This window comes from Hemitrygon akajei, chromosome 15, assembly GCF_048418815.1.
Source record: "Hemitrygon akajei chromosome 15, sHemAka1.3, whole genome shotgun sequence".
Classification (NCBI taxonomy): Eukaryota; Metazoa; Chordata; class Chondrichthyes; order Myliobatiformes; family Dasyatidae; genus Hemitrygon; species Hemitrygon akajei.
The window spans coordinates 72,689,502-72,814,872 of NC_133138.1; the positions used below are offsets into that span (position 1 = coordinate 72,689,502).

A 125,371-nucleotide genomic window follows, 5' to 3' on the forward strand; every position below is an offset into this window, starting at 1 on the left:
CTTCCTCTAATATCCCCCTTGAACTTCCCTCTCCTTACCTTAAAGCAATGTCTTCTTGTACTGAGCAGTGGTGCCCTGGGGAAGAGGTGCTGGCTATCCACTCTAGCTATTCCTCTTAATACCTTGTACACCTCTATCTTGTCTCCTCTCATCCTCCTCCTCCTCTCCAGAGAGTAAAGCCCTAGCTTCCTTAATCTCTGATCATAATCCATACTCTCTAAACCAGGCAGCATCCTGGTAAATCCCCTCTGTACCCTTTCCAGTGCTTCCACATCCTTCCTATAGTGAGGCAACCAGAACAGGACACAGTACTCCAAGTGTGGCCTAACCAGAGTTTTGTAGAGCTGCATCATTACATCGCAACTCAAACTCTATCCCTCAACTTCTGGAAGTTCACACCCCATAAGCCTTCTTAACTACCCTATCTAAGTGGACTCTTGATTACAAATTGTTGTCAACTGTGTCCAACTCATTTCTCAGGAACATAGAACAATAAATTGGTATGTAGTGCAAAGAATTATTTCCAAATCTCACATTAACACTTCTTAAAAATTATGTGGATCCAGGACAGTCAGCAATTCTGCACTACCAGGTTACTCTTATGGCTAAATACTGAAATTTATGACAAGCAAATTCTGTGTTGGTGAATTTGTTAAAAAGATGTGTTTGATGGATGTCACTTCTTGTCAAATCCTACCAATAGCTCTTGTATCTTTCTAGACCTACAAGTGCGTGCAGAACAAACATCTGAGAAAATAAGCACACATATCTTCATCAAGACATTGTATTTATCTTTCAAATGAAAGACAATTCACAGTACATAATTTAAAAAAGGATATCAAAAAGTCTTGGCCGGCATAATAGAAACCTACATTCTTTTCAGAATTAACAGTCAGAGCATTGGCTTACACCACTATCTTTAAGTTCAGGCTGGCTGTTGCCAGAAAATCATATAAAACTAACAATTTTTGGTTTGAAGTAGATAAAAATGCTCTTGTTACAATACAAAATAAAGATACATATAATGGAACAAAAACCTTACAGATACAAATTAAACAACCAAATGCAAGATTATAAAGTGATAATATGTCACATTTTGGAAACTGCACTGGGCTACTTCAAACACATTGCTTAACATTGTGATGTAGACATGAAAAAATGTCAGTAGACGGGCATCACTTTCCCAAACATTTCTGGGATTTGCTACAGGTGTGAGAAGAAGCATGCCACACACAATGGATTTTCATTCCATAATTTACTTTGTCCTACAATTATTCCGCAATTATACACCTATTTCAAATTGTTAAAAAAAACATTTCTTCCAGAGGGCTTAGTCCAACATACAATATGAAATGTGTTCCAATTTAAATCTTGCTGAGAGTTCTGGAGATGGTTATCAGATTCAGGCAAAATTCATATCATCGCAGCATCCATTACAAACAGCACAAGTACAGTGGATTCTGGTTAATTGAACCACTGGTTAATCAGGGCAGCCTCTAATTTGGAACAATACTTAAAGAACAAATATTGAGAAAATAGCTGGGATTCCCTTTGTTTATTTGAGACACAATACCACTTAATTAGGACAGGAGCTTGCTGCTGAACAGTTTCTAACTAGTGTCAGTCACATTCACTTGCATGACCATTCGACATAACAAAGTGTTTTGAGCAAAAAGTTTTTAAGCTGAATTTGTCACTGATAGTTGGCAAGAAATAGGCAGTAAGACAATTTGGAACTGTTTTGCTCATCGTGGTTTCAAACATCTGAAGTTATCAAAAGTCATCTTGAATGTTACAATGAAAATGAAGATTTGGAGGATGCAATCATTGAATGCATTGTATGAAGGCAGGCCATTATCTGTACTAGGTGCCTGTGCTGATTTTTTCATTTACAGTCAATTAAAAGAACACGGCAGCATACACTGGATTACTTTGACTGTCGATAACTAACAGGAATTACAGTTTTATAGTACTGTAGAAGGATTGTTAGTGTTCTAAAGTGTTCTGTATTTTATTTAAATACATAATTTGTTACTCAATCCCAATGTGTTCCAATAAACTGGAATCCACTGTATTTCCAGCCAGCAGTCATTAAAATGGAAAAATATTTTAATTTTATCAAGTAAAAAATTAACAATAATTTTCAAAATTAAATTAGAAATGAACATATGATGAGTTTAAGAGGGTGACTTAATCAATTACCAATTTTACTACTTCAAAAAGTTGGGAACTACGAAGAATTAAAATTAAATGCCACAATTAAAATTAAGATATGGAGGATGTAATCGTCTAAAGCATTATATGAAGGCATGCCATTATCTGCACTAATTTTGTTCAACTACAGTCAATCAAAAGAACATGGCAACATATTCTGGTTGAGTTCCTGTCGATAACTAGTAGGAACTAATGAACAGTTTTATAACACTGTATTGGTAGTGTTCTAAATTGTTCTGTATTTCAGGCAAATACATAATTTTTAAATGGTAGTATGTATTTTTTAAAATACTCTTTTTTTAAAAACGATTTCCATGAAACTGGCTAAATCAGGACTGCCACTTAATTGGCCCAAAATGTACTGTTCCTGATGTGTCCCAATTAACCAGAATTTACTGTACTTATTTTCTTCCAAAGAAAAACAGAATTTAATGACAATATAAACAGGACTAGTAAAAACAGGACATAGGCTAAGCTGATTGCATAAAAACAAAACAAATAAAGCAAATACTACAATATATAATGCCACTTCATGGGAAGAGACTGCTGCTCTGTTGGCTCATACATCATGGAGATGCAACAAGAGTAACCTGTTACAACAATGAAAAGTAAAGGATGCAACATGAATCATATGTTCCACTGCAAATCCAGCTACAGTCACTAATACACAACAGAAAAGTTCTCATTCAGTTTCCATCACATTGGTGAGGTCTTTATTAAAATCTTCACGTAAAATGCGCTTTACAACAATTATAGCCAATTTACTGTACTAAGAATTACTGAAGTAGATAAAAACACTTGAATATAAAGTTATTTTGTCATTCTGCAATGTGCAGATGTGCATTAGCACCATCCGCACCGACACCACTATACACAGGATATTTACAATGTGGTTCTAAACACATATATAAAGTTTATCATAAATGATCAATTACCATTCAAGCTTGAAATTGATCATGATATGAAAGTGGGTCGGCCACTACAGTTTTATATTGTCACCACTACACACTCCAATATGGTGGCGCAGTAGGAAGTCTTTAACATACAGTATAATATACTGCAAAATGCGGTCTACTCCGTGATTTATAGAAGATACCAACCAGCTGGTTATCACCATCAGTTCAACCGTTAATACTTATGCACCATGAAGATACCACATGGCCAAATCATTTCTTTTCTTTCTGGCAATTATAATTTTATTCTTGGCTAGGATGTGGCAGCAATTCAAGGAATAGAAAATAATTTTCAAAGGAGAAAGAATCAATTTAGTTGCAGCAGTGTATATAATAGAAATAACCAAGGAGATCATGTTTGTGTGCCTAATTGTTGGTTGTACTTGGGTTGAATACAGTATCACTGGGTTCATGATCAAAGAGCCTGATCTTTGTGTGGTTAATTTGCTGTACAGAGCCAGCAAAGGTTTGCAATTGTTTGGTGATCAAGCTCTACATTCAACCTACAGCCAAACTGTAAATCTAACTTTTCATTTTAAAGAGCTTGCAGCTCTGCAGTTACTCTTATTTCCAACCACTATAGAGGCAACATCAGATTTTCAGACCACGTTATGTGACATCAGCACTGCAACTTTCTGTCATAGATTTTATAGTATAAAGTTTGTACTTCAATAAGACTGCCAGTATTGGTTTGGTGTCAAAACGGCTTTTATTTCAAAAAAAGGCTATTGTGAAGACAGGGGCTATGTATTTCTGAGCTTGTATGGTGTCATTGAGAAAAAAGAAAGATTTGTACAGGATCAAAAATGCTGAAATAAGGCTTCCATTGCAACAAAGCACCTCCTATAATGGGCAGATCACCACTACCTGGTAGTGTTTAAAATAAGCACCAATGCAGTTGCCTGCACACAATTAACTGCCTTGAGACATTTTCTGTATAGCATTGTACGAGCTTTCATCTAATGCTGTCAAAAATTAGGCTGCTAATTTGAAACATACAAAAATCTGATTATTTTCCTTCAAAGCCAATTTCAAATGACCTCAGCAATTTCCCCATAAACTTTCCTGTTTTGAATACCTTCCAAATTCAAATCAGGAAGGGGAAATCAGATTGTACTAACCTAGATCGCAATTTTAAAGAGTAATCAATTCAATTTTTCCTCCAATTTTATAAATGTTAAATTCAAAAGTCTCAGCATTAGAACTGGGAAGAGAAATGAAAATCAAAAGGCACGTGGTCTATCCTCCCAATTGAGGAAACACATCATAGTACTGTAATTTTCATATGCAGTCTTTGCTTTAACAATGAATTACATTCCCAGAGATGACTATGGGTAATGTTCCTTTACTCCAGTTCTATGGACACATTATTAGGACTGTAGTTACTAAACACATCTTGTTAAAGGAGCTAATTAAAGCTATACTCAAGGCGGTGCAAAGTCCAAAATGTTAAATGTTTATTTGATTTTTACGCTGGTTGATTTTATTTAGATTTAAGAGCAAGATATTCTCTTAAAAGTTAGTCCCATTTGCAGTTCACTGCGCGAGAGACTATCCTCAAGTGCCATGAAATGTGACTGCCCTGCCTCACTGTCACTTTAATGACCAAACAACTTTACATTCTTCCTTGTCCCCCGCTTTACACATGTTCGCTTTACGCCACTTTGCTTTTACAAAAGACCTACATTAGTAACCCACTTTCGCATTACAAAGAGGAAAATTTTTCCCACATAAATTAATGGTTCTTCGCTTTACATCATTTCGGCTTAAGAAAGGTTTCATAGGAACACTCTACCTTTGTAAAGGGGGGGGGGGGTGGACACCTGTATCCTATTCCACATTTCATCCGACTTGTCTGCTCAAAAACATCTAGTAAACTTCCAAACTTTACAATTATGTTATTGATTTCTATTGAAATTTCAATTTGCTCCACTGGTGTCAACACTACCGACAAAATCTCTCACAATGACTGTAAAGCACAATAAACAAACCCAAGAAACAATTATGCCACCCACTTAGAAACGTGCACTTCTTCTGCTAAGGCACTGGATGTGGATGACGCCATAGCAAGTTGTTCGTACGTCACAGCAAATTGCTTTGAGCTGTGACAGCAGGCTGATATCCGTCACAGTAAGGAATGATAACCGCAGGGCAATTCCAGTTTCTGTTCGTCAAGTGCTGGCTGCCCTCTTCAATGAGCTGTATTTGGACCCTTTTTCAGACTGAAGTTAGACCAGTTTACAGAGACTTTTGGCCTTGTCTGTTTGGCAGAATCAAGGCAAAACCTACAAGTGGAAAGAAAATAAATGTGTCAGAACAAACGGAGGAGAAAATACACTGACCAACGTGGTTATTCCTGCTTTGCTATACCACTTAAAATATTCACAAACAAAGAAACAGAACATAAAGTAAATAGACAAATAAATAAGACAAGTTTTATTTTCGGTAAATAATAACTACAAATGGAGCAAACTTCAAACATAAAGACATGAATATCAACATTACATGGGCTTTCAAATGTACACAATGGTGACATCTTGCTTTCCCTTTATATCCAAAATAATTACACTTCATAAATTAATATTACTAAACATTTTAATAAAAATGTTTGATAATGAGCCAGATCTTGCTTGACCTGGCCCATGATTCAAGCCAACACCCAAACTATTCCCAAATCCAAAAAACCTCAAGGCCTCAGTGACTGACAGAAAGATGATGGGTCAGATACCATGCCTCTCACCACTCAGTTTGGACGGGGTCACCCTTCGACTTTGAGGCAGGTCAGGGGTAGAATACACTGGTATCAGACTTTCATTGGGCAATGTGGACACAACAGCAGGGAGATGACACTGATGCTAACACTCAGTTACCCATAAAACTGATGGCTGGCCATCAGATCAACCTGTCCTGTTAAGTCTGAAACACGATGTGAGCAAGTGAGCTTATGACCAGGACAGGGAAGAGTTGAAAGGCAAGGGCAAGAGAGAGTGTTAGATATGTGGATTATGTCCAAATGAAAAAATGGCTGGAGTCGCTTAGCACTTTAGTGTACGGGATGTTAATTAGGTACAGCGAAGACAAATTTACAAAAACCACTGAAAATAATGAAAAGAAAACTGCCAATATTTACAAAAAGTTATCTACCAGAAAACACAATAATAGCTCCTGGCAGATCCATTCTCTCTCTCTCCTGCTGTGAGAGATGAGCCCCATTTATTAGACACCAGGACATACCACCATTAATTAACCATGACTACACATGAATTAAAACATGATGCACCCCACAATGTAGTTCAAATCATTACAAAGTAAACAGTAGTATCTAACTTAAATACAGTATACAAACAACATTTACACATCACCGTCACTAAAGAAACGGAACATTCCACCATGTACGGCAAGAAAGGCACCATAATGCCAACCCTTTAGGACCCATTATGAGAATATACAGGGGAAAGGTATGGAAGCACGTACACACAGTGTAGGGCCAGCAAAATGACAAGACAGTGAGAGTGAGAGTGAAGTGCATCTACCAATTGCTCTCCATCACATCAACACCCTCCTCTCCTGCAGCGATGAAGCTCGGCAGCCTAGACAGGTGGTCGGCAGTCGCATTTCCTTTCACTTCTTTATGATGGACACAGAATTTGAAGGGTTGAAGCTTCAGCTACCATCGTGTCACCCTGGCATTGGGGTCCTTCACTGTCTGAATCCATGCTAGCACTCAGTGGTCTGTGTAGTGCCAGAGGCTGTCCAGGGCCCACTTAATGGCAAGATACTCTTTTTCAATAGGAGACTACCTGGTTACCCTTGGGAGGGGTTTTCAGCTCAGGTACAGAATAGGTTGCTCTTCTGTAGGTTCTCCTTGGGCCAGAACTCCAATGCCCACTCCAGAGGCATCTACCTGGACAAGGCACTGTTTGTTAAAGTCTGGGTTCTGGAGGACAGGTGAAAAACACATGTGAGCTTTAAAGGCTTGAAAAGTGTTTTCTAACTCACTTGTCCACGTCACTGCGTTGCTTACTAGCTTCCAGTAAGATTAGTCAGAGGTGTGGCCAGAGTGGTGAATTGGGGAATGGAACTGCGATACCACCCTATCAGACCCAGGAGGACCTTCAGTTCCTTTTTGATGTGAGGTTGAGGACAGTTGCTGATCGCTTCCACTTTGTCCCCCTGTACTTGAACCACTCCATATCCCAGCTAGTGTCCAAGGGACCTGGTTTCTCTTTTTGTCCGCTCATATTTTTTGTGGCACCTGAGGGTGAGAACAGCAGCATGAAAATTCCCCAGGATCCTGCTGCACAGATGGTCCAGATGCTCTGACCATGTCTGGCTGTAGACAACCACGTGATCTAGGTAGGCCACACTGCAGTCCTCTCAGGCATTGAGCACCTGGTCCATGAGCCGTTAGAAAGCTGCTGATGCACCAAGACCAAAGAGCATCATAGTGAATTGAAACAGGCCCTGGGGTGTGCGAAGGCAGTTAGGGATGTTGATTGGTTCATCAAAAGAAAAACCTGCCAGTGGCCTTTGCAAAGGTACAGTATAGTAATGTAGTTTGCCTGTCCAATCCTTTCTAGTTTTATCAACACATTTTTTTAATAGGCATCCGTTAGTCTCGTGAGAGCATGGATTTGCGCCTCGGAAGGTTTCCAGGGCGCAGGCCTGGGCAGGGTTGTATGGGAGACCGGCAGTTGCCCAAGCTGCAAGCCTTCCCCTCTCCACGCCACCGATGTTACCAAGGGAAGGGCACTAGGACCCAAGCAGCTTGGCACCGGTGTCATCGCAGAGCAATGTGATGTTAAGTGCCTTGCTCAAGGACACAACACACTGCCTCAGCTGAGGCTCGAACCAGTGACCTTCAGATCACTAGACCAATCCCTTATCCACTAGGGCACGCGCCAACACTAACGCAGGATACAAGATAAGGATCAAAACAAGAAATGGCATTCAACTTCCAGAGATCAATGAAAACCCTCAGGTGCCATCCTTCTTGGGGACGATAACAATAGGACGACTCCACTCACTATTTGAGGGCTGAAAAATCTCATTATTCAGGGCTCCCACAAGTCACTCTGGCACTCCGCAGCAGTGTTAGCATACTGAAAACTGGTCGGGTCTGATCCTGGTGGATTGTTTGTCAGCCCTGGTCTCGACTGGAGCGGCTGTGTGAAAGTCAGCGAAAATACCATCTGCAGCTCCACTGATCGGCGGCCATCGAGATAGAGAGGTCATCTTTCCCAGACCCCTTCTGAATCATCATCAATGGGTACATCATCTGTAAAAACATCAACAGAGGCCGGAGAACCAGCATATTTCCCACGACACCGCTGCCCAAGTGACTTTCTAGACTTTTTGGTTCCTCCTGACACACACTACCATTCATGTCAGACAGAGATTGGAACCCAGCCATTGCTTTGGCTTTTGCACAAGTCATGTCAAAATATGAAGCAGCACTATCTACTCCTGATGAACATGACTGAATCTTTCTCTTCCTTCGTAATTTAAGTAACACAGGTAAATTTCTTTCCAGAACTCTTGTCAACTGGTAATTTCTCCAGCACCCCCACTTACATCAAATGTTTGCAGTCATCCAGCTCCTCAGTAAGTTCTGTCAGTGGTTCAGACTCCAGTCACCATGGATACATTGGATAGGTGTTTGGCAACCATAGTCAATACCAAAGGCAAGGGCATGGCTTTTCTTATTAACTGACTGTGAGCTACCAGAATGTAAAAGAGCTTTAACAGGTTTTCCATTAACTTTGACTATTATAAACAGTGGCACTTTCTCCTCACATTCTGCTTATTTTTCATTACCATAATCACAATCATTACAGATATTATGATCATCATATTCTTCTTCTCTTGATACATAACATACACCTAGCAATTTGGGCTTCTTGAAAGGACCTATGATCTGGCTGCTGACAATGGTAGCTAATAAAAGTTGTAGAAGAAACTACCACAGGTTCTTTGCCCTTGTTTCTCCCACTTCCCAATTTCAAAGTTACCCCAACAGTCCCTTGAAGTGTTAAGAGCCTCAGTTGTTTCAGAATAATGGCTGTGATGGTGCCCCCTTGTGGGCACTGGGGTACTGCAAAGCAAGTGAGGCCACAGTGAGCTCATGTTCTGGCGCCTGGAGGAAGGATCTGCAGTAGCTGCTGCAGAAAAATGGCCTCACCAATCTCATCCTTGGACTTCAGCTCTCATCGAATACTTTGGCGGTAAAGACCATTCAGGCAATGATACTTTTCAGTGGGGGACTTCCCAAGTGATACAGTACTGGAACAGAAGTGTTGGCGATATGTTTCTGCCAAGTTATCAAATTTAGCCAGCAGCACCTCCTTCAGGTCAAGATAGTTGTTATGACCTCTCTTCATCCACTGCAGTGTAGGCTTCGAGAGCGATACCTGTCAGCAGTGACACTAGCTGACAGGCCCACTCCTCATCTGACCATTGCCATATCTGGGTAATCCTCTCGAAGCTGAGGAGACATTTCGCAACATGGTCACCTTGTCAATGAAGGCATCTTGCAAGCTTTAGAGTTCCTTCTTAAAAGCATCATCTCTCCTCTGCTGGGCAGAGGAAAAGTCTCTGAACAGATTTTCCAGGGACAGTTAGGAGGTGGTGCCACATGAAGATCCTTCTGCTTCCAGCCTGAGTTTGGCCCTGAACTGAAGTTCTTCCTCCTCTAATACCTCCATTGTTCCCCAGGTACCTGCTTCATTTTTAGCCTCAGTGGGTTTTCTGACCCGAGACCGCAATCCCACTCTACTCAGAGTTAAACACACCTTTTTTCAAATGGTATATCCCTGCTTAAATACGAGAATATGTCCAAAGGAAAAAAAATGGCTAGAGTTGCTTAGCACTTTAGTGCACAGGTATTTATTGGGTGCGTCAAAAAAAATTACAATAATTAGTGAAAATAGCAAAAAGAAAATTAGCAGCATTTACAAAAAGACATCCACCAGAAAACACAATACAGTCGGCCCTCCTTATCTGTGAGTTCCGCATCCGCGAATTCAACCAACCGCAAATTGTGAAAACCCGGAATTGCTCTTCCAGCACTTGTTGTTCAAGCATGTACAGACTTTTTTTCTTGTCATTATTCCCTAAACAATGCAGTATAACAACTATTTTACACAGCATTTACATTGCATTAGGTATTATAAGTAATCCAGAGATGATTTAAAGTATACAGGAGGATGTGCGTGGGTATTCGTGGATTGGGATTTAAAAAATCGGAAGTTCTCTTACTAAGTAAGTCAGAACAGGTACAGCCGGTTTTATTTAGCGTCAGTTAGTCAAACGTTTGTCTTAGTATATAGTATATATTTTACCTTTCTATGCATACAAAACACTTAAGAACTTAGGTTTCAGCGCCGGGCTCGGGAACGGAAGTTCCCAAGAGCGATCCAGTGACAGACCACTTCTGAGTGCACTCTCCATCCGTGCTGGGTTGATGTGGAGGATCAAAAACTCAAAACTCCAAAACCCAATAACTAAACCACTGCGTAAATCAGTAATAATTTTAGCTTTCATCGGGGCAGGGCCTTTCTCACTTTATCTTTTAAAACTGTTCCAATCGTTGACCAACATAGCCTAACGCTTTTACAATGACTGATGGCGTTTCACCTCTTTCCGATCGTTTTATTATTTCCACTTTATTCTCAATCGTGATCATGATTATTTTCATGAACAGAAACACTGCGGATTTAGGGCTCTGCCGCCAGGTCCTAATGTCCACCACACTGAGGCAGGTTAAATAAGGTTTGGGGTTCCGCTGGGTCCTAAGGTCCACTGCATTGAGACAGGTTGAATAAGGGACTTGAGCATCCGTGTTTTTTGGTATCCGCGAGGGGTCCTGGAACCAATCCCTCGCGGATAAGGAGGGCCAACAGTAATGTCTCTATACTTCGCCCAGTGTGAACTGTAGGCAGCTCTGCTCTCGCTCTCTCTCTCTCCTACTGGGAGCGATGAGCCTCATTTATTAGACACCAGAACACACACATGAATTAGAATATGATGCACCCCACAATGTAGTTACAATCATATTACAAAATACAGAAGTATCTACCTTAAATACAGTATATAAACAATATATTCATATCTCCATCACTAAAGAAATAGAATATTCCACTGTGTATGGCAGAAACGGCAACATAAAGCCAACCCTTTAGGATCCTTCATGAGAATGTACCGGGTGAAGACCAGTGTGCACACTCAAGTGCAACGAAAGCAGAATAAGAGGGGTGCGGGTGGTGTGGGGTGTATATATAGTGTATGTGTCGGTGTGTGCTTGATTACCAAGCCACCCTCCATCACAGGGGAATGACTGAGGGGTAAGAAATAGCACAGTGTGGTCAAGTGTGATGAGATACTTGGAGTGAGAACAACAGGAAAAAAAAGAGAGAATTAAAAGACGATACTGAGAGACAAAGCTCAATATTCAGGTGATATTCAGATAAAGAGATAAAGAAATAAAGAAGAGTGGGGCTTGAGCACAGGAGGGAGCAAACTGGAGCAAGCAAACATCAACAAGAGAATGAGCCAGAGAAACAATAGAGCTGTACCGTGAATGGAAGAAAAGCAGATTACAAACAGAGACAAATATAGAAAGAAATCAAAGTTATTTTATTACAAGTCACTTTCTGTCATTACTCATTGAAAATAGAGACAAGTCAATTTAACTGAAAGCTTCTGCTGACAGGGATCATCTCCTTTACACACATGGAAAACCAGTGCCTGCCCTCATCTGTGCTGGAACTCTCATGGCAATTAATTCCTCTTTTTACTTGCCTCTTAAAATGTTCCACCTCACGGTCAGTTTCATCCATCTCCACACTGTCTAAATCAATGTCTTTAGGAAGAAATACATCATCTGAGAAACAAAAAGAGCAACTTAGTAAGGATATAATCTTTATCTTGTATTTATTAAGTGTTACATGCAGCAGTTAAATTAAAGCAAACCAGAAGTTTTAAATTTAAGATTAGGATTATTAATAACAGTAAGCTGACATCACAAACAACTGTCAATGCTCATAAATATGTCTTAAGTTGCTAATACAAGTTTAAATGGTGTGAACATTATGAGATAGTAACATGCAGAGGATGCTTCCAGTCATGGGAGAGTTCAGGATGAGATAGCATAGTGTCAGAATAGGATATCCCTTCAGAATGGAGATGAAGGGGAATTTCTTTAGCCAGAGGGTGTTGAATCTGTGTAATTCATTATCATTGATGGCTCTGGAGACCCAAGTTATTGGGTATATTGAAATCTGTTCATAGGTTCTTAATTAGTAAGGGCACCAAAGATGCCAGGGGAGAAGGCAGAAGGGGGTTGAGATGTTAGATAAATCAGCCATGATCAAATAGCACAGCGGCTTGATGGGCCAAATGGCCTTGCTCTACTGTTATGTTTTATGGTCTTTGTGGAATTGAGACCCAATGCAAGCCTGAAGAACAACAGATCATCTGTCTGGATATACTGCAATTCTCTCCAGATTTAGCTAACTCACTTACTTTTACAGTCCACATCAGAACATGGCATTCCTACTCATCCATTTTGGCTCAGTTTTTCTTTCCTCATTAGTACATCTGACCTCGAAGGCATATCTCACAACCCTGCAATTAGGAATGCTGAGCAAAGTACAATAATGTGTCTCTAAATGCCACATTAACCCATTTTGTTCTTACACGGTCTGAGATACTCCCTTTGTTTTACCCATCGGTCCCCTAACATTCCCCTCTCCTGACCTGCTGAGTTGTTCCATTTACATTTCCAATTTTCAGCGTCTGCAGTTTTTATTGAATTTCATTTAAATATGAATGTGGAGACTCAATGAAAATCTGTTATGAAAATTTGGTAATCCAAGTTACCTTTTCAAGAAAAAAGAACACCCACTTGGTCATGAAAGGACTAGAAAGATGGGCTTTAAATTTTAAAATAAAAGGAGTAACAATATCAAGAATTTCTTTCTACTGATGATTCCTTACCACTTTGTTTAGGTCTTGCTACACCAGAGGATGCCTGAACACCATCTTGCTTTTCAGTGCACTCAGCAGTTCTCTGTACTGGAGAAATGATTAAAAGAGTAGGAAAATCCATTACATTATTTCACTGAGAAATCATGAAAATACTCTGTTACTAGTCTTCTTTGATTACTTCTTTGTACCTTGCACCTTCAGAAGCAGGCTGATACCTGGCCCATACCAGTACAAATACAAGATTATAGCTCTCTGAAAAACTCCTTATCCAAACTTCTTCGGCAGCATAATGGCGCAGCAGGGAAAGCTGCTATCTCACAAGGCCAGAGTTGAGCTTGGGCCGAGGGTACTGACTACAGAGTTAGCATATTCTCCCTGGGATTGTTCGGGTTTCCTCCCATAAAGAAAAACAGGGTGGTAGATTAATTAGCATCTTTAAATGGGGTCTGGTGTGTAAGTGAACAGTAGAATCTGGGGAGGAGAATTAATGCAGCATGAGTATAAGTTTGTGGTAGACATTAAGTGCAGGTTTAGTGTACCAATGGGTTTGGTTGGTTGATTCTCTTAATAATCCTGAGTACAAAGAGAAGGTAATTAAATATCCATTCCATCTGCCAAAAGAACTGATGTGTAACATGCATGCTGTTACTTGTGTGTAGCGCCAGATTTTAAAAGCAAATGGAGCCTGCCAGGACATTCTGCTGAGATTGAGACCGATTGAGATATTAGGTAAGAGGTGAGTGGCAAGGGCCAATAAAAAGAAGTTGGGTTTAAGTGGAGTTGCCATTGCGGGAGTGGCCATTGTTGGAATGCACAGAGTGGGGAACTGAGGCTTCTGCCAAAGGTGTTAACAGTGAGAAACTGAGGATTTGGCTTAAGAGGATTGGAGTAGGGAATTAAGGCTTCGGCTCAAGAGGCTTAGACAAGAAGAAGCCAAGGCCGTTTTGATCTTTTGAGATACGAGTTGAGATACGAGTTGAGAAACTGCGAGGGTAAAAAGATCCTGATGGGAGTTACATACAGGCCTCCAAACAGTAGCCAGGGTGTGGGGTACAAATTATAATGAGAGATAGAAAAGGCACATAAAAAGGCCAATGTTACGGTGGTCTTGGGGGATTTCAATAAGCAGGTATACTGGAAAAGTCAGGATGGTGCTGAATCCCAAGAGAAAGAATTTGTAAAATGCCTACAAAATGGCTTTCTAGAGCAGCTTGGGCTCAAGTCCATGAGGGAAAAGGCACTTCTGGATTGAGTAATGTGTAATGAAACAGATTTGATTAGGGAGCTTAAGGTAAAGGAACCCTGAGAAGATAGTGACTATAACATGGTAGAATTCACCTTGTAATTTGACAGACAGAAGTTAAAATTGGATGCATCAGTACTACAGTTGACTAAACATAACTGTAGAGGCATAAGAAAAGAGCTGGCCAAAGATGTCTGGAAAAAAGACACTAGCAGAGAAGACAGTAGAGCAGCAAGGCTGGAGTTTATGGGGGTGATTCAGAAGACAGAAACCAGAAATTCAAGAGCGTCAGGGGCAGAAGTGAGTGTGGTCGCTATGACTAAGAAGGTGCTTAGGTGTAAGGTACGAAGGTAGTCAAGTCATCTGGGCCAAATGGATTACACCCCAGGGTTCTGAAAGAGGTAGCTGAAGAGGTTATGGTGGTATTAATAGTGATCTTTCAAGAATCACTATATTCTGGAATGGTTTCAGAGGACTGGAAAATCGCTAATGTCACTCCACTCCTTGAGAAACAAGGGGACAAAATCACAGGAAATTACTGGCCAGTTGCCTGACTTCAGTGATTGGAAAGATTATTAAGTATGAGGGTTTGGGGTACTTGGAGGCACACAATAAAATAGGCCGAAGTCAGCACGTTTTCCTGAAGGGAAAAATCTTGTCTGGCAAATATTTTGTAATTTATTGAGGAAATAACAGACAGGATGGAAAAGGACGAATCAGTGGATGCTGTTTACTTGGATTTTCAGAAGTTTGTGGATGATGCAAAAATGGTGTTGAGGAAGCAGGGAGTCTGCAGAATGACTTAGTCAGATTAGGAAAAAGGACAAAGTGGCAGATGGAATACAGTGTAGGGAAGTGTATGGCCACGTGTTTTGGAAGAAGGAATAAAACTGTAGAGTATTTTCTAAATGGGGAATTAATTCAGAAATCAGAGGTGCAAAAAGTCTTGTAAGTTCTAGTGCAGGATACTCTAAACGTTAACTACCAGTCAAAATGACGTCAAGCTGTGATATCTCGGTGATGTCTTAGCTCAGACTTAGCTGTTTGTTTTAGGTTTGTAGGGATATTTTGGGTCAAAAGAGAGAGGTCTGGTTAGGGTATAAGGGTAAGGATCGTGGAGGGGTAGTAAATGAAGAGTCTGGGCAGCAGTTTGAGTTCAGGTCGAAGACACTCTGCAATCAAATGTCAACGATCCTAGAAGTCATATCACAGGCGCTGAAGAAGCCAGTGATTCACAGGGTTACCCACAGTCCTCTGTTTTTCTAAGCTCCATGTACCAATCCAGGAATCTTTTAAAAGACCCTATTTTCTGCACCTCCACCACAGTCGCCAGCAGCCCATTCCATGCACTCACCACTCTCTGCGTAAACTTACCCGACATCCCCTCTGTACCTCAAAACTGTGCTCTCTCGCATTAGCCATTTCAGCCCTGGGAAAAAGCCTCTATCTACACGATCAATGCCTCTCATCATCTTATACACCTCTATCAGGTCACCTCTCATCCTCCGTCGCTCCGAGGAGAAAAGCCAAGTTCACTCAACCTATTCTCGTAAGGTATGCTCCCTAATCCAGGCTACATCCTTTTAAATCTCCTCTGTACACTTTCTATAGTTACCACATCCTTTTTGTAGTGAGGTGACCAGAACTCAGCATAGTACTCCAAGTGGGGTCTGAACAGGGTCCTATACAGCTGTAACATTACCTCTCAGCTGTCAAACTCAATCCCACGGTTAATGAAAGCCAATGTGCCGTATGCCTTCTTAACCACACAGTCAACCTGCGCAGCAGATTTGAGTGTCCTATGGACACAGACCTCATGATCCCTCTGATCCTCCACACTGCCAAGAATCTTGCCATTAATACTATATTCTGCCATCATATTTGACCTACCAAAATGAACCACCTCACAATTTATCTGGGTTGAACTCCATCTGCCACTTCTCAGCCCATTTTTGCATCCTATCGATGTCCAGCTGTAACCTCTTACAGCCCTCCACACTATCCACAACACAGCCAACCTTGTGTCATCAGCAAACTTACTAACCCATCCCTCCACTTCCTCATCCAGCTCATTTATAAAAATCACGAACAGAAAGGGTCCCAGAACAGATCCCTGAGTAACTGACCTCCATGAAGAATATGACCTGTCTACAACAACCCTTTGACTTCTGTAAGCAATGTCCCCTAGGATCCCATGCCTTCTAACTTTCTCACTAAGTCTTGCATGGGGTACCTTATCAAATGCCTTGCTGAAATCCATCTACATCTACTGCTCTACCTTCATCAATGTGTTTAGTCACATCTTCAAAAAATTCAATCAGGCTCATAAGGCACGAACTGCCCTTGATAAAGCCATGCTGACTACTCCTAATCATATTATACCTCTCCAAATGTACATAAATCCTGCCTCTCAGGATCTTCTCCATCAACTTACAACCACTAAAGTAAGACTCACTGGTCTATAATTTCCTGGGCTATCTCTACTCCCTTTCTTGAATAAGGGAACATCATCTTTAACCCTCCAAGCCTCTGGAACCTCTCCTGACCCCATTGATGATGCAAAGATCATTGCCAGAGGATCGGCAATCTCCTCCCTCGCCTCCCACGGTAGCCTGAGGTATATCTCGACTGGTCCTTGTGACATCCAACTTGATGCTTTCCAAAAGCTCCAGCACATCCACTTTCTTAATGTCTATATGCTCAAGCTTTTCAGTCTGCTGTAAGTCATCCCAACAATCACCAAGGCCTTTTTCCATAGTGAATATTGAAGCAAAGTATTCATTAAGTACCTCCACTATCTCCTCCGGTTCCAGACACACTTTTGCACTGTCACACTTGATTGATTCTATTCTTTCACATCTTACCCTCTTGCTCTTCACATACTTGTAGAATGCTTTGGGGTTTTCCTTATTCCTGCTTGCTGAGACCTTCTCATGGCCCCTTCTGGCTCTCCTAATTTCATTCTTAAGGTCCCTCCTGCTAGCCTTATAATTTTCTAGATCTCTATCATTACCTAGTTTTTTGAACTTTTCATAAGCTTTTCTTTTCTTCTTAACTAGATTTTCAACAGCGTTTGTACACCATGGTTCCTGTACCCTACCATCATTCCCGTCTCATTGGAACATACCTATGCAGTACTCACGCAAATATCCACTGAACATTTGCCACATTTCTACCGTACATTTCCCTGAGAATATCTGTTCCCAATTTATGCTTCCAAGTTCATACTTGGAAGCTTCATATTTCCCCTTACTCCAATTAAACGCTTTCCTAAATTGTCTGTTCCTATCCCTCTCCAATGCTATGGTAAAGGAGATAGAATTAAGATAGAATTAAGGAGATAGTGGAGGTACTTAATGAATACTTTGCTTCAATATTCACTATGGAAAAAGGCCTTGGTGATTGTTGTGATGACTTACAGCAGACTGAAAAGCTTGAGCATATAGACATTAAGAAAGTGGATGTGCTGGAGCTTTTGGAAAACATCAAGTTGGATGTCACAGGGACCAGTCGAGATATACCTCAGGCTACCGTGGGAGGCGAGGGAGGAGATTGCCGATCCTCTGGCAATGATCTTTGCATCATCAATGGGGTCAGGAGAGGTTCCAGAGGCTTGGAGGGTTAAAGATGTTGTTCCCTTATTCAAGAAAGGGAGTAGAGATAGCCCAGGAAATTAAGGGGTCAGTGTTAGGACCCCAACTCTTTACAATCTATATTAATGATTTGGAGAAAGGGACTAAGTGCAACGTATCGAAGTTTGCTGATGACACAAAGATGGGAGGGAGTGTAATGAGTGCGGAGGACATTGAAACCCTGCAGGGGGACATAGATAGGCTGAGAGATTGGGCAGACATTTGGCAGATGAAATATAATACTGACAAGTGTGAGGTCTTGCACTTTGGCAGGAAAAATAATAGAGCAAGTTATTATCTAAATGGAGAGAAACTGGAAAGTGCTTCTGTGCAAAGGGATCTGGGGGTCCTGGTGCAGGAAACACAAAAAGTTAGTATGCAAGTGCAGCAGGTGGTCAAGAAGGCCAATGGAATGCTGGCTTTTATTGCTAGGGGGATGGAGTATAAGAACAGGGAGGTCTTACTGCAGTTGTACCAGGTATTGGTGAGACCACACCTGGAGTACTGCGTGCAGTTCTGGTGTCCATATTTAAGAAAGGACATACTGGCTCTCGAGGCAGTGCAGAGAAGGTTCACTAGGTTAATTCCGGGGATGGGTGGGTTGATGTATGATGAGAGGTTGAGTAGATTGGGACTCTACTCATTGGAGTTCCAAAGAATGAGAGGCGATCTTATTGAAACATATAAGATTGTGAAGGGGCTTGATCGGGTGGATGTGGGGAGAATGTTCCCAATGATGGGTGAAGCTAGGACTGGGGGCATAATCTTAAAATAAGGGGATGCCGTTCCAGGACTGAGATGCGGAGAAATTTCTTCACTCAGAGGGTAGTGGGGCTGTGGAATTTACTGCCCCAGAGAGCTGTGGAAGCTACTACACTCAATAAATTCAAAACGGAGATAGACATTTTCCTGGATAAAAATGGCATTAGGGGATACGGTGAGCGAGCCGATAAGTGGACATGAGGCTAGGTTTAGATCAGCCATGTGATCTCCTGGACCAGTTTTCGATAGCCTGGATGGGTCGGAGAGGAATTTTCCAGATTTTTTCTCCTCAATTGGCAACTCGTTTTTTTTTCCCCGGGTGATCACATGGGTTTGGGCGGGATGAATAATAAAATAAAATGGGCGGCATGGTGCCCTGTTGGTTGGCACTGTTGCCTTGTGGGATTCGGTGAAAACTAGAGTTAAGATTGGATCAGCCATGATCTTGTTGAATGGCGGAGCAGGCTTGAGGGGCCGATTGGCCTACTCCTGCTCCTATCTCTTATGTTCTTATATCACTATCTCCAAAATGCTCTCCCGTGTAGAGGCCTGATACCTGACCAGGTTCATTTCCCAATACCAGATCAAGTACAGCCTCTCCTCTTGTAGGCTTATCCACATATTGCGTCAGGAAACCTTTTTATTTACTCCTTTTTAAAATCTTATTTAATGAAACATCATTAGCCATTCTCTATCTCAGAGGATGACCAAGAGGGAAAAATCTCTGTCAGGTCCCAACGATCTCCTGCTCCCTTACTTCCCTCTGCTTCCAGGGATAGATCGCATCTGCTGGAATGCTATTCATCCAAAGCATTTTATTGGGGTGTAATCAGAAAAGGCAAGGAACAAAGGGCACAGAGGCAAAAAGATATAGAAGCCTCAGGACTCATCACCAGGTTCAGGATCAGGTTCTTGAACCAGGTTCAGGAAGATGCTACCCCACAGCCATCAGGCTCTTGAACAAAGGGGATTAATTTCACTCAACTTCACTTGCCCCATCACTGAAATGTTACCACAACCTATGGCCCCACTTCCAAGGACTTTTCATCAAATGTTCTTGATATTTATCGCTTATTTATTTATTTACTTTTCCATTTGCACAGTTTATTGTCTTTTGCACACTGGCTGCACACCCAGCTGATGCAGTCCTTTCATTGATTCTATTAAGCTTGTTGGATTTATTGAGTATGCCTGCAAGAAAGTGAATCTGAGAGTTGTACAATGTGACATACGTACTTGAATAATAAACTTACTTTCAACAGTGAAGATACACACATACACATACACACACTTAGCGACAAGAAGTAAAAGTTTGTCTTGACAGGGAATAAGGTAGATGAAATAAATGCTAATTATGTCAGGGTCACGTTTGTCACATAAGTGAAAGCAACTCTTAAGTTCCAACAACATCAAAGTAACAGAAACAATCAATTTTTCTCTCAACTCCATGACCTCTCAGTTTGGCAAGTAGTTATTTAAAAAATATATAAATGTTCTTTCCACTAATGCAGGAATACATGTCCACTACTAAAGGAATGTTTCTAAAAGTTAAAAAATAGGAGACCCAGAGGCTCCACTTTAATGAATCCTACATTTCCAATTCTAAAATCAAGGTGTATCTCTTTAGCCCTTTACATTCAAATTTTTGGTTGAGACCAAAAACTGGTACAACTGAGGAGCACCGTAACAAGCCTAACAACCGTAACCAACCCATACATAGTTTCACTGGCAAACTAAGTTTTGCAAACAATAGTTCTCACCATATTAATACTGCAATATAGGTTATCTGCAAATGAGAATGATTTCAAGGGCATAATCTAGCTTCAATATAATGACTGCATGCATTATTACATTCTTCATGCACAGGATAGATTCCAGTCTTTCCATTTGTTCCTATTACAGGTTCAAAATGCCCTATTATTGTTCACTACTTCAAACAAAAATTATTGCCTTTACCCAATCTAAATGATAAAATGGAAGGGCCATTACATTCCATCACTTCAGACAAGTGACAAAAACCAAGCCCTGTCTGCTTAAAGAACTTCTCTAACAGTCTAATTGCTTGGTCAGACACAAAAATCTTTCAGGGGCTCAATAGGAAATAAAATATATACCGATTAAAACTTACCAACAGAATTGTTGGTCTTGTCATGTTTCTTCTTTTTGCCTTTCCTGTTCTTTCCCTTTGACTGAGACATTTCAGATAATGCCTGCTGCTCTTCTTTAACTCCCTTAAGTTCAGGGCCTTCCAGCTTTTCGGTGTTTGAGTTTTTAGTGTTGCATTTCCTGACCTCACCAGCTTCAGAGTTGCTAAGAACACAGACTCCCTTCACTTTGCCTTGTCGGGGCTCTTCACATTTGGCAATCATTGTCTTCACAGCATCTGCTGACTTGCCATCATGATACTGGTTTGCCTTATGTTTGGCAGTGGACTGCTTGGAACCCTGTACTTTTGGAATTGGAGGTTGCTCTTGTTCTTTTCTTGAAAGCACAGATTTACTCTTGGTCACCTCTGAAACCTGTTGCTTAGATTGCCTTGGCTGCTTTCCACTTTTTGATACTTGATCTATCACTTTCTGCTCTGATGAAGATTTATGCACCACCACTGCAACGTCACCTTCTAGTTCAGATGCTGAAGTGTTTTCAACCTTTGAAGATAATGGAGTGTTGCCTGTTGATTTCTTTCCTAATGAATTTTCAAGTACAAGCATATTAGAACCACTGTTATCTTGATCTGCGATAACTGTGTGCTTATTTCCAGTCAACAAATGGTTCTGCACAATCCCTGGCATTGTTGTCAAGGACAAGTTCAAATTGAGTTTCTGATGGTCTATTATTTTTGCCTCTTCCTTGTCCATGGTGGAATTACTGTCTATCAGGAAGCCCTTCCCAATAGGTGGTAACTCTGAAAAATCATCTCTGGGCAAATCACTTATATTAAAGTTTGCTTTGATGGAATCTCTAATCCTATCTTTAAGCTGTTCCAACCTGCTGGTTAAGATGCTACTTACACGCTGCAACTCCACTTGGTGCCACAGCTCTCGCTGATTAAGTTTTTCTTCTATATCATCCTGTAAGTGCTGGTTCAGCTTTGAAACTTTCTCCTCTATATTATCCTGAACATGCTGGTTGAATATCAATACCTTCTCTTCTATGCCCTCTTGTAAGTGTTGATTTATCACAGAAACTTTCTCCAAGTCTTGAATACGCATTGAAGAAGGGCATGGTCTCTCAAGCCTTTGATCGAATAACTCAGAACGAGCTTTCTCCTGCTACAGTACAGAAACAGAGCAGTAAAATTAAATGGGTGCTGTATCTCAGAAATTTAGACACCATTTCAGGCTGAAATTTCCACAGACAATACATTTGTGATAATGTAATATTAATAATTTTATCCTTCTGAATTATTGGACCCTGGTGTGGTAATAATAGAGAAAAAGCAAGACTTTTTAGAGATGATTTAAAAATAAATATTGAAGATGAATGAAGGGTCAAACAAAAGCTTGGTCAAAGACTCTGGCTTTTAAGGCAAGGGAGCTAGAGAAGATCTGGAGAAGATTCCAGGGTAATACTTGGATAACTGAAGTAGGATTGCCAGATGTTGGAGTGAAGAAAACGTTAAAGAAGAATTGTGGTAAGGGTTTGGGAGCATGGAAAGCATGGCGATAAGAGACTGATGTACCCAAGTACAAAAGATAGAGATAGTCAGGGCTATTTATTTTCACAGGAAGGAAAAAGTAACATGGAAATATATGCAAGCAAAAGATTTAGATTTGAAGCAGAGTTTGCAGACTAATATCAGTTACTGAGGACTATGAAATGGGCAAGGATAACTTTATTTGGAAAAAATATTTAAATTGGTTTGGAAAATATTTAACCAAGAGAATAACTTCAGGGATCAAATTACCATCTGCTAAAATTAAAACATCACCATTTATCATGAGAATTGATATAAATGAGTTTAATCTCAATTTACACAGAATAAAAAGCAACTTGGTTCACAGTACAACCAAACATGAAATAAAGCAAAAGTTTAATCTATTGTACATTACTGCTGTTACAGTATGGTCCTGATACTTCCATAGTCAATTAAGTCTTAAAATGGAGAAAATTTTGGTGTTTTGTTTAAAAATGACAACTGAATTAACCATCCTTAAGACAGACAGAAGGGCTATATTCAGCAGTATTAATGCTGGCTCAACCTACTAAGTCCTGACGACAAATCAATCAAGACAGACAGGAAGTATCAGTTTTTTCATATCCAAGGGATTTCCTGAATCAAATCCAGGCTGCAGTTTTCAAGTAGTGCCAAGTCTCAAGTATTGACAGAATGTACAGTACTGTGCAAGGGTATTAAGCACATGTCTATAGCTAGGGTGCCCAAGACTTTTGCATAGAATTGTATTTGTCAACATGGAACAGAGAGAGGCTTTGTAAATCTTTTGGGAGCAAAGAATCTTGGGAATGGCAAGGGTGGAGCACTGTGGGACAGGTAGCAGAGAAGGAGCGTCGGGGTGGGAAGTTGCATGGGTGCAGACACACCCAGCCCTAAGACACCAAGCAAGGTCATTTGATTCAAAACAATTGGCTTATTTGTCATTACAGAATGTCTCTTTGGTGCTTCCCACTCCCTTCTCCTTTGCTCAACCATGACTCCCCTGTCCTTACCCCCTTCCCACTTGCAATCCACAATAGAGAACCATGTCAGAATCAGATTTATCATCACTCACATACGTCATGAAATTTGCTTTTTTTTGCAGCAGTACAGTACAATGCATAAATTAAAATAAAGGGCTGTGCAAAAGTCTTGGGCACCTTGGCTATATAGAAGTACCTAAGACTTTGGCACAGTACTGTAGTTTAATGTGCTTCAGTCTATCTAGCTCAAGTTAGTGATGAAGCTGACACAGCCTCATCATCCAAGTGCTCTTATCAAAGAGCTCCAAAGAACAAACAAACCAAATTATTCTTGGCATCTGAAACTAACTGTCCCTTCCTTAAGCTCCTCTTACATAGTTATAAAACGTACTTTTTTCTGCTTGTGCCGTGCTCTTTTAGCTGCCTTGGTGCTGTTGGCTGGTTTCTGCTCTGAGCTGTTGATGTAGTTTAACAGATCTTCAACATTCCTCTCATCCACAGGTGGTTCCCGGATTGACCCATTGCTTGCTTTTTGTGGGAGCTCTTCTTTGCGCTTTGTCAGCCGTGTTCTCAGCTTCTCCCGGATTTCAGTGTAGTTCCTACTTGTAGGAGCTGCAGGAGGCTTGAATAGAATTATAAATGCACCTATTTGCCTATATGTCAAGAAACTGATAGTGCTTTACACCAATGCTAAATTGTCTTTTTGATATGTATTCCTAATTTTTGAGACTATGAATGTCAGTGTTACACTGAACCTTTATATTCTTCAATATTTACATTATATATTACTCTTCAAGTGTATAATTTTGACAGCTTCAGCCTTAACTGTTGGCACATATGAATGGTGCATGCCACACAGAGTATAAAAATTAGAAATGCAGTCATGATTCCAAGACATCATTTTTTGAAAAGCAATTCAGTAGTTTGGCCTCATCAGACCATCACTACAATCAGATTTAGAATGAGGGGTTGGCGAAAAACTGTTTTGACAAATAATTGAAAACATTACGAAAATGATGAGAGTGGTAGAGCAATCAAGAATATTTCTTGAATTTTATTGAATTTTTAGCAAAACAGCTATTGCAAGATTCAATCTTGTGAACCAATTTATCCAAATGAAAGGGAGGATGCAACAATCATATTTGGCCTTGACAATTTTGGGTCATTTAAAATCCTTCAAACTTCATAAATTGCCTTTGAGTTCTGCAGGCAAATTCCGTAGCCAATCTCCTTTCACCACAAGGTCAGAGTAATACAGCATGGAAACAAGCCCTCTTTCTCCAATGGAACATGCCAACCACACGATCCTCCCTGCTACTCCCATTCAGCCCATAATCCTCCAAGCCCTTCCCCTTTCATGTACCAATCTGAATATCTCTTAAAAGTTGCCTGCCTTGACCACTTTGTGTGGTAGCTTGCTCCAGATACTCACTACCCTCTGCTTAAAGAAGTTACCTGTTAGGTTTCTTTTAAATATATCCCCTCTTATTGTGTAGCTGTATCTTCCAGGATTAAACTCCCCCAACCCTGAGGAAAAGACGACGACCATCCACTTTATTCATAATCCTCATGCTTTTATAACTTCTATGAGGTTGCTCCTCATTCTCTTATGCTCCATGGAATAAAGTTCCAGCGTGGGCAACTGCTCTATGTAACTCAACTCCTCCACTCCAGACACCATCCTTGTAAGTCTCTTCTGCACCTTCTCTTGCTTCATAATTTTTTTTATATAATAGGGTGACCAAAACTGTACACATTACTCCAAGTACAGCCTCACCAATGACTTGTTTAACTGAAACATAATATCCCTACTCCTAAACTTGATATCCTAGCTACTTGTACAGCCTTCTTCAGTGAGCTCGAAGGTCTCCCTGTTCTACAATACCCATCAGGGTTCTGACATTTATTGCCTAGGTACTACTCTGGTATGAATGTTCAAAATGCATCACTTCATATTCATCTAAGTTGAAATCTATTTATCATTCCTCGGCTCATTACTGATCAAGATCTTTTTGCAATTCATTGTAACCTGCTTTACTATCATCAAGACCTTCTAATTTAGTGTCATCAGCAAGCTTGCTAATCTCATCATGTAGATTTATATCCAAATCATTTACATAAATATTTTATAAAAGAGGCCCCAACACTGGCCTCTGGGATATCCTACTAGTCACAGAATCCAGTCAGAGAATCAACTTTCAACCATCACCCTCTTCATCAAGTCAATTTTGAACCTACCCCTGAAGCTCCCCTGAATTTGTGATCTAATCTTTCAGATCTGCCTGTCATGCAGGATTTTGTTAAACTAAAGTCCATGAAGACAACATTCACTTCATCTATCCCCTTAGTTACTTCTTTGAAGATTCTAAAGGATTTGTCAGACTTGACAGCACACTCACAAAACCATGCTATTTCTGATTGGTCATTGATTATCCAAGCGATGGTAGATCTTCTCCCTCAGAATTCCTTCCAACAGCTTCCCTACAACCAAATGTTAACTCTCTACTGAGGTTGCACTCACCGGTCCGTGACCAAAGAATTCACAATAGCAACAATCACAGTATTTTCCTTCTTTTTGATTGGCAGAATGAGATGTACATGAGCTGTGCTCTGAGCAGCTATCATCTTCTTCCAGACTTTCATCTGCATTGTGCATTCGTGTAGGACTATAGGCGGTTTCATTTGTGCACAAACGACTTTTGCATGACTGGTCCCTGGAAAGAGGCAACCAAAAATTTTTGAAAATTAAATATTACCTTTGAACTCTCCCAGCACACTCCATAAAGGTCACTCCTTATCAGAGAAAATCAGGTTGGTGCTGGATCTCAAGAGGAATTTGTGGAATGCCTATAAGACAGCTTTTTAGAGCAATCTGTGGTTGAGCCCACTAAGGAAAAGGCAATTCGGGATTGGGTGTTATATAATGACGCAGATTTGATTAGGAAGCTCAAGGTAAAGGAGCCCTTAGGAGCCAGTGATCCTAGTATGAAATTCACACTGCAGCTTGAGAGGGAGAAGCCAAAATCCAATGTTATCGATATTACAGTGGAGAAAGCGAACGAGAAAGGACCAGCACAAAGTTGATTGGAAGGGGGCACTAGCAGGGATGATGGCAGAGCAACAATGGCTGAAGCTTCTGCGAGCTATTCAGAAGATGCAGGATAGGTTCATTCCGAAGTAGAAGTGCTCTACAGAGCGTACGAGGCAATCATGGCTGCAAGGCAACATCAAAGCAAGAGAGGGCAGATGACGTAGCAAAAATTTGTGGGAAGCTAGAGAACTGGGAAGCTTTTAAAAACCAACGGAAAACCAATTGAAAATATCATGAGAAAAGATGAAATATGAAGGTAATCTAGCCAAAAATATAAAAGAGGATAGCAAAAGTTTATTTCAAATATATTAACAGTAAAAGAGAGGCAAGAGTGGATATCAGACTGATATTCAGAATTTTGTCTGACAAAGCTGGTGCAATTCTTTGAAAACACAAAGGCAGGGTAGTAGACAAAGGACAGTCAGTGGATGTTGTTGACTTGGATTTTCAGGAACTCCTTCGACGAGGTACCACACGTGAGGCTGCTAAGCAAGATAAGGGTCCATGGTGTTACAAAAGAGATATGAGAAAGGACAGAATATTGGCTGACCAGAAGGAGACAAAGAGTGGAAATAGAAGAGGCCTTTTCTGGTTGCTAATCGTGATTATTAATATTCTGTAAGGGTCGGTCTTGCGTCCGCTACATTCCTTGTTATATTTTAATGATCTGGATGATGGAATTGATGGCTTTGTGGCCATGTTTGCAGAAGGACTTGAACAGTTTAGGAGAATGGCAAATAAGAGACTGGTTGAATTCAGTATAATTCCTATAGTGGGTAAGTCTAGCTGGAATAGGATGAGGAGAAATATCTTTAGCTAGAGGGTGGTTAATCTGTGGAGACAATTGCCACAGACAGAAATCGAGTCACTGGGTATACTTAAAGCAGAGGTTCATAGGTTCTTGATTTGTGAGGATATCCAAGATTACAGGAAGAAAGCAGGAGAATGGTGTTGAGAAGGTTAATCAATCAGCCACGATGTAATTGCGAAGCAGACTCAAAGGGCAGAAAGGCCGAATTCTGCTCCTATATTTTATAATTTCCATTTTATGCTCCGCTGTTAATTCCAGGTACAATTTTTTCCTGCACATTTGTAGACATTTTCACCTTTAAGTTTCACTGTTTCAAATAACTTCACTCCCCCCTTCCAGCATGCGACATTTTTTTTAATCAAAATGACATTTTGCAACCTTGCAATAAATCAAAATAACGGGCTTAACTAATACTGGATTTAACAAAAACTGTATTTAATTTTTTTGCATTGTCACTGAAGACCAATTAACTAGAACCACCTTGCATCAGAAAATTTAGTGCTCCTGATTCAGAGTAGGCAGATTTAAATCGTTAGAGAGGGAATTATGCAAAATCAATTTTAAAATTATCAGTTAAGAATGGTTTCTGTTAAACATTCAACTGTTGCTCCACTGAACTTGATTCTTTCTACTATCTTTTTCCTCTGGTATAGTTTCTTCAGACTTACACCGGTGATACTTCAGGTGTCCTGCACTACTTGGACAGTTTCCGATACCCCTGCCCCAATCAGATTATCTCACCATGGATGTACCATCCCTCCATATTTCCATCCCACATCAGGAGGCTAGGAGGGCCCTCAAATTCTTTCTTGAGCAGAAATCCAATCAATCCCCCTACAAACAGACATACAAAGCCCAACTTGCTGGACATCTCCCATAGCACTGCCATTAGCAACAAAAAACAAAAAGAAAACAAACAACAAAAAGCACAAAACCCCTCTAACCAATCTGACCAGACAACTCATGGCAACCATGACTTCCACCCATCAATGGTATTCACTTTGTCTAGTCAATTTGTGCAGGACATCCAAAGAAGCCTATTAAGATGCTCACTATCATCAAATCCATGACGTTATTTTTAGAATCATGAGGGCAACAATAAGTTATTCGCTCACATATGCAATTAAAACAATTTTGTTCACTAATTATGGAGTACCCTATACTGCACAGCTCTGCACTGGAAGGTACAATGAGTAAAAAAATGTTTTCAGAGAAGGGTTTACGAGAACACGCAGCTGATGAGAAGCTACAGCAGGGAGCTTCTCAAAGAAAGAGGGACCAGACCAATACAGGCCAGACCAAATTGTGAAGTGAGCAGCAGTAAAACAAGGTTTTGATTTTGTTTGCATTGAGGATCAAATTTTTTGACATATACTTTAGGCAAATTCAAAACCTTGCTCTCCACATGATTACCTTTCCCCTTCCGTACATTAACACAAATCAAATTAAATCACAGAACTGAAATAATAATTACAAAAGTCATTGTAGGCATTGTAAAGAAAAATCTCTAATAAATTGGGAAACTGTAACTAGTATTATTGGGGCAAGGTCCATAATGAGCATGGTGTTTAATCATGCCCAACCCTGGCTGGTTTAATCACAGGTAATCCACTCACTCAAGACTCCTATCTCTGGAGAAGGCTAAACTCTTTCACGAGTTGTACAATTTGTAGCGGAAGATATTTAATCCAAGTATTTAAAAGAGAACCTCAAGTAATTAGCAGTTTCAACAAGGCTGGAAGGAAATTAAAAACTTTCTCTATTGTGTTCTTTTTTTTTTAAATCGGAAGAGGCAAGACCTTCACATAAACAGAAAATGCAAGAAACACTCAGAAAGTCAGACAGCCTCTGCAGAAAGAGAAATTGAGTTGAAGTTTCTTTCTCTGCCTACAGATGCTGCCTAACCTGTTGAGTATTTCCAGTATCCTATGTTTTTTGTTCCAGGTTTCTGGAATCTACAGTTTCTTTTCTGACATTTGGTGTTTTGTATTTATATTCTAAACAGCCCTTCAGTCCAAATTGCAACATCCAATCTTACTATAAAATCTCTAATCATATTACTTAAGAAGCAACGTTTGTAAAAAAAATACTAACCTGCAGATTCCACTGCTTGAAGCAGCTGGATTTGGTGTCGTTGTTACTGGGCAAGCTCCATTATAATGGCTGGTGCAAATAGGGGCAGCTGCTGTAGTCTTTGGGAATAACCCATTGTTTGGAATATGAGAGTTAGCACTTGGAGGCACTGGGGTCACAAGCACACCTGTAGAAGCAGCAACAGAGTTTTTTGAAATCAAGGACACATCTGGAGACAGATTATTAGTCAGGGAAACTGCAGAGGTCTTGTGAACATGAGGCAGAACTTGTGGGATACCAGATGCCACAGGCGTTTTCCTATTTGAATTGGAGGAGGATACAGTGCTATGTGGTACAGTACATTGGGTTGTAGAAGTTGGGTGTCCATGCTGTTGGATGGTAACCGCTGACTCATTTGCAACTTCAGGAGACTTTGGTGCTGTAAGAGGATGTTGATGAGAGGACAAGCCTGTGGGACTGTTAGGAGGTGCTGCAAGGACAGAATACCTGTGATCTTCTGTGCAGTGAAACTCGCCACCTAGAAGACAAAATCCTGCAGGTTATAAAGAAATACCAAGCTCTGTTTAACATCAGAATGGGGAAAATCCAGTACTTTCATCTCCATACGTTAATATTGGTGAACCATTTCACAGAAATTAAAATAGAGATATCCTTTATCTCTTTGTGAACAGATTTAAAACAAGCTAACCCTGCAAAGAGACAACTCAAAAAATATACTGGTAAATAGAATCAAATCTCACAGTTTTTAAAAACGAAAAATAACTAAGAACATTAACTCACTTGACATCTAATTTCCAAATTTTAGCTGCTACTGTGACCTGCATCTTCCCCACATCCTTATTTAGATTACAAAGCAGATGAATCTGAGACACTGCTGGCCTTCAAATTGAAAGACAGCAGTATCTCTACAAGAGTGCTATGCTCAGGAGTAGGAAGATGTATTTCCATGGGTAATACATGGCCATATAGTGCCCAAGTGGAACAAAATGCAAAGAATCAGGTATTCCATTTTGGATCCTCAGCAGGAATTACTTGACTTGAGCCACTATATCTACATCATTTAACCACTTCCTAATCAGAAGATCACAATGTGCAGATTGGAAATAACATCTCCATCTCACTGCCAATTAACACTGGCACTGCTCTACTCTCTCTATGCCCATGACTGTATGGCTAGGCATAGCTCAAACAGCATCTATAAATTTGCCTGTGATACAATCATTGTTGGTAGAATCTCAGGTGGTGATGAAAGAACATACAGGAGTGAGATACACCAGTTAGTTGAGTGGTGTTGCAGCAACAACCTTAGGAGTTTCAGGAGATTTGGTTTGTCAACTAAAACACTCGAAAACTTCTTCAAATGTACCTTGAAGCGCATTCTCACTGGATGATTCACTGCCTGTTTGGGGGGGTGGGGGGAGGCTACTGGAAAAGGTCAAAATAAGTTACAGAAACTTACAAACTTAATCAGCTCTTATCATGGGTCTGTAATATCCAATACATCTTCAAGGAGCAGTGCCTTAGGAAGGCGGCATCCATCATTTAGGATCCCCACCACCCAGGACACGCCCTCTTCACACTGTTACCATTGGGAAGGAGGTACAGAAGCCTGAAAGCACACACTCAGCGATTCAGGAACAGCTTCTTCCCCTCTGCCATCTGATTTCTAAATGGGGACCGAACCCATGAACACTACCTCACTACTACTTTTACTTCTGTTATTTTGCACTATTTTAACTATTTAAGTTAAATATATATACACACAATGTAACTCTGTTTTTTTCTCTATATTTATTTATCATGCATAACATTATACTGCTGCCATAAAGTTAACATATCTCACATCTACTGGTGATATTAAATCTGATTCGGATTCTGGAGTCCAGGTTTGATCAATGCATTTCAACTATTCGCATGATGCCTAGGAACCTTCTCATTTATTTTTCATTATTCCCCTTGAAATAAATGGCTTACTTGGTCAGTTCAAAAGGTAGTTAATAGTCAACCAGTTACATGGAGTCACTGAATAAGAAAGGCAAGTCTCCTGGGACATTAATTGATGAAAATTCAACATTTTGCACAGGAAAAGAGATTACGAAATGAAGGCTTTAGAATTTCCAAAAGGGCAGGGAAAATAATATGGATATGTTGAACCAAAGAATACACATAGAACTTGAAGGGGATTAAATTCAATCTGCAGACTAGTATTTTGATTAGCAAATAGCTTAATTAATGGAAAGGATTTCCTTGTTAGACAGTGGAAAAATATATATCTCTTGTTGTGAACAGCCAACCCCTTATTTGATCTGATTCTAGCCAGGAGAAATCTCACCACATCTACTCTGTCAAGTCCTGTTAGAATTTTCTGTGATTCAGTGAGATCATCTCTCTCAACTCCAGAGTAGAGGCCCAATATGTTTAATCTCATCATAGAATAAACTCACCAGCACTAAGGAGTCAATCTGGTGATCACAGTATACTTAGCTGGTGCACCCTCATCTACTCTTCCAATTACAACCTCAAAAAGAGTTTCAGCAGATGTGTCACACTTGATTAACCTTCCACAATCCATCTTGAGCTTGCTTCATCCTATTACTGTCCTGCTATGTCTTCCTGAATAATAAATACAACATTTTCTGTAATTGTTTTCAGGTCCAATTTCTCTCCTGTTCTGCCCTTCCCCACTTCTTAAACTGTAGAATTATATTTACTATCTCCAAACACATGGGAAACCTTTGAGAAACTCTGGAAATGATGAGCAATGCATCCATTGGCTCCATGGACATATCATTCATAACCCTGGCATGCAGCTCCCAGAAATTTAATCATTTCCCAATGCATTCTTTTAAAACTCATACTAACTTCTTGAGCACCTTGTTCACTCTAAACTTCCAATCCGCCAATCCTTCCAGCTAGTTTCTATGTCATTGTCTTTGAACACAGACGCAAACATTTCTTTAAATTCTCTGCCATTTAGTTACTTCCCAGTAAATTTTCTCCCGTCTTGGTCTGCAAGGGATCCACATTAGCAATACTTTAACATATTTCTTGCCCGGTAATTCTCATATACAACTTCTCCTTTTCTTATCAATGCCTTGACCCTCATTGCTGACATAGAACTTTCCAAATCAGCTAACTTTGTTTTCTTGGCAAGATTGTAAACCTTCTCCTTTCATCTAATATTAACTTTGACTTCATTCAATACCTTAACTGTTGGTCTTTTCTTGTCTCAAAAATGAACATACATTACTTGTAAATTAATTACTTAAAAATTAGCCATTGTTTGGTTATGGCAATACATCTTAAGTTTCCTGTGCTATCATAACCAATTCATGGTTTTATTTTTTAATGTATAAAGTTCTGTAATATAATTTTTCCCCAAGACCTTTAGCTATCCGATCATAAACTGACCTCTTCTTTACACAATACTGGATCTCAAAACTACTCCCTCATGAGCTCACTAAGATATTTGTCTAGAAAACCATGTTTTATATACTCCATGCACAATCACCCTCAACATTATTACTGCTAATAGCAGTAATGTGTAGACTCTCACATGGTGGATTGGATAGTGGACTACTTGACAGATAGACCTCAGTATGTGCGGTTGGGAGACTGTAGGTCTGACACGGTGGTCAGCAGCACAGGAGCGCTGCAGGGAACCGTACTCTCTCCGGTCCTGTTCACCCTGTACACATCAGACTTCCAATATAACTCGGAGTCCTGCCATGTGCAGAAGTTCGCTGATGACACTGCCATAGTGGGGTGTGTCAGGAATGGACAGGAGGAGGAGTATAGGAAACTGATACAGGACTTTGTGATATGGTGCAACTCAAACTACCTGCGTCTCAATGTTAGACAAGAAGCTAGACTGGACTGCCAACACAGATGCCTTGTGCAGGAAGGCACAGAGTCGACTGTACTTCCTTAGAAGGTTGGCGTCATTCAATGTCTGTAGTGAGATGCTGAAGATGTTCTATAGGTCAGTTGTGGAGAGCGCCCTCTTCTTTGTGGTGGCGTGTTGGGGAGGAAGCATTAAGAAGAGGGACGCCTCACGTCTTAATAAGCTGGTAAGGAAGGCGGGCTCTGTCGTGGGCAAAGTACTGGAGAGTTTAACATCGGTAGCTGAGCGAAGGGCGCTGAGTAGGCTACGGTCAATTATGGAAAACTCTGAACATCCTCTACATAGCACCATCCAGAGACAGAGAAGCAGTTTCAGCGACAGGTTACTATCGATGCAATGCTCCTCAGACAGGATGAAGAGGTCAATACTCCCCAATGCCATTAGGCTTTACAATTCTACCGCCAGGACTTAAGAACTTTTTAAAAGCTATTATTAATGCTTTTTGAGATAGTGATTTAGATGCATATCATATTTTCTTACTGAGTTAAGTATTGTATGTAATTAGTTTTGCTACAACAAGTGTATGGGACATTGGAAAAAAGTTGAATTTCCCCATGGGGATGAATAAAGTATCTATCTATCTATCTATCTAATTTGACTTGGTCCAATTTTCTCCTTTCTACTATGCCTTGCATTAGTATTTCCTAAAAAAAAGTAAAAATTTAAGATTGCTACACTCCTATAAACAGCATAATCCTTTTAATCTAATGAAATCTTCAACCTCTTTTGCAATATCGCTACATGCAAAAGTCACAGTGATCACCTTTTCCCTAAAGGCTAATCTGAATACAACTAGAATTTTGCAATTTGAACTACTGAGAGCTAGAAGCGGCCATCGTCAGAGCTTGAGAAGGAGAGGATTCACGGGATTTTTCAGTTTTTTAAACGACCAACCAATTGGGAGCAGAGGAGCTGAAGACAGCCGGTCAGCTAGCACACTATAAAAGAAGTTTCGTCTAGCAAAGTGGCCATTGTCAGAGTGGACTGAGTCAGAGTGGGACGGCTTTGGCTCAACAGGCTTCGGCGTGAACAGGCAGTGGCAAGGGTCAGTTCTGGTAAGTTTTTTTTCTCATTCGATTTCTTTTTTAACTAGTAAGTTTAGAAAGAATGCCAGGCAGGATGTTAGAATACTCCTCTTGCAGGATGTGGGAAGTCAGGGAGACCTCCAGTGTCCCTGACAACGACACCTGCAAGAAGTGCATCCAGCTGCAGCTCCTAACAAACTGCATTAGGGAACTGGAGCAGGAGCTGGATGACCACCGGATCATTCCGGAGAATGAGGAGTTTATAGCTAGTAGTTTCAGGGAAGTAGCTACACCAAAGGAGCAGGGCACAGGTAACTGGGTTACTGTCAGGCAAGGGAAGGGGAAAGGGCAGGCTGAGCAGGGCTCCCCTGTGGCCAGTCCTCTCAACAACAAGTATACCGATTTGGATACTGTTGATGGGGGGAGGTAACTTACCTGGGACAAGCTGCGGTAGCCGGATCTCTGGCACTGAGTCTGGTTCTGCAGTGCAGAAGGGAGGGTGGAAGAAGAGGACAGCGGTAGTGATAGGGGACTCGATAGTTAGAGGGACAGACAGGAGGCTCTGTGGTCGTGACAGAGACTCCCAGATGGTTTGTTGCCTCCCAGGTGCCAGGTTCAGGGATTTCTCGGATCACATACATAGCGTTCTGAAATGGGAGGGTGAGCAGCCAGATGTCATGGTACACATCGGTACCAATGATGTAGGAAGAACGAGTGAGGAGGTCCTGAAGAATGTGTATAGAGAGCTTGGTAGGAAGTTAAAAAGCAGGACCTCGAGGGTAGTAATCTCAGGATTGCTACTGTGCCACATGCCAGTGAGGCTAAGTGTAGGATGCTCTGGAGGATGAACACGTGGCTGAGGAAATGGTGTAGGGGACAGGGTTTCAGATTTTTGGATCATTGGGACCTTTTCTGGGGCAGGTAGGACCTGTACAAGAGAGACCGGTTACACCTGAACTACAGGGGGACCAAAGTCGCAGGGAGGTTTGTTAGTGCAGTTGGGGAGGATTTAAACTAGATTTGTAGGGGGATGGGAACCAGAGTGCCAGAGCAGATAGTGGAGCGAGGCTGAAAATAAATGTTAAAAGTTCATGCAAAGTCAGAAATAGAAGGGTTGTGTGTGGTGGTAATAATCTTCTGAGGTGCGTCTATTTCAATGCGAGGAGTAGTGTGGGGAAGGCAGACGAGCTGAGGGTGTGGATTGACACATGGAATTATGACATTGTAGCCATTAGTGAAACTTGGCTACAGGAGGGGCAGGACTGGCAGCTTAATGTTTCAGGGTTCCGATGTTTCAGATGTGATGGAGGCAGAAGGATGAAGGGTGGGGGGGGGGGGGTGGGGAGGTGGCATTGCTAGACAGGGAAAATGTTACAGCAGTACTCAGGCAGGACAGATTAGAGGGCTTGTCTACTGAGGCCATATGGGTGGAGCTGAGAAACAGGAAAGGTATGACCACATTAAAGGGGTTGTATTATAGACAACCCAATAGTCAGTGAGAATTGGAGGAGCAAATCTGCAGAGGAATAGCAGACAACTGCAGAAAACAAAGTTGTGATTGTAGGGGATTTTAATTTTCCACATATTGATTGGGACTTCCATACTGTTAAAGGTCTAGAAGGGTTAGAGTTTGTAAACTGTGTTCAGGAAAGTTTGCTAAATCAATCTCTTTACTCAGAGAGTGGTAGCTGTGTGGAACAAGCTTCCAGTAGAAGTGGTAGAGGCAGGTTCGATTTTGTCATTTAAAAAAAAAATTGGATAGGTACATGGGACAGGAAAGGAATGGAGGGTTACGGGCTGAGTGCAGATAGGTGGGACTAGGTGAGAGTAAGTGTTCAGCACGGACTAGATGGGCCGAGATGGCCTGTTTCCATGCTGTAATTGTTATATGGTTATATATAGAGGTACCAACTAGAGAGAATGCAATATTAGATCTCCTATTAGGAAACAAGTTAGGACAAGTGACAAAAAACACTTTGGGTCTAGTGATCATAACGCCATTATAGTTTCAACTTGGTCATGGATAAAGATAGATCTGGTCCTCGGGTTGAGGTACTAAACTGGAAAAAGGCTAAATTTGAAGAAATGAGAAAGGATCTAAAAAGCGTGGATTGGGACAGGTTGTTCTCTGGCAAGAATGTGATCGGTAAGTGGAAGCACTTCAAAGGAGAAATATTGAGAGTGCAGAGTTTGTATATTCCTGTCAGGATTAAAGGCAAAGTGAATAAGAATAAGGAACCTTGGTTCTCGAGGGATATTGGAAATCTGATAAAGAAGAAGAGAGAGATGTATGACAGGTATAGGCAACAAGGAGCAAATAAGGTGTTTGAGGAGTATAAAAAGTGCAAGAAAATACTTAAGAAAGAAATCAGGAGGGCTAAAAGAAGACATGAGGTTGCTTTGGCAGTCAGGGTGAAGGATAATCCTAAGAGCTTCCACAGGTATATTAAGAGCAAAAGGATAGTAAGGGATAAAATTTGTCCTCTTGAAGATCAGATAGGTCAACTATGTATGGAACCAAAAGAAATGGGCGAGATCTTAAATGGGTTTTTTGCATCTGTACTTACTAAGGAAACTGGCAAGGAGTCTATGGAAATAAGGCAAACAAGTAGTGAGGTCATGGAACCTATACAGATTAAACAGGAGGAGGTGCTTGCTGCCTTGAGGCAAATCAGAAGAGATAAATCCCCAGGACCTTGAAGGAGACTAGTGTTGAAATTGCAGGGGCCTTGGCAGATATATTTAAAATGTTAGTATCCATGGGTGAGGTGCCGGAGGATTAGAGGATAGCTCATGTTGTTCTGTTGTTTAGAAAAGGCTCTAAAAGTAATCCAGGAAATCATAGGCTGGTAAATTTGACTTCAGTAGAAGGTAAATTATTGGAAGGAGTACTGAGAGATAGGATCTACAAGTATTTGGATAGACAGGGACTTATTAGGTAGAGTCAACATGGCTTTGCGCATGGTAGGTCATGTTTAACCAGTCTATTAGAGTTTTTCGAGGAGGTTACCAGGAAATTGGATGAAGGGAAGGCAGAGGATGTTGTCTACATGGACTTCAGTAAGGCCTTGACAAGGTCCCGCATGGGAGGTTAGTTAGCAATTGAATCTTGCTAGGTATACATGGTGAGGTAGTAAATTGGATTAAACATTGGCTCAATGGGAGAAGCCAGAGAGTGGTAGTGGAAGATTGCTTCTCTGAGTGCAGGCCTGTAACTAGTGGTGTGCCACAGGGATCAGTGCTGGGTCCATTGTTATTTGTCATCTATATCAACGATCTGGATGATAACGTGGTAAATTGGATCAGCAAATTTGCTGATGATACAAAGATTGGAGGTGTAGTGGACAGTGAGGAAGGTTTTCAAAGCTTGTAGAGGGATTTGGACCAGCTGGAAAAACGTGCTGACAAATGGCAGATGGAGTTTAATGCAGAAAAGTGTGAGGTATTGCACTTTGAAAGGACAAATCAAGGTAGAACATACAAGGTAAATGGTCGGACACTGAGGAGTGCAGTAGAACAGAGGGATCTGGGAATGCAGATACAAAATTCCCTAAAAGTGGCGTCACAGGTAGATAGGGTAGGAAAGAGAGCTTTTGGCACATTGGCCTTTATAAATCAGAGTATTGAGTATAAGAGTTGGAATGTTATGGTGAGGTTGTATAAGACATTGGTGAGGCTGAGTTTGGAGTATTGTATGCAGTTTTGGTCACCTAATTACAGGAAGGATATTAATAAGGTTGAAAGAGTGCAGAGAAAGTTTACAAGGCTGTTGCCAGACCTTGAGAAACTGAGCTGCAGAGAAAGGTTGAATAGGTTAGGACTTTATTCCCTGGAACGTAGAAGAATGAGTGGGGATTTGATAGAGGTGTATAAAATTATGATGGGTATAGATAAAGTGAATGCAAGCAGGCTTTTTCCACTGAGGCTAGGGGAGAAAAAAAACCAGAGGACATGGGTTAAGGGTGAAAAGGGAAAAGTATAAAGGGAACATTGGGGGAGCTTCTTCACACAGAGAGTAGTGGGAGTGTGGAATGAGCTGCCAGTTGAAGTGGTGAATGCGGGCTCTCTTTTAACATTTAAGAAAAACTTGGACAGGTACATGAATGAGAGGGGTATGGAGGGATATGGTCTAATGCAGGTCAGTGGGACTAGGCAGAAAAATGGTTCGGCACAGCCAAGAAGGGCCAAAAGGCCTGTTTCTGTGCTGTAATGTTCAATGGTTCTATTCAACTTCATGCCTCAGCACCCATTGCTCAGTTAGAAAATTCAGAAGTTGCACAACACTCCAAGAGAACTTCCTCTTGACTTTGGAATTATATAGACACCCTTTATCCCAAGATAAACCCTGTCAATTAATTTCTCAAAGCAATATGAATTTTAAAGGTCCTCTTCTAGCCTTTGCTGAAGCTCTTATTATTCGTGGATTTAATCTCTCCCCAAATAGGTTGCAGTTTTTAGGGATATAATTGGTACAGCACTTTTATTTTCCTCCATCCATACCAAATCTGGTTCCTGTTTTTCTGGGCCAAGATCATTCACCAATTCTAAATTCAAGTCATATGATATCTCAGATAACTAAGCTGCCCACCTTCTTAATTTTCCATTCTGCTTTTCTAAAGTATCCAGCTATTGTCATAATGCAATGAGGTCTCCCATGAAAGCTAAATGTCAAGCCCATTTTACTTTTAATGTTGCAAATTCGTCTTTATATAGATTTTATAACTTTAACTTTTTTTCCCCATAGCAATCCCTCAGGCCATCAGTTTGTTGGTGATTAATTGAGAGCCAACCAATGTAATTAGTCATCAGTTCTAATTCCAAATCACATTATTGCAATGGTAGAAAGAATTAAATTAACTTGAACACACACAAAATGCTGGTAGAACACAGCAGGCTAGGCAGCATTTATAGGGAGAAGCGATGTCGACGTTTCGGGCCGAGACCCTTCGTCAGGACTAACCGAAAGGAAAGATAGTAAGAGATTTGAAAGTAGAGGAGGGAGAGGGAAATGCGAAATGATAGGAGTAACCGGAGGGGATGGGATGAAGCTAAGAGCTGGAAAGGTGATCGGCGAAAGTGATACAGAGTTGGAGAAGGGAAAGGATCATGGGACGGGAGGCCTCAGGAGAAAGAAAGGGGGGGGGGCACTAGAGGGAGATGGAGAACAGGCAAACAAATATGTCAGGGATGGGGTAAGAAGGGGAGGAGGGGCATTAACGAAAGTTAGAGAAGTCAATGTTCATGCCATCAGGTTGGAGGCTACCCAGCCAGTATATAAGGTGTTGTTCCTCCAACCTGAGTTTGGATTCATTTTGACAATAGAGGAGGCCATGGATAGACATATCAGAATGGGAATGGGACGTCGAATTAAAATGTGTGGCCACTGGGAGATCCTGCTTTCTCTGGCAGACCGAGCGTAGGTGTTCAGCGAAACGGTCTCCCAGTCTGCGTCGGATCTCGCCAATATATAAAAGGCCACACCGGGGAGCACCGGACGCAATATACCACACCAGCCGACTCACAGGTGAAGTGTCGCCTCACCTGGAAGGACTGTCTGGGGCCCTGAATGGTGGTGAGGGAGGAAGTGTAAGGGCAGGTGTAGCACTTGTTCCGTTTACAAGGATAAGTGCCAGGAGGGAGATCGGTGGGAAGGGATGGGGGTACGAGTGGACAAGGGAGTGGCGTAGGGAGCGATCCCTGCGAAAAGCAGAAGGGGGGGGGGAAATGTGTTTGGTAGTGGGATCCCGTTGGAGGTGGCGAAGTTACGGAGAATTATATGTTGGACCTGGAGGCTAGTGGGGTGGTAGGTAAGGACAAGGGGAACCCTATCCTGAGTGGGGTGGCGGGTGGATGGGGTGAGGGCAGATGTGCAGGAAATGGGAGAGATGCGTTTGAGAGCAGAGTTGATGGTGGAAGAAGGGAAGCCCCTTTGCTTAAAAAAGGAAGACATCTCCTTCGTCCTGGAAAGAAAAGCCTCATCCTGAGAGCAGATGTGGTGGAGACAGAGGAATTGTGAGAAGGGGATAGCCTTTTTGCAAGAGACAGGGTGGGAAGAGGAATAGTCCAGGTAGCTGTGAGAGTCTGTAGGTTTATAGTAGATATCGGTAGATAGGCCGTCTCCAGAGATGGAGACAGAAAGATCAAGAAAGGGGAGGGAGGTGTCGGAAATGGATCAGGTAAATTTGAGGGCAGGGTGAAAGTTGGAGGCAAAGTTAATGCCGTCATCGATGTAGCGAAGGAAAAGAGGGGGATGGATACCAGTATAGCCTTGGAACATGGACTGTTCCACAAAGCCAACAAAAAGGCAGGCATAACTGGGACCCATACGGGTGCCCATGGCTACACCCTTGGTTTGGAAGAAGTGGGAGGAGCCAAAGGAGAAATTATTGAGAGTAAGAACTAATTCCGCTAGACGGAGAAGAGTGGTGGTAGAGGGGATTTGGTTAGGTCTGGAATCCAAAAAAACTGAAGAGCTTCGAGACCATCTCGGTGGGGGATGGAGGTATATAGGGACTGGACGTCCATGGTGAAAATAAGACGGTGGGGGCCAGGAAACTTAAAATCATTGAAAAAATTCAAAGCATGAGAAGTGTCACGAACATAGGTGGGAAGAGATTGAACAAGGGGGGATAAGACAGTGTCAAGGTATGCAGAAATGAGTTCAGTGGGGCAGGAGCAAGCTGAGACAATAGGTCTACCTGGACAGGCAGGTTTGTGGATCTTGGGTAGGAGGTAGAAACGGGAAGTGCGGGGTGTGGGAACTATGAGGTTTGTGGCAGTGGATGGGAGATCCCCAGAGCTAATAAGTTGGTGATGGTATTGGAGACAATGGCCTGGTGCTCCTTAGTGGGATCATGATCAAGGGGTAAATAAGAGATGTTATCAGAGAGTTGTCGCTGTGCCTCGGCCAGGTAGAGGTCAGTACGCCAGACAACAACTGCTCCCTCCATATCAGCAGGTTTTATAGTGAGGTTGGGATTGGTGCGGAGGGAGCGGAGAGCAGAGTGTTCGGAAGGAGTGAGGTTGGAATTGGAACAGGGTGTGGTGAAGTCAAGACGGTTGATGTCCCGTCGGGAATTTGCAATAAAGAGATCCAGAGCAGGTAGAAGACCAGAGCGGGGTGTCCATGATGAGGAGGAGGGTTGAAGACGGGAGAAGGGGTCATCGGTGGGTGTAGGAGAGTCCTTGTCCAAGAAGTAAGCTCAGAGATGGAGCCGGAGGAAGAAGAGTTCAGTGTCATGGCGTATGCAGAACTCACTGAGGTGTGGGCGAAGGGGGACAAAGGTGAGGCCCTTAATGAGGACAGAGCGCTCTGCCTCAGAGAGTTGAAGGTCGGAGGGAATGGTGAAGACCCGGCACGGATGAGAGATGGGATCAGAGGGGGGAGGGAGGCTGGTAGTGTCAGTGGAGAGGGAAGCGTTGGGGTGAGAGGAAGATGGAGCCTCTGAGGGCCCAGCTGCTGACGATGGGATCTAAGGGAGAGGGGATGGCGGAGTGGTGGTGGGGGAAGGGGAGACGGGAGTCACAATCGCAGCATGTGAAGACTCGGCCTGGAGTTCAAGGCAGGAGTCGCAGTCGGTGGTTGCTTAATTAACTTGAACTTTTTTGTGTAATGTTTCATGAATGATTATTTCAGTACTCTATTCATGTTAAAGCGATCTCCTTTAGTCATAGAATCATAGAAAAGTACAGCACTGAAATGGGCCCTCCAGCCCATGCTGAAACCATTTTATGCCTACTTCCATCAACCTGCATCAGCACCATAGCCCTCCGTACACCTACCATCCATGTATTTAACCAAACATCTCTTAAACATTGAAATTGAGCTCACACACACCTCATGATGGCAGCTCATTCCACACACTCGCAACCCTGTGAATGAAGAAGTTTCCCTGTGTTTATCTTGAAAGATACACCTTTCACCCTTAACCAATGACCTCTGGTTGTAGTCCCACCCAAACTCCCAACCTCTGCTGAACAGGCCTGATTGCATTTACCCTATCTATAGGCCTCATAATTTTGTATACCACTATGAAATCTCCTCTCAATATTTTATGTCCTGGTGAATATAGTCCCAACCTAATCTTTCCTTATAACTCAGGTCCTCCAGACCCTGCAACATCCCTGTAAATTTTCTCTGTACTCTTTCAACCTTCAACTGTACAACTTTCCTGTAGATAGGTGACCAAAACTGATCGCAATACACCAAATTAGGCCTCACCAACATCTTATACAACTTCAACATAACATCCAATCTCCTGTATTGATACTTTGATTTATGAAGGCCTTATGTGCCAAAAGTTTTCTTTTTGACCCTATCTACCTTTGATGCCACTTTCAATGAATTATAGGCCTCTATTCCCAGGTCCCTTAGTTCTACCATACTCAACAGTACCCTGCTATTTATTATGTGAGACCCACCTTGGTTGGTCCTATCAAAGTGTAACACCTCGCACTTGTCTGCATTAAATCCCATCTGCCATCTTTCAGCCTATTTTTCCAGCTGATCCAGATTCCTCTACATGCTATGATAGCCTTCCTCACTGTCCACTACAACCCCAGTTTTGGTGTCATCTGCGAATTTGCTGTTAGTTACCTACATTATCATCCAGATCATTGATATGGATGACAAACAACAACGGAACCAGCCCCAATCCCTGCAGCCCTCCACTAGTCCCAGGTCTCCAGTCAGAGAGGAAACCATCTACTACCACTCTCCAGCTTCTCCCACAAAGCCAATATCTAACCCAATTTATAACCTCATGCTGAATGCCAAGTGACTAAGCCTTCCTAACCAACCTCCCATGCAGGTCCTTGTCAAATGCCTGGCTAAAGTCCATGTAGACAACATCCACTGGCTTGTCTTCATCCACATTCCTGGTATCTTCCTCGAAAAATTCTGTAAGATTGGTTAGACATGACCTACCACGCACAAAGCTATGCTGAATATCCTTAATCAATCCATGTCTATCCAAATACTGGTATATCTTGACCCTTAGAATGTCTTCCAATAATTTTCCCACTATTGATATCAGGCACTCTGGCCTACAACTTCCTGGTTTATATTTGGAATCTTTCTTGAACTAGGGAACAACATCGGCTGTACTCCAATCCTTTGGTACCCCTCCTGTCACTAAGGATGATTTAAGTATTTCTGCTAGGGCCCCGGAAATTTCTGCACTTGCCTCCTATACGGTCCGAGCAAACACTTTGCGAGGCCCTAGAGATTTAACCACCCTGATTTGCTTCAGGACAGCAAGCATCCCCTCCTCTGTAATCTGTACAGAGTCCATGAAGTTGATGCCACTATGCCTCACTTCTGCAGACTGTGTCCATCTCCTGAGTAAATACAGATGCAGAAAATGTATTTAAGACCTTCTCCATCTCTTTTGTCTCCAAAGATTACCATTCTGATCTTTCAGAGGACCAATTTTGCCCCTTGCAAACCTTTTGCTCTTAACATTTCTGTAAAGTCCCTGAGTATTCTCCTTGACTTTGTCTGCTAGGGCAAATTCTTGTCTTCTTCTAGACCTTCTGATTTCTTTCTTAAGTGTTCTCTTGCATTTCTTATACACCATAAGTACCTCACTTGGTTCCTTCCTGCCTATACCCATTATGCACTTTTATTTTCAAACAGAACCTCAATATCTCTTGAAAATCACTTGTTATCTTTACACTTTATTTTGACAGGTACATAAATACTCTCAAAATTTCAAGTGTGAAGGTCCCCACTTACCAAATACATCTTTGCCAGAAAACAGCCTGTCCCAATCTATACTTGCCAGATGCAACCAAGTCTCACTAATTACTACAATATCATAATTCCATAAGTTGATCTATGCCCTCAGCTTATCCACCTTTCCTACAATACTTCTTGCATTGAAATATATGCAGCTCAGGACACTAGTCACACCATGCTCAACCTTTTGATTCCTGACTTTGTCTGAGGTCTTACCAATATCTGTCTCCACAACCTCTTTACTAACTGTTCTAGCATTCTGGTTCCCATCCCCTTGCATCTCTAGTTTTACCCCCACCATGTAGCACAAGCAAACTTTCCCACTAGGATATCAGAACCCTTCCAGTTCAGGTGCAAACAGTCTCTTCTGTACAGGTCCCACCTTCCATGGAATAGAGCCCAATGATCCAAAAATCATATGCCCTCCCTCCTGCACCAACTCCTTAGCTACATGTTGAACTGTATAATCTTCCTATTTCTGGCCTCCCTAGCACATGGCATGGGTAGCAATCCTGAGATCCTAACAAATCCCCTATCACCACAGCTCGCCTCTTCTCCCACCTCCCCTTCTGAATCACAGAGCCAGACTCAGTGCCAGAGACGATACCTGTTCATACAATCTTTTTTTGCAACTTCTGACAAGCACTTTCTTGTTTTGGATGTTAAAATCAAGCGATCAATAATGAAAATCATAATATAATCACATCCATAATATTCACAATCAAAACTATCAATTGTAAATACAATGAAAACCCTTTAATTCAATTTCTGATTTTGATAGCTTTAATATTTTTGTCCTAGATGTAATTCAACACACATGATCATCCTTTGTTTACCTTGGAAGTATAAAGCACCTAAAATATTCAACAGATCCTTCTAATGGAAATAATTGATGAACATGAAATATTTCAAAATAGATCTGCATTCACATGCAAGTTCAAGATACTTTTCCCAAAGCACGCTTGAAAGGGTGAAAGGGACATTGGTCCCAGTACTCAGGTAGAGTACAAGCAGTAGCAGGCCTAGAAAGTGTTATTGAACAATAAGACCCTGGGGTACACATATGTAGTTCCCTGAAAGTGATGACATAGTGGTGAAGGTATATGGCATGCTAGCTTTCATTGGCCAAGACGCAGCATATAGAAGACAGGAAGTCATGCTACAGCTGTGTAAATCGTTGGCCACACTGCACTTGGGAGTACTGTTTGCAGTTCTGGTAGCCCAGTTTAGGAAGGATGCAATTAAGTACAGGAAAGATATACAAGATGTTGCCTGCAGTAGAGAGCTACAAGGAGAAAATGGACAGGCTAGGATTGTTTCTCCCTGAAGCAACAGAGGCCAAAGGATGACCTTGGTGGTTTATAAAAGTCTGAGGGGCATAAAAAGGGTATAGTCTGTCTTTTCTTCCAGATAGGGGAAATAAAAACTAAAGGGCATAGGCTTTAGGTGTGAGAAAAAAGATTTACAGAGTATCTGATGGGCAAGGTTACTCATACAGGATGGTGGTCACTGTAGACTAGTTAAGCCAAAGGGCTTGTTTACATGTTGTATAATTCTGAATCTGTAATGAGACAGAGAAGGGAGGAATTTTTTATTTATTTAGAGCTACAGCACGGAACAGGCCCTTCTGGCCCAACTAGCTGCATTGCTTAGCAACCCACCTATATAACCCCAGCCTAATCAAAGGACAAATTACAATGTCCAATTAACTTACTAACCAGTGCTTCTTTGGACTGTGGGAGGAAACTGGGGCACCCAGAGGAAACCCACAAAGTCACGGGGAAAATGTACAAACTCCTTACAAATTGCGCTGGAATTTGCTCTGATGCCCCGGGCTGTAATAGCATTGTGCTAACCACTACACTACCACTGTTCTTCAAATAAAACTGAGAAAGTTCTTCATGTCAAAATGAAAAGACTTCAGAGTCATCATTGCCAAAGCTCACGTGTACCTATACCATCCATGCCAATGACAATCTTGAAATGTTCAACAGATCTTTTTAATAGAAATAAATGATAAATTTTTTCCAATTGGCTGTGCATTCACATGCAAATTCAGGATTCTTTTCACAAAGCAACCCATTATACTGTATACCGTGCATGGTAACTATCAGCAACTTTTAACTTCATCTTTATGTGAGGTCCAAGTAGACTACATTGACAAGTTTACAGGACATTACCTGGTGGTGGTGGCCTTCTGGACATATTCTTACATTGCACAGAACTGTTTTTTGCCGAGACACAGGAGGGCGATCTTGAACAATCACTAGTTATCCTGTTGGATTCCTGGCATGGCAGAGATGGGGTGGGGGAAGGGAGGAAGATCAGGAAAAGCACTGCTGAACTTGTAATTTAATCAAATGTAAACAATACTTAATTATTCTGAAACTGTAAGATACAACAAAAGCAAAGTTCCACCTTATGAACAATGCACAGAAATCACAGTAGCCAGTCAACATCTGTAGCACTATAATGACTGTAATGCCAAATTTGCAATCTTTCAAGACCAAAATCACTTTTTCCACTGATGTACAGTTAGCTGTTATAATGCATTTCAAATTAAAGGGCTGGAAAAGATCCATCAGCATACCTACATACTCACAATAAATTTACATTATTTAGGTTCCAAATTAAAATCTAATGATCATATGCCTGTCAATTGTGGAATAGTGACAAAATCCAACCATCACAAAATTAGAATTTCTAATTTTTCACTTATATTTCCAATTTTTTTTTAAAAAAACATCTTGCTTCAGATGATGCAGAAATTAGTCTATGCTCAACCTCAGCATTTCCAGAAAATATTCAGTTTCTTCCTGCTGAAGAGGGTCCAAGACATCGTGAGATTTGGTGAAGGCAACAATGGAGGTTCTCCCACACCCAACACTGACCGATATTGTTTTGGCAAAGAAAAACTCATGGATGAAAATGGATCACCATAATAACCGAAAGAGCAATAAATTACTACTACTACTTTCCTCCTTTAGTTTCGAGCCAACTTGCTATGTGACATGCTAGATTATTAAACTTTGTGTCTAAATTTTGAAATAAATTCAACAAGTTTTCAAACAAAGTGAATTAAAAGCCAATTCCTCTAGAGAGCTATTGTTGAATTTGAGAAAAAGATTAATTCATTTGAAAGAAAGACTTCAGGGACGTAGGACTAAAACAGAATTGACAAGCTGGATGGCCTCTTTCTGTGATAAAATGAAAAGAGCAAGAAGCATCCAGCAGATGAGACAACATCTTTCCACAGATGCTGATTAACCTGCTGAGACCCTCCAGCATCCTCTCTTTTCAGTTCAGATTTCCAGCATCTGGAGGTTTCTTTTTTAATTCACCTTCTGTTCTAAGATATAAGTTCAAATACATTTTCATAGTGAAACACATTTTGTTCACTGAATTCAGGATGCATTAATAAAAGAATGGCATACTTTCATGCCATTTTAGCTCACATCATTTTTTTCTCTACTTCCTGAGGTGTGATTTTGTAATTAAATTCCAGCTTTTCACTCATGGGGCTTTAATTCACATGTAAGCCTTGACTGAGTTTTTGATCTCTTTATCTCAGAGCTGAATCTCATCCTGCATTAGTAAAGAGACAGAAAAGACCACTTTATGAATAGCTGATAAACAAACAATATTGTGCAGAGAATAATCTAGAATTTTCTTCCAGGTTTCTTGACACTTCCTAGTAGTACTAGAACTCCTAAAGAAATTACTCTGCCATCTTTCTTGAATTAGTCTGGAGGTTCAATCTTAAAGATGCATGGTGTAGAAGCCAAATTCCAATACTTGATTCAGCAGAGACCAAATTCTATCTCACATACAGACTTTATGTAAACTACTGCACACCATCATGCCTAAAGTTAAAGGTCAAAACAACATTAACACTGGCACAAAGCTCATGTTCCAGTTCCAAGAAACTTAGTTGCTGATGGATGCTGATGTTCCATGCTTTTGATGTTTTAGAAAAGATAAAGAAGGCAGAAGAGTGAAGTAAGAGGAATGGTTAAGATGGGCTATTAATCAGAAACATTATGGGCTCATTCACAGAGACTATGCATAAATTTCGAAGTTTAAAAAGGTGTAATCCCTAATGGAATTATATTACAGATCTCCCAAAAACCATTGGAACCTTGAGGAACTGATACACAGGTAGACTGGGGAAAGGTATTAAAACAGGGCTGTTGTAGTAGATAACTAGGATTATAGAGAATCTCAAGGCATCTGCTGTATTGCATTCAGTTATGGTCATCCCATTATAGGAATGAGGTCAAGACTTTGCAGGGGGTACAAAAGAGATCTATCAAGAAGGTGCCTGAATTAGAGGACATGTGTTATAAAGGAGAGCTTTGACAAACTTGACTTCTTTTCTTTGGAACAACAAAGGCTGACGGAAGATATGATAAAGGTTTATAAGATTATGAGAGGCATGGACTAAGTAGACAGCAGTATCTTTCTCCCAGAGCTCAATATTGTCTAATACCAGAGGGCATGCAGTTAAGTGGTGGGGGTGGGGGGGGGGGGGGGGGTAAATTCAAAGGAGATGTACAGGGCAATTATTGTTCGGACAGAGTGGTGGGTGCTTGGAATGTGTTGTCTGATGTGGTGGTGCAGGAAAATACAACAGGGGCATTCAAAAGGCTCTTAGATAGGCACATGAATGTGCAGGAAATGGAAGGATATCGACATTGTGTAGGCAGAAGGGATTAGTTTAGTTTTGCATTAGATTACTCATTTAATTAGTTCAGTACAACATTGCAGGCCAAGACTCCTGTTGTGCTGTAATTTCTACCTAAAAATGAAAAGCAATTGAATGATACATAAACACTAGAAATTCTGAGATTTTATTTTGCTTTTGGAGGTTTTAAGTATTTTTCTTCAAACTAAATAATCTGTAGGAATTAATCAACATCTTGTGTGCAGAAGCCAATAATGACTACTATTTGTACTAAACGTGTTATTCTTCTTACATTGCTTGAAACCACATCACTTCTCAATTATTTTCCCTATAACCTGATTTTTTTTTAAATAAATCGATTTTACACAGGAACCTTTCACACAAACTGATGGATGATTTGCATGCAAACTGAGGTCCTTTCATTTGTCACATCAATATCATGAATATTAATTTGTTTGGATTTGATGGACAAAACAGTTGTCGCCATCGTAACAACATAGTTAACTTGTAGCATAACCATATTATCACAAGCCTGAATTCTAAATTTACATAAAATACCAATCAGCTAATCAACTCAAATAAACCCAAGAAAATTTTCAAATCGTTCAAATAAATCCAGGCACAACAAAACAAAGTTACCTTTGATTGTCAATGCAAAGAGCAGGTGTTTGATTCAACTGGATAACAGTTGCCAACAAGCTGGCCACACACAAACTAAATCTTGCCATTACAATTAAGAATTCAATTCTTGTCACAGCATAAACATCTCACCCAGCCAGTGGTCACTCATTTTTGTTTTAAATTAATCTGTGGTTCTTGAGATGCAGATGCAGACTTCTTGATAGGTCTAACCACAAGGCATAGGGTTTTTGTCAACTGAGACCTGGTTTTGGGCAACTTAACTGCTGAGCAAATTTGAGGGATTTCCATTATGAACAGGGCTCAAAAGGGTTGGCAAGGATAGCAAGATTTGATTTTAAATATTAAATAAGCTCTAGTGCCTCTGAGAAGTGGTAAGGTAGCCATGCATAAAACTCTTACTAAGTATTTTAAATGCATTGTTGGAATAGCGTTCATTGCCAAGAACAGTACTGTAACCAGAATTTGGATTTTAGGAGATTAAACAGCATTGACAAAGATGCATTCAGATCCATAACCTCTCCAATCAAACAAATTCAGTTCCTTGTATAATTTCTTTGTAGGCAAGCATCAGTTGGATTCTCAGTACATGTTTTTGATTTGAGGAAATATCTCAGAACCAAATCTCTTCCTCTAATTCATGAGAGAAACATTGGATTTAAGTTTTAAGCTGTTCTGTTTTTGCCTCAGCTCCCTTTTCCTGCATTTCCCTCCCTCCTAGTTCCAAGATCTGTTCATACCTTTGTATGTATGCCATTAGGAGTGGTTGTACACGACTGAAGTTGCTGTGGATGAGGAGCGCTGGATGCCAATGTCTGTCTATGCAATTGATGGCAGCAGTGGATTGCAGAGTGATGACATTTTTCTTTTGGTAACCTGTGGAGAATGGAAACGCCATCTCCTTCCATCAGTGTTCTCACTGACTCATCAGTCATTTCTTTATGTGCCTGACATTCACTTTGTCCTACCTGAAATAAAATAAGGTGCACTTTCAATTACTCATTTCCTACCACCAGATTTCTGCAAGAATACATTCACAAAATTATGTACAACTGTAAAACTAATTACTCTTATAAACTTAACATATTAAACCAGCACATATTATTTTTCCAAATGTTAGAAATAATGATCTTCATTTGTGGATGAGCTACTAAGCCCGACGGAACCGTTTTTACTAACAGGACAATGAGCAAAAGCGGGTTACTGGTGCCTCAAAACCAGTCACTTCGGACAGATGTGGCTCTTCAGCCGTGGTTGGCAGCTCATCTAGGAGAAGGAAAATCTCCAACCTTTGCCACCTTACAGCCATTCCCAGTCTTGGGGAAAGCTTTGGAAGTAAACCCCAAGGAAAAATCCAAAGCTGGAGTCTCAAAGGTTGTCCTACATCGAGTTCAACACTGACTGGCAACTCCTGTGACACCATGGTGCTAGACTGCATCAGCCTCTGCCATTCCTTTGGATTCATCAGGTACATGGAGAGCGGCCGCCTGCAGGATAGGCAACAGCTTGCTCTCCATATTTCACTGCCCTGGCTTGGGTATCACGCAGACAGCTAGGACTCAATATCCATGGTCGACCCCAACCAACTGAGGGCCTCAACCTCACATGTGAAATTAGTTTTTTTTAAAAAAGGACCTTATTATGAGTGTAGAGATACATTATTAAGTACTAAAATCAAATACAGAATCTGGCATTTATATAGTACAACAGATTACATACATTTCTGCAGAAATAGTTAAATTGTGCTAATTAAATTATCCTCAAATAAAACAGCACTAAAAAAATGAGAACTGCATTACATTTTCAGTATTGTTCACTTAATATTAAATTAGCTTCCTTACTGAGATTTTTAAAAATGAGATTATTTCAATTACCATACAGCAGTCTATATTAATAAGTCTCTATTTAGAGGTAGTTATTGCTCATTCTACATTGCATTTAAAATATTTAATTTCCTTCTTCATTCAGCTAACACTGTGCTTATTTCTGCAAAAGCAAGCAGTCTGCAATCTGTTCTCACCTACTTTATCTATATTCAGCAAATGTACAGCGTTGGAGCATGAAATGCTAACGGTACCTGCTCCATTCAGCATTTAGCTCAACTTTCAATAATATTGGGTAAGATAAATGACTGACTGAGAATAGAAGTAAGGCTACCTTTGATTCTGTTATCATGCATTTAAAAACACAAACCATTCACACCATTACCAAATGACAGCGCAAGCCATTAAACTCTCCAATGGGTCAGCTGACTTAAAAAACAGATGATAATTGCCAGAAAAAGTCATTAACCACAGTAACCCACATCTACTGCCTTTCAAAGTCCAACCCTACCCTCCCATCGTGAGAGTTGGAAACAGGTAAGGCCGGCCACCAGGGCTCTGGTGAAGCTGTTAGGACAATCCCCTGTACAGTGGCTGCAATGGATTACAGAAACACTGATGAACTCCAGATGGGAGGTCAGCTATGGCCCATGGTCCACTGGGAGATAGGGGCACAAGAAGAAGAATCCACATATACTACATTATTCTGTGCCACAGATTGTTTCAAACAGTACAAATTACTGGCTCTTTGCATTTTACATCAGAAGCTACAGGTTGGTCAAGCAACCTAGAAATACAAACCAAAAGAAAATGCTGTTAACCAGCAGGTTACCAATTGGTAAAAAAAATAACTAGTCATATTTATTCAAAGACTGGCACTGACAACAAGCAATGGCTTCAATTTCAAAATGTCACTTATACTTTTTAATCCTTGTGCCCCTACCCTGATTCCTTTAAACACTAACTTTCTAATAATATCAAGATTCCTCTAATGTTGGATTCATAGTTGTCCCCAATTTAATTATTCCACCTTTTGCTACTCTGGAATTTCTTCATATGTCACTACAGCTCAGCTTCGTTTTCCTCACTTAAGACTTCCTCAAAATCCACCACTGAGATCTAGCCTTCGATCATTTCTCATTATTGCTCCTTATGTGGTTTTTAATAAATTTTTGGTTGATAGTGCTCTTTGCGGTGCTAAAGCTATTCTATAAATAGAAGTGGTGATTGCCGAATGAAAATTGAGAAGCCAGCCAATTCAGCTGCTGATGCAACATCGACACAGTATTTGATATTGAAAGGATTTATGAAGGCTTGGGACGCAATGAGCCATCTGTTGGATGCAATTACTGAAAATATAACTTGCTATTTGTGCATTTTATATGTTCATTAAGGTGATCAATGTCAGTACTGAAAAGTGCCAACACTTATTTTAGAAGCAGTGTCAGCATCAAAGTAAAAAACACAATAGCAAAATATTTGAGCTTCAAACTTAAAAATAAAGCATCCTTGCTAGGACAAAACACCAATCTACAGCACCAATTATGCAACCTGTCCATGTAACAGAAAAGAACAAACAAAGCCAGCTTTGAGATTTGGCCGGGAGAAAGAACAACAGTTTAGGGATGGGTCTAATTGGAAAGAAAATATTCAGTTCAGGGTTAAGAGAGAGAAGCAAAGAAATCTTCAGGAAATTCAGCTTGAAAGACCATTGGGGACAATAAAGGAACCCGAAGGAATAGGGAGTTTTTGGCAGGAGCTGGAAGTAATTTCTTGGTGTCTTCCCATCATTTAAAGGAAGAGAAGCTCGTCTACATTCCAGACATTTCAGCTTGTTAAACAGTAGAAACAAACTGTAAATAAATAGTAGTCAAATATATTTGCTGACCTGCATTCTTCACCCTTATGAATTTTGCCTCCGTAGTACAACTTAACTATTTGCTCTGTCTGCAGTTGTTCCCAATCATTGACTTGTCCTTCCTTACATTCATATTACATCATCTACATGTAAACCTGCTGGCTCATCCTCAGCTCTGTCATACTGGGTCCCATCCCCCCGCCATATTAGCTTAAACCACTCCCAACAGCTCTAGCAAACCTGCCCGCAAGGACATCTCTTGATCTCAAGAGAAATATATTGCTTGATCACATTATAAAGCACTTTGTGTAGCTTAAAAAGTCTGGCTTGCAGAAGTACAAACCTGGCAATAGATGGTAAAATAGGGCTAGGAACATTTTTCCATTCACCACATTGAGACAAGCAAAAGGTTTTGTGGCATAAACTTTCTATTATTATATGACTGCAGTGAAGCATACTTCCAGTATTCCAATCAAGCACCAGCCTGAAGTATCTTCTCTTCAGGAGTAGCTAGCCCACAAGCTTCTAAAATAAGGTTAGCAGTACTACCACTGAGAATGAGTCTTCAAACTGCAATATTAACTCTTTCCACAGTTGCCTGACCATTTCAGCATTTCCAACAATTAAATTTGGTTTATTATTCTCCCACATACTGAAAAATCTTATCTGTCCATATGGATTATTTCATTACAACAGTGCATTGATGTAGTTCAGAATTTAGAATAAATTATTACAGTTACAAGGAGTTCTTAACTAGTGGATAAGCTTATTTTCAAAGGATGCCACTAGTTTCATCACTGACAATAACAGGGAGTGCAGAAGAACAGAACTGTATTATTAAGGAAGAGTCTGCACGGCAGGCCATTATTTCACATTAAGGATTCAGACAAATAGGATCAAAGTGGGAAGAAATTCTCTCTCTCTCTCTCTCTCTCTCTCTCTCTCTCTCTCTCTCTCTCTCTCTCATATATATATATAAAATCCTCCATCTCAAATGTCTGTTTTGGTCAATCAATAAATATGCTCAAGACAGGTTTTTGAGCACTATGAAAGTCAACAGAATTGTAGACAGGTTGGACGAATATTTATGACATTAAAGCCACGATTTCATTGAAGTCAAAAGAATGAGAGGTCACATTGCCTGTACAGATAGTATGTACAATGGATTCCAGTTAATCAAGGCAGCTGCTTATTTGGACCAAATCTTAAAGAACAAAACCTAATTAAGAAAATTGTTGGGATTCCCTTCCTTTATTTCGGACACTATGCCACTTAATTGGGACAGGAGACTTTTGATGAAATTTCTAACTAGTGTCACTCACATGTACTTGTGAGGCCATTAAACCCTACACTGTGCTTACAGTGAACAGTTTTTACATAGTGTCAATTGTGTACACTTGTGTTCAGAAGGTGTGATTTTGGTCACTGATAGTTGGCAAGAAATAAGTAGTAAGACAATTCAGCACTGTTTTGTTCACTGCTGTTTCCAGCATTCAGGCTTACAGATACCAGAAACAGCCAAGGGTTAAAACGAAACAATTTCAACTACTTCAACAAGTTAAGCACTAGAAGAATTTGAAGATGTCGACAATCATATTGAACGTTACAACAAAGATGAAGATTTGGAAGATGCAAACATCGAAGGCATTGTTTGAAGACAGTCCATTACCTACACTAGGTGTCTGCACTGACTCTGTTCATTTACAGTCAATCGAAAGAACACGGCAGCTTACAATGGATGAATTCCTCTGTCAATAACTATTAGGAACTACAGTTTATATAGCACTGCAGTAGTATTGTTAGTGTACTAATTTGTTCTGTATTTTATTTAAATACAAATTTTGCTATTCAATAATATGTTTTTTACAAACCCCATTTCCAGAAAAGTTGGGATATTTTCCAAAATGCAATAAACAAAAATCTGTGATATGTTAATTCACGTGAACCTTTATTTAACTGACAAAAGTACAAAGAAAAGATTTTCAATCGTTTTACTGACCAACTTAATTATATTTTGTAAATATACACAAATTTAGAATTTGATGGCTGCAACACACTCAACAAAAGTTGGGACAGAGTTAAAATAAGATTGAAAAGTGCACAGAATATTCAAGTAACACCGGTTTGGAAGACTCCACATTAAGCAGGCTAATTGGTAGCAGGTGAGGTATCATGACTGGGTATAAAAGTAGCGTCCATCAAAGGCTCAGTCTTTGCAAGCAAGGATGGGTCGTGGCTCACCCCTTTGTGCCAAAATTCATGAGAGAATTGTTAGTCAGTACAAAAGGAACATTTCCCAACACAAGATTGCAGAGAATTTAGGTCTTTCAACATCTACAGTACATAATATTGTGAAAAGATTCAGAGAATTCAGAGACATCTCAGTGCGTAAAGGGAAAGGTCGGAAACCACTGCTGAATGTACGTGATCTTCGAGCCCTCAGGCGGCACTGCCTAAGAAACCGTCATGCTACTGTGACAATTATAGCCACCTGGGCTCGGGAGTACTTCGGAAAACCATTGTCACTTAACACAGTCCGTCACTGCATCCAGAAATGCAACTTGAAACTGTATTACGCAAGGAGGAAGCCATACATCAACTCTATGCAGAAACGCCGGCGAGTTCTCTGGGCCCGAGCTCATCTCAGATGGTCCGAAAGACTGTGGAACCGTGTGCTGTGGTCAGATGAGTCCACATTTCAGCTAGTTTTCGGAAAAAATGGTCGTCAAGTTCTCCGTGCCAAAGATGAAAACGACCATCCTGATTGTTATCAGCGAAAGGTGCAAAAGCCAGCATCTGTGATGGTATGGGGGTGCATCAGTGCCCACGGCATGGGTGAGTTACATGTATGTGAAGGTACCATTGACTCTGAGGCGTATATTAGGATTTTAGAGAGACATATGTTGCCATCAAGGCGACGTCTCTTCCATGCTTATTTCAGCAGGACAATGCCAGACCACATTCTGCGCAGGCTACAGCAGCGTGGCTTTGTAGACACAGAGTGCGTGTGCTTGACTGGCCTGCTGCCAGTCCAGATCTATCTCCTATTCAAAATGTATGGCGCATCATGAAGAGGAGAATCAGACAACAGAGACAAAATTTCCAATTGCAAATCTACTACAATTAGTATCCTCAGTTCCAAAACGATTAAAAAGTGCTATTAAAAGGAAAGGCGATGTAACACAATGGTAAACATGCCTCCGTCCCAACTTTAGTTGAGTGTGTTGCAGCCAACAAATTCTAAATTTGTGTATATTTACAAAATACAATTAAGTTGGTCAGTAAAACGATTGAAAATCTTTTCTTTGTACTTTTGTCAGTTAAATAAAGGTTCACGTGAATTAACATATCACAGATTTTTGTTTTTATTGCATTTTGGAAAATATCCCAACTTTTCTGGAAATGGGGTTTATATATACCTTTTTAACTATATCCATGAAGTGTTAGCTAATTTGGGCAGCTGCTTAATTGGCCTGAAGTGTACTAGTCCTGATGTGTAGCAATTAACCAGAACCAACTATATTTACAGACAGATAAAATAATTAAAAGAGAAAATGTTTTAATTTTATCAAGTTAAAAATTGCAAATAATTTTTAAATTAAATTAGAAATTAGCACATGATGAAAGAGTAAGAGGGTGAATTAATCACTTACCTTGCTCTCATGCTCACAGGAATAAATGTACTGAAAACCACACAAATGAATCTCTAGTTTGCTTTGCAGAAATGAAAAAAGTTTGTCAACCAAGTCAGCAGGGAAACTTATTTATTCAACTTCGCCAATGATACTTCTTGTAAGAATGTATCTTATATTCACTTGCCAATCAAACAACACACTGAAAATTTAAAGAGCAAACACGAGGAAATCTGCAGATGCTGGAAATTCAAACAACACACACAAAATGCTGGTGGAACACAGCAGGCCAGGCAGCATCTATAAGGAGAAGCACTGTCGACATTTCGGGCCAAGTCCTGACGAAGGGTCTCAGCCCGAAACTTCGACAGTGCTTCTCCTTATAGATGCTGCCTGGCCTGCTGTGTTCCACCAGCATTTTGTGTGTACACTGAAAATTTAACCAGTTTCACTACATTCAATAGCACATGGGAATAAATGTCAATTTTAAAAAACCCAATGAATACCTTACTGATTAACTTTTTTTTGATACAGCCAATACAAGGAAGTAGTAGACCATAAAGAAACAAATTGTTTTAATTGCAAAAGAAAGTTTGTGAAAACAAAAAGCAGCTTGAATCTGGAATTTAAAGAAATACTGGAGGGACTCAAATCTCATGGCACAACAGTAGCATGTCCAATTCTTGTTCAGAAAGATGTATGTTCAAATCGAGTCAAGATCATAAATGTCATGTCAACTTTTGTCACTGCAACATTTGCAGTGAGGCAATTTAGGAACTATTATCTGAATTTGGAATAGTTTCATGACATTAATAGTTCTGTGCAGCAACTAACATGTTTTGCTTAAAATGGAGAGGGGGCAGTGAGGGTGAGAAGGAAGCAGATGAGAAAAGTACTCTTTACTGTTCAAAATTATCCAGTTTCCAGTTACAGAAATCTACCAAAGATAAAACAATAATGAATGAGGATGGATTGATTTTAACAAATATCATATCTAAAATAAGTCATGATTAGTTTTTTTTTCTTTTCCTGCTCCATTTGCTAGAGTCTTACTTCATGCTTTTCTTAACTTCTAGCGCTGATAAGCATACATTCTTTTTTTAAACCAAATCGTGTGAGTAATTTCACATTATTCAAATTTACACCAATGCTATACTCCCAGAAAGGAAGACAGAATGCATTAGGAAAAAATATAAATCACTAGACTATAAATGTATTACTAAAATATATCCCACAGCACTTTCAAGGCCATAATCTTAATCCACAATTCAAATTATAGGCTTCAACCAAACTTTAAAGCAAGACTAGATTATCATTTTGTGACAATATCCAAACAGTCATTACTTATTTAATAGAAAGAACCTCAGAATTCTTCTTTAGTTTTATCTTCATTTGATCAAGCTACATGATAATTAAGTGTACGGTTCAGTATAATAGAAATTACACACCAAAACTTTGTTAATACACGAAGTGCTATCCTACAAGTCAAGTTATAATATTTGAGCATACGTAGTACTAAAGTTGTTAAAACATTTTTTTTTTAAATTGGAATGGAAGTATTATTTACATCACAGTGCACCATTTTACCTGCCCACATAACCAAGGCCTGCTCGGTAAGAATACCGTTCAGGTAAGAGAAGGAAATGCAGGAGTTCATATAAAATTAAATAATACTGACCAAGTAGAGACTTAAAAGAAGGGCCAACATTTTCATAATGTTATCAAATAGTATTGTTATGACCGCAGCCCCCTCCTTTGTGAGAATCGCAGGTGTTATGCCCGCAGCCCCCTCCTTTGCGAGAATCACGAGCACTGGGGGGGGTGGGTCAGTGGACCCAGGAAATGGGAGAGAGACGTGCAGGACGCCTCGTTCCCCGGTGGTGCAAAATAACTCGACATTGGCCACTGTCTCTTGGAGACACATTTGTGGATTGGGAACTGGGCTACGTGCAAGCCCTCGGGCAAAGTGGGCTGGTTGAGAGAGAGATTGCATCACCCCCAACCTGATTGACATCTACTACCCTGCGAGTCAAGATAAAAGAGGGGCTGTAGAGACGGCCCCTCAGACGCACCAGAAGACACGCTAGCGATCCCGTAGTAGCGGGCAGCCATTTGAAGAAAGCCACGTGCGTTCGGTTCCCTTGCCTGGGAGCCGGTGGCGGGTACCACAGAAACGATTTTCTTGAACTAACAACGGGGAACCAACTCCCCCGACTCAACGGTTGGGCCTCATCAAAAGACCCGGGCAAGTTTTTTTTCTCACAAATCTCTCTCTCTCCAACAAGTGAAAACCCAGCGGTCCCCAAAGGCTGAAGCCTGCAGGAACTAAGTGACTTTTACATTTCCATCGGACAATATTTTATCCCCTAGACAAATGATAGAGCGATTTCTTATTGATGATTATTACTATACCCGCGCTTTAGATTGAGTATTGACGACGTATATTATCTGAATGTTTGTATTAACCTTATTTTTGTGCCCCTTTATAAATAAAGACTTTTAAAAATAGTACCATCAGACTTCAACGGACCTCTCTATCTTTGCTGGTAAGTGACCCAGTTACGGGGTACGTAACAGTATTGTTTCGCAAAGACAAACATTCCAACTCCATAGGCAATACATTACTAAAATGCAAGAACAATCTAGATGTAAGAAAATTACATAATGACAGAGAAGCCATTTTGGCCCATTTGGCTCATTCTAGTTAACTGCATAGCAATTTCCATCACTCCCAATCCCCTTCTACTTAGTTCCAATATCCTTTCAAATTATTTCTTCACATGCTTATCAACTACATTTAGCCATCATCAAAGATTATTTTCCCATTTAGACCTTAAGACATAGGTACAGAATTAGCCCACTCAACCCATCAAGTCTGCTCGATGGTTCATGGCTGGTTTTTTCCCCTGCAACCTTCTCTCCATAATCCTTCACTCCTTTACCAATCAAGCTTCAAAACCTGGGCCTCTGTTAAAAAAGGAAGACATCTCAGAGGCACTAAAATTCAGATTGATATAAAGGAACCAGAGAAAGTGGGAGAATGGAATGGCGTTATTGCAGAAAGCAGAGAAATAATGGCAACACACATAAAATGCTAATCACAAAATGTACAATGAACCCATGAACACTACCTCAGTAACTTTCCTCTCTTTTTGCACTATTTAATTTTATTTTTATACTGTATATGCTGTACTCACTGTAATTTTATTATTGTTATGTATTGCATGCAATGTACTGCTAGCACAACAAACTTCATGACATCTGCCAGTGAAATTAAACCTGATTCTGAGGAACTCAGCAAGCCAGGCAGCATCTATGGAAATGAATAAACAGTCAACATTTCAGTCCGAGACCTTGCTTCAGGATTGGAAAGGAAGGAGAAGATGCCAGAATAAAAAGGCTGGCAGAGGGGAAGGATAGCTAAAATCCTTCCTTTTAGGTGCAGCCAGGTGGGTGGGAAAGGTAAAGGGCTGGAGAACAGGGAACCTACTAGGAGAGGAGGGTGGAGCACAAGTGGGAAATAGAAGAGGGAAAGGGGAGGGGAAAAAATTTACTGTAAGGAAAAAAAAATTGATGTTCATGCCATCAGGTTGGAAGCTACGTAGATGAAATATGAGGTGTAATTTATTTTTGTTTCATTGTTATCTGTGCATTAAGGTCCCTTTCTTTCTTCGCAAAATTAAACAAAGAAGGATCAAAGTAAGAATGTGAGACAATTATTGATGCCTTGGGCACATTATTGCTTTCAAGTTGTCCCATGACAACCAAGCACAAAAACACTTGAAAATAACAAACAACCTTTCTGAATCGCCTACAGTTAAAAACTGCATCCAAAATTACTTTTTCCTCATTCTCCAAACTGAGACTGGTTGTTTCTGGATGGCAGTTATATCAGAGTACAGCTTGAAATTTAATTACCATGAAGTGCTTATGAAGAAATTCACCTTGCGAGACTGAATAATGTAGAGTCGAAGATCATTTTTTATTTTTTATTTATTAGGTGCAATAGTGAACAATAGCCAGATCAGAAATGCTGATCAAGTCAACTAGTTCCCAAAGAGAACTCTGATAAGCCAATCTGCTCAGCGATAGAACACAAAAAAATCATACGTACAATTAAGAAACATTAAAAAATAGTAGAAATACTGGAGTCATGATGATCATGATGAAGTCTGCTAAAGAGAGTCATTAATACACATACACAAAGAGATTGAAGGATAGGTTGCAGGGTGACAAAATGTGGCAGGAGCACTTGGAGCTAAAAACTAATCCCTACCGGGAGAAAACAGCACCTGTTCAGCACTGTTCTCCAGCAGTTTAAGGACCAAGAGCTAATCAATTCAGTACCTTTTGTTGTTCCATCGTTCAAATTAAATCCACTAAAACAAGATGGTGGTTAACACAAAATCAACTATCCACATTAAATATAGGTGAAAAATCAATAAAAGCTTAACATTTTGCTGTAACAGGCACCCAATGGTGGGGGCACATTTAGGTTATTTAATTACTTTATAAAATGCTGTAAGAACTTGCCAGTAACTAGGTAATTAACAAAACTGGGCATATGGGACAACAGCGAAAAGGACAAGCAACTGAGACAAGATGCTGCAAATTTAAAGCTTATTAATGAAAGAAATGCCTTGGGTTCAGACTCTTATGCAAATCTAATTACCTCTCTTCCCTTTTGCTGCTGACAACTCTGTATCTGTTCTCCATTTGATTTTGATTCTTCCTCCATACATTAAGCATACCATCAGTAACATCCTCAACACAATAAGAAACCTTAGAATCTGGCACTTTTCTGGTTGCATTCTGCTGGTCTAAACAATCATAGTTACCATTTAGTCAATGCTCTTTACAATTCATTAAAACAGTTCTTCAATGTCCTTAAAGTCAATCCCTCCCTCCAGCATAAAGTTTTCTGTAAGGACAGCAAAGGGTAAAAATAAATTTGTTGGTCTTTGCCATTCTGTGCAGTTCAGGCTTAATCTTTGAAACTGAAAACAGTAACGTTTTGTTAAGTAATTTTATTTTGGATATTAGTCTAATGAAAGTTTCTGAGTTATATGTTCATATTCTACTCCAGAGCCCAAGTACAACCAGCTTGATATACAGTGAGTGCCACTGTACAGGTTGCAGGACAACATACACTGGACAACAAAGATTTCGTTTACTGAATACTTCTGGGTGTATCTTTTGGATTTATCAGGAGCTGATCACCTACATTTTTTGTAATCACCTATATTTGTTATTTCAATTCATAACTCGTCAATTAAAATGTTGCCCACAATGCAAGAGGAAAAAGTTTTCTATCTTGTCCAGGCATGCCCGAGCATGCTGAAGCAGGGCAGATGCTGCATGGCAGGACAGGCTTTAGAAAGGCTATAAAAGCATCATGCACACGCAACATTGCATTTACATGCATATTGGTTTGCAATCACATTGATGTGCATGTTCCACGTGCATGGCATATTCCTTTGCTTATTATAATAAAGTAATTGTATTTTCAGGAGTACTTGTGATAGCAAAATGTCTTGCCAATGCTACAACCACTGCAATGCTTTCTGTTGTATTTCTGGCAAGTATACGCTTAAACATCAAAGACAGAGCATAACTCCTCTTATTAAGGAAGCCGATGAGCTCTACTTTGGATGTAAAATTGGCGACCATGACGAAGCCTGGTCTCCTCACATTTGCATTCCCATTTAGATCTCTTCTCTGCAAATCTTGGTGCTGTCAGTAACGAGCATGTTGAAAGGCTTCACCAGGATATTGCAGACATGGAGAAATGGTATCAGGGCAACTGGAATCCTTCAATGCTGGCTGATTATTTTTAGACACTTAAACAAGAGTCCTCAGGCACTAAGAACAAACAAAAATACAAATACCTATGTCAGGATGCTGCTTATTGACCACAGCACAGCATTTAACACAATTATTCCAACAATTCTGATCGAAAAGCTCGAGAAGCTGGGCCTCTGAACCTCCCTCTGCAAATGGATCTCAACCTCCTAACCGATAGATCATAATCTGTGCAGATCGGAAACAACATCACCACCTCGTTATAATCAATAATGGCACACCTCAGGGATGTGTGATTAGCCTACTGCTCCACTCTCTCTACACCCATGACTGTGTGGCTAGACACAGCTCAAATGCCATCTATAAATTTGCCTATCAAACAACCATTGTTGGCAGAATTTCAGATGGTGATGACAGGGTGTACGTGAGTGAGATATACCAGGAGTGATGTCAAAGCAACAAACTTGCACTCAACATCAGTAAGACCAAAGAAATGATTGTGGACTCCAAAAAGGGTAAGATGAAGGAACACACACCAGTCCTCATTGACGAATCAGAAGTGAGCAATTTCAAATTTCTGTGTGTCAATAGTTCTCAGGATCTAACCTGGACGCAACATATCAATACAGCTACAAAGTAAGCTAGAGAGCATCTATATTTCATCAGGAGTTTAAGAAGATTTGGTATGTCTCCAAAATCACTCAATATTTCTTCAGATGTACCATGGAGAGCATTCTAACTGGCTACATCATCGTCTGGTATTGGAGGGGGACTGCACAGGATCGAAGTAAACTGCAGGTAGCTGTAAACTTCATCAGCTCCATCATGGGCACTAGCCTCTGCAGTATCCAGGACATCTTCAAGGAGCGATGCCTCAAAAAGACGGTGTCCATCATTAAGGACCCCCATCACCCAGGTCATGCCTTGTTCTCATTACTACCATCAAGAAGGAGATACAGAAGTATGAAGGCACACACTTAATGGTACATGAATAACCTCTTCCTCTGTGTACTGTACCTCATGTTTTTACTCTATTATTGTGTATTGCATTGTATTGCTGCAGCAATGTCAACAAATTTTTACAATACATGCTGCTGATATTAAACCTGATTCTGAAATCATCAAAACATTCAGCTTAGTTGAACTACTGCAAAGTGTCAGCACTGTTATGCAATTATAAACTCATTATATTCAATAAAAGTTAATTTCTTGTTTCTCCAAATTCCTATGTGATACTAGTCATCTGAAGTTACATTTGTGTTCAGCCTCAAGTGGTCTAACATAACCAAAAAAATATTTCTGAGGAAGCAATACTTACAAAAGAATGTGTTGTCCAACGTATTCAGTCCCCACAACTGTTTTCACAAATTAATGGCTCATTTTCAAAATTGGAAATATACTGAAGTAAGATTTTGAACTAATCTACAAAATATTGTGCATCGTGTCAAATCAAAAGAAAAATTCCAAAACTTGACAACAATTTACTAAAAATTAAAAGCCAAAATTATGACATTGAAAAAGTATTCATCCCCTTTATAATTACAATGCTAACTTTCCTCAGGTCCAATATAATATGGCCTTACCAATTCACTTAATTTGTTAATGAAGAAAATTGAAAGATTAACTGCTTTCAATGAATTCATAAGAATAAGTAGTTGCTCTCTTAAGATCCATCAGTATGGCAGATTTTTAACAGAACAAACCAAAATGAAGATGAAGGAACATTCAAAACAAGTCAGGCAAGTGATAATAGAGAAGCACAAATATGGGGAAGCGTACAGACCATCTTAAAAAGCACTGACCATACCTCGGAGCTCAGTGTAGTTCATCATGAAAAAGAGGAAAAATTAAGAAACCACAGCCGCACTGCCAAGGTCAGATGCCCCTCTAAACTTAGTCGCTGGAGGAGAATGGTGCTTGTAAGAGAGAATACGATGACGCCAACAGACACTGGCCGAAAATGAAGTCCAAGTTCATGGTCCCACAATCTCTAAGCTTTGCACAAAAGGGTATTTATGGAAGAGTGACAAGGAAGAAGTCCTGGCTTAAAAAAACATATCCTTGCCCGTAAAGACTTTGCAAAGCATCACTTAGAATATACTGTAAAGATGCGGAAGAACGTCCTGTGGTCAGATGAGCCTAAAGTAGAACTGTTTGTACTCAACACTAAGTGGGAGATGTGGTGTAAATCTAATATGGTGCATCAGCCAGGTAACACCATCCCTTCTGGGGATGCTTTTCAGCAGCAGGGACTGAAAATCTCTTTAGGATTGATGGGAAGATGAATGCTGCTAAATACAGAGAGATCATGGATAAAAAACCTGCTAGCCTCTGCCAAAGTCTAAACTGAGGAGGATATTCGTCTATCAGCCAATGACCCCGAGCATGCTGCCAACTCAACAATGGAGTGACTTCGAATAAAGAAAATTGATGTCCTTGACTGGCCCAGTCATAGTCCGGACCTTAACCTGATTGAACATCTCTGGCAAGACTTCAAAACTGCTGCCCACCACCACTCCCTGGCACTGCTTGAGCAGTTTTGCAAGAAAGATTGGGCAAATCTTACTTCATCACATTATGCAATGCAAACAGAGACTTATCCAAAAAGAATACTCATTGTAATAGCTGCAAGAGGCGGTCTAACTAAGTACTAAGCAAAGGAGATAAATACTTCTGAACAGTTAACATTTCAATTTTTGAATGTTTAGCTTTTCATGTTCTACAATTTTCCCTGTTATTTGGGTACTTTAACAAAAGGAGCATGTGATTCACGAATAAAGATTCTCAGTTAAATTGATCAAAATCCCTGGTTGTAATACTGATTTATGTGAAAAGGGGTTGAGGGCTGAATACTTTTACAAGGCACTGCAAAGCTGAAGGAACACAGTACTGATTGAAGGACCATCTTTAAGTTAAGGATAATAAATTAAAGTCTTGTCCTCCCACAAAGACTGATTTTTTTTTAAAAAGATTCTCTACATTTTTCAGGGACAAATAGGTGAACTCACCTAATATCAAGGTCAACATTTACTCTTAGCCAAAATAACAATTTAATTGCATGTTTAACATGTATTCTGGGAGCTAAGCTAGAGCCATTCCTATAGTATGGTAACCAGAACTGCACTTAACATTCCAGTTGCAGCCTAGCCAACTAGAGTGATCACTCTTTATGTCAAAACAATAGCCAAACAAAAACAACTAAATGGCTGTGAAACACTTCGCAATATATCTCTTAGGACTTCAAAATATGAAAGTATCAAAATTTCTTTTAAAATTTAAACTGATTATCTTGCAAAACAACTTGTTTAAAATGTATGCCAATATCCACTGGCATTCTGCATCTCCTAATGAGCTATACTGTAGCTATAACTGAGGTAGGTGATGATAGGTACAGCATGATTTACAGTAAAATTTCAGGAAAATTCTATTTGCACACTATAGTTCTGTTATCCTCCATGAGAATGGAAGAATGAAGCCTTGATGGTTCTGCTAATACTGCCTTCATGATCAGTTTGTAATGAATTGACTTAACGAGAGCCTCTACATGAAACGTGTAAACAGCAGGATCTTTCCAGGAAAATACAGTGAATGGAAGACAAGAACATGTACAATAAAATAAATCCTAGACACTCCAAGTATTAAATTATCCAATTATCTCTATTCCAGTCAAGAATAGCAGGGAAATGAGTACATACAGCAAATTCACAAAACTGAAATATTTGCAATACAGATAAAACAATTTTTGAGGTTTCTCATGCAATCAAATCGATTCCCTAAAGAAAAAAATCTTATCAAACTTCTATCTTAAACAATGTTCTGAAATGGAAATAAACCAGAATATCATGTCATTTTGTATTCCCAGAATTTGTCTTATACAGTATTCCAGGGGTCACCAACCTTTTCTGCACCGTGGACCAGTTTAATATTGACAATATTCTTGCCGACCGGCCAATGGGGTGGTGGGGGGGGAGCGAGGGGTGCTAATCACAACTGGAATATAGGTGATAAGTCAACTATAAGTCACTTATAAGTGGCTCATACACTCAATTTTGATTCTAAAAGGGTTTATCTAACAAATTTAATATTAAACAGTGCATATTTTCCTTGCATGAATATAGTGATAAGTCAATTATAACTCACTTCTAAGTCAATAGCATCATAACGTTTTAAGTAACGTTTGGATATTAAACACACAGCACATATTTTCCTCGTATGAACATATAAAATCATTGCAACACATCAATATCGCTGAATCAGTGGGAGCCCTGGCCTTGTTTCCCTGCAACAAGATGGTCCCATCGTAGGCTGATGGGAGACAGCGATACTCGAAGGGGGTTCCTTATGTCCAGTCTATTCCGCAATTTAGTTTTTGTGGCTCTCAGCACTTGCTTCTGTCCCGCTTGCTCACATTTTTTTCGCTCAAAAAACTCAACAGGTTGTCTTTAAGTGCAGGGTGCTTGGACTCAAGGTGCCGAAGCAGTTTTCAGGGCTTCATTGCCTCATTAGACAGCCCAAACTCCAGCCTCCCGCCCGCCTGCTGCCAGATGCCTTGGCTAGGTGCAGCTGGTTGTGGGTGGGGTGAGAGGACAAGGTAAGGGCCGGAGGGCCCCGTGCCAGGGTCGCAGCTGTCGCAGTCCAGAGAGCAAGGAGGAGTGCGACAGGGCGTGCGCCCGCCCCCCTTGTAGATAGGCAGGATCTATCGGCCGACAAAAGTTTGGCTGGAGCAATGACTTTCAGTAGATCGCGGCAAGGTAGCTGCTCTACTGCTTAGGAAACCCTGAGCCCGAATTAGGTCGTCTGTGAATATTTTAGCACCGGGTTCCTCACAAACATTCGGTGTGCTAAATAGGTTTAGAGGTGGCGCCCATCTGTCTGTGCTCCAGATCAGTAGCAACAGCACTTCTCGCCAGCCACCCGAGGCCAACTAATGATCCCTCTAGGGTATCACTGCGTTTAGGCGACTGATGACCTCGCGTGGGTATTGACTTCTTGTGCGTAATGACCTTGCATGCGTTCAAGTTCAACTGTGGGCATGACAGGGAATGAGGAAAGGTGCAGCTGACTTATATCGTTTCATATCGCCAAATCATATTGTTTCCTCACGGCCCGGTTGCACATGCTTTGTGGCCTGGTGGCTGGGGACCACTGCAGTATTCATAGGGTGTTAATAACAGTGGTTTCAACCACAACTATACAAGTTATCAAAAGATTCTTAAAGCGTGATGCAAAAGCATTAAGCTTTGCTCCTACAACTCACACAAAATGCTGGTGGAACACAGCAGGCCAGGCAGCATCTATAAGGAGAAGCACTGTCGACATTTCGGGCCAAGACCCTTCGTCAGGACTAACCAAAAGGAAAGATAGTAAGAGATTTGAAAGTAGTGGGGGGAGGGGGAAATGCGAAATGATAGGAGAGGACCGGAGGGGGTGGGATGAAGCTAAGAGCTGGAAAGGTGATTTGCTTTGCTCCTAATGAGTACAACTAAAGCTTGATTACCTTCACTAATGAGTCAAATGAGTAACTGAGATTTTTTTTTGTATGAATCAAAAGGGGAAAATCCCAAACTTTAAAAATGAATGAAGTTGACAAGGCAAAACTGAAGGGAGAGATAACAAAAACAAATCTGTGATAAACCCGAATTTAAACACTGAAGATCTGAAAATACAGACAGGGAATGTGTAGGATTGCTTCACAGCATCATAAAAAGAATGAAGTAGTGTTTTAGAATATTGACCTTATAGAAGGAAGAGGAAGAGAAGAAATGGAGAAGGATTATTCAGTTGATTCTTTAAAAGTGATATTCTCACTTTGGACAAAGACATGGTAAAATTTTAGAAAAGGAATGAATTTAAGGCTACATTTTCAATAGACCAAGATTATAAATAGATAAAAGTGCACAAAATATAAAGTGAAGAGATAGTCGCTGTTAATTTTATTTACAAGAGCATTTTAAAAAAACTGGCAGATCATAATTGACTTTCCTGCCCTCAGTGGCATGCAAGAAATCTTATATAACCAGTTTCAATACAGCCTACCAATGGAAGTGAGCAACTAATCTGCAAGAACTGACAAAAAGGATCAGATAAATGGGTAAACATGGAAAGTTTGGGGATCTACTAACAAATAAGGTAAAAATGAGGGCAGTACCATATTGTGGGGTAGGGATTGGGGAGGTGGCTGGGGAAATGCTCTTACAATACAAAGTATGGATTAATGAATGACAAGCCAATATGGTTGTGCAAAAAGCAAATAGGGTTTAACCAACCTGAGTTTCTTGATGAGATAATGGAGATTGTATGATGACTCTCAAACAATATTTGATAAGATTATATATACCAACAAAATTGACCTAATAAATATAAAAAAGGAAAGCAGCAGCAATGATAGGAACATGGCCTTAATGCATAAAATAACAGGATGTGTTTCCTTTTAAACTAAGGGAAGGTCAATGGTAAGGTTTCCAAGAATCATCGAGAGGTGCCTCCTTCTTCATGTATTTGGTGACTTGAACTTGGCAGGGATACGATTTCTAAGTTTGCACTTGACATGAATCTTGGAAGTACAGTAAACAGTAACAGAATTCAAAGGAACACTTCACATTAGGCAGTAATATTCATAGGCTGGTAGAAATGGTGGACACGACACAGAAGTTAAAAGTGAATCATTTTGATAGGAAGAATGCCCAACACGTTGAGAAAGCTTGTAAAGAAAGGAACACAGGTTCCAGGAAGTTTTAAAACAGATGTGCAAAATACAAGAGTAAGGAAGTTATAATGAACCCCTTTACAATCCTGGTTAACGTCTGCAACTGGAGGACTATGTCCAATTCTGGGCACAAGATTTTAAAAGGTTTTCTATAATGGTTACAGGAATATGCCGGGGGGAAAATTTGGTATTGATCTCTATAAAGCTCAAAAAAGGAGATTTAATTCATTTGACAGGCCCAGTCAAGTAAGTACCTTGAAATTGCTCCCACTGGCTGAGAATATGAAAAGAAACATTAAAGAAGATTCCAGAAAAACGCACCATCACAGACAATGATTATTTGGAGAAAAATTAGATGGTAATACATACTGCTCATTGTTTAATAAGCATAGGGTAATCCATGCAAAACTACATGACTCTAAAACGACAAAAGGTTTTAGGATGAATGATATCTTATTGAATAAATAACAGTTGAGAAAAGCTAACATTGGCACATGGTTATCAGAGCACAAATACAAAGAATTGGAGTCAATTTAAAAAATGTCAAGAGCTGAGTTAAATGGTCTGGCTTCACATTCGGTCAAGATTGAGGTAGGGGGAAGTGTATGGAGGATACAAAGGAAGAGCTTTACAGTATTTACATGTCAAGGTGCAATTGACCTGAAAGTATTAGAGACCAACAGAGAAAGGGGGAAAGGGAAAAAAGATCTTTATCATGACTTCCATCAGCATTAAATTTGGGGTGGGGTGGAGTGGGGAAGGGAGAGAACAGAACAGAAACAGGCCCATCTACATTGATCCATTTTTCCACTGACCCCATCCTATCCCATTTTCTTCTCACCACATTCCTATCAATCCACCAGTTTCTAACTACTCATCTACACTATGGACTTTTTATAATGGCAATTAACCTCCTATCCGATATTTATATTGCAGGGAATCCTTTCAGCAGCAGGCACTGAAAATCTGGTCAAGATTGATGGGAAGATGAATGCTGTTAACTGTGAAGGAAGTTCATCTTTCAGCAGGGCAATGACCCCAAAGCACACTGCCCGAGCAACTATGAAACAGCTCCAAATGGAGAAAACAGAGTCCTGACCATAACCCCATCGAACATCTCTGTCAGGATCTCAAGACTGCTGTCCATCGCCACTCCCCAACAAATCAGGCACAGCTTGAGCAATTTGTAAGGAGGAATGGGCAAATCTTGCTCTGTCACTTTACAAAGCTATCAGATACTATAATAGTCCAAAAAGACTACTGGCTATAATAGTCACAAGAGATGCTTAAACTAATTACTGAGCAAAGGGGAATGAGTATTTTTGAAACTCTGCATTTCAGTTTTTGAATTTTTACATAGAAACATAGAGCTGTGCCGAACATGACCTTACCTTAGAACTACCTAGGCTTATCCATAGCTCTCTATTTTTCTGAGCTCCATGCACCTATCCACGAGTCTCTTAAAAGACCCTATTGTTCCCGCCTCCACTGCCACTGCCGGTAGCCTATTCCACGCACTCACCGCTAACTGTGTAAAAAACTTACCCCTGCCATCTCCTCTGTACCTACTTCCAAGCACCTTAAAACAATGCCCTCTTGGGCTAGCCATTTCAGCCCTGGGAAAAAGCTCCTGACCAACCACACCATCAATGCCTCTCATTATCTTGTATACCTCTATCAGGTTACCTCTCATCCTCTGTCGCTCCAAGCAGAAAAGGCCGAGTTCACGCAACCTATTCTCATAAGGTATGCTCCCCAATCCAGGCAACATCCTTGTAAATCTCCTCTGCACCCTTTCTATGGTTTCCACGTCCTTTCTGTAATGAGGTGAACAGAACTGAGCACAGTATTCCATGTGGGGTCTCAACAGGGTCCTATATAGCTGCAATGTTACCTCTCGGCTCTTAAACACAATCCCATGATTGATGAAGGCCAATGCACCGTATGCCTTCTTAACCACAGAGTCAACCTGCGTAGCAGCTTTGAGTGTCCTATGGACTCAGATCCCAAGATCCCTCTGATCCTCTACACTGCCAAGAGTCTTACCAATAATGCTATATTCTGCCATCATATATGCCCTACCAAAATGAACCACCTCACACTTATCTGGGTTGAACTCCATCTGCCACTTCTCAGCCCAGATCTGCATCCTATCAATGTCCCGCTGTAACCTCTGACAGACCTCCACACTATCCACAACACCTCCAACCTTTGTGTCATCAGCAAATTTACTAACCCATCCCTCCACTTTCTCATTCAGGTCATTTATAAGAATCACAAAGAGTAGGGGTCCCAGAACAAATCCCTGAGGAACACCACTGGTCACCGACCTCCATGCTGAACATGACCCATAGATAACCACTCTTCGCCTTCTATGGCCAAGCCAGTTCTGGATCCACAAAGCAATGTCCCCTTGGATCCCATGCCTCCTTACTTTCTCAATAAGCCTCGCATGGGGTACCTTGTCAAGTGCTTTGCTGAAATCCATAGACACTGCATCTACGGCTCTACCTTTATCAATGTGTTTAGTCACATCCTCAAAAAATTCAATCAGGCTCGTAAGGCACGACCTGCCTTTCACAAAACCATGCTGACTATTCCTAATCTTATTATGCCTCTCCAAATGTTATTAAATCCTGCCTCTCTGGATCCTCTCCATCAACTTACCTACCACTGAAGTAAGACTCACTGGTCTATAATCTCCTGGGCTATCTCTACTCACTTTCCAGAATAAGAGAACATCATCCGCAACTCTCCAATCCTCCAGAACCTCTCCCGTCCTCATTGATGGTGCAAAGATCATCACCAGAGACTCAGCAATCTCCTCCCTCGCTTCCCACAGTAGCCTGGGGCACATCATGTCTGGTCCCGGTGACTTATCCAATGATGCTTTCCAAAAGCTCCAGCACATCCTCTTCCTTCATATCTACATGCTCAAGCTTTTCAGTCCACTGCAGTCATCCCTACAATCGCCAAGATCATTTTCCATAGTGAATACTGAAGCAAAGTATTCATTAAGTACCTCTGTTATCTCCTCCAGTTCCATACACACTTTTCCACTGTCACACTTGATTGGTTCTATTCTCTCAAATTTTATCCTCTTACTCTTCACATACTTGTAGAATGCCTTGGGGTTTTCCTTAATCCTGTCAGCAAAGGCCTTCTCATGGCTCCTTCTGGCTCTCCTAATTTCTTTCTTCAGCTCCTTCCTGCTAGCTCCATAATCTTCTAGATCCCTATTATTACTTAGCTTTTTTGAACATTTTGTAAGCTCTTCTTTTCTTCTTGACTAGATTTACAACAGCCTTTGTACACCACAGTTCCTGTACTCTACCATCCTTTCCTTGTCTCATTGGAACCTAACTATGCAGAAACCCATGCAAATATCCCCTGAACATTTGCCACAGAGAACAGTTGTTTCCAATTTATGCTATCAAGTTCCTGCCTGATAGCCTCATATTTTTGCTTACTCCAATTGTAAAGGAGATAGAATTGTGATCATCATCTCCAGAATGCTCTTCCATTGAGAGACCTGACTCCTGACCAGGTTCATTTCCCAAAACCAGATCAAGAACAGCCTCTCCTCTTGTAGGCTTATCTACATATTGTGTCAAGAAACCTTCCTGAACACACCTAACAAACTCCACTCCATCTAAGCCCATCACTCTAGGGAGATGCCAATCAATATTTGGGAAATTAAAATCTCCCACCACAACAACACTGTTATTATTACACCTTTGCAGGATCTGTCTCTCTATCTGCTCCTTAATGTCCCTGTTATTATCGGATGGTTTATAAAAAACACCCAGTAGAGTTACTGACCCCTTCCTGTTCCTAATTTCCACCCACAGAGACTCCGCTGACAACCCCTCCATGACTTCCTTTGTTCATGATGCTTCTTGCATTAAAACAGATACATCTCAAACCATTGGTCTGTGCGCATCCCATCTCCATCATCCGCCTATCCTCCCTCACACACTGTCTCCAAGCTTTCTCTATTTGTGAGCCAACCTCCCTTTCCTCCGTCAGTTCAGTTCCCACCCCCCAGCAATTCTAGTTTAAACTCTCCCCAAAAGCCTTAGCAAACCTCCCCACCAGGATATTGGTCCCCCGAGATCCAAGTGCAACACGTCTTTTTTGTACAGGTCACACCTGTCCCAAAAGAGGTCCCAATGATCCAGAAATCTGTATCCCTGACCCCTGCTCCAATCCCTCAGCCATGCATTTATCCTCCACCTCATTATATTCCTATAGTTTTCATTTTTCACGCTTTACAATTTTCCCTTTTCTTTTGGTTTCCACTGTGCAAAAAAGGAGCATGTGATTCACAAATAAAAAATCTCAGTTAAATTGATCAAAATCCCAGGTAGTGAACAAAGGGTTGGGGCTGATACCTTTACAAGGTACTTTATGTGTCTCTCACTTATGAATGGCGTTCTTTGGAGAAGCTAATTTAGAACAAATCATTCACATGAACATAATCCATAAATAAATCAAGTGTGGGGGAAATGTAGAAATTATTATTTACACAATACAATTAAACATAGCTTTGTTTGCAATTTTTCTAAATTGGGCATAAGGACAGTTACGATGCATAGCCCTGATTAGTTACAACACCCTTGATTCTTACATACTAACATTTGCAGCTATATAGCCCACTGTGCTTCAAAAGAATGTCTGTTCTTTACTGTGCCATGAATCTGGCATTCCTACAACAATGAAACGGTGATCGCATCACCACATAACGCGAAGTAGAATGAATCACAAAAGCAATGAGCAGAGCTGGTGGGGCTGGTGGTTAGCAGATTTGGGCAAGCTTTACAATCACTCAGCACTGAAGTGCACAGCTCAGGAATGCACACTAGTCAGCACGATGTGTTGACAGACCAGCCATCTTTAAGTCTCGCTGTCATCACCCTCATTTAATACAATGAAAACGACTGTTTCCACCCTTCTTCCCACAACTCACCCAAACACAGTAACCATCTCGGGGGCATTCACTGTCCCTACTTACTCACTGTGCTGTCTTGCATGCAAACTTGAATCTCAGGACTGACAGCAGTATTCATCCAGCAACCCAGTACCTACCATCACAAAGCAACTTTTGCACATTTACTCACTCCACAGAGCCAAAAGGCATTAAGATCACTTCAATCACTTCATGGCTGCAGGAATATTAGCCGTGCTAGAACTCAATCATGTCCTCAGCACACCACCAGGAAAGGCAAGGGTCACACACAACAGTGCTACCACTAAAACATGATGATTCCTTCTACTGTTGATTCCATTCATGCTCTCCTTCTTGTCAAACACCAAATGAAACATCATTTCAACCAAGACACAACCATTCAATGAAACCTAATGTATCCCTTAATCCTGTGAAAAGGTGGTTAACGTTTCCTATCACAGCAAAACAATTTGGCATCAATGAATTCAACACAGTGGCTTTGTAAAATTTTGGAAAATGGTGGTATGGACAGAAGCTAAAAACAGCAACAATTAAGATGACAGGTGCTAATAACATATCCTAACTGATCATTAAGTTCACAAGTTTGACTACAATTGTGTAATCCAAAAAGAAGTTGATGATATGGATGGAAATACAGTGGATTCCAGTCAATTGGGCCACCAGATAATCAGGGCAGCCAATTACTTGGGACAAATCTTAAAGAACAAAAATGAATTAAGAAAACAACTGGGACATCCTTTCATTATTTGGGACACTATGCCACTTAATTGGGATAGGAGATTGTTGTCCAATTTTCCAACTAGTGTCAATCACGTGCACCTGGATGGCCATTAAACATGACACCTTCCTTAGAACAAACAGTTTTTAAATAGCATCAGTTGTGTATGTTTGTGTTGCAAAAGCAGTGATTCTGTCACAGATTGTTGGTGAGAAATAAGCGGCAAGACAATTCAAAACTGTTGTGTTAACTGTGGTTTCAAGCATTCAGGCTTGGAGATGCCAGAAACAAATGGAGGTGAAAACGAAACAATCTCAGTTAGGAAGATCTCAAGTTAGGAAATACAAAGAATCTGAAGGAATCTACAATCATCTTGAACCTTACAATGAAAATTAAGATTTGGAGGATGTAATCGTCTAAAGGAATTGTATGAAGGCAGTCCATTATCTGCATTAAGTGTCTGCACTGATTTTGTTCATTTCAAGTCAATCAAAAGAACACAGCAGCGTACACAGGATGAATTCCTCCATCAATAACTATTAGGAACTAATACACAGTTTTATAATATTGTAGTAGTATTGAAAGTGTTTTAATTTGATCTGTACTTAATAAAAATAATCTGTTACTCAGTTAAATGGTAGCTTGTCTTTTTATATCTTTTTTGACTATTTCCATGAAACTTCAGCTAACTGGGACAGCCGCTTAATTCAGCCAATGTGTCCCAATTAACCAGAATCCACTGAATTTCAGAATTCATGAAGAACACAATGACGAAAACCAATCATTTACTTTTTGCACAGAATCATTTTAAGTTAATGCAGACATTATTAAGAAAGCTTACTTTTACCATTAGAGCCTGTTCAATAATTGCGCGTTGCTCTTCTTCCTCCACTCTTCTTTGACAGGTCTGACATATCCAGAGGGGCATATGCTCCAGAAGGCCATGTGTCAATGCTGGCATGGAATTGGCTAGCTTCTTGAGATCTACAATCCCATTCTGCTGAGTCCCCCATTCTTTACGTTCATGATGACACAACAAGCAACAGTCCTTTGCCAGCTGGTGCACAGTAAGGGAGGCCTGAAATTAAATGATTATATGTGACCAAATAGTTTAAAAACCTCTACCTATTGAACTTTTAAAAATTACTTCATAGCTGTAGAATTCACTAGATATTATCCACCAAAAGGATTTTTTTTTATTGACACAATTTTCTATTGCATTTCTGCACCATACATTCATGCTAAATTGGTACTGTATATCAAATTGTATCATTCAATTTTATAATGTCAATAGCCAAAATGTTCAATCTACCCATCAAACACGAGGAAATCTGCAGATGCTGGAAATTCAAACAACAACACACACAAAATGCTGGTGGAACACAGCAGGCCAGGCAACATCTATAGGGAGAAGCACTGTCGACGTTTCGGGCCAAGACCCTTCGTCAGAACTAACCGAAAGGAAAGAAAAATCTACCCATCAACTGTTTTTTCGTGGCATTTACCTATACTGAACACATTTAAAATGTTGTTTTACCAACAAAATATCATCGTATCTCCTGCAATTATAATATCAAGACCTACTTAGGCACTAACATCACTGAATTCTTGCATTGATACTGGATTTAAATTTCATAACTCCTCTCACATCTACAATGGTTGAATAATCACCAATATGAAGATTGATGGCATTGTGGCTAGCATAGCAAACTGGTAAATAATACAGCTGGATATAGATCAGTTGTAGATATGGGTTGAGAAATGACAGATGGAGTTTAACCCAACCAGAAGTGAAGTGCTGAAATTTAGTAGGCCAAATGTAAAAAGTCAGTACATCTTTAACAGAAAGACATTTAACAGTGTTGATGAGCAGAGGGGTATTGGGATCCAAGTTCATAGCTCCCTGAAAGTAGCTACATGGGTTGATAAGGTGGTTAAGAAGGCGTGTAGAATTCTTGCCTTTATTAGTCAAGGCATTGAGTTCAAAAGTCAGGAATTTATATTGCAGCTTTATAAAACTCCAGTTAGGCTGTGTCTAGAATATTACATAGAATTCTGGTTGCTCCATTATAGGAAGGATGTCAAGGCTTTAGAAATGGTGCAGAAGAGGCTTACCAGGATGCAGCTTAGATTGGAGCATGTGTTATAATGAAAGGTTGAACAAACTTGGACTGTTTTCTCTGTAGTGGTGGGGGTTGAGGTTTATAAGATTATGAAAGACAGATAACAGTAGACAGTGTCTTTTTCCCCAGGGTGAAGTGTCTAACACTGGACAGCTTGCATTTAAGGTGAGAGGGGGCAATTTCAAAGCAGATGTGAGGGGCAAGTTTGCTTCTCACAGAGAGTGGCAGATGTCTGAATGCCTGCCTAGGATAGTGGTAGAAGCAGATACAGTAAGAGATAGGCACATAAAATTGTAAGAAATGGAAGGTTATGGACATTGTGTAGGTGGAAGAGATTAGTTTAAATGGCCATTCGATTACTAATTTAATTGGTCTGGTACAACATTGTGGGGCAAAGGGCCTGTGCTGTACTGTTCCATGTAATCCAAAACATACAGACACGGTCTAGAATTCAAATTTTAAAAAGTTACGATATTTTACTGCAAGGCTGAAGCAGTTCAAAATGGTGATTCACTATCACTGTATCACCGATAACCGGATGAGTAATAAATGGTGTCTTTACCACCAACACCCACCACGTCCTATAAATGTTTATTTTTTTCTAATAACTATTGTAGGAAGCACTGACACACCTGGAATAGATTGAGTAATGATAATTAGAATGAGTTTCTCAGTCTGAGGGAAAAATGCTTCAGTCCTGTAAGATCTTCCTTAACCATTAATTAAACTCTGTACTTGCAATTAATGTCAATTAAGCAGAATATATATATTCATTCTGCTATATGAAAACTGCACATGGGCTTGAAAATGCACATACAAACTATCAATCCCATTTACTTCTGTGTCCTGGTGGACTCTGCAGGAAAAGGCTAAAACAGTATAAGCATAAGCAGAAATGATTTAAAACAAACCCGAGATAATCTGTAGACTTTGAACTGATCTGCTGTTCCTGCTGTTATCAATTTCCAAGTCAGTTACAACCCAGAGATGAAAAGCTGATGCATCTCCTGCAGGAAACACCCTAATGACTAAAACTCCCAATTTTGACAAGCACTAATAATAAAAAAGGCCCCAGAATGAAATTTTTAAGAAGCCCTAATACAACACCTTTTGCAATGTTTAGGGCCATTTATTGTGTATTGTGCTGTTTACTTCAATAATCAGTGTAATTTTGCTCAAGTACTTTCTTATCCAAAAGCATTAAACATTTCAATAAATATCACAATCTTCAACACAAAAAGCTGCAGAACTTCAGTGAGCTTAGATCAAAAGACGATCCTGTCAAAACATCCAAAACAACAAAAAAAAAATACATAAAATACAAATACACACTCTAGAAAAAGGAGCACTAAACCAGGAAGCAACTTTAAAGTAAGAGCCTGGCCATTCAAGTGGGATTATCAGAAAGCACTTGTCTCTACTTTGGAACTCTTGGATTCTGAGTTAATTTAAATTCTCAAGAATGAGACAGACTTGCAGATGTTTGTGAGCTAATGACATCCAGGAAAACAGATGAAAATGGGAAAAATTTGCAAAACCTATCCCAAGCTTCACAAATGCTTCACATCCTGCAACATCTGAGAAGTCACAGAACCTCAGGACTACATGTATATATGTTAATGTATGAGGAGTGTTTGATGGCTTTGAGCCCATACTCACTGGAGTTTAGAAGAATGGGATGGGGGGAGGGAGAATTTAATTGAAACCTATTGAATATTGTAAGGCCTAGATATAATGGATGTGGACAGGATGTTTCCAATCATGGGATATCCTCAGAATAGAATACCCTTTAGAACAGAGATGAGGATGAATTTCTTTAGTCAGGCGGTGATAAACTATGAAATTCATTGCCACAGGTGGCTATGGAGGCCAAGTCATTGGGTAAATTTAAAGCAGACATTGATAGGTTCTTGATTAGTAAGGCCAAAGGTGACGGGAGGCAGGAGAAGGGAGTCGAGAGGGAAAATAAATCAGCAATGATGTAATGGTGAAGCATACTCAATGGGGCAAATGGCCTAATTCTGCACCTACGTCTTATAAATTGTTATATAAACAGAAAATAAGACTATATGCTTCAAAATTGATATTTCTTTTATAGTTTAATTGTACAAATACAAAAATTAAATTTAGAAAATGCTTCAATTTCCCTAAAGGCTCTTTCCGCACTTACTCAATTCTATCACTCTCTCTTTCTCCTTATTTTCTTTAGCAATATCTAAATCTGGCACAGAACCTTCAACTTCATCCCTTTGTCTGGCAACTGTTTCAGACCAAGCAAGCTGTTTACAAACTTAGAGCTATAAATCATCTGGAAAACAGCTCCAGACGACCCAATATTTGGATTAGGGTCCAGATTGTTACTTTTTTGTGTTTTTTTTTGCAGTTTTACTGTTTTTATGCTTGCATGTTTGCATAATTAACTGTTGGCTGTAAACCTTTAACTGTAGTATACTTGGTTATATACTTCTGTGAGTTTCCTTGTCTGCAAAGCAGAAGCATGAATCAATCAATACTTGTTAAAAGGTTTTTTTTAAAATTGGTCCAGACTAGTTTGCAAGATAAAAGGAAAGCATATGGTCAAGTTCTTTTGCTATGTCTCAGAACTTACCTAACTTGCTGGTACAGGCTGGCACTACAATTAACTTTGAATTAAATGGCTGTAACCACAAGATTTGTGTCTCATTCTTCACTTCTAAAGAGCTCTGAACAACATCATCCTCATACCTAACAATCCTCTTGCCAAACTTAGTTACTGCCACCTCCATAACAATGCCCTTCTACATCCCTGTCAACTCACCTGCTGCTCAACCTTTCATTCCCATCTTATATGCAGCCACTAATTCCAACATCACATCCACTGAAGCTAAACCTGAGTTTATCAGAACTCTGCTGGTTGTAGTTTGCATCAAGATCCATTCACCCATTACCTAGGTGTTCACCAATCAACAATGGCTCCTGGTCTGACAATGTCATACTTTTTAAATAATTAATACATTTAGCTTCATATTCATCAATGGTTCAATCACAGCCTGACTGAATGCTAGACTCTCAGAAATCTAGCCTTCTTGTTATCATATTTTAATTCTTTTGTCACTGAAAGAATGCTTTAAACTCCAAAATTTCCATTCCAAGTTTTCAATCACCTCACCTTTTAAGTTGTTCCATCAAGTCTACCATCAGTTTTTGCTTGATAATACTGTGAATTATCATGTGATATTTTGTTACATTAGAAGCACCGCTTAGCCCACACAATAGAATCTGCAGTTTCTTCCCAGTCCTTCAGTCATTAGGTTCACAACTTTTGAAAGAGCTTAGCACAGAACTGCTTGCTGTATTCAGCCTGGTCCCAATTTTCCCTGCTACGGTTTGATTTGGATATTCAGCAATTAGCAACGCAAATAATTTTAAAATCTAATTCCAAGAAGTCCAAGCAATGTTGGCACATAAATTACGGCAGTGTTGCCTTCTTCAACAAACCTCAACAAAAAAGTCAATGTACAGGGTGTAATTCACCTTTCATGAAATACTATGGGATTAACTCCTTTTGCTCTTTGCAAAATATACTGGAGCTTCCTTCATAACTTAACATTTTTATTTTGACGATGAAACTATCCAGCCAACAACTGGGATGCTGTTATTTTTCTCTATCCCCTCAGTCAGCCAGCCAGTGAAGGCAATAAAGAAGCAGAAAGATGATTTTCTGAGTTAATGATATTAATGACTTTAAACCAGAGGGTTCACAACCTTTGTTATGCCATGGACATTCAGCATGGGGTCCACAAACCCCCGGTTGGGAACCCCTGTTTTAAACATTTTAGGTACCTGGATGAAACTACTGAAGATGATTTCTGCACTTTAAGTAAGATATCTAACAATCTGAGAATAAACAAAAGGGTTATTAGCGATACTAATATAATAGCAAGGCTAATTAGCATTAGCATGCTATTTCTTTTTCCATTCTGGTGACATGATCATGGAAAGCAAGTAAAAAAATCAGTCCAAGTAGTCAAATACTTAGATATGCTGAGAATTCTGAGCATCTTAAATACCCAAGAAATTCACAGTAAACAGAGACAAACAGAATCTGGGAAATTAAAGGCATTGGCAAGAATTTAGTGGGAAGTGCCAACACTTCTGAGTGTACTAGAGAATCTGCTCATTGAAACTCCAAATGAGCTCCAAACTCCAAATCAGTTGTATGCAGAAAGGCAGTTTCAAAGTTTAAGATAACTTACTTTATTGTTCTAATTAGATTTGCTTACATGTTTAAATTTTAAGTAGCTTAAGTGATTTAATTTACTGTTGTTACGAATGTGCCACAACTCTGAGTGGCCAAAGGGTACAAAGTAGCCCCCTCCTTTTTGAGAATCACAAGATCGCTATTAATTCAGGTCTGGGACCCAGGAAATGAGAGAGAGACACGCAGAATCCACAAGGGTTTGGAATGTGTCCTGGCCCCCAGAAAGGCGGAACCATTGATAATGACTATTGTCTCTTGGAGACGGAATTGTGTATTGAGTCCTGTACTATTCATTGAAGCCCTCAGGGAATGACCAGAGTGCGCTGGTTGAGGGATTGCATCATCCCAACCTGATTGACATCTGAGACCCCGTGAGTAAGGATAAAAGAGGGTCTGGGGAACAACCCCTTTAGACGCACCAGGAGAAACGTATGAGACCGGTGGAGGCTTGTGTGTGTGTCCATCCTTGCCCGGATGACAAGTCTTCCACGGAACGGCCTCGCTAAAGGACGAATACGGATCAAGAGCGGATAAAGGAAAGCTGGCAAGTCTATTCTCAAAACCTCTCTCCCTCTCTAACAATTGAAAACCCAGTGGTCCCCAAAGGCTGAAGCCTGTATGAACTGAATGAACTGAGTGACTTTCATATTTCCATCGGACAATACATTATCCCCTAGACAACGATAGAGCTTATTTCTTATTGATTATTATTATACCCGCACTTTTAGATTTAGTATTGACGACGTATATTATCTGTATGTTTGCATTGATATTATTTTTGTGCATTTTTACCAATAAATACTGTTAAAAATAGTACCATCAGACTTCAACGGACCTCTCTATCTTTGCTGGTAAGTGACCCAGTTACGGGGTTCGTAACACTGTAAATTGATAAATTTTGAAGCAGGAATATTCAGACACATTCAAAACCTTTGACAGCCAGCACAGCTTAGTGGCATGGCTTTGATGGTTGCCAACATTTTGTGGGCAATTTATGTCTTGATCTGATTAATTTACATGAGAGGACTACGTTGTTCAAGACCTAGTCTCCAGGCAAGACCTCATCCAATAGGAACAGATCAAGCTAATAGTTAACACAATTAAGATTCAGAACCAGCAGCGAGATCTGGCCTGTTCGCAAGCTGTGCAATATCCAACACAAAAGTAAGGAATAGAATACTAGTGAACCTCAAAATCATTTGCCAGGATAGCTAAAGCTACATGGGTACTTGTTTTGTTGTTCCTTTCTGTACCTTGTGACGCATTGGGCAGCAACCTTGCAGGTTCTTTCGCATTTTTATCTGTTTTCTTATGAGGCCAAATTGCTAGTTCAACGCTCAATCCAGCGTGGATAGAAAGCGTGCAAGGAGCTGGCCAAATTCAAACCCGGGACCACCCGCCTTGAAGTCAGATGTGAATGCCACTACACCGCCAACCAGCATTCTGTAGGTAATAGGTGAGACAAGTGAGACAAGTTACACTGGCTTTGTAACAAGTTAAAAGAAAACTCAAGACTCACCAAAATTCTTCATTACATAGCACAGCATGGACTACAGATCCTCCCCAGATTAGAGAGGGTTCCATTCTGAAAACTGTTCACAAATTGAATAGTTCACAAGACAGATATTCAGCCACCTGACAACATATTAAATAAAATAGGCCAAGGACATAGCAAAAACCAGAGCACTTAACTCTAATCATTCAGAATTCTCTGCAAGATACAATGATATTACTGCAAACAGCATTCCCACACTGCAGATGTCTTCAACTGCAGATGTCTTCAGTAAATCCATCCTGCCAGCATCTCAAAGTACGTATAATCTGTCCATAAATTGGGCATTCATAAACCGGGAAGGACCTGATTTTGAAAAGTGAAAGACTGAAGTGAGATCACACAGACTAAATTAACATCAAAACCTCAATAGAGAGGAAAAAAGCACAACATCAAATTGTAAGGAGAAGACAATAATATAGATAACAGTGACAAATACAAGGCAGAATAAGTACTCAACAAGTGAAGTGGTCTATTTCATCAAGGAAGAAACCATGGGCTCTCTGCAAGATAGACTTATCCCACTGTTTATTCAGAAGTACAAAAACTTTAAAATAATTTAGTCATACTCAAGATCAGGCTACACCAGTCCTTGTGACAGCGATACTATGTCTGTAATGAACATGCCAAGCTGTAGATATTCTGAATCGCAACACACAAACATGATTTCATAATATTGACTTTGTTGAAAAATCTTCAATATAAATCTAAGGGACTCTATTACTTATTTGTATTGATTTATTTTTCTTGAAACCTTCACTTGGTCAACAAATGGGTCATTTCAGAATTTGATTAAATTTTGCTTTAAATTCTGTTTTTTCCAAAAAGTAAACTCACCAGGCTCAAATCAATTACCTACAGCCAATTTTTGTTTCATTGTCTGGAAATAAATACACTAAAATTATCGTTTGAATCCTCCTCCGCAGATCACTGGACATTGTCCATCACACAATCAAACCCACACACCATAAATAACACAAACTAGGTTCCTTCCTTCCTCAAATGTTAGATCTCAAGTCAATAATTACTTTCCAAAATTTAGCATTCAAGATACACCTTCAGAATCAAGCACAGTGGAATGAAAGAGAACCAAGCTGTACCAGTTAGGAGGACATGAGGACCTAAGAAACTGCCTACTTTCAGCTAAAGTACAGAAAGACAAGATGCTTACTCAAAAAATAATGTCACCACAGACAGCTCTCGTTTCTTTAAATCCCAACAGGAGAAAAAAAAGATTTTTTTTCTCCTTTGCTTTCAGTACAAATGATACATTTTGTCAACAAGATCAAATTTAAACTTTCCATAAAACTAAACCTGACAAATATATCTTGGATAGCAATGCATATATAACAATGCTGAAGAAAGTTAAGGATGAGACTGGTCAATGTAATAGTTCAATCATATACTTGAGGCAAGATAAATGTAACTTCTATTTTAAAACAAGTTTTGCAAACATTTGATTTCTAAATTTATTTATTGAGATACAGCACGGAGTAGGCCCTTCTGCCCTTCAAGTCAACCACCCAACTATCCTCCGATTTAATCTGAGCCTAATCACAGGAAAATTTACAACGGCCAATGAACCTAACAACTGGTATGTCTTTGGCCTGCAGGAGGAAACCACAGCACCTGGAGGAAGAAGTTCCTAAAAGCAAGAAATAGATCACTAGGTCACAGCCTCCCACAGTCAAAGGATTTTTTTTAATTATATAAATCAAATGATTATTGTCCATGTTGTTGAATAGACTGTCCTGACAAGCAGCAAGTTCTGAAAGATGGCCAACGTGGTGGCCAAATGACTTACATTGCAGAATAAGGCAAAATCTAAAAAGCAGCTGATACTTCCTGTGGATATAACTAAGTATCAGTCTGTTTCTCCAATCACCTGCATCATTATTTTAATCAGAAGCTTGTTCCAAAGCATCTCTCTTTCAGATCTCTCTGCCAACCAAAGCAGGAAAATACCAGCTGACTACAATTAAGAAATGAGCTGACAATTAGCAACGTCTAAACTGCAGCACTGTCGAAAATCAGAGGCTGAAATTCAAGTTCCAATCAATTAAAAAAACTTCAAGGCCCTATAGATATTTCAACTCAGAGCAGCATTTTGAAACTGAAGTCTGAATTAAAGTGTTAGCAAAATGAGTGGAATCTGCCAGCCCAGCTGCTGTGTTAACCAGCTGGTGTTTAGTCACTCCACTGCATCACTTATCACTCAGTGATTAGAGAGAGGAGGGGCCACTGAGGAAAAATACTGTGAAATTTCCACTGTTGTGAAGACCAGGAAAGGATCTCTCGGCATAACTACAACAGAGCTTGAACAGAAAATCAGAGCACAAAAGCAAATGACTACAGATACAGAAATCTGTTTTGAGATCACTGACTCAAAACATTAATACTCCTTTATTCCTTCCACAGAAGCTGCCTAACGTGCTGAAAATTTACAGCATTTGCTAGATTTAGTGTTACACAGTGCAATGAAAAGTCAAACTCAAAATCTAAATCGAGTTTAATTGCATATGCACAAGTGCAATGCAAAACTTAGTTCCAAACACATCACAGACACATAGCAACATATAAGCAACATTCACAAGGAAAACAAATTCAACAATGTATACAATTTTTTTTAATCAAAGTATTTTTATTAACAAAGAAAAATAGCAGAACATATGTTATAATACAACCAACTATTTTATAAGTTACAAAAAGAACCCTTCCACCCCTCAATAAACAAGAACTAATAGAACCAGCCAGACCAGTCCAAGATAGATACAGAGGCCTAGGGTACATATAAAGATAGAGCACCTTACACATTCAAATAATTTTTTCAGCATCCATATTTTTGACAAAATTTTAAAAAGGTTGCTAAATGGTGTTAAATCTTGCAGACTGCCCCCTGACCGAATAGCAGATCTTCTCAAATTTTATAACGTACATGATATCTTTGATCCAATGTCCATATGTTGGAGGGGAAGAGTCTTTCCATTTGCACAAGATGAGCCTTCTGGCAAGAAGTGAACTATAAGCAACAAGATCGGTTTGCAATTTGCTGAGGTTAACATTCTGAGAAGGCACTCCAAATTGTGCTATTGACCAAGATGGTGTAATTAATTGTCCAAACATTTTTGAAAAAGTTTCAAATATCAAACCCCAGAAATTTACTAATTTTGAACATGACCAAAACATATGGCAGAGTGTAGCCGGAAATTGTTTACCTCTGTCACACATTGGGTCAAGATCTTTATTAACCTTAGCCAATCTAACTTTAGACCAATGACAACAGTGCACAATTTTAAACTGAACAACATGTCTAAGACACACAGAGGACGAAAAAATTCTATGAATTGTTTTTTGCCATATATCATCTGGAATTTGTTCCTCAATATCTTCTTCCAGTTTATGTTTTAATAAATCAAAATTCTCAGGATTAACTACATTAAGTAGCTCATAGATTTTGCTTACAGATTGTTTCACTTAAGATTTTGCACTTAAGGACTGAATCTAAGAGCGATGAAGAGGGGCAGTAGGGAAAGCACTCAACATGAGAGGCCATAAAGCTTCTGAGTTGTAAATATCTATAGAAGTGCGCCCTAGGTATATCAAATTTCTTAACTAGCTGTTCAAAAGAGGCAAAATTGCTGTCAATGTAGAGATTATACAATAAAGTGATATCGCGTTTAGACCAAATATCAAACACTACATCCATTATTGATGGGATGAACATGTAATTTTTTGCTACTAGTGTAGCGAGTGAGAGGTTAAGTGTAAAATGACGTCTAAATTGGAACCAAATTTTAGTGGAGTACGTCACAACTGGATTCAGTGTGAAACTAGATACAGGTTGTGACAGTGGTAGTTTAGCATATATTACCAATGAAGAGGTAAATTGTAAGGATAACATCTCCATGATCACCCAGCTTGGAGCAGCAATATCATCTCTTGTCCAATATAAAATTGCTGACCAGTAGCAACATAGAAAATTTGGAAGTGCCAAACTCCCCATTTTACAAGGCCTCTGCAGTATTTTTTCCTTTGCTCTGGGCAGTTTTTATTCCAAATAAAGCTTGAAATTTGACTATTCAGGTTATTGGAGAAAGTCTTTGTTAGAAAAATTGGGGGGCTCTGGAACACGTATAAGAATTTGGGCAGGACAGTCATTTTAATTGTATTAATCCACCCGCTTAGGGAAAGAGATAACGAATTTCAACGTTCAAATTCCCATTTAAGATTGGAAAGGAGATGTTGATAGTTGGCTTTATAAAGGTCCTTGTAATTATGTGTTATCCAGACCCCCAAATATATGAATTCCCCATAGCTGATTCTAAAGGGGGTCACAGAAAAAGAAATATCCAAACATGTGGTCCCATTTGGCATTTGTTCACTCTTTTGAAAGTTACCTTTATAACCAGATATTTGACCGAATTTAGTGAGTAACATTGATACATTTGGGAGACTTTGAGTTGGATCTGAGATATACAATAACATATCATCCACGTACAGTGACACTTTATGTTCCAAAGCTCCCCTCTGGATGCCTTTGATACTAACTGATGTTCTCAGGGCTATGGCAAGTGGCTCAATTGCCACAGCAAAAAGGAGTGGAGATAAAGGGCATCCCTGTCTTGTGCCACGTTGCACTTCAAAAAAGGATGATACACAATTATTAACATGCACTGCTGCCAGCGGGGACAAGTACGGGTTTCCCCCGTTATCCGAAGGTAGAGCTGTTTGTAACTGTTTGATTGTAAGAAACTGTTTGTAAGCCAGAATGTCATACAGTGAATAAGCAATTACCATTTATTTATATGGGAAAAATCTGTGAGCATTCCCAGACCCAAAAAATAACCTACAAAATCATGCCAAATAACACATAGAACCTAAAATAACAGTAACATATAGTAAAAGCAGGAATGATATGATAAATACACAGCCTATATAAAGTAGAAATGCTTTCCTGCAATTACAGCACTGTCTAGCGTAGCAAAAATCTCACTATGTAGTAAAATCTCACAAAATAGCTGAAGCAGTCTCTCCAGTAACCTTTAATCTATGAAGCTGCCAAATCATACCAAATACCAAAAATACACAGCCAATATAAAGTAGAAATAATGTACCGTAAATTCCGGTGTATAAGCTGAGAATTTGGCCCTAACTTTTGGTCCTAAAATTAGGGGGTCGGCTTATACAGAGGGTGCCAACTTTGGAAAAACGATACACAGTGAACAGGTCGTATTTATCGGCTGTTTTTGAATCAAATTGGTTCCACTGTTGACGCATGAATTCTTTGGTTTGTTTAAACTCACATCTAGTGGCTGAAGCACGGACATCAAACCACCGGGGATGACTGCAATGTCTATATTTTCAGCTTTCAACGCTGCTTTTGTCTCACCTGACAAGTGCGCTTTGAACATGTCCCAGACAAGTAGAGACTTTTCTTTCCTGACACCTTCCGGACGTCGACGCCACACCTCATTAACCCGCTTCGTCCATCCAGCAGCATTCTTGAATGTAAACAACACCCCACGGGTATTTTCTGAGCAATCTTTGTTTTATGTCTCAACACAAGATCACGTCTATTCATAAATCGGGTGCACCAACTTCACGTAGCTTTGAAATTTTCACTGACCTCACGGTGTTTTTGTCCCATTCAACGTTTGAACTTGAATCATTTCTCTGGCAACAATGTATTCAGATGATCGCTGGTGATTCACCCACTCTAAAACTTTTTCTTCCAGTTCTGGCCACTGGCATGATTTCCTGCAGTTTGCACATTTCGTCTTTGGCATTTCCCTCAGCGTGTCCTCTGCCTTTCTCCACTCTCTCACTCTCTCTCGATTACACTAAACTTCTTAGCAGCTGCAGAATTATTTGTTCCTTCAGCAAAATCAACAACCTTCAGCTTGAAGCCAGCATCATATCGCATTTGTTTTAATCTTTTATACACATGGTGGTCGCAAACTCAATACTGAGTACACGTACACTGATCCCACCACCCTGTATTATGTTTTAACGAGATTATGATGGGCGCTAAATGGCTTCACAGGGGTTACATTTCAGAGGATTCTTTTCCATTGGAAACCTAATCCAAAATTTCTCTCCCTGATTTATTTATTAAGAATTTGCCTATAATGCTCTACAATGTGTAGGCCTGTTTTCTTAGCAGGTACTGGTTCACAAAATTTCCAGGGTCCGGATCTGGCAAAGCTAAGTACCGGCATGTGAGATCTTGTGATCATTTCTGGTTATGTCAAATACCTCTACAAAAGGGGTCAGCTTATACAAAGGTAACATGAAAAAGTCACTTTTTTAACCTTGAAATTGGGGGGTCGGCTTATTCTCCAAGTCAGCTTATACCCTGGAATATACGGTACGTACACTATAGTTTCACTTACCGGAATCAGGAAGACAGCTAGCACACTAATGACGGTGTGTTAGCTGAGTCATCGGAGGTTGGGGTGCTCGGCAATTTTTTCCAATAAGTTGCAGTTTCATCACATTCAAACACTTGCTGATACGAATAACCACCTTCTGTAATTATTTTCTTCAGTTCTGCTGGGAACTTTTCAGCAGCTTCAGTATCAGCCGAAGCACTCTCTCCAGTAAACTTTAAGCTATGAAGCTGCCCTCGCCTCAGAAACCGATCAAACCACCCATGACTACCTTTAAATTCCACTTTTGCAACACTTTCATCATCGTCGTCCAGTGCTTTCTGTTTCAGCTTATTAAAAAGACTGACTGATTTCTCCTTAAGTATAAGATAAATGGAACACCATGCTTTGTACACCCATCAGTCCACTCAAGCAATAGACTTTCCATTTTATCCATTATTGGATGCCGACTAAGAGAGACCACTTTGCTACGAGTAGACCCTATAGTAACATCGGCAGTTTTCAAGATTCTTTCTCTCTGCGTATAAATAGTACAAATGGTTCAACGCACAGACGATGTCCTTACTTCGTTCACCACTATCAAAATGCTTAATTATGTCTAGTTTTACGCTAAGTGTAACACCCTTATGAGCTCCTTTAGGCTTTTCTGATACCTTAGAACTTATCTTCCTAACGGATGCACAAAATAAATCGACATAAAGCACAGATACTCACAGGCATGTTTAAGCAATTGCCGGCTAGAATGCAGTTCCGGGGCAGGAGCTTGGCTGCTCGGGGCGCGCGCTGCCTTTTTTCCGTAACAGTGGAAACACCTTCTGTTAGCGAAAACAGGTAACTAATGTAGGTCTTTTGTAACAACGAGGTGTCGTAAAGCTTGAAAAACAGGGGCCACCTGTACTTCAATCCATGAGATGGATGTAGAACCAAATTTTTGAATTTAGAACCAGATTTTTGGAGAGTATAGAAAAGAAAGTCCCATCTCACCCGGTCAAATGCCTTTTCCGTATCAAGTGAAAGAATAAACTCTGGGGTACTAGATGCAGAGAAATCATATAGATTTAGACATCATATTTTTTAAAAGTACCGATTTCTTATAAAACCTGTTTGATCAGGTGAGATAATTAATGGTAGGATCTTCTCCATACAGTGTGCCAGGACTTTTGCAAGGATTTTGGTATCCATATTTGAAAGGGAGATTAGTCGGTAGAACTACATTCAAGGGGGTCTTTGCCCTTTTTCAAAATTAATGAAATAACTGACGCATTGTGGAGGTAGGGAGTGGGATAAAAAAAGACTTCAAAAACAGGTAAAAGTAATGGGGAAAGTTGAGTGAAAAATATTTTTTAAAGTACAGAAGGATATCCATCTGAGCCTGGGGACTTTCCACTCTGCATACTCCTAAATGCTGAGTCTGTCTCCAGAGTCGTGATTGCCTTCTCCAGATCAGCAACTACATGCAGATCAATATATGGGATGTTTAGCTTTTTAAATAAATCATCTAGACCTGATGGGGTGGTGGATAAATCTGAGGAGTACAGTGATTGGTAAAAACTATGGAAGCATGAGTTAATTTCTACATTATCTGTTTGCTTTATGCCCTGTGCATCCCGTATCTCAGGTATACCGTGATAGCCTTTTTCTGAGGCAACTGATGGGCTAGCAGCCTCCCTGCTTTTTCTCCATGTTCATAAAACTCACATTGCAACTTGGAGATAAGATATTCACCTTCTTGAGTTGTTAATAGATTGTATTCAGTCTGAAGTGATAAACGCTGTTTTGAGCAAAGCCGATGAGGGCGAAGAAACACAATTCGAAACAAAAAAAATCAAAGTCATTATAGTGCAAAGTGGTCAAAGTTGTCATAGTGTTGCTTAGCTATAGTGTTCAGAGCTTTGATGGCTCGTTGAAGAACCAAATGATTGAAATGAAGTAATTGTTCTGGCAGTGTGTGAATTCAAGCTTCTGTATCTCCTACTTGATGGTAGCTGGAAAAAGATGGCAAGGCCCAAGTGGTGTGGATCTTTGATGATAGACATACTTCTTAAGGTAGTGCCTCCTGTAGATACTACCAGTAAAAAAAGGTTGTAGAGAGTTCAGTAACAAGTCAAACCTTTTTACCTCCTAATAAAGACACTGGCATGCTTTCCTTACTATTGCATCTGTGCTGAGACTAGTACCTGTCATTTAATATGTTAACTGACAGTAATTTAAAAGCTACTGATACCCTCCACTGTTAATTCCCTAGTGTAGACTAGTGCTTAATCACCCTCCTTTCCGTTTCTGAAGTCAACAATCATCTCTTCAGTTTTGCTGACACTGAATGAGAGATCATTTTTGTGGCACCATTCTACCAGGTGACCTATCTCAGTCCGGTAGCTGATTCATTGCCACCTGTCGCTCATCCAACAACAGAATCATCAGCAAATTTGAAGATGACATTGGAGCTGTGTTTAGCCACACAGTTATGTACATAGACAGTACAGCATAGACAGGGGTTAAGCACACGGCCTTGAGGTGCACCTGTGTTGATGGTCAGCAAGAAGATTTTGTTACCGATCCCCTATGTTTGAAGTCTGATGGTAAGAAAGTTGAGCATCTATCTGCAGTGAAACCATGTCTTGAAGCTTGATAGTTTGGATGGAACGATTGTGTTAAATACCGAGCTGTACGTGATGAACATCAGTCTTATGTAAAAGTTCCTGTTGTCCAGAGCAGACTGAAGAGCCAGAGAAATCACAACTGCTGTTGATCTCTGTGACGGTAGGCAAATTGGAGTGGATCCCAGGTCATCTCTGAGGCCGGAGATAATTCACACCATAAAGAGCATTACAGAGTACTTCCAATACAGTTGATGCAAATGCTATCAGACAGAATAACCCTTCTGCCCATTGAGTCATACAGATCATCAAGCACCTACGAACATGAATCCCATCTTTTCATTCTCTCCATATCCTCATCAATCCCCCATCAATTCAAGTCTCATGATGAGATTTCTACCTACAAACTCACACCTCATTGTGAAGAGAGCAGAGCTCCTGGAGGAAATCCACAGGATCAAAGGGAGAACTTATAAATGACACAGACAGCATCCAAGATTAGGACTGCTGGAGCTGAAATAACAACTCTACTAGCTGCACCACTGCGGTTTTATGTTAAACAGAAATAATACCTGCGCTGGCACTAGCTTAATTTAATGGAGTTACCAAAGAGTTCACAAAAACAGACCCAACCTGAACCAGATAAGCTTTCTGATTCAATGTTAGAGCAATACCATTGCCAAATAACTACACACTGTAACTCAGTACCAGAAGTTGTTCAAGTTATTATGGCAGGATCTCAAAAATCAAAAGATGAGCAATATACTTAATTTAATGAACAAAATAATTAAAAAAAAGATTCTCCCATATCAATATATATTAATGCTGGTTCTATTTAGCTACTGACAGCACCCTTCAGCTAAACACAAATTCGTAAGCAATAGTCACCCTAACATTTGGGCAAGTAACCAGCACATCCTTCAGTTCAGTTTATGCAATATCAGCACATAAAAAGGTAATTACAACAGATTTTTCCTACTGTAAACAAACATAATGCCAAGTTGAGAGCCAATCATTCAAATTCAATAATAAAACAAAAAAGCAGCCAAAGTAATTGGAACAACGGAAGTGAGATTAGATGAAAGGTCACTGACTTGAAACATTCACTCGGTTTTTCTTCCAAAGATGATGAATACTTCCAGAAATTTTGCTTCTGCTTTAACTTCTAGCAGCAATAATATTTAGCTTTTTCTAAAATGTTGCCTTACCATTTTTCAACAACTATAGTTAAAAAACACAAATTATCTAATGGCATCAATTTCCTAGTATCATTTTATTATGATGAAGACAAGTACACAGTATTGTACCTGGGATATGAACCACCACTCACAATTATCCAAACTCCAAAGGGTTTAAGTTCTATTAAAGCAATGTATCAAATGGTTCAAAAATCAGGAAAAGGAGACAGCATACAAAATTTTATGGAATTAGAAATATTAGGATGATCACATCAGAAGGTACATCTTTTCTACATTAGCACCATGCAGCTGATGCACCTTTGCAACCAGTTACAGAATAACACTGGTGGAAACATTCTGTGGCAACTTTGTTAGGTGCCTCAGTATTATTTATTAGATACCATTCAGTGTGCTCGCTGCTGTAGCCCATCCACCTCAAGGTTCATCGTGTTGTACGTTCAAAGATGCTCTTCTACACATCACCTTTGTAACACATGCTTATTTGAGTTAGTCTCCTTTCTGCCTGTTTGTACCAGTCTGGCCATTCTCTTCTGAGCTGTTCCACCCACAGAACTGCCACTCACTGGATGTTTTTTTTTGTTTTTTGCTCCCCGTTCTCTGTCAATTCTAGAGACTGTTGTGCATGAAAATCCCAGGAAATCAGCAGTTTCTGAGATACTCAAGCTCCCCCATCCGGCACCAATAATCATTCCACAGTCAAAGACTCTTAGACCACATTTTGATGTTTGGTCTGAACAACAACTAAACCTCTTGACCATGTCTGTATGCTTTTATTCATTGAATTGCTGCCACATGACTGATAGGTTACCTAATAGGTAGGTAAACTGATAGGTTACATGACAGGTTACCTAATGAAATGGCCACTGAGTGTACATGGTAATCTGGCTGATTTCAGTGTGTCTTGCAAACAAAAAGAGAAAATTCTTAGTGAAATTTTAAAGTAACTGCTAAACCAATGACCAGACACATTAAATGACTATTCCCCATAACACAGAGTTCTGATGACATCTTTCTGAAAGATTTATCAATTGACTTGAACATTTTCCCAAAACCCTGCTGCCTATTATATTCTAAATCTTATCAAATTCCATTCACCAATCACTTTAGTACTAGCGTCTTTATAACAATGCCTCAATTTTAACATTCTCACCATTCTATTAAAATTTCTCCATAACTTCCTACCTAACTGCAGTCATTCCAGTTATCATACCTTTTGTGTCACAAATTCAGTAGGTAGCTTGGGGACATTTAATTCCTAAAAGCAACAATCACGTGGCCTTTTTTTTAGGGTGAAAAGGGTACGAGATTCTTGACTCCTCATGTGTTTACTGCAAATTGATATTATAGTCTTTATTATAGTGTATTATAATAGATATTATAGTGTTTACTGTAAATTGATATTATAGTCTTAACTGCAACTCTGACTTAAATGAATTCCTTATTTTGGAATTAGATTCCAGTTGAACAGACTGGAAGTTATCAGCTGAAACTTTTATGAACTGACCTTTTATCTGCACATTATACAATCTATTGGTGCAAGTTCTAATCAGCTATTTTTCCTTGCATAAATAAGATGGTAAAAAGAAAGAAGCACAAATACTGATTTGTCATATATTGGTTTTAAGTCATCTCTGGCAGCAATTTCAGCCAAGGCCAAATGTCACTCAAGAACACCACTCCTCCTGTATCAAAAATATAATAGCAAAGCAGCTGAAATTTCTTTTTATTAACTGATGGGAAAGCCAAATCCAATGCCTCCAAGAGCAACTCAAACTCTGGTCATCAGCAATGGCTAAACCAGACTATGCAAAGTCCAGAACCGAATTTGATCCTGAGATTAGTGTCCAACTCCAAAGGCTCTTTACAGCCTGAACAAACCGATCCTATTCCTACATCAGCTCATCTGCTGCTGAAATACTTCAGATTTTTTTCAATACGCTTCAACTAACCCATCCTTTTCCAGCTTCCATCAACATAGGTTTATCCAAAGTCTACGTCCCAAGTCTCATCAATTCTATTTGCCCATCACTTCCTCGTTAATGCTCACCACCTCCCTATCTTCTTGATAGATATTTTGGTGATCTCCCAAATTGTTCTTACCTAACTTGGCCAAAAGAATGGCAATTACTTAGCAAGGAACTTGAAATGTTTAACTACGTGAAGACAACATACAAATACTAGTTTTATTGTTGAAGTTCCACTCCAAAGATCAATGCCCCAAATCTTCTCTGATATTTCAGTGGAATATCAAGACTGCACTTCACATTTTAAACTGAGTTTCCAAATGGGCACAAACCAACCAATGGTACAATTCTGAACAGTAAAGGAGTTATGTCTGGTCTTCCAGTATATATCTAAACTACAACAAAGTTACAATAAACTGACAACCAGATTTTTAACTCATATGATGGACATTGCTGAGTATTATTTGGTGGGAGCATTTCGTCCATTCAAAGGTGGGGGCATTGCAGAATATTCTGTATCAAAGCATTGTGCATTGGAGCTTCCAATACCTGCCTCAACCTAAAGAGCCAGTGTCCCTCGCAGCCATCAACAATTGTTCTAGCAGTTACAGAATCAGCAGTGTCACTACCTGCAAGCTCAGGTCCTGCTTGCCCTCAGTCACACTGAACAAATGCAGAGCTAACGACCAAATACACATTAGATAATGAAGCTACAGGAGAAGAAAGGCGAAGCACAAAGGAAGTTTGAAATTCATGCTGAGATTTCAAGCATGAGAAAAGTCGGAAAATTTATTTTTGTTTCTTTCTGAAATGTGATTTAGTGGTGATCTGTGGATCATTCAGAACAAATGGACAGAAAGATACTCAAAAATCAGGAGTCATGAAAATTAGGTTTACTAAAAAGAAAACCTAATGGGAAATTAGATTTTTAAACTCACAGTGATTAGGATGTGGAATGTGCTACAGGATTAGTTAATAGCCTAAGAGAAAGCAGGAGTAGGCCATTCAGCCCCAAAGTCAATTCCATGATTCAATAATGAATCAATTACAATACTACCTTTCTTGTAACAATCCAACGTTCTTTAGTTTTACTTAACTTTCCAAAGCTTATCAATCCCCATCAAGAATATACTGAAAGACTGAACCATCAAGAACTCTTCGGTGAAAGAAGCCCAAAGATCCACTACCTCCTGGGTGAACACACGTTTATTCTCAGAATTCCTTCCTTAGGTTGATAAGCTGGACATGAACGAAATATTCTTAGTTCAATTTTATTAACTAACTGTAGCACAACAAATCGCTTCTTGTTCTCAAACCCTTTTTGCAAAAATAAGCCAACATACCATCTACCCTCCTTGCTAAAATTATACATGCAATGTGTACTAAATATCCAGGTCTCTCAAAACATCACACCTCTCAATCTCTCATCACTACTCTGCTTTCTTATTTTTTCTATCAGAGGGAATGAGCAGAATTTTCCACGATATCCTTTCCTTATGTTCCAGTTGAGACAAACAGTGTGGATGCTTTCTAAAGTAAACAAAGGAGGAGAAAGTTACACTGAAAATCTAAGTGAAAGTGAAGCATTCCATCCACATTGAACAGATGGGGCAAACGTTTTTTTTCCCCGTGTTACACATTTTAACTTGATTTTAGACAATTAATATCACGTCAAGCAGCTTTGTGGTGTTTCTGTGACAAGGAAGGCAGCCATTTCTCTCATCTGTTTGGGCGGCTCTGGGGCATGTCAGGTAGTGCTGCTGCCTCACAGCTTCAGCAACTCCCTTCAATTCCGACCTACAGCACTGTAGGATTTCCTGAGAGCATTTGGGTTGCCTCTAGGTTTGCTTCCACATCCCAAATTTATGCTGACAAGTACGTATCTTGATTACTGTAAAAACTGTATATTCAATGTACATTTGACAAATAAGCTAATCTTTTATTTTAATTACCCCTAATTCAGTTTGATGATAAGGGAATAAGGATGTAGTCGATGGAAATGAAAAAGTCACAGGAAAATAAGCAGAGAAATGGAAATGATATAATTCACTTATGGTTAGCATAGACTCAATGGGCCATAAAGTCTTCACCTACGTCGTAAGAAAATAAGGAAGCATTTTGCGGATATCTACAGCTACCAATTGAATTTGGTCATTAAAAAAGTTAACACTGAGGCGCATCGTGGATGTTATATTCACAACACAGATGTTATAGAACAGAGACTCCAAAAAAGTAGACACAAGATACTGCAGGAACTCAGCAGGTCAGGCAGCGTCTATGAAAACGAATAAATAGTCGATGTTTCAGGCTAAGACCCTTCTTCTTGGCCTGAATCATCGATTGGTTATTCATTTTAATAAATGCTATCTGACCTGCTGAGTTCCTGCAGCATCTTATCTTGTGTATGTGTGTGTTGATCTGATTTCTACATTCGGCAGACTTTCTTGTGCAGATCGTGAAAAAGGAAGCAACACACGAAGAACGGTGGAACTCAGTTGGTCAAGTACCTGGACAATGAAGAAGTCTTGACCCAAAATATCAACAATCCATTCCCCCCCCCCCCACACAGATGTTGCCTGACTTGATAAGTACTTCCAGATTTTTGTGTAAGACAGACTCCAGGCAGACTGAAGGGTTGAAATAAAATTAAAATATTAAATGGTGGAGACCATGACAAAGTAGGGAATGACAAAATGTTAAACAAAATAAAAACAAATGATTTTTTTCCCAGCTGACAAGAATGTGACATAGCCAAATGAACAGAGGAAAAAAAAGACAAAACCAAAACCAACCTGCATCTGAAGTATTGCTTTCAGCTTTGGCTGCACCATTATAGGAAGGATGTGGAGGTATTGAAGAGGGCTCAGAGGGGTTTATAAGGATGCTGACTGGATCAGAAGTCAGTGCTATTAGTAGAGACTAGGGGTGGACAAACTAGGGTTGTTTTCTCTAAAGTAGCAGATTGAGGGAAAACCAAACAGAAGTTTATAAAATCATGAGGCATAAATAGACAGCCATTATCTTTCTACCCCAGGATCAAAATATCCTATACTAGAGAATGTGCATTCAAAGTGAGAAGGGGAAATTCAAAGGAGATATTGTGGGGCAAGTGTTGTTTTGCATAGAGAGAGGTGGGTGCTGAGAATGTGCTGCCAGAGGTGGATGGAGACATTTAAGATGCTCATAGATAGGCAAATGAATATGCAGAGAATATGACTATGGGCGTTGTGCAGACAGAGGGATTCAATGTCATTAGCTTAACTGTTTTGACACAGCACAAGAACAGGTTGAAGGGCCTGTTTCTATGCTTTACTGTTCTATGTTCTACATCACATCAGTAATATGCGTTCACACAACATCATTTAGGAAAGCCAGGTTTCAGACACAAATCTGCACTTTGCAAAGATGAAGAGAAAAAAAATTAATTTTATTTAATTTATTGAGATACAGCACAAAGTAGGCCCTTCAAACCACTCCACCCTGCAATTTAAATTGTCCCTTATCACATTACAATTTGACCAATTTACCTACTAGCCAATACATCCTTGGATTGTGGGAGGAAACCAGGGCGCCCGGAGGAAACCCACACGGTCACAGAGAGAACGTACAAATTCCTTACAGGCAGCAGTGCGAAATTAACCCAGATTGCTGGTACGATAAAGCATTGTGCTAACCACTATGGTAAATATATACTGTTGTGCAGGCTTAAGAATGGTACATGAAGGGAGAATGGACTGCAATAAATGTACTGGGATACTTTGACAGACTAGATACCGTCACAAACGATAAAAGGATGTGTATTTGACAACTGACAATCTGCCAAATATTCTTTGTCTAAATGTTCAACATTCAAATAAATGTGAAAAGGTACTCTATTTTCAAAGCATAATGGAACCAGACAGCGTGTCCAAGATCACAAACCCTTAATAGTTTTACAAAGAACTTGAATACAATTGGTGATTCCAAAATCAAATAAAAACATCAACATTTTCTGATGCAAATTAATGTACTGAATATTTCTAAACTGTTTTATATCTACCATCATGAATTATCATGTTCAATTGAACCAGAAAAGCATTTTAGGCTGTACTCAAGATGCACATTTCTGTTGGAAACAGACTACAACTTGCAAAGCAACGACTATTCTAATGAAAGGTCATTTACTGAAATGTTAAATCTTTGTCTCCCTAACTGATACTGCTTGGTCTGATCATCTGCAGCTTTCTGATTTTATTTTCCGGTTTCCAGCTTCAACATACAAAGAAGTATTTACAAATGCATTAATTCAGCCGATAACTAACAATCTTTGGCAGCCATGCTCAAGTGGATCAAACACATAAAAATAAATAAAAACATTAACTAACCTTTTTCACCAAGCTACATTTGTTTCAACAACTATTTGCTCCAACAGACAGGAGTGAAGTTCTAGCAGTTTGGGTCCAATCCTAACTGTGTGGAGTTTGCACGTTCTCCCCTTGACAGTGTCAGACCCCTGTGTGTTTGATTTCCTCCTACATTCAGGAGTTAATTGTGAAAGGTTAACTTGTTACTGTAAATTATCTCTTGTGCAGACAAATGTAGGTGGTCCAGGATGGAGTTGACGAAAATGAGAAATAATAAAACTGCCATTTGAAAGATGGGACTGAAGGGATTCTGAAGCACTGGCAGGAATTGGATAGACTAAAAGGTCCCTTTTTAAATGAGAGGAAAAGATGAGAAAACACAAGTCTTGCTCATTTTCAGGGAGATCTTCAGGAGCAGTGTGTCAGAAAGGCAGCGTCAATTATTAAGGACCTCCAGCACCCGGGGCATGCCCTTTTCTCACTGTTACCATCAGGTAGGAGGTACAGAAGCCTGAAGGCACACACTCAGCGATTCAGGAACAGCTTCTTCCCCTCTGCCATCCGATTCCTAAATGGACATTGAATTTTCGGAAACCACCTCACTTTTTTTAAATATACAGTATTTCTGTTTTTGCACTTTAACCTATTCAATATACATAACTGATTTACTCGTCTATTTATTATTATTTTTAATTTTTTTCTCTGCTAGATTATGTATTACATTGAACTGCTGTTGCTAAGTTAACAAATTTCACGTCACATGCCAGTGATAATAAATCTGATTCCATTTCACATAAAAACAAAGGCAATGAAAATAATCATTGTGATTATAGACGCCTTATTTTGTGATGTTTTGTGTAAGACATCCTTTCACATGTCGAAAAGATGCAAAGACACCAAGGGTGCACTTGAAGCTGAGACAGTTTCTTTTATACTTTACAGAGCTAGAGTTCACACACAGAGCAGATTGCCACCAGTCATCGGCACAATATCCTCTATTTTTTTACACTGGGCTAACAATCGAAAGGCCATTTAAGCAGTACATACTCTTACAGATGCAAACGCCGAAGTGGCTGAAAGCTGCAAGATCTCTATCAGGGAGCGGAAAAACCCGGGGCTTGACCCCTGCCGCAGGCAACTTAATGGAGATCCCACCACCACCACCACCCCCCCCCCCCACCGCGCTTCTCGCCAGCACCTGACAGCCCGCCTAAGCTCCGCACTCCCACCACACTGAAAGAAATTCAAACATGGCCTAGGGGTCTGCTCCCTCGCCGTTATGAACCGCCCGTGCAAGCGCACAGTCCTCTGATCCCCAACACCGGGATCTCCGGGCTTTACCTGCTCCCTGGCCGCGCCTGGGCCTGTCCCGGTCCCCGACTCCGGCTGCTCGCCGTGCGCCGGGCTCGGCGTCCCCTCCGCCGGACTGGGGCTGCGGCTCTCTCCGGCGACCGCACTGGCGCTGCCGTTGCTGCCGGATCCCCGTTTGTTCTTCTTCCTCCGGCCGGCCACGCGTTTCTCCTCGGCACAGTTCATTCCGCTTTGCTCCAGCTCCGATCCGATCCGATCCGATCCGACCCGCTCCCGGTCGCTCCGAAACCGTTCGCGCTCCAGGGAAACACACTCCAATATGGCCGACAACGGGGACTGCCCAAGGGGGGGGGGGGGCACGATGTCAGCCGGAAGCAGGCAAAAAACACCTCGTCTATCACAGGTACATGCACACAGCGGCACCCACCATCTTTCATGCTGGCAGAGGGCAAGGCGAGGGTTCCGTCAAGCAGCAGTTTTCATCCGCGTCTGGTTAGAACTACGTTTATGTAGCGTCCAGTTCTATCCTTTTCAGAACCTCCCGGCCTGTTCTGTAACCCAATGGACTACTTTTGAGGCGTATTTGCAACTGCATTTCAAGAATTGCAGCCACTTCGCACACAGAGTAAACTGGCAGAACTCATGGAATTGAGTCACTGAAGTTACACTGTGCTAGTTACACTGTTGCTTCACGACTACAGTGCAGTCGTGACCTCCGACGTTCTCTGTATGCAGTTTGCACATTCTCTCTTTGTTCGGTTTCCCTACACACCCCAAATACAGCATACCTATGGTCCGCCTGCTCTTGCCTCATCCCCTCCCCCTGACCTCTTTATACTGGCTATATCCCCTCTGCTCTTTCAGTCCAAATGAAGTCTCAACTGATCCTGAGTTCCCCAGACAGCTCGATTCTGCTCCAGATTCCAGAATCTGCGTCTCTTCTATCTACACGAGAGTTGATCAGTTAATTGGCCACAGTGATATGCTCTGAGTGTGTAGATGAGTGGTATAATGTGGGAGCAGTTAACGGGAGTATAGGGAGAATAAACAAATTTATCCATTGAGTGTGTAGCGGTCCGACGATCCTGTTTCTGTGCTTTACAACTCCTATGACGTGATTACGAGGTGTCATGACTTAACGCTGAGAAAGAAGCAACAGCAATAACTTTAATTTACACAGTATGTACCTTGAGTTATAGAGTCATTCAATTGCCGGTGCAAAATCTTCTAGACACTACTGTGCAAGTCCAGACAAGCCCCAACCACAACCTTATCTTATAACAATACAGCAGGCTATTAGGCCGTTTGACTTCATGTGGGCTGTCAGGGAAGCAGTTTCAATGTTTCCTCTCTTCATATTTCCCATAATCCCTGCAATTTGTTCTCTCACGTATCAATCAACCCATCTATTTCACTCTGTTTGTCATTAACTGTATTGTGTACAGTTCTGGTCACCGAATTATAGGAAAGATATCAATAAATTAGAGAGAGTGCAGAGACGATTTACAAGGATGTTACCTGGGTTTCAGCACTTAAGTTACAGAGAAAGGTTGAACAAGTTAGGTCTCTATTCATTGGAGCGTAGAAGGTTGAGGGGGGATTTGATCGAGGTATTTAAAATGTTGAGAGGGATAGATAGAGTTGACGTGAATAGGTTGTTTCCATTGAGAGTAGGGGAGATTCAAACGAGAGGACATGATTTGAGAGTTAGGGGGCAAAAGTTTAAGGGAAACACGAGGGGGTATTTCTTTACTCAGAGAGTGATAGCTGTGTGGAATGAGCTTCCTGTAGAAGTAGTAGAGGCCAGTTCAGTTGTGTCATTTAAGGTAAAATTGGATAGGTATATGGACAGGAAAGGAGTGGAGGGTTATGGGCTGAGTGCGGGTAGGTGGGACTAGGTGAGATTAAGAGTTCGGCACGGACTAGGAGGGCCGGAATGGCCTGTTTCCGTGCTGTGATTGTTATATGGTTAATCTACACCAAGGTTTAATCTCAGACATCCCACCCTGGCAAATTCATTCTTTTCTTTTTTCTCACTCACTCACACACACACACACACACACACACACACACACACACACACACACTCACTCACTCACTCACACAGATGTGGGATGTCTGTAATGTACTGTAAGTAATTAACCTGCCTGCAGGTTTTAGAGATGTGGAAGGAGATTACCCAGAGGAAATGTGGAGAAAGTGTAAGTTCTGCACTGATCATGCCTGAGCTCAGGATCAAGCTTGTGTTCCTGGAGCTGTGACGCAGTAGCACCAATGTAGGCCATGCAATGACGAAGCTAGATAAAATGGGAGCTGCTTCTCAGGAGAATCTTAGAAGAATGGGTGGTAAATTTTTAGGAAGTAGAGCACATAGAACCTTCACACCTGATTGCATGATGTTCAAGGATGGTGGAATTAATGTCAGGGATTGCAATGAGGCCTGATTCCAAGGAGCACATATCAAAGAGTGTTCTGACACAAAGGCCAGGAAAGGATTTGATAACAACAGAAATTTTACTTTTTAGTTACTACAGGGTGCCAATGTTTGTAGCAAACATGTCATGATAGGTGAAATGCGAGTGGGGTTTGTTGTTTGAACAAAATCAACAGATTGGTTTTTTTAAAATTTATACCATGAGAACACAAGGGAACAGATGGAATTGTAATGGTATAGCCAAAGAGGAGATTGAGGAATGCATCAGCAGATGAACTGACGTGGGGTGAAGAGGTTAAGGAAGTGAAAACTAGCAGCCTTGGTGATAGCATGGTCTGAAAGACATCTCAAGGTCAAAAGTGACACCAGAGTCACAAATTAAGACCAAGAGAGAAGCGGATTTTCTCCCTAGCGATTAAAGAACAGTTCCATTTGACAAGGTAAAGGTGAAAAATAGAATGGTGCAAATTTAAATATACTTGGGAGAGACAGAGATGGTGCAGGAGTTGGAAGAGAGGCCATTGTTGGTGACTTCCCCTTTGCATGGGCAGTCATGTATTTAATCTTGCAATTGTGGTCCCATTTAAGTGACTCAAAAACTCCATTTCATAGAGCACCTTCATCAACTCCAAACTACTTTGAATAAAAAATCTTCTCACAAGGCCTTTGCTCATCACATGTATTGTTACATGGCCAACATTGCACAGGGCAAGAGATTGCCACTCTATTTAACCTTACTGCTGTAGGCAGTATCTTCTACCTATGATAATATGACTGTCTTAATTTTCAAAAGGCAGACTAAAAATTTAATTGCTGCAATGCCAATTCATTAATTCAGCTTTCTACAAGCATAACAGTTCAATAAGCTTAGATTTTCCTTTATGTATTTATTCTTGCACCTTATCCAACTTCACTTGAAATGCATTAACATGCTTAGAGACAAAGTGTATCATTTTCAGGGTACTTAACATAGTGAGCATTATTAAACCTTAAGTTTTTGTCAGTTTACTGGTTTCTGGTGAAATGCTTTGAGGCTCTTCCATATTGAAGCATTCCTTGGCTAAACATAGAAATTTTGATGTTTTTCATTCTTTTATTTGAGTTAATAGCATTATTTGGCCCATGCTACCAACATTTCAAACAGATACAATGGACATGAGAACATCTGTAGGTGCTGGAAATCCAAAGCAACACACATAAAATGCTGGAGGAACTCAGCCGGCCAAGCAGCATCTATGGAAAAGAGTAAACAGTTGACCTTTCAGGCCAAGACTCTTCAGCAGAACTTAATTGTGCCCTGATGAAGGGTCTCGGCCCAAAACATCAACTGTTTACTCAGGTACCATGGACTATGTGATCCAACCTAGACTACCTAAATAATCTCTGACCTACCTAAATAACCTCTATTTAATTAAGTTCTGGTAAAGATGGTTTCATTTTTCTCCTCTGAGATAGACAAAGATGGGATAGCGATGACCAGTGGGATAGCTTGTTGTATGACAAGGAAGATCACATCAAATTTTATGATATCTTGGATCACTTTATTTAACCTCACCGCTGTAGGAAGCATTTTCTGCGTATGACAATCCGACTGCCTTAATTCTCAAAAGGCAGATTAAAAATTCAGTTGCTGCAGTGCTGTCATTCTCTCATTGTGGTGCTTTCTACAAGCACGGTAATTCAATAATCTCAGATTCCCCTTTTAATTCTTACACCTTAACCAACTTCATTCAAAACTCATCAACATGTTTAGAGACAACGTGTATCATTTTCAGGGTACTGAACATAGTAAATGTTATTAATACCTTTAGTTTTTGCCAGTTTACTGATTTCAGGTAAGATGAGAAATTCGCCACGGAGATGCGTGGGGGTTTCGACTATAGGGGAAGTGAAGGGGGTTGGGGGGGTGAAGAGTGGACCAGATATTTTATCATGGCCTCTCAGAGCGATTGAAAGATGAGCTGTCCACCCGGGAGATGAGCATCAACTTCGAAAGCCTCATCATCATATTGACAGGCATCTAAAGGAACTGCTCTCTAGATCACAAGCCAGAACCCCAGTTCCATTCCAGGCTGCAGGACCCCAATCAGTGATGGCTCCAGAGCCCATGCAGTTAGGGGGAGCTCTCTTAAACCCTAAGAGCATGAGCATCAGTGCTGAAGCCACTTGTGGGCTTTCTGCTAAGCAGCCAATCACTCACGCATCAGGTGTCCTCTGTGTTTGGGAAACAGCACCACCAGGTAGAGAGGAGCGGCCTTCAATCTTGCAAGCCACCCTCCACCCCTCATTCCACCACCATAGTCCAACTCACTCTCCCTGTCCTCCTTCACACGCTCCACGTGCACAGGAGACTCTGTTGGATTTCAGCGCAGCAGACAAATCTCTGGACTTGCTCTGTATGCAGCTTGGACTCCCTACTGAACCTATCTCTCATCCCTTCTACATCACGGCCATCAACGGATGTTCCCTGGGGTCTGGGATGGCCAAAGCATGCACACAGCCTGTGTGCATGAGCACCGCGAGTCCATCCGATTCCTCATTATCAACTCATCGAACACTCCACTCATCTTGAGTTCCCCTGGCTCTCCATTCAGGACCCTCACTTCGCCAAGTCACTGCTGAGTTGGCAACGTACCTGACCGCAACCTCAGTTGATTTCACCCCATAAATCCATGGAGACGGAGGAAACCCTGAATCTCACCAAACTCACACAGGGATACCACGACTTGGCCATCACCTTCAGTAAGAGGGAAGCCATCACAGACCAGGAGACTGTGCGATCCATCTCCCCCCGGGTACCACCCCTCACCGAAGTTGTCCATCCTCCTGAGACCTAAGCTATGAATGCCTGCATCGACAAAGTGCTCCAGCACCGCTTCATTCGACCCCCCCTGTCCCCAGCCGGTGCAGAAAGCTGAGGGTCTCCATCCCTGCTTCAACCACTGAGGACTCAACAACGTCACCATTAAGAACAGTTACCCTCTCTGCTTGATGGATAGCACATTTAAAACTCTCAGCCGGGCCCAGGTCTTCATCAAACTGGATCTATAGAGCACAGACAACCTGGTTTGCGTCCATAAGTGGGGGTAAGCGAAGGGCCCAATCTCCTCCCCCAATCCTTAGTGATGTCTTTCGGACTTTACAACAGTCTAGCCATTTTCCAAATCTTCACTAATGGGATCCTCCAAGACATGCTACACAGGTAAATTTTGTCTATCTCGTCGACATCCCCATCTTCACCACAGGCAACCAAGACCACGTCTGTCACGTCTGTTCAGTCCTTCAGCATCTCCTTGAAAACCAACTGTACTAGAAAAATAGCAGTTCCACATCCTAGTCATTTCCTTCCTGGATTGTGTCCTTTCATCCTAAGGCAATGGACCTAGAGAAAATCCATGCGTTGCTGAATGGCCCCGACTGTACTGCCCCCAGCAGATACAGCACTCTTTGGGCTTCTCCAACTTCTAACGCTGTTTCGTCAGTAACTACAGCCAAATCGACACTCCTCTCATCTCCCGCACTAAATTTTCTACCCAATGATAAACTGGTTTACAGCTTCACAACCACGCTTTCAAGATGCTCAAGAGATGCTTCATCACCACTCCCATTCTTCGCCATCCAAAGCCCATCGGACCTTTTGTAGTAGACGTGGATGCATCTGATGTGGGCGCCAAGACCATTCTCCCAGCAAGGACTGGACAGAGAGACACACTCTAGTGCTTTCTTGCACAAACTCAACACTATACAGCACCGTTATGGAGAATGAGACAGGTAGTTACTCATCATTAAATGGGCCTTGGAGGAATGGAGACATTGGTTGATGGGGAAACATCCAGTCCTTCCTGATCTGGACTGACCATTGGAATCTCATATCCATACAACAGACCCACCAACTCAACGCACATCAGATTTGCTGAGCCCTGTACTTCCAGCATTTCAACTACACCATCTCCTACCGACCTGGGTCCAAGAACACCAAGGCAGACAACCTGTTGCAACGGTTCCAGGCAGATGAAACAGAGATCAACACTCAGCCTATCATTCCATCCTTGCCCTGATCACCTGGGACCTTGAGAACCAGACTCGCCAGGCCCTATAGCACCAACTGCTCCAGCCAACACATTTAACAACCACATGTACATGCCTATGGCTGTGCACTCTGAGGCTCTCTAATGGGCCCATCCTTATCCCTCTCCAGCCATCCAGGAGCACAATAGACTTTGGATTTTCTACAACACAGTTCTGGGACCCACCATTATCACAGGTGTATGTCAATTCAACACTACCTGCCCTCAATGAACCCAGTCCATTTCCTCCAACCAGTGGCCCTTTGGACTCCCGAGTTCCTACCAGTCCTTTGTCGCCCATAGTAGGGGAATTAAGGGTTATGAGGAAAAGGCAGGTAGGTGGAGATGAGTCCATGGGTCAGATCAACCATAATCTAATTGAATGGCAGAACAGGCTCAACGAGCCTGATGGTCTACCCCTGCTCCTATTTCTTCTTTTCTTATGTTCTCAGGATTGTATACTGCATACTGTACATATTTTGATAATAAATGTACTTGGAATCTCTGAATCCTCTGTGCTATTTTCACATTTCTGGATGTGCCACTTCAAGTGGAGGTCCTTACTGTAGAGATCTCTGGAAATTCAAAGGCAGCTTTCTTCACAGTCAGCAGCAGGATTTTCACAATTAACTTTCTTCACAGTCAGCAGTAGGTACAATTACTCTGGACCAACTGCAGAATCAAGATGAACATGTTCAACATTCTGAACCAAATGCTTTCTGTCAGCCATTCAAGTGTGGCATGTCACACTAATATTGCTGACTGTTTTGAAGACATTGCATAAGCTCTCCTGGGTTAACCAATGCTGGCACGAAGCATTTCAGTTTTAAATCCATCAAGCTTGTTTTAGATTAGAAGCTATTCCCAGTATAATTTTCATAAATTGTAATGGAAAACATCCAAAATTTTCCTTATTGTCAAGTTAATTATATATGTTGAAGGCATGATATTTATGATGCAGCTAATCCAAATGTAGCCATCAGCAGAAGATTGTGTTTACAATTCTGCATATTTTAAAACAAAAACTTGCAAATTAAATTTGAGAAAGCACTTTTGCTTTCCTTCCCCCAATTTGGCATGTTAGTGGAACTTCAAAACTGCAAAAATCGAAGAATATCTCTAACCGCTCGTGTGGCAATTGTTGCGATCATATGAGATATAATCTGCTCGAGCTTCACTAAACCAATAAGTGCTCTTAATGCAAAATCTGTGAAGTTCTTTACCTTTTCAACCTATCACCTCCAAGCTTCTTACTTCATTCCCCCTCCCCACTCACCTAGCTTCACCTATCACCTTCCAGCTTGTACTCGTTCCCCTGCCCTCACCTTCTTATTTTGGCTTCTTCAATCTTCCTTTCCAGTCCTGATGAAGAATTTCAGCCTGAAATGTCAATTGTTTATTAATTTCCATAGATGTTGCCTGATCTGCTGAGCTCCTCCAGCATTTTCTATGTGTTGCTCTGGATTGCCAGCATCCGTGGAATCTCTTGTGTGAACAAAGTGAATGTTTCAGGTCAATGAATTTTCATCAAACATCACTAGATCTATGATCTAGATCAGTTTTTTTTCAAGCTGATGGCAAACACTATCACATTGCTCCTGACTAAAAGTTCTGAACATATTGAAGTAAAACAAAGAACATCAAGACCAATAAGAGATTTTAAAAAAAGGTAATTCTTTTGTAATCCCTCAAGGAAGTCAACTGATCTAAGAGATAACTGTTCAATGGTACAGATTTCCAATCTGGGAAGACAGCAACCTCATTGCAAGATTCAGGATTCACCAAACAAGCTAAAAACTAGTTCCACAGGTCCCCAGCCCTCTGGGAAAATTCAAACTATCTGATGTTACATTGCGCTGGTAGTTTTCATTAATTTGATTGAATTTTTCTTGAACCTCTGTACTCTAAATCTGCACTTACGATTTCCATTCAAAAACATTGGCTCTCAGTGCTACCTCAGGGTGAAATCCCCATTCAAAGACATGTAATTTGGATTTATTTTATCTGTGCTCTAGGTACCTAACTTAAACTAACTTCTTCAGAATCAGAATCACTTTATTGACAGTAGGTGAAACATTCCAGAATTGACTGTGGTTTGGTGCAAAACATAGAACACAGGACAATACAGTACCATAACAGACAACACAATAGCAGCCAACCACTTACAAGACAATAGAACAAACAGTCATGAGCAATCAACAATTTTCAGAAAGGAGAATGCAAGTAATGCCAACAAGCATTGTGTCCTAAAATATTCATCTGCCATAACATCAGTAGCAGCCTCCAGTACTCTGCTTCTAAAATAAAGTGACAACATTTATTAGCTTCAGTTCTGTACATGAGCCAAGTTCCTTAGGATCAGAATCAAGTTTAATATCACTGACATATGTCATGAAATGTGTTTCTTTGTGCTCGCCATACATTGCAATACATAGTAATAAAAAAACTATAACTGACAATAAGAATTTTTTTTAAATTAAATTAATTAAGGAGAGCAAAGTTGAGGCAGTGTACATGTGTTCATTGTCCATTTGGAAATCTGATTGTAAAGGGGAAGGAGGTGTTTTAAAGAGTTGAGTCTGTGTCTTCAGCTTCACATATCTCCTCCTTGATGGTAGCAATGAGAAGAGGGCATGTCTGGGGTGGTGGGGGTCCTTAATGATGGATGCTGCCTCCTTGAAGCATCGCCTCTTAAAGATGTCCTTGATGCTGGGGAGGTCAAGTGCCCATGATGGAGCTCACTGAGTTCACAACTTTCTGCAGCTTTTTCCGATCTGGTGCAGCCACCCCACCCATGCCAGATGGTGATGCAATCAATGAGAATGCTATCCACAGATCATTTGCAGAAATTTGCAAGAGTCTTTGGCGTCATACAAAGTCTCCACAAACGGGTTATGAAATATAGCTGCTGTTGTGCCTTCTTTGTAATTGCATCAATATATTGGACACAGGATAGATCTTCGGAGATTTTGACACCCAGGGCTTTGAAACTGTTCACCCTTTCCACTGCTGGTCTCTCGACTTAACTTTCCTGGAGTCCACAATCAATTCCTTGGACTTACTGACATTGAGTGCAAGGTTGTTGTTTCGGCAGGGTTCAAACAGCTGATCTATCTCACTTCTCATCACCATCTGAAACAATAATAAATCTGCCAACAATACTTGTGTCATTGCCAAATTTATGGATGGCATTTGAGCTGTGCCTAGCCAGAGAGTTGTGAGTGTAGAGAGAGTAGAGCAGTGGGCAAAGCATGCATTCTTGAGGTGAGTTAGTGTTGATCATCAGCAAGAAGGAGATGTTATTTCCTATCTACTGATTGCAGTCTCCTAATGAGGAAGTCAAGTATCCAGTTGCAGAGGAAGGTACAGAGGCCCAGGTTTTCCAGCTTGCTGATTAGTACTGAGGGTATGATGCTAGTGAACACTAAGCTGTAATCAACAAACAGCAACTTGATGTAGATGTTACTATTGTCCAGGTGATCCAAGACCAAGTGGAGAGCCAGTGAGATTGCATCCACTGTAGCCTTATTATGACTTTAGGCAAATCGAGCCAGGCCCTTGCTTGATTGATTCTGACCATGACCAATCTCTCAAAGCACTCAATCACAATAGATGTGAGTGCAACTGGGCAATAATCATCGAGGCAGCTTACCTGCTCTTCTTGGGCACTGATATGTTTGTCACCCTTTTGAAGCAGGTGGGAACCTCTGACTGCAGCAGTGAGAGTTTGAAGATGTCTTTGAACGCTCCCACTAGTTGGTTGGTACAAGTTTTCAGCACCCTACCAGGTACACCATCAGGGCCTGATACCTTGCGAGGGTTCACCCTCATGAAATATGTTCTGACGTCGGCCTCGGAGACTGAGGGTCACCAGATGCAGCAAGGATTTGCACAGGTGTAGTTTTATTCTCCTTTTCAAAGTATGCACAAAAGGTGTTAAGCTCATCCGGGAGTGAAACATCACAGGTATGTTTGGTTTCACCTTGTAAAAAATAATGGCCTGCAAACCTACCAGAACTAACATGCATCCAATTCCATCTCTAATTTCAATAAGAGTTGTCTTATCACTCTTAAAATAGCCTTATATAGGTCATACCTGGCCTTGTATAGTTCTGGATCACCAGTCTTGAATGCCACAGACCTAGCTGTCAGCAGACTATAAATCTCCTGGTTCATCCACGACTTCTGGTTTGGGTATGACCAATAAGTTCTCGAAGGCACAAGCTCATCCACATAGGCCTTGATGAAGTCAGTGACAGTTCTGCCGTACTAATTTAGATTTGAAGATGAATCCTTGAACATTGTCTGGTCCTCCGACTCAAAGCAGTCCTGTATGTGCTCCTCCAACTTCCTTGATTAAACCCTTTATGGACCTCTCCACTTGCGCTGCAGTCTTTGGTCTTTGCCTGTACACCAGGAGTAGAAGTAGAGCTAGGTGATGGGATTTTCCAAAGTGCGAGTGTCTCAGTGTTCTTGATGGGAGTATAACAGTGGTTATTATTCCAGTGCTGGCCCCTCTAGTTCCACAGGTGATATGTTGGTGGTAGGTGTTCAGAGACTCCTTCAAGTTGGCCTGGTTGAAATTCCTGTAATTACTGGTAAGGCTTCAGGGTGCATTGTTCTGTTCTGCTGACCACAGTGCTCAGCTCCTCCAGTGCCTGCCCAACATTAGAATGAGGTGCAATGTACACCGCAGCAGGAATGATGGTGGAAAACTCACTCGGCAGATAAAATGGATCATACTTGACTAGATGATCCAGGTTATCTGAGCAGGATTGAGATAGAACTGCCATGTACAGTACGTGCACTATGATGAGTTAATTATGAAACATCTACTTTAAAAGGGTCAGATGTCCTGACTTTCCAGTGGATGGTGAAGCTTGCAGGCTGCAGCGCTCATCTGAAATGGCGGAGGTGACCATGTTTCCATGAAGCAAGGTGCAGCAGCCCCTGATGCCTCCCTGATACTGCAATCGTGATCTGTTTTCTTTAATTTTAATTTTCAGAGACTGTACATTCATTGTACATTGGGAGTGAGGGTCTAAGGCCTCTGTGTTTCAATCGTACCTGTAGACCAACATGCCTTCCTCTTAAAGGGGAACTATATTCACAACCCGAATCTGCTATCTGGGGTTTCTGATTTTATGGGTCGATACATCTTAAAATTATGTTTGTAACTGCAGTACCCATGGCTGTGACTGGGGGTTTCAGCTGTAGTAGTCTGAAATGGGAATATTTCATGATTCCCATCGGAGCTGCACACAAACCATCACCACTTATTGGCGCCATCTTGAGATTGCTTCTTGGAACAGCACTTATAGTTTCAGAAACAATGTTTTTCGTCACACTTTCCGTGTTAGCCCTTACTTAAAAAGTCATGGTGTATTTCAATCTGTACCTCAGAGAAAGAATAGTTTTAATGTGGAAGAGGGAAGACATTGAAGAGGACTAACCTCAATTAGAGAAACAAGTCTTGGCTTCAGGGCAACTCTGTCAGTTCAGGCATTTGTACCTTACAGATTGTTCATTGTCATTTTGAAGCAAGGATTCATTAATAGTACTGGAGACTGCTGGGCCATTCTCCACATTATCTGTTCTGATATTGCCATCAAATTGGCCCTGAAATGGTAAAGCAACAGGAATGATTACATAGGAGGAGCAATATTAAAGAATTGCAAAGAAAATTCCAGTCAGTCAGGAGACTACTTGATGATTTCCAACTAACAGTAGTTGTAGAATATTCAGTGACTGGCCTGCTCTAAAGTTCAAGATTGTTGGCATCTTTGAAAGAAAATCCCAAAGCTGGTTGAGAATGACCAGGAAATTCAAGAACCAGGTAATAATAAATTCAAAGCAAATATTATCCAATTGGAATAAAAGAAAAACCTTTTAAGCATTTACCCTCACAAGATGTCCGGCCTCAATGCTGACAACCTGTGGCAACCAACTGGCTGGAGCGTTCAAGAATATTGTTGACCTCTCACTACTGTGATGTGAGGTTCCCAGCTGCTTCAAAAAGACATCAATTATACCAGTGCCCAACAAAAAGCATAATGAGCTGCCTAAATGATTATCGACCAGTTGCACACACATCTACCATAATGAAGTCCCTCAAGAGGTTGATTATGGCCAAAACGCATTGTAGTTTGCCTCCTGCCATACCAGGTCCATCGTGGATACAATCTCATTGGCTCTCACTTGGCTTTGGAGCACATAGACAGCAGCAATATTTGTATTCATTGATTACAGCTTGGTGTTCAATACCATTATGCCCTCAGTGTTAATCACCAAGCTTCTAAACCTAGCCCACTGCTCTTGCCTCTCTACGTTTATACCTGTGTGGCTAAGCACAACTCAAATGCTATCCATAAGTTTACAGTTGACACCTGTGCTGTTGGTAAAATCTCTAATGGCAATGAGGAGAGGCACAGGAGTGAGATAGATTGTTTGGTTGAGTGGCATTGCAACAACAGCCATACGATCAATGTCAGCAAGACCAAGGACCTGACTGTGGACTGCAGAGGGGGGAAAGCTAGCAGAAAACACACATCTTCACAGCAGTGAAGAAATTCACAGCAGTGGAAAGGCAGTTTTATGTTCCTGGGTGTCAACATCTGGGGAGATCTCTCCTAGCCCATCATCACATTGGCGCAATCACAAAGAAGGCACGTCAGCAGTTCCACTTCATTAGGACATTGAGGAGATTTGGTATATCACCAAAGACTCTTTCAAATTTCTATAGCTGAACAGTGGAGAGCATTTTGATTGGTTACGTCACAGACTTGTAGGGAGCTTCCAAAGCACAGGTTAGCAAGAGGCTGCAGACGGATATAGATTCATCCAGCTTCATCACAGGTACAACCCTACTGTCATCGAGGACATCTTCAAGAGGCAATGGCTCAAGAAGGTACCATTCGTCATTAAGGGCATCACATCTGGCTCATGCCAACTTTTTACTACCACCATGAAGAAGGAGGTGCAGAAGACTGGGATAACAGTGAGAGTTGGTAGAGGACATTTTTCTTTTGGGTACTAGAATAAAGCCCAGTTTCTTTTGTGTTCCTGTGTGGTAGTGAACAATGACTTATGAGAGTGATATGAGAGATTCTGCAGATGATGGAAATCCAGAGCAACACACACAAAACGCTGGAGGAACTCAGCAGGTCAGGCAGCATCTTTGGAAATAAATAAACAGGGTCTCGGCCTGAAACATTGATTGTTTATTCATTTCCCTAGATGCTGTTTGATCTGATAATAAACTTGACTCTGTTTATTATTTGATGATCCAAAATAAAGTTGGCAACTATAAAATAGTTAATGGGTAGAAATCGAGGAACTAATCAATAACAATGAAATGCTTTGATTCTTCAGTGCTGTGAAGATCATCTACAGCCAAAATACTCAATGATGCAAACCCTCGTCAAGCGCAGAGGAGACCTTATTAGGTATATAAAAAAATCTGGCATCTGCTGGAAGGAGAACTTCGGAGAACTCCTCAGCGAAAGCATTGTCTTTGACATGAGTGCCTGTGACTCCATTCCACAGTATACTAGCTGTAAAGATCTTTGTGCTACGCAAGCCCAACTAGATATTGAAGGGGCTCATCAACAGTTAAAAACAATGAAGCCTCTAGAACAGGTCAAATTCCTCTTTAAGCACAAAACACGGTAGAATGGTCACAATAATCGCTGTGCAATGTATCTAAAAAATGCACATCACTAATTACTATTAATGATCCTTTTTTAATCTCTTTGATTCTTTCAACTGATAGGGAATACAGAGAATTATTCTTAAGTTTGGCTGACTGTCCTCAAAAATGCATCACTTGTCTATATTTGCTATGCCATGGCATGCAGGTTGTGATTATAAACAGTGGTTTATTACAAATCCAAATCCATCGGCAACTATGGTTTAGTAAGACTGTGTCCCAGCACCAATAATTGTGTTAATCCTACTCTTGGTAAAACTGAACTTCATCTGGAGCAGGTTTCCATTTGCGTTGAGCTAATTTACAGGACGCAAGAGGAATTTGATCGTCATTGTCTCTACTCCAGAACCAACATCACCCCAACCCCAATTATCAATTTTCAATACACAAAGAATACTTGTATATGTACACAGTCAGAGGCTGAGCTCTAAATCATTGTGCACTACCTCACTGGAACACAAAAGAAACTGGACTTCATACTAATAACCAAAAGATAAAAGGTCCTTTACCAACTCTTGATGACACAAAATACTGCACTGTTCCTCCCCCACCACCCTTCACCATCTCTACCCACTTTTACGACCATCAAAAGGCATGTCAGAGGTACCACTCTCAATAAAGGCAGTCATTAATGTCAAAATTCAAAACTGTCTCCTTGCTCAAGCACAAATTTCAGAAAACAAAGGATAAGATTGTTCAAAGATCAAGAGTTTAAACTCATTGGCTCCCAAAAAGCATTCATCTCTGCTCTCCCATATGACATGGACAACCTGTAGGAGGCAAACAAACACACTAGAGAACTGTCACCAAAGTTGTCTTCACAAAATCCTCTAATTCTACAGTCTTATCAGGTGAACCAGATGAATCTTCCCAGCCTGATCACACTCTGATCACACTCAGCCAGCTTCAATGGGTGAGCCACAGCACTAACATTCCTGACGCATCAAGCTCCATCATGGCAGAAGAACAGAAGAAATCCTTCTCAGACATTCACAAAGTCTCCTGGAAAATAAAACATAACATCTCCACTAAATCATGAAATTTCATGGCCTGTGACCACTCAACATGGAGACATAATAAGGGAATTGGGCTTCTTGAGTCCAAACGATAGAAGCATATGGAGGCAAGATAGCTCAAGAAGTGCACAACTACACATACCATTAAGCAACACTTTCCATAGGACTCTTTAGCCATCTCAGAAATGGAATGGAAGCATGTCATTCTCAATGCCAAGAGATTGTCAATATCAAAGAGAAGGCACTAATCATGTAGAATAGCTATGTTAAAATGGTCGCAAAGACAATTGGCTTATTCACGTAACTAAAAATTTATATGTTCTGCATTGTAAAGGCAAATGTTGCAATACTGGCTCTTCAGTTTTCATTTTTCCAACTGCCTAGAAGTGTTATTTTAAGCACTACAACTACATGTAATCATCTGCTTTCAATATATTTAACTATAGAGGAATCATCAAGGGCCAGACTAAGGCTAGAAGTTATTCATGAAATTAAATTGGAGCTTCCTAATATAGTATCACCTTTGCCCAGAACTACAATTAAATTCAGTACAAATAAAATAATTACTTCATTCAGTGTGGAATGATTTTCCCAGCTGGTTTCTATAATTGGCACATGCATGCATGAAAGGATTTCTCTGAGACCTTAATCTTCAGATCTACACTCTTATACTAATGAGAAAAGTAAATGATTCATTAAACTGCTTTCCCCTCTTTAAAATTTTACTTCTTTAACTGTTCCTGGCTGATTATATTTAATGGTCTCTAGTACACATTAATGCGAATTTGCAATGGATTTTACTCAGCAAAATTGAGATTGATCGATGGCTGTGTTTTATTCATTGATTTACCTGGTTACATTTTCATTTAATTTGCTTTTATTCACATTTATATTCTATTCTTAGTTCTCTTTTCCATTTCTGGTTTATGCATTTTGTCTATATCTTCCATTTTTTCATTTTGATGATGTGCTGTTTGCATCTTCTTTTCTTGGTGACACTGCCCAGTTAATGAAGCTTCTTTTCCTTCTACTCTCCCTTACATTATGCACCATGCCATATTTTTGCCATGGACAAATACAAACAAATTCCTCTCTGCATTTTGCCCTTCTCAAGATGCAACTACTTAGAAACTTCTATTGATTTTGATTTTCTTTACTTTCACCACTTGTTCATTTTTATTTGCTTTCAGAACTTGTCTATTTTATATATATACCATTTGAGCTCACTGTATTTTCTATATTTCTGATATTATTCGATTAGTAAATACTATTCAAATTTGATACATGTTCTACTTTTCCAGTCGCATGGCTAATTATAATTTTCTGTAATGAACGAACATGGGAGTAATAACCTCACTATTTCAATGGACGCTGACATTTTAGTAAGGCTGTATCATTGGGTGCTAAACATAAAATGCCTATTGGTGTGGAAATTAAAAGTCTTAAAATGCATTATAGGCCTTTAGTCACTTCTGTGTTAATATTTTAACCATTTTTCTGGTGATTGGTTTTCTGGGGATAGAATTGAAGAGTTTGTATAAAGCTTTAGTTACTTCTGTGATGGGAGGAAGACAAGGAAGAGAGCTTCTCTAACCATAAGAATGAGCTGGCCTGTTACTAAGTCAGGCTTCAGCACTCGATGATGTTGCAAGCTCTGCGGGGATGGATGTGCCACTTCCAACAGACCTTTATAACTGAAGGGGAACTACTCAACCTTTGCCCTAGAACTAAGGTCACCCAGTCTTAGAATATATGTACCTTTGCATGATTTGATAGCTCAAAGCCAACATTAGCTCATTAAATTAGAAACACCAGATGATGGGCCTTACATGCAACATCTAGAAGCAAAGGTCTTCCCCGACCTGTCCCTACTGTATAAAACATTCCACTGGAAATACAGGAACACTTCTCATATCTTAGGAGCTATTTCTCCATTAAGGAGCAGAATCAGATTAGGTTCATAATAACTGGCATATGTGAAATAAAATTTGTTGTTTTGCAGCAGCAATAGGGTGCAAATACAAAAAGTTATTATAAATTACAAAATAAAAGTGCTAAAAAGGGAATAATGAGGTAGTAATCATGGGCCATTCAGAAATCTGGTAACTGAGGGATAGAAGATGTCCTGAATTGTTCAGTGTAGATCTTTAGGCCTCTGTACCTTCTCCCTGATGGCAGTATTAACAGGCCATGCCTGGATGGTGCCTGTCCTTAATGACAGATGCCGCCTTCTTGAGGCACTGGCTCTTGACGATGTCCTTGATGTTGGGGATGTTTGTGCCTATGATAGAGCTGGCTGAGTCTACAACCCTCTACAGCCTTCTGCAATTCCATGTATTGAAAGTGCAGCATAGATTCATCCCAAATATTAAGTATTCTGAAGGGAGGACGAAGCAACCATGGCTGAGAAGGGAAGTCAAAGACAGCATAGAAGTAAAAGAGAGGACATTTAATATATCAAATTTAGTGGGAGGCTAGGATTGGAAAGCTTTTAAAAACCAACAGAAGGCAACATGAAAAAAAATTAGAGAAAAGATGAAATATGAAGGTAAGCTAGTCAATAAAATAAAAGAGGATACCAAAAGTGTTTTTCATCTATATCAAGAGTAAAAGAGAGCTGAGAGTGGATATCAGACTGCCGGAAACTGACACTGAAGAGGTACTAATGGAGGACCAAAAAATGGAAGATAATCTCAAAATTCAAAATTGAAGTTTGTTTAATAATTTCCAGTACATAAGTGTAAAGAGAGAACAGAATAATTGTTCCTCTGGATCAGATGCAACACAACAAAAACCAATAATAAAGAACACAATAAATATGCTTGTTAGGCTGATGTCATTGATGTGTTGGGAAGTTTTGACTATCTATTACAGTCTTCCCTGTCCACAGCAGTGCAGTTTCTGTACCATGCAGTGATGTACAGTAGTGTATTTGGATGCTCTCCATTGCACAGCTGTAGAATGTCACGGGTACAGATGTGCATAGTCAAGCTCTTTTCAACCTCCTGACAAGAGAGAGCTTTCCTGACTGTGTACAATGTGCTCTGGGACCATGGGAGGTTGTGCAAGATGTACACTCCCCAGAGTTTGAATCTGCTTGCAGTTTCCACTGTTGTGTCATCAACGTAAAGAGGGGTATGAGTGGTGCGAGTTCTCCTAAAGTTGAAAAGCATCTCCTTTGAATTGTTGACATTGAGGAAGAGGTGATTTTCCTGGCACCAAGCCTCAAGCTCTTCCCCCTCCTGTGTAGGCTGTCACATTATTGTTGTTGATGAGCCCCACCACTGTTGTATCATCAGTGAACTTGACAATGTGATTAATTGGGTGTTCCTGTGTGAGCAGAATGTACAGTATTGGGCTGAGCACACAGTCCTGGTAGGTACCTGTACAGCCAGTTGCACAGTGGTGTGTTTAGACTGAGGCGTAGGAGTTTGTTCACCAAGGTCTGTGGGACAATATGAAATCCAGAAGTAGCATTCTGACAAAAATGTCATTGTTTTCTAGGTGTGTCAGGGCCATGTGCATGATAGATCCTATGGAATCTGCCGTAGAGCAGTTCTCTCGGTAAACATATTGGTGAGTGTCCAGTGTGGCAGGAATGGAGCTTTTGATATGTGCCATTACCAGCCATTCAAAGCACTTCATGATGATGCTACCAGGCAGTAGTCAGTTCAATTCTGAAAGTGTAGAGTTCTTTGGTACAGCAATGATGGTGGCTGACTTGAAACACGTGGAGACAGCAGAGTGAAGTGTTGAAGAAGTCCATGAAGACGTCAGTGAACTGGTATGCACACTCTGAGTACTCAGAATGAAATGCTGTCTGCAGAGTCTTTCTCACGTCTGCTGCCGTTACAGGCAGTGATGCTCACCTGGGAGGCATTGTGGTACATGCCTCAAAGCGTGCATAGAAGTTGTTTGGAGCATTAGTGAGGGAGGCATTACTGGTACAGTCAATGCTGTTTTTCCTTGCATAACCAGTAATGCCCTTGATGCCCAGTCACATACACCGGGGATCATTATCAGGCAGATCTTCCTGAATTTTTGGGTGTAGGCAGTCTTTGCCGTCTTGATGCCTAACACAAGGTTTCTCCTGGTTGCGCTGAGAGTTGTTCTGTCATCAGACTTGAAGACAGTGCCCTGGGCTTTTAGTAGGGAGCGCACCTCTGCATTTAGCCAGAGCTTCTAGTTGGACCACGAGATGACTGTTCTTGAGGTAACAATGTCATCTAGACACTTACTGATGTCGCCAGTGACAGATGAGGCAAATTCCTTGAGGTCTGTGTTTTCTCTGTTTGTGGTGGCCTGCTTAAACATCCTTTTGACTGGTTTCTTCATCTTCAGCAGCAACAGTTAACATATTGGAGATGTGGTCAGAAAGGCCAAGTTCAGGCCTTGGGATGGCTTTGTAAGTACCGTGTCTGCTTGTATAAACATGCTGCAGTCTTTTTGTTCCCCGAGTGGCCATTGGTGACACGTTAGCGGAATTTGGCTAAACTGCCCTGCAGGTAAACATGATTGAAGTCTCCTCCAATTACGAAGGGATCATCTGGATGCTTCTTTTGTAGAGAGCTGATGATATTGTAAAGTTCTCCCAGTGTGTCCTTGGTAGTCGTGCTTAGGGGGATGTAGACGGTGGTGATGAACACAACAGTAAATTCCCTGAGCAGGTAATGTGACTGGCAGTTAATTGTAAGATGTTCAATTGCTCCAGAATAGTGACTCCTCAGTACAGAGAAGTCTGTGCACCAACCTTTGTTAACATACACACAGATTCTACTTCCTTGGATTTCCCCAACAGGGAGTTTTTGTCTCTGTCGAACAGAGCCATCCCATCGCTGTGAAAGACACCAGCAGCTTGCCTGAAATTCCAGACTTCAGGGGGCAGAAGTGAGTGTAGTTGCTATACCTGCTTAGAAGGTGTTTGGGAAGCTGAAATGTCTGAAGGAAGGTAAGTCACCTGGACCAGGTAGACTACACCCTAGGGTGATGAAAGAGGCAGCTGAAGAAATTGTGGAGGCGTTAGTAAGGATATTTCAAGAATCACTAGATTCTGGAATGGTTCTGAAAGACTGGGAAATCATAAATGTCCCTCCAGTCTTTAAGAAGGGAGGGAGACAAACACTATAGGCAGGAAAGACAGGAAATTACAGTTAGCCTGACCTCAGTGGATGGAAAGATGATGGACTCCATTATTACAGATGAGGTTTTGGGGTACTTGGATGAATGTGACAAAATAGGCTGAAGTCATCCTGGTTTCCTTAAGGGGAAATCTTGTCTGACAAACCTGTTGCCATTCTTTGTGGAAATAAGGTCAAATTTCAAAGTAAGTTTATTATCGAAGTACATATACTGTATGTCATCATATACAACCATAACATTCATTTTCTTGTGGGTGTACTCAATAAATTCAATAACCATAATAGAGTCAATGAAAGACCATTCCAAAAGGGCAGACAACCAGCGTGCAAAAGACAACAAATTCCAAGAACACATGATAAAGAGTCCTTAAAAGTCTGTAGGTTGTGGGAACAGTTCAAGTGAAGATTCAAGATTCAAGATTCAAAAACTTTACTGTCATTCTAACCGTACTTCAGCTCTGCAGGGCAGAATGAGACAGCCTTTCCCAGGAGCAGTGCAATCATAACATAACAAACGCAACACTAAATAATAAACATAACAATAAATAGTAAAACACGACAGCCACATGTCAGTTAAAAACAAGTTATAAGAGTCCAGTGCAAGTTAAAAGTGTCCAAAGCAGAGTCAGGTAGAGCAGCTATTTAGCAGTCTGACTGCCTGTGGGAGGAAGCTGTTTAGTAGCCTTGTGGTTTTAGTTTTGATGCTCCTGTAACGTTTGCCTGATGGCAGAAGAACAAACAGTTCATGGAGAGGGTGTGAGGGGTCTTTATTGATGAGTTATCGCCTCTGGATCAAGAGCCTGATGGTTGAGGTAGAATAGACAAAGGAGAGTCCATGGATATTGGTTAGATTTTCAGAATGTCTTTGACAAGATGCCACACTTGAACCTACTAAACAAGCTAAGATTCCATTAACGTGTTTGGCCCAGGGCAGGTCCCCGGAGAGTTGATACCCAGTAACTTATGCTTTCCACTGCTAATCCCTCAATGAGAGGCTGGTGTATGTTCACCTGATTTCTCCTCCCTTAAGTCCACAATCAATTCTTTAGCTGTGGCTGACATTGAGTGCAAGTTTGTTGCTGTGACACCACTCAACCAGCCTGTATTTAATGGTGCATACCAGGAAAGTATCAGAACTGGGAAAGAAACAAAAACAAGTTTGGAAAGACTTTAGAAAGGCATGTTTAGAAAGCAGGAATGCTCTTGGAACAGAGGCCAAATAGGCTAATTGGTGCAATTAGGGTCTTTGAAATTATTTTTTGTGATCTTTGTAATTATTGTTAATGGCAAGGCTGTGGTACATGCTCAGAAGGCCAAGGTGCACTTTTTTTTATTTTTTTTTTAAATAATTTTTTTTTAAAACACGCAACAAATAAAATGAGTAAAATGAGAATAAAGTGAGCCCTGCTCTGAGAATGAGATTCCAGGCTGTATCTGGATTTTCCACAAAGTCCACCAAATGCACTCAAAGGAAAATCAAACTCACAACAGTGTCCTGTTCCAGACAATCTTCCCCAGTACTGATGCTCCAATAGGCGAGGAGCACCTTTCACAAACCCTAAAACAAACATTTCATTCCCGGGCCCTCGGGGGCTTCAGCTTCCTCTCACCCCCACCCCTTCCCTGCTGACTCCACCAGCCTCCCACCCCCCTCGGACCAGAGCTCTCAACCCTGCTGGGTCTTCACCATTCCCTCCGACCTTCCTCTCTCTGAGGCTGAGCGCTCTGTCCTTAGTAAGGGCCTCACATTTGTCCCCCTTCGCCCTCACCTCAGTGAGTTCCGTGTGCACCAGGATGTGGAGCTCTTCTTCTGCCGGCTCCATCTTCGAGCCCACTTCTTCGGTAGGGACTCTCCCACCCCCACCGATGACCCATTCTCCCGTCTCCAACCCTCCTCCTCCTCATGGACTCCCCACCCAGGACTTCTACCCGCCCTGGATCTGTTCATCTCTAATCGCCGTCGGGACATTAACCGTCTCGACTTCACCACCCCTTGCTCCAATTCCAACCTTACCCCCTCTGAACGCTCTGCTCTCCATTCGCTCCGCAACAATCCCAACTTTACCATCAAACCCGCTGATAAGGGGGGGTGCTGTTGTCGTCTGGCGCACCAACCTGTACATAGCAGAGGCACGATGACAACTCGCTGACACCTCCTCTTATCTACCCCTGGACCATGACCCCACTAGGGAGCACCAATCCATTGTCTCCCAAACCATTTCCGATCTCATCAGCTCGAGAGGTCTCCCATCCACAGCCAGCAAACTTATAGTTCCCACACCCCGCACTTCCCGTTTCTATCTCCTACCTAAGATTCACAAACCTGCCTGTCCAGGCAGACCCATTGTCTCTGCTTGCTCCTGCCCCACTGAACTCATTTCTGCCTATCTCAACTCTGTTTTATCTCCCCTTGTTCAATCCCTTCCCATGCTTTACATCTCTTCAAAAATTTCAAGTTCCCTGGCCCCCACCACCTCATTTTCACCATGGACGTCCAGTCCCTATATACCTCTATCCCCCACCAGAAAGGTCTCCAAGCTCTCCGTTTCTTCCTGGATTCCAGACCCAGCCAGTCACCCTCTACCACCACTCTTCTCCGCCTCGCGGAATTAGTCCTCACCCTTAACAATTTCTCCTTTGGCTCCTCCCACTTCCTCCAAACTAAAGGTGTAGCCATGGGCACCCGCATGGGTCCCAGTTATGCCTGCCTTTTTGTCGGCCATGTGGAGCAATCTATGTTCTAAGCCTACACCGGTATCTGTCCTCCTCTTTTCTTGCGTTATATCGACGACTGCATCGGTGCTGCTTCCTGCACGCATGCTGAGCTCGTCGACTTCATTAACTTCGCCTCCAACTTTCACCCCCCCCCCCCCAAATTCACCTGGTCTATTTCCGGACACCTTCCTTCCCTTTCTAGATCTTTCTGTTTCTATCTCTAGAGACAGCCTATCCACCAACGTCTACTACAAACCTACTAATTCCCACAGCTACCTAGACTATTCCTCCTCCCACCGTCTCCTGCAAAGATGCTATCCCTTTCTCTCAATTCCTCCGCCTCCGCCGCATCTGCTCTCAGGATGAGGCTTTTCATTCTAGGACAAAGGAGATGCCTTCCTTTTTTAAAGAAAGGGGCTTCCCTTCGTCCACCATCAACTCTGCCCTCCATCGCGTCTCCCGTATTTCATGCACCTCTGCCCTCACCCCATCCCCCAGCCAGCCCACCAGGGATAGAGTCCCCCTGGTCCTCACCTATCACCCTACCAGCCTACAGATCCAACGTATAATCCTCCGTAACTTCCGCCACCTCCTACGTGATCCCACCACCAGACACATCTTCCCCCCCCCCCCCCCACTCTCGGCTTTCCGCAGGGATCGCTCCCTACGCGACTCCCTTGTCCATTCATCCCCCCCCCCCATCCCTCCCCACCGACCTCCCTCCGGGCACTCATCCCTGCAAACGGAAGAAGTGCTACACCTGCCCCCACACTTCTTCCCTCACTACCATCCCAGGCCCCCGACAGTCCTTTCAGGTGAGGCACCACTTCACCTGCGAGTCAGCTGGGGTGATATACTGTATCCGGTGCTCCCGATGTGGCCATTTATACTTTGGGGAGACCCACCGCAGACTGGGAGACCATTTCGCCGAACACCGGCGCTCAGTCCTCCAGCAGTGGCGGGATCTCCCTGTGGCCACACACTTCAATTCCACAGACCACTCCCACTCCGACATGTCTGTCCATGGCCTCATCTACCGTCAAGATGAGGCCACACGCAGGTCGATGGAGCAATACCTTATCTCCCGCCTAGGTAGCCTCCTACCTGCCGGCATGAACATCCAACTCACTGACCTCTGTTGATACCCCTGCCCCCCACCCTTACCCCCATCCCTATTATTTTAGTCTGGTTCTCTTTCTCTCTTTTCCCCCCTCACTATAATCTCTCCCCCCAGCCCTACCTTTCTTTCTCTTTTATTTCCCATAGTTCTTCACCTTCCCCCAGCCCATTTCCCTTCAGCCTATCACTTCCCAGCTCTCTACTTCATCCCTCCCCCCACTTCTTATTCCCCCCTCGACCAACCCATGTTACTTCACTCCTGACGAAGGGTTTCGGACCGAAACGTCGTTATTACCTCCTCCCATAGATGCTGTCTGGCCTGCTGAGTTCTGCCAGCATTTTGTGTTTTTTTATTTATTTCCAGCATCTGCAGATTCACTCGGGTTGCATTTCATTCCAAGATCCGTCGCTGGGAGAGAATATCAGGCAGTTGGAGAGAATGAAACCAAAGCATCTTTGAAATAGAAAAATGCAACTTTCTCCCTGGGAATCACTGGTCCATGGCTTGAGAAGTATAAGGATGCTGCCAATA

The 125,371-nt window shown here is 40.7% G+C and overlaps 1 protein-coding gene across 9 annotated transcripts; it reads right to left on the bottom strand.

Annotated features, from left to right (window-relative positions):
• Nucleotides 1–770: 770 nt before the first annotated feature.
• On the bottom strand, nt 771–100,973 carry fam193b (family with sequence similarity 193 member B). 9 transcript variants are annotated; one of them, XM_073067741.1, is made up of 11 exons: nt 100,673–100,973; nt 75,772–76,002; nt 50,157–50,384; nt 46,274–46,379; nt 29,426–29,942; nt 25,951–26,143; nt 23,821–24,051; nt 20,920–22,063; nt 13,164–13,241; nt 11,967–12,048; nt 771–5,452 (listed from the first exon to the last, which is right to left on the bottom strand). In XM_073067741.1, exons 1-11 carry the CDS (start codon nt 100,865–100,867, stop codon nt 5,359–5,361), a joined length of 3,099 nt encoding a protein of 1,032 aa, XP_072923842.1. In that variant the 5' UTR covers nt 100,868–100,973; the 3' UTR covers nt 771–5,358. The 9 variants fall into 9 exon arrangements, with proteins under 9 accessions (XP_072923842.1, XP_072923841.1, XP_072923840.1 ...); XM_073067740.1 differs by having other exon boundaries at nt 20,920–22,060; nt 75,766–76,002; XM_073067739.1 differs by having other exon boundaries at nt 75,766–76,002.
• Between the last annotated feature and the right edge of the window lie 24,398 nt (nt 100,974–125,371).

Bases quoted from the DNA above. Each gene is read 5' to 3' on its own strand.
- fam193b (XM_073067739.1), bottom strand. From the start codon at position 100,867: ATGAACTGTGCCGAGGAGAAACGCGTGGCCGGCCGGAGGAAGAAGAAC. The intron at 50,385-75,765 runs GTAAGCTTTCTT...ATTTTATTTCAG, and splicing joins AACAGGCTCTAATGGTAAAA to GTAGGACAAAGTGAATGTCA. The intron at 13,242-20,919 runs GTAAGTTTTAAT...TCATTTCTCCAG, and splicing joins CAAGACCAACAATTCTGTTG to TACAGAGAACTGCTGAGTGC.